General features: G+C 37.4%; 1 protein-coding gene across 2 annotated transcripts; it reads right to left on the minus strand.

Moving 5' to 3' along the window:
• Positions 1-2,266: 2,266 nt before the first annotated feature.
• epc2 (enhancer of polycomb homolog 2 (Drosophila)) lies at positions 2,267-121,044 on the minus strand. Of its 2 annotated transcripts, none has more exons than XM_039757349.1 (14): positions 120,622-121,044; positions 55,252-55,411; positions 36,174-36,319; positions 29,648-29,854; positions 23,511-23,659; positions 19,786-19,918; positions 19,498-19,677; positions 18,740-18,829; positions 17,781-17,929; positions 14,148-14,488; positions 8,386-8,513; positions 6,947-7,109; positions 5,521-5,818; positions 2,267-3,539 (listed from the first exon to the last, which is right to left on the minus strand). In XM_039757349.1, exons 1-14 carry the CDS (start codon positions 120,772-120,774, stop codon positions 3,467-3,469), a joined length of 2,370 nt encoding a protein of 789 aa, XP_039613283.1. In that variant the 5' UTR covers positions 120,775-121,044; the 3' UTR covers positions 2,267-3,466. The 2 variants fall into 2 exon arrangements, with proteins under 2 accessions (XP_039613283.1, XP_039613282.1); XM_039757348.1 differs by having other exon boundaries at positions 8,386-8,519; positions 120,622-121,043.
• Positions 121,045-144,179: the final 23,135 nt, after the last annotated feature.

Below are 144,179 nucleotides of genomic sequence, written 5' to 3' on the forward strand. Positions count from 1 at the left end.
CTTATGAATTGCTACTGACCAGTCCAAGCATTGTTCAGAGAAACAACATATGCTGATTAAAAAGTTGATGGGAGAGGGGAAAACGTATAAAGGAGTGCAGCAAAATTATAGGACGCTCAGCTAAAATGATCTTAAATGCTTTAAAATGGTAACAAAATCCCAAAACGCAGAAGAAAATGAGCAACTACAATTAAAATGGCTAGAAGGATAGTCAGAATGGCAAAGATTCAGCCAATCATCATCACCAGAAAGATCAAAGATTACCTGCAAGTAGTTACAGTCAGAAGATGTTTCAGTGAAGCTAAACATGGACAGAATAGGTAAAAAATTTCCAAGGAACATAGATTGGTCCAAAGAGAAATGGCGTAACATTCTGCGGACTGATGAGGGTAAAATTGTTCTTTTTGGGTCCAGTGGCTATCGACAGTAAGTCAGATGACCCCAAGGTACTGAAATTAAGCCACAGTTCACTGATAGTGAAGCATGGTGGTGCAAAAATCATGGTATGGGGATGTTTTTCATACCATGGAGTTGGGCCTATTTATTGTAGACCAGGGATCATGGATCAGTCTGAATACATCAAAATACTTGAAGAGATTATGTTGCCGTTGGTCAAAGAGGTAATACCCCTGAAATGGCCGTTTCAACAAGACAATGACCCCAAACACACAAGTAAGCAAGCAACATCGTGGTTCCAGACAAAAAGGATTGAGATAATGGATTGGCCAGTTTAATCGCCTGGCCTCGACCCTACTGAAAACTTGTGGGGTGACATTAAAATGCAGTTTCCCAATCAAAACCCAAAAATTCACAGGAACTATGGACTGTTTGTTCATCCTGGGGTGAAGTACCTGTTTATAGGTGCCAGAAGTTGATTGACTCAATACAACAAAGTGGCACAGCAGTTATCAAAAACAATAATTACGTTATGCAGCTAAACATTAGTTCAGTTTGAGGAGAAAAAAATGTCAACACTACTATGTTTTTGAACAGATTAATATTCATTTACTTTGCTTCCTGTAAAAGAATAATGTGGACTTGATAAAATTTGTTAATTGTTTGATTTGGAATGGAATGTGTAACATTCACTCCATTTTAAATATGGAAGTAAAAACTATTAAAAATATTTTACTTTATTCACTTCTTTTTAACGCACTGCTATTTATTTAAACACAACCGTATATAAAATTAGACAACTTTTCAGCACAGTCTCACATTTCCAATGTACTGGAGTGTAACCCATTTCTCTGACAGAGCCAGTGCCTGTGTGTGCTTATCTAGGTGTGTACAGACTTTACATATGCAGCGCGTTCAGCTACAGTCTCAGCCCAATGACCTTCCTTTTCAGTGAAGATACATAAAACATCAGTGTTCCTCGTTGCTAAATTACATACATTCTACTATGGGTGGACACACATTGGTTGTCAGCTCTCATGCACACAGTGCCCGCTTCTATAAAGTTCCTTGATTTTATTTTAGGAGAGTCACTGGGTATGTCCGAACGTGTGACTTCATCTGACTCAGTAAGATTATGTAAATCGCAGGAAAACATTCTGAAATAAACCTAGAGCTGCCTGCTCAGAGCCATTCTTCAAACTAGATTTACAATGGGCACAATAAATGCAGAGGCCTGCAAAGAAGCTGTTTAAGTGTAAATTCATTCAGAGAACAAGAGGCTATGTTACCAAGCAGTGCAGACGATCAAAAAAATATTTAGGGGAAAGAATTGACGAAAAACCAAATGAACAAACCATGCTACATTGAATGATCATTTGTCAACAAACCTTTAAAAATTGTTCAACTAAACACACCAACAGATGAAGCGAATGAGCTGTGCCACTAAAAAAAGTGATTCCACAAATGCCAATCTGAAGAGCAAGAAAATAAATAATCAAAGCATGGCATGACCTTTTTAATTTCTTATTGTAGGTGGTGACATGGGAGAGATGAATCTGACACCAAAACTACACTTGGGTGGGATGCATATGGTTGTATAAATATAGCATCACTAGTCCAGTAATGACATTCTGATTTGAGATGTAAGAACATCTGCTTTTAACTGCAGTCTCCGATTATTTATTTAGGGACAGTTTGGCAACTTAAATCAACAAATATTACAGGTGAAATGCTGGATTTAGATTGCTTTAATATTTGTCTGATTTAGGCAGTTCAAATTAAAATAACCATATTACCTGAAACAGACTTTTGTTTTTTTAAACAAGTCATCTTTTACTTCATTTTGTAAAAAAAGACATCAAAACAAATGTTTTGATATGTATATGTATAGTTTTATTTCCCTGCATTATTTTTGTTGTTCAAGTGCAAGTAACAAGAAAAGCCTGTCTGAAGTTGCGCAAAACCTAAATGTAGCAAACCCTGCTAATGTCGTCTTTTTAAGTTGATTCTTACAGTTTTTGACTACACTACTTAAAAGTAGTTCTACTGCATTCTCAGACATTTTTGCCATTTCTGTTACTTGCCTTGTGGCCACAGGAAACAACACAAAATGACCAGTTTGACATGTATTCCTTCCCACCCATCCCTGGGATGTTTCAATGCTTTCAATAATTAATAAGCATATATAAGATACACAACAGATAAAATTACCCATAAGTGTGTATGATTTATTGTGCTGACCCCAGTATGGTTAAAAAGGCAAATAATAGTTAAAAAAGTGACTGGTTTTGTTTGTTTACATTTACATTTGCAGAACTTGACTGCAGGATGCAGGACATTAGAAATTAAATGGGCCTCATTGATATGGCATGTTTTACAAAGAAAACCAGATTACGGTTCCTTCTACAACATTAACAAAACTAAACTGTTCCAACCCCAAACCCTTGCAAAACAATAGAAAATACCATTGTCATAATAATGAAATCTGCCACTAAACTTGTTACCAAAAGACCATCTATTCAATTCGTGGAACAAAATGAACCAAGTGAATACTTACATTTTCTTTAGAAAAAAGTACAAGAACTTTATATGCTAACTATGTGAATCTCAATATTTTTTGTAGACACAAAATTTGATTTATTTGTACAGATACAAAATGTAAACATGGCAAAATAAATAGTTAAAACAAGTGACATAGGATCTATCTTCATGCTCATGATCCCAAAACAAACTGTTGCACATTTTTCTCTCCATTCTGTTGCATTTTCAAGTGCAAAAGCATGATGACAAATATCTAGAATTCAAGTAACAGAAATAACATACTAATGATACAAATATACTATTTTACAAGGTAGTGATATTCCCAATTTTACAAAATGTACATTTATATATTGTATTTTTGATATGCTGAGATTGGTTAAAGGTCCACACTGAGCTCCCCTGAATTTAGGGCGTATTCCATTTTGTATTTATTCCAGAATACATACTTTCCACAACCGTAATTTATTTAACTTTTGCCCCCTCCAATCATAATTTTGTTTATGCCCACCCCCACCCCCCCAAGTCTAGGCTATGTTACTTCCATTGCCACTGTGGTCTCTGAAATTCCATTTAATGCAAGTCTTTCTGGTTCATGGTTCTCCCTAAAGGAAAAAGAAACACAAAACATTTTGTTTACAAGTGCATTACTAATGCTCAAATCTATTTAATATGAAACAGGTACATGGGGATAACACAATATAAATACTTGTTATTGCTGGTCCAACCACGGTACTGTTTTTAAAATATTTCAAAACTTGTAGCTTGAGTTTAGCTTGTTGTCAGGTAAGTTAAGTATCTTCAAGCTCACAACTAAATTTTTCACAACATACAGTCGTAACATTCATAACAAGACTACCAAAAAATAATTGTTTCACTTAAAGAACACCCACACCTGATGATACTTTTACACATTGCCCTGGCTTATCTACTGCAGAGGAGCTTGCCAACAAATATCTTACAGTCATGTAAACTTCTGGACACCACAATCAATAATTTGAAAATCTATGAAGGCTAAACGTTTAAACATATCATACACTTTGAACACATTGCTACTATATACTGTATTTGCCCAATTCAACATTGAAAATTTAAATACTAACTGTGTCAAGTGCAAATGTTTGGGCACTCAGTCCCTGAGGTCTTGGTTAACTGGTCTGGGAGAAACAACTTCCAGAAGCTTCTTTTAGCCAGCTAAGAGTCTCAAGAATCTGTCTGTTCTTACTTGAGGAATGTTTTTGTTTTTTCCCCCAAATCTTGCTTGCTGAACTCCTGTAAACCAGTTGTGTACTGCATATATCAAATGCCCCCACAGATTTTCAATAGCGTTCAAGTATGGGGACTGTGAAGGCTGTTCCAAAACCTCAAGCTTTTACTCCAGTAAATGCTTCATAGTTCACTCTGAAATACACTTTAGATCACGTCATTTCAGCTTCTATTTCTTGACTGATTCTAGAACGTTACAATTAAGCATGTTTATATTTACTTCAATCCATTCTTCCTTCAATACTTTCAATATTTCATGCATCACTGGCCTCCAGACTAGTCTAAATCACAATAGCAGATATGCCCCAATGTTTAACAGTTCCACCGTGTCCTTTGGATTTTTTTATGTTTTTTTTTTTTTTAATTTAAGGATCAAGTCAAATTTTGTTTCAACATTTTACAGTCAAAGCATTTCTGTTGTTGAGTTTGCAGAATATATTTCCTTCTTGTAATTTTCTGCTGCAGACCTTTCTTAGTAAGCAATACAGTACTTTGGACCGCTGGATCAAAACTCTGTTATGAGCTAGGTCTACCTGCAGATTCTGATTTTAATATTTGAGCATCTTGGGTCCACCAGATCTTACCTTGATCTCAACAGAATCCCTTAAACTTTATTCACTAATAATATTCATGACATGGAAAATTCCAAACCAGAAACATTTATATTTGTTTTAAAGTCCGTATTTGCTTTTTAAAAGTCAATTGTTCTCAATGAGGTAGACACATCTTGACATAAGGTATGGAACAGTCTTCACCAGGACAATACATGAGACACTTTATTAATTTTTTAAACAGTTACAGTCAGTGAACAAATAGAAAACGTGTATTACAGTGTGTAAAGACGGGCCCTTTTTGTACCCTGCAGAAGTTGTGCTAAGTTCTTTTCCCTTCAAGATTTTGTGAAATGTGCAAACTGACCAGATGTATGCAAAACCTTGGATACACAGTTGTAGTTTTATAAATTAATGAAAAAGGGTTTAATTTAATTTAATTGTCATTTATTCTGCTGTTTTTTTTGTGTCAGATTTTATTTATATTTTATTTATAGAATCCTTGGTTTTATGAAACTGGCACATAGTCAAAAATCAGTCAACAAAATTCCTATTAATATAAACCATTAATGATGATACAACTGTACATGAATAAAAAAATGATATATACATCACACAAACACAATACAAATTCTGGTTTCTGTAGTGTAGTATTGCTTGTTAAACATTTGTACAAATTCATTTTTTTTCTCATCATCATACTATATTATGAAATGTTTAATTTATAACCAGTTAAAAGATGATTAATTTACTTAAACACATACAATACCTTGCTATGCTGCTTATGGCACTACTCGGTGTCACTTTTGGCACCCTGTCCAGATTGGTAGCCACAGCGGCAAGCTTTAAGGCAGTTGGCGAGGGCGCAGAAGTCCTTGCAGTTAGATGCACATTCATGGGAGAAACAACACTGCTGAGGTGAACGGTGGTTGCCAGGTTACTTGTGCACAATGCTGGTATGAGGTGATTAGTGGTGCTGTGGTTGACAGTCCTCACCAGTTGTACCGTTGGAATTGCAGGACTGGACGTCAAATTTGTACTGGTTGGATGAAGAAGTTTAGGCGTCCCTATAAGAAAAAGAACATTTCCAGAACAAACATTAGATTAGCATTTAGAACATAAATGAGAGAAATTGTAAAATACTGAGAGATTGCTTTGTATTATAGTGAAACACAGAGTGTTTGAAATGCTTTGTAAGTCTATGTCCAAACTATTATTTCTTTTGTAATACATTAAATGTGTTTGTATGTTTTAAATATTATAAACATTACTCATTGTTTGTATGATGTTAACTGCTAGGTATTTGAATGGCCCAAATTAAACTACACCTTTGTTTTTGTAATTATCAAATGTAAAGTACAAATGGGGAGGACAGCAAACTGCAAGACATTTGGCACCCCATGTGGGAGGTTGTTGGGAACATTCACTGAACAGAAGTGAAAGAATGATGTGGGAAGGTAGTACCAAACCTCTGATGAAAAATGGCAGCAGCAAGATGTTAGTATGTGTCAAACCCCTTCAGATTGTCATGGGAACTGTAGGATACATGTAGTAATGAAATACCTGGGGTGGGAACAGAAATCCCTATGCAGGTATCCTACTTTGTCTTAAGACTACAGCTGACCAAGATTTGCCTCCTAGTTAGGCAATACTGAAACTGGAAGTACTCCTGACTCAGTCCCAAAGGCTTCAAAACCTCACTTGGGGTGCTCAGAGATAGGTGGACATCAAAAGGTAAGAGATCTCATGGCAACAGATACAAGGAAATATTTAAGACTGAAAAGCAAAGCCTAAAGATGACCAGAAGTATTAGACTAGTGTCCTAAGCCCAATGAAGGGGCATAATTGTTGCTACTGATCGTGCTGTTACTTTGTGCATGTTCTCTCCAATCTTCTTGGTTGTAATACTTTAAATATTCTAATAAACCAGTCTTTTTGAACTCTGGGCTATTTTGGTTAATGTTCTTTCTGGTCTATATACTGCATTAAAAACATACACAACCATTATTATTATTAGAAAGCAAAAAGGATACCACTAATTAAACATATTTAAAATTTGCTTATGAAATAAAAGTAAACCTACACCTACAACTTGCAAAAAAATAAGGTTAAAGAAAGGCTTAATTAATCAAACTTGTTTTGTGCAAACATTGCATTAAGGAGCATATTTTTTCAGAATAAACTAACACACACACCTGAAGACTGAACAATTCCATTGATGCTGCTGTTATGAATTCTGCTTTCCTTACTGAGCATCTCACTGTGGTCTGAATCTGGAGCACTGACCACAGCTGATGCAGCAAAATGAGCACTAGCTGAATCAAGAGTCTTTGAAACACAGTCTGAATTCCCAGGTACCTTTAAAATAAGAAATATATAAAAAATGAGCAATACATCACATTTATACACTTGAATCAATCCTAAACTAAAAATAGCTAGTTTAATAAGCTGAAAAAGACTCAAGTTTTGTTATTTCAGTCTACAGTATATATTATATACCTACTGCATGGTATTTGTGTGCTGCTGAAAAATACTCAGTTGCATATTAAACATATTCCATTTGCAAATGGTGGTGCAGTTATATATTTGAAACTTGTACAATGTTACTGTGCCTGCTCAAATTTTTCTTGCACATTCCCAAAGCTGTAACAATCAGATTAGCTGGATACTTTAAATTGGTCCAAGTCGGAATGAGTGTGGGAATGTATGACCGGGAATATACTTGTGTCCTGACCAGGATTTTTCCTATCATATTGTTGAAAAACTAAATGGGATGAAGCATATAATGTATGTGTACATGCAGGTACAATTATAAATGTGTTCTGTGATCTTAGTATACCGCTAGGAGTGCTTAATGAATATATAGATTAAAATTTATTCTACGATATTTTTTTCTAAATTTGCTACAGAAAATTTTGTAAAATTAACAGTTGATTGAATTATAACTGAAATGTTAGTAACAATTTAGGATTTAAATAGTAATGTTTATAAAAGTTGATGAGCGACGACACCTTTTTGAAATCCATTTGCAAACATCAAGAAAAATGTACTCTTATTTTATCTTAAAAAATAAGTGGAAATCTTAAGGAACCATTCACATACACTATGACTGTACAAAAAGAAAGAAACAAACATGAACATACAAAACTGCACATGAATTAGTAAATCACCCTACTTATTAATCTTTACAAAAAACACATACTCAATAAAGTGTTTGGTCTATGGCTTACACATATTATACATTCCAAGTTGTGTTTTCCCCCTACTGACACATCTATATGGATGGAAAGATTTTTGACTGCATTCTTTTATAGGGAAGTGAAATTTAGGCCATGTGGTTAAATAAAAATGAAGTTCCTCCATAGCCCCTTTTTTCCTTTGCTGCATTTCTTATATCATTAGAACACAGAATTCTAAAACTCTACACATCAATGTCTCTCATATGTTTCCAAGTCAGCATTAGAGCTCTGCCTTGAAATCTTTGTTACATATTTGCAAATATTTCCCTGACGCATAACAGTCATGCAATAGTTATACGTTAATCCATAAACAAGCCGATTTACCCTTTGCCCTACTGGTTGTGCTTTTGTTTGAATTAAATGCACAGTTAAATTTCTGTAAATAAATAAAGTACCTGTGCATGTGAATGAGCTGGGTGTGAGGAATGCTGGGATTGCTTCTGCTGGAGTTGGGCTAGCTGCTGCTTTTGCATTTGCACCAGCTGCTGCTGATGTGTCTGAAACTGTTCCTCTGTAATACCACCTGTAACTATGCAAACAAAAAGTAAAATGTTAACGATATTAAAAAAAGTAGCTTGTTCAATAGCAATGTCGCTGGTAAATTATCTTTTAATATACATTTTCATTTATTTTCGAAAAGCAGAAATCTGCAATGAAATACCACTCAATCAAACAAATAACAAATCAAGTGATTAACTTCAAAATCAAAAGATAAAACAAAAGAAAAACAGAATACAAGATCTTGCCTGAAGAAGGGGCCTTAGCGGCCTCGGACGCGTATATATTGTAACCTGTTCAGTTATCCAATAAAGGGTGTCATTCTGCTTGACTTCTCATTGCATACTGAGTATGCTGAAAGAGGTCATTATAAATGTACAGGAGCAACAGGTAAGAGCTTCTTTACCTTGAAATGCATCATGCATTAATTCAATATTGTAAGCAAATGACGGGCAACATGAGTGCTGGCAAATTGACAATAGTATTATTGACTGGAGCACAGAGAAGGAGATACAAAGAAGATTTATAACAAGATTTCCAGTTAGTTGCTTTCTCAATAAGTTTGAATGCACAGTCACCAAACATTCAAAGCCTAGGCTTGTGGCTTAAAACAAACTGATGAAGAGCCAACAACATTCAGCCTTCTAAATTAAATAAAAAAGCAAGGTGTGTAAGGTTTATAGTACTGCATCATTTTTTATTTATCTTTAATCTGAAGTTAACAAAATAAAACAAATCAAAGCTCTTTTAGCACATTACATATTTCCTAGATAACCATTTGAGGGGTTAAGCTTACACATTTAAACAGGTCAGAATTAATCGGTAATTTCCATAATCAATAGCCCTTACAAATGCAGCCCCAGGAAAGAAGAAAGGGATTCTGTATAAAGGTGTGCCCAACCAGAGAGTGATTGGCAGGGGCAAAGGCACCACCAGGTTGGCATAGGTCAGCTAAAAGTCTCACACCAAACCTCCAGAACAGGACAGGTCCTGAACATACTAATGTATGTGGGTTGAGTACCCAGAAAATAATCAGACATGATTAAAAGACCTGCAGGATAGACAGGCAAAGGCAATGTTTTCATAAGACACTAGAATGCATGTAACAGGAATGCGTGACCCTTAGGTAGTTAGGAATTCATACTGAATTGCCTCAACTCCGTGATGTTGCAGGGTTTTCTCAAATGACTCACAAGCTTCCAATCCTTCCTCAATATTTCTATTGGGTTATAGTTAGAACTTTGACTTGGCTATTCCAACCCCTTTATTTTGTTCTTTTACAGCTCCATTTTGGTAGAACAACCGATGCGCTTGGGTTTTTGTCTTGCTGCAGTTTCTCAAAATATAATCCACAGAAAGATGTCCTAACATTTTCTAGTATAATTCAGAATTCATTTTCCGGTCTACAATGGAAAGCTGTCCTGGCCCAGACACAGCAAAACAGGCACGATACTACCAACACCATGTTTCATAGATGGGATCAGGTTCTCATCCTGGAATGCAGCGCTTTCCTTTCTCCAAACATAAAGCTTCTCATTTGAATCAAAAAGCTCTATTTTGGTTTCATCTGTCCATAAAACAATATACTCTACTGCAAACTGTTGATGAGAAGCAATGATTTTTTTGGAAAACAGTTGCTTTCTCTTTGCAACCCTGCCATGCACGCCACTGTTGTTCAGTGATCTCCTGATGATTTACTCATGAACATTAACCAATGTGAAAGAGGCGTTTAATTGCTTAGAAGTTAACCCTTGGTGCTTTTGTGACCTCACAGACAATCGCATGCCTTGCCCTTGGAGTGATCTTTGTTGGTCAACCACTCCTGGGCAGAGTAACAATATTCTTGAACTTCCTCCATTTGTACAGTATCTGTCTGACAGTGGATGGTTGCAGTCCAAACTCTTCAAAGATGGTTGTGTACCCTTTCCCAGCATGATGACCATTAACAATTCTTTTTCTGAGGTCTTCTGGAATATCATTTGTCTGTGGCATTATACACTGATACTGCACGTACGTGTTTAAAGATGAAACCCTTGGCAGAATCACATTCAATAAATATTAACAGGGTGCCCATTCATACCTAATTGTCATCAAAATGATTGACACTTTCAAATTGCCTGATAGATTCACATACTCTTTCCACTCACAGATACGCAATATTGGATGACTTTCTTCAATAAATAAATGACCGTTTGTTATCTCATTTGTTTAACTGGATTCTTCATATCTACCCTAATGACTTGTGTGAAAATCTGATGATATTCTAAGTCATACTTATGCAGGACTATGAAAAATTCTGAAACGTTCACTAATTTTAAAGCACCACTGTACAGATATCACATAATAAATTGTCCATGAATGCTACCGAGCCTATTTAAGCCAAGTACTGTTAAAAAGCATGTTTTTAATGTAGTCTATTAACGCATGTACTCCATTATTTTCAGTAAGTCAATTGCTGTTAAAACATATTTAACAAAAATGTGCTGACACTTTGATGTAACTAAATAAAAAAATATAAAATGTTCAGATTTTTAAATCCATTAACTAAGTTCCCAAACACACCTATAATGCTTTGCCTTTCCTGGACGATTTTGCTAAACGTCACAACTGGTGGTTGGTGGTGTATGCGAGTCAGATAGCCAAGTCAAACACATATCGCCCTTGGACCCCCTTCCTGCAATACTGATAAGATTAAACAATTTACAAAATATCAACAAAATGACAGTGGAAAACAGACAAGGTGAAATCAACTGTATTAAACCAATCTTACAAAACTATACAAACATGAATGGCAGCAACCAAATCCGTGAATGCACCTCCTCCCGTACCCCAACAAATTCAGTATGTAAGTAACTGGAAACAAAGAAAGTCCTTCAACATAGACAACCCACAAAGTCTAAGCAGTTCTGACACTTCTGGTATTATTAGTCCTTTTCTTTATTCTCTTTATCCAAGAGTCTCCAAATGTGCTATCCCAGATGTTCACCCACATTCATTTCTCCTGACTTTCCTGTCCGCTTCTATTCCACAGTGGGTCGGGTGACAAAGTCTTCAAGATGGCCACCACCATAAGTGGGAACGGACCCCATACTGGGTGAAGCCATCTTTTTTGTAGGCATGGATAGTCTATGTTTCTCCATCATTTTTGAAGTTGTGTTGAAAACCTCCTTCTCTTGCCTTTCGCTGCCTTTTTTTTTTTTTTTTATAAACTGTATCTTAGCGTTCTTTCTCCATGGCAATAAAAAAGTCCTCCTTACAACTGTCTGCCCAATGTGCCTGATTTCTCTCCCCGAACCCCCCCAAACCAGCAACAGGGTTAGGGTTTGGCAGCAAGAGGGTTTACATTGATGATGGCAAAGACACAAAAAGCAAATCAGATAACATTTATGCCATAGCGCTACACACCTGAAAGTTGCATGCATACATTTTCTAACCTGTTAAATCATGCAGAAATTGTATACATGCTAAAGTAATTCTGGAATGTGAGATACAATGATACCACAGATTTTAATACAATATCTCACCCCTTGCCTCTATAAAAAGGAAAACTGAGTTATCAGCTATGACAATAAATTAACTGAAATAAAGAAAAATAAAATAAAAATAGGTTTGGTTTGAAGAAAAACAAACAAACAACATGGCCCTTCTGCATTATAAAATATGAAAATTGTCGGGTACAAAGCTTTAAAGGCAAAAAGAATCAGCAATTGCACGGAAAAGACGTAGAGGAAGCATGTTAAAAAATTCTGTAATAAGATAGAAAGGTGATATAATTTAATAGCTACAGTTGAGCTAAACTGTAATTAATAGCTTCTGAACCATTAAAATCCAGTGATTATAAAATAATAGGAATGATGGTATAATGGCGGAGACATTCCCCAAGAACTAAAAGTATGCAATTTGGATGATTTTAAAAACAAAACAGTTTGAACAGACCTGTACTCTGGTCTTCTTGTTGTGCAAAAAAAGCAATCTAATCTTTGAGATTTAGCAGTGTGGAGCCCAGGCAATATGCCAACTGATACTGGGTCCATGTAAAGGAGGGAGGGTTTTTAATGTTCTACATGCATGCACAATTAGCCATGTGGTGGTTCAGCAGGAAAACAAAAACAAATCTTAAAAGTAGCTTGACCCCCACCCCAAATTTCAGTCTGACAACACAGGAGACATTGCAAAAATAAAAAAAGTTATTACTTTTTTACAAGTCTTGTAAATAGTAATAAATCAACAATGTCTTGATAGAAGAAAAAAGCATCACAAATCTATACAGATAGACAAGAAACAGGTGCCAACTGCATGCACAGAGGAAGTAAACAACAAGTCATCTGTAAATTAAGCAAAAATAAACGAGAAAACTTAAAAAATAGAGTCTCTCTGCAAACATAAAAAGTGCCAATCACCTACATCAGTTACATATATTGTTTAAAAATAAAGAAAAAAAGTGGCAGTCACCTACAAATGCTGCAGAATTCCTTTGAAAAAGAAAAAACAGAACTACTGAATATAGAGAGACACATTTTGTGGTCCTTTGCAGTGTTTAGGTTTTAATAAAAACAGTACGACTCAGGATGAGAGTATTGACACAGTTGAGGAGCAGGAATGCCACAGGGTGTTCCGCCAAGATGATTGACTGATTAGGACAACTATTCCACATTGCCACCCCATGAATAGTATTTACGATGCACCACACACACAGAGTAAGAATGAGAGTCTGAGTAGAACGAGGAGATGAGGAAAAAGATAAAGAATGAAGGGAAGAAAATGAAAATGCAAGAAAAACAAAGATACATGCAGATCATGGCTGAGCCAGTACTGCTATGCAGAGGAGGCAGGCGGTTGAGAATGTCCTGAGCACAGCAGTGTCCCTCTGGAGCAGGGTCACTCCTGCTGAGCACCCAAAGAGGGGGAGCGACTAAATGCTCCAAATAGGCTCCCACTGAAGGATGGTATCGAGATAAAGGAAATGGGCTCACAGGGTCACCTCAAACATGGAGGAATGGGGATGGGGACATAAGGCAAGTTAAAAGAGTTTACTGTGCCTGTCTGAGAACATCTCCTCAAGACAATGAAAAGGGCGAGATGAGAGCGCAGGAATTTTAGAAGCAGGAACGGAGACTCTGTACTGATTTTGAAGGACAGATCCTCCGTTTTTAACCTCTGATTTGAACCTGTTTACAGATTCTATTTATTTAATTATAACCACCACCACAGCACTACAGTTTATTATGAATTATTATTTATGAACATTCTGTACTGTACTTCATTTGATTTTGTAACACTTTTGCTAATAAAAAGCACTAAGCACTCGAGTCATCAACCCTTGTTGAAAGTTGCATCTTGATTGCACAGTCCACCTTGGTTTATGACTGTCAATATCCCAGATTCAAAGGGGGTGCGCCAGCTTTGGGCAAACTAGGCATGGCACTGAATTTGTGGAATAAAACTAGGTATTGCCTCAAACTCACAGAAAGCTTTAAGTCATGCGTAATCATACTGACAATAATGAAATATCTGAAAAATAAGATGTCATACAGTTACCACTATATTGTTTGCTGTTTCTTTTTACTTTTAATACATGATCAATTATTATGTACAATTCACTGTAAATCCACTGTTGCTGTCAAAGAGTATATTGATAACAAGTATATTTTACACTCACCTGAAAGTCCATTCTTGCTTGAGTTTAGCAGTGCAACAGAAGCTCCAACTATCCTTCTGTTGTTCATAGTCTGTTCCAATTTTCTAGAGGTACTTCCAATCTCCTTATTGCCCTGAATAGGTGTTGAATGCGGCTGAAAACACCGCAACCGACATGATTTAATATTGCTTAAAATTTCTGTCAGAGAAGCTACATTCCCAGGTTGAGTTTTGGAAGTATTGGTCCATATGGAAGTGTTAAACTTGTCTGTGGTAGAACTGTTAGGTATGGAGCTAAACACTTCAGGGTCCAACCGCTTTAGAACACGGTCATGTTCAGATGATGCACGGTCCATAATTATTCTGTAAAAATAAGAATAAAACAGTAACATATTTCATGCTTATCTGATGTATATTACAACATACATTTTATGCTGTAAATGTTAAAATGTAAAATACAGTACAGGAATCAGAAAATTACACTTTTAGATTAGTGAAGATATATTTTAACATTGCCAAAGCCCATTTTTCTAAAGGAACAACGACTACATCAGGGGTCCTCAATCACAGTCCTGGAAGGCTGCAGTGGCTGCCGGTTTTTGTTCTAACCCGGTTGCTCAATCAGAGAGCAATTTTTGTCGATAATTTAATTTCATGGCTTGTTAGTGCTTTAACTCTGCTATGTCAGGTAATTCTCATATCCTAGATTTTCTTCCTCATTCTAAGGATATCATCCCAATGATTTGAAAGGCTAAAATGGATGAGTACCATAGATACTCACGTATTAGTCTCTCTCGCAGATAAGTTTTATTTTAAGTATTTTTAAGCCGAAAATCACGAAATTTGTTATGTTATGATTATAAGTCGAGGGTAAAACTTGGGTTTATTCATGGCCTGTTGTTTTAAGTACGGTCTTCTCACCAATACCTGCTACAGTTCGATTCCCCGGCATATCAAATGTCATTGGCATTTCATCCATGTTACCAATGTTACTTGAGATCAAAGTCATGCTTTGTCTTTGCTTGACAATAAATTTATGAAAGGAACTGACCTTTTCTTCTAGATCTTTCGGCAGCTTCTGCGCGATTTCTATTCGCTGACGAAGGCACAGCCCATATCTGTTCATAAACCGCGTACAGCAGCCAGCCGATGCTTGAAATTCCAACAAAGGCTTATGTGGTGTTATATGTCCACTGTTTACTTTGAACACTGATTTTGATTGACTGTTTTAAATAAAAGCACTGTGCCATTACCCAAATTCTATGAAAAATTGTGTTGCCATGTTGATAAGTCGACCCTGTTTTTTTGAATGAATTTTAAGGCAAAATTTTTTCTACTTATACGCAAGTATCTACGGTAATTCTCAGTCCTTCACTGTTTTCTCTTCACTTTCCGTCCAAGTATTTAAATAAACCCAATAGTACATGATAAATACACACGGGTGTAAATGGTAACATGCTAAATGGAGAAATGCTGGTCTCTTTTGTTGTTTGCATGTTATTGCTAATTAGGAGCAATTAAAAACCGAGAATACAGCTGTTTAAGACTAAAACAAGCAATAAGGGCTCAAAATCTTAACGAGTGAGCCAACAAAAGTCAAGCAGAAGTGTTACTTGAACAATAAGGGTTTCTTATTAAGCAACTGGGTTGGAGCAAAAACCTGCTGCCACTGCGCACGGTTCCTCCAGAACCGTGATTGAGGACCCCTGGACTACACAATGGCAAATTTAAAAAAAGTGGAGTGTCAGAGCCCATTCTAAACTGTGAGGTAGCAACACAAATAACTATACTACTGTACCACACTATACTGTATCACAGTCATACAGTACCTCTATTTTGCAGGTTTTCAAACAGAACATGAAAACTTATTAAAACTGTCATACTTTCTTTACTAATGCAGCAGAGTATATAAACATATTATTAAAAAAGATGACCACAATAAAAGTGAAAGCACCATAAGCATCGTTAAGTTTTACAATGTACTTCCAACTGCTCGTAAATGTTAGTTAAATTCCAAACATGGGGCTCTGAACATTACGCTGAGGATGGAAAAGTATAAAACGGACAAACAGACAAATTGCTTAAATATACATAGGAGGTTGTACAAGTTGTAGCTACTGCTCTCAGACATCCAAAATGTTAATATATAAGCTCAACTGAGCAGCAGTGTCAAAATGTAATTTATCCTCTGCGTCACAGAAATAGTGTATACTATTAAGTGGCTGAACATGGTTCTTGAGCACCATCTAGGGAAAATGAATTATAGAAATGCTTACTTTATAGTTTTAAATGGTAGTTTAACTTCTGAGTACTAAGACTCTGCAGTAATCATACAACTTTATTTAATTTTAATATGCACAATATTTTACAGTATAAAAACAGCATCTTATTTTGTAGTCAACAAGACACACTGATTTCTAAAAGGCATATTCAGGAGCTATAAACCAAGGAGAAATATTTGACAAAAGTAATTTTCTTCAGTTATTAACAGATCAAGAATTTTTAGATTTCGCTATGCTTGCACTCAATTAGCATTTGGAGTCATCACATAAGTGTAAACATTATAGCCCTTACTGGTTTGTCACAATGTGTACTTAATTCTTGTATTTGCTTGTAAAGTAGTGATTACAATATCGTTAAGTGCTTTGTGTCCTCGGATTCAGCAGAATTTTAAATTTGCTGTATCACATAATATTGACACAATTAAAGACAAAATAGAATTAAATCTTCATATTTTTGCTGAAAAAATGAACAAATATTAAAAATTTAACAAAGGAAAAACAAAACCTATTTAAGTTATAAAAAGCTGTACACTTCTAATCATCTTCTTTACAAGTGCATGTCCATTTTTAGTAGCTGCCCTGCCAGTTGTTTTTTTTTTTTTTTAAACCAAACAGCATATTCTTTATCTTGAAATAAAATGAAAAAATATGTAAAAATGGCAAAAAAATAGGAAAATAAATAAGACCAATGAACTTGCACATTAAAGCATCTTGCATTTCATCCACATCTTTGATTACAGCTGTTCTGTAATTATTAGAAACATTTATTTATAAATTACAGGTGTGTCGTGGGTTAGGGCAATGCTGCAGATACAGATAAGCACATAAAACACCAAAAGTTTTTCTTATTTGAACTGATTTTAAATTGATTTTCATCCACTCGCTTCCATTTTTTACTTATGAATGAAGGAAACTAGTTTTGATGCAGATGAATATACAGCAGTCGTCATTAACAAAGTTACTACATTTTATACAAAACCACAATTACACAATGCATGCTGATGGTTCTACGTTTTGAATAAATTGCAAGTCTAAAACAAACTGCAAAAGGGTGTACATATCAGATCCTCCAAGCAATCAGCATCAACTTTCTGAAGGAAAGGAAAATTATATTTGTTTACTGGTTAATTATCCCAGTGTTTGTTCCTGCCATGTATCTTGCTGGTACTAGAATGACCCAAACCTCTCTGTAACCATATATTAAAATTACCAAGTCCAGAAAATGGATCAACAACTGCACACAACATACTATCTGACATACCATTACATATTAAAAATAAAACACACAAAAAGAGACACATGTTTACTACAATGACAAATTTTATATTTTTTGTCAAAATAAAAAGTAACGAAAGTGATAAAAAGAGGTTTACCTTCCTCCTCGTCCAATTCGCCGCCTCGCAAGCCCTATGCACCTTTTCGGAACTGAAAGAGCAGTAAGGCAGTGTCGGAACTTGTGTTCTTCCAATCCTGCAAGTTCTGGGCTTTCCCATAGGAAACTATTGGCATGTTCCAAAAATGGCTGAAGAGAGGGGAAAATGAGGCACTGATCTACCAAAATACAATTATTAATAATTTATATATTAAAAAAATGCATATATTATTTTGCTGATTTTGTTACCTTTTCAAATTTCATAAAAGTTTAAATGTGGAAATAAATTCAAGATAAGATTAAAAAGTGAAAAACAAAATTATCTATCCTGAAAATACTATTTTGGGCCTGCACCAAATTAACTTCATTCTGGACCAAAATTTTTAAATGCCTTTCAGACAGCCTTGGTGTCACAATACCTGTTAACCCATTAACAGCTGTGTTTGGTGTACTCCCAAATGGGCTTAAAGTGGAGAAGGACAAACAAACTGTAATTGCCTTTACTACACTACTGGCAGGCAGACTTATCTTGCTCATGCTCAACTAGAAGAATTCTAACTCTCCCCTTTTAATCAGTGGGTAACTGATGTTATATACTATTTGAAAATGGAAAAAATCTAATTCTCACTTAAAGCATTCTGTTCAGAAATTTTTCAAAACCTGGCAGGATCTAATCAATTACATTTCAGAATAAGCTTTTAAAGCACAGAGGAAGCAGATTATCTGCCTATTCTTTTTTTTATTCTTGTTGTTCCCCATTCATCCATATTCACTTATTAATTTCTCTATCTACTTGTTTTTACTAGGTTTAAGTTTTATTCTGCTGCCCATGCTCCCTTTCTCAGGGGTGGGGGCTGATTTGTTTTCAATCCTATTCTTGTAAAATTGATCTATTTGTATGGAATATTGTGTGATTTCAATAAAATCAATTAAGTAAAAAAAAAAAAAGAAAATACTCACAGCATGGTACTGGCAGCCTGCCTTCCTTCTGAAAGCAAATGACCCATCTGGGTCACCTTCTTCATCTGGTTCTGAAAAAGGAGATTGCACCTGAACCAAAAAAAATAAAATTAAATTAACTGACAACTACAAGCTTAAATCTAATTTTTTCCTACAGTACCAAAAATGCATTATGCATATACATTAACTTGAAAGATAGATATGTCAAGTTGCAAAAAATATTTTATATAACAGCTTGCAGTGTGAAAGCACACTATAAACACTACAGAAGGAAATGCTTAAAGATAAAATTCAGTCATTTTTAGAAGATATCTCTGGTGAATGGTGCATCCTTCACAAAAAAGTAGGTGGACTCTTTTTCTATAGGTGTTTTAAAAATAACAAAAATTTCTTTATGCCTCCATAAAATACACAGTTAAACCTTATTCCTGCACCCTACTAATTTATTTTCATTATCAAGAAAATCTTTTAAACATTCTTTAATCTACATCATTTTTATACTGTATTAAGTAAAAATAAACCAGTAGGGTCTCTCTCACACAACATGTATAGTAAAAAACACTACTTTGTTTCTGTGTTACACAAGAGTTTCTCATATTTACAGGAAAAAATTGTGTTTCAGAAAAACACAATGAGAAGAAAGTCTTATTCACTATTTTATGTAACATTAATTAATCCATTCATATTAATCCATTCCCAATCATTTATTAATCTTTACATTTATCCCTTAGAAATCCTTTATGAATTCCACTAGATACCTGTGAAAGCTCTTCATCATCAGAACTATGGAAGTCATACTGTTTAATGTCACTTTTATTAATGGCAGGGACAAGCTCTGTACGGGACTGCTGGTGCAAAATATCTTTCGGTTTCTTCGGGTATTTTTTCTTTGGTCGGACATCATGAACTTCCTCCTTGACTGAAATGTGATGAGGGTGCTGTAACATGAGATGATTTACATTATTTAAAAATAAAGCTGTCAAGAGTGCAGACAAATAAAAAAAAAAAAAAACGGCAACAGCGTACATAACTACAATTTTTCTGACCTTGACTTTACATTCTGTAACTTTATGGTGGTTCCCATTTAGGAGTGTTACTGGACTGCTATAAAGAGACTTCTCTGGTCTTGGAATCTTCACTTCATTAAGAATCTCACCTCCAAAGTCACCCATTTGGTATCTAAACAAAAAGATATATGTAAAATAATTGTAATTTCTACAAATAAGAAAAAAATAAATGCTTACCACAAAATGAAAACAATAATATTTTTGAAGATCATTAGCAGAATAATACAACCTTTGTAACTATCAATTACCCCATACACTTTGTCCTTCAATTGACTTTTCATTACCCATCAACAATTTATAAAGATGCATCTCTACAGTTTGGAACAGGAGCTTGCAATAATGTTCATATAGCACAATTTTATATAAAAAGTGTAGGTCAAAGTGCTTTATAAAAAAGAAAGAATTACAAAGAAAACAGATAAAATACATAGAGAAATAATCAGGCAATTCAAATAAAATAAAAAGTGATTTCCTATGCTAAGTGAAGGGCCCATTCTTTTTACACCTTCTTATATTACATATCTTGTTTAACAACCAATGCTTTGTTTCTGAATAACCACCACGAATAGGGATCTATTTTATATACAGTGATCCCTTGCTGTATCGCGCTTTGAATTTCGCGGTTTTGCTCTATCGCGGATTTTATATGTAAGCATATGTAAATGTATATTATGGATTTTTCGCTGATTCGGATTTCTGCGGACAATGGGTCTTTTAATTTATGGTACATGCTTCCTCAGTTTGTTTGCCCAGTTGATTTCATACAAGGGACGCTATTGGCGGATGGCTTAAAAGCTACCCAATCAGAGCACGTATTACATATTAACTAAAACTCCTCAATGCTGTAAGATATGCCTCCTGCGTGGTGCTCGATTGTTTGCTTGTCTCTGCCTCTATCTCACCCTCTCTGCGCCTGACGGAGGGGGTGTGAGCAGAGGTGCTGTTTGCACAGAAGCTGTTTGCCTAGTGGATACAGACGCTCCTCTAAGAAATGCCGCTTTATCGAGGTGCGTCCAAAAGCACACTTATTGATTTTTTGATTGTTTGCTTTAATCTCGCGCTCTCTCTCTCTCTCTGACGTTCTCTGTGCTTGACGGAGGAGATGTGAGCAGAGGGCTTTTTGCACAGAGGCTGTTTGCTTAGAAGATAGGGACGCTCCTGTAAAAAATGCTGAAAGGCTACCTTCGCATTGATCCCTTCATTGCCGCTGCTTTATCGCGGTGCTTGCATACTTAAAAGCGCAACAGCCCTATTGATTTTTCATTGTTTACTTTACTCTCTCTGACATTCTCCGCTCCTTACGCGCACTTTGAAGAGGAAGATATGTTTGCATTCTTTTAATTGTGAGAAAGAACTGTCATCTCTGTCTTGTCATGGAGCACAGTTTAAACTTTTGACTAAAGGGTGTTATTTCATGTCTAGAGGGCTCTAATAATGTTAAAAAACGTATTTAGAAGGTCGTAAACAGGTTTTCTATGCTCTAACTACGAAAATATTAGATTTATAAATAAAGAATCCTACTGGGAAATTCATTTATCTGTCTGGAGCGGATTAACCGCGATAAACAAGGGTTTACTGTATAACTGTGCGGAGAATATTTATAAACAGTGTGGGAGAGTTTCTAAGGGCTTAAAATATATAAAAATAATCATACAAACATATGGTTTCTACTTCGCGGATTTTCACCTATCGCGGGGGGGTCTGGAACGCAACCCCCACGATCGAGGAGGGATTACTGTACCAACTATCCTTCCCCATCCAAGATAGGAAAATGCATGAAGTACAAGCCAAGGGAGTTTAAGCTTAAGGTATCTAATAAAGTCTTAAGGCCTCATCTGAAAAATGGTTTCAGCCTCCACATTACAAAAATGATATTGCAGCATTAGCGGAAGTCTAAAATAAAGATTGAACCTAGTAAAAAATATTGGACAAATGGTGGAAAGTTATTCTTTATATAGAGAATTATAGATACAAAATAATGTGGCTAAAAAAAGAAATTCTTAAGCTATGATAGGCTGAATGGCCTTTTCTCTGAATTAATCAAATGTTCTGAGGAAGATGTTGCTGGATTAACTACGCGTGTACAATGCAAATGCATAAACCTTGCATCACCACTGGGAAAATAAAACACTTTAAACGAAATATAAAACTCCTGTAAAAATCAAGAAATATTCATAGAAAAAATGCAGCAAATCACTTGCTTTATCTTCACAAACTTTTGTACAAGACTGGTATTAACATAACGCATATCCACATAACTATTCTCAATCCAAACCAGAGTTAAAGTAAGATAATTCATGCTATTATGTCAAAGGCTGAACCAGATAAGAAAATGACCCTAGCTCCTTTCTGTCCAAAGAAAGTCGAGGGCAAGAAACTACGAACGATACATAATTACTGAACTTTGACACACTGCCTGTAAACCTGGGGTTATATCTTTTCAATGGTTCTGTGAATTCATTACTGTTTCCACTGTCTTTGTTCTGGATATTCATTTCAGGTGTATCAGATTCAACAACAGCTTCACAAAAAACTCCAAATTACACAGCTCATTGGGCGGGATGATTACAAATTTCAGCTATTCACCAAAGGGCAGAATCCAGCATACAGAAGCTAAAACATTTACTTTAAACAAATCTATCTATGGAGGAGTTCAGGTTTCTGGTTGGGGAGAGAAATATGTACAGACAATAAGATGATGTATAAACAAATAAGACTAGCAGTAAATAAACACAGTAAATAACAGTAGCAAGTATAAAACAGAACTGTAGACATACAAAAAGTGTTAAAAAGCAGGTGAAAAAAAAGTACATGGTAGAACTCCTGCAGCATACAGAACAATTAGATATAAATAAGCAAGTGGGTACAGTGAAGGACATGCAATATTAGGTTACTTAGACTTCAGTAACCTTTTGGCCTGGGGGGAAGAAGCGGTCCATGAAATGGGTGGAATGAACGGTGAGATTTCAGTGCTATCTAGAAGGCATCAGTGAAAACAAGGAATGATAATGGATTCAGCACTCCATAGGCATCTTGTAGTGTAGATGGAATGAAGCTGCAGAAGGTCAGTCCCAATGACTTTGGAAGCTGTACATACTGTCCTTTGGAGGAGTTTACGATCCTAACAAGGAAGGTTACCAAATCACACTGAGATGCATCCCGTCATGATACTTTTAATAGTATAGCAGAAGAAATTGTTAGTGGTTTGGTCCCCATCCCAATTTTTTTTAGTCTCTGCTGCACCTTTTTGACAGACCACCAAAGGCAATTGATGATCTGGACACGCAGGAACCTGAAACTGTTAACTGACTGCACATGGAAGCTATTTATGTGGAGTAGATAACTGCCTTTGTTCTTTCTGAAGTCAAGAATGACCTCCTTTGTGTAGTCAACATTCAGGAAGTGGTTGTTGTTATGGCAGCAGTATTCCTTCATACTCGTTTTATACCCAGTGTTCAAAATGGGACACATGGGTAGGAAAGGAATGGGATGCTAAATTATGAAATATCAATAATGATGTGTTTATCTGTTCATTTGTCTAACCCTGAAACTTAACTGTTTTTCAGTTCTGCTGAAGATATTTTTTATCATGGGAAAAAGAAACCACATAATCTGACCTTATCTAACTCAATTATCACTTGTTAATTTAGTGAACAACATATGCAGAATTTTTAAAATAAGGACTTTAAAACACCAAAAAATACCTTTTCTCCACAACCTCCAATGTAAGGTGAAGCAATTCACGTTTTGATTTTTCTCGTCTCTTTATCATTTCTAAAATCGTTACTGTTCTGCTGAACTCTCTTCTTAACTTTAACATTTTTTCATATGAAGCTTCATCATTTTTACGATTCTGGAAAAAGCAATTGACAAGGATTAGAATACTGCTGTCAAAATGAATATATTTTAAATACAATAGTCTTGAAGAACAATACTTAAAATAAACACAGTGATGAAGATTAGTATAGTATCAGGTTATAGTCTTTCTGTCATGTAACAACATTATTTGCATATTACATTAGACACAAAATAAAAAAGAGACCTATAGTTGAGGAAGGAGTAGTGAAGTTTACGAATTCTAGTGATAAGGAATATGAAGACCTTGAATTACATTCTGATCTCAATTTTGACTCCGTTGAAAATGACGTTTGCTGAAGTACTCCATGATATGCTTGATTTATTAGTATTCCTCAAAATACATTTTTAAAGCGCTGCAGCATGAAGTTTTACAGTTCAAGTGTCGTGTTCAATTACCATCCCCAGGGGCATGTGTTGCAGATTCGCTACATATTAATTTAACACTAGAATTTCTGAAGCCCATGAAAATATTCGTAATGTGCACACCTTGTCATCATCGGCGTTATTGTTTTGCAAATGTCACAATCAGCACTGGCAGCCTGCTCACTCACTCATCCTCCATCGAGGCAGCTGAAGTCAAGTCAGACGCAAAATACTCAGAGCTAAAGTCTGTTTATCTGCCAGTAAGGTGTCTAGAATTGTGTAGGGTAAATAATATATTTTTATTTGGAATACATAAATTTCATGTGTGTTCTGTGTCTACAATGGTCTATGTAAATGTTGGATGATAGGAAATGCAAGGCAAGAAACATTGAACACATAACTGAAACAAAAACTTTTTTCATGTTATAGTAATAATTGACAAAATGCTGACATGAAGTGTATAATGTGTGAAGACTTAAGTCCAAATATCAAAACACTTTCACAAAAGGTATAACAAAGCAAGCGTGCTTTTATTCAAAAATATAACCGAAGAAAAAGAAATTGTTCAATTTACACGTTACTAGCAAAGGCTAAAAACTGAAGCCCAACTATCAATTGCTACAAAGTACACTTGGCTGGTGCAGAGATAAGGACTGCTGCCTCATAATCAAGAGGTTGAATTTTCAATTCCAGGTCCTCCTCATAGTTACCATTTTGAGTAGTGAGCTATTACTGTTTCTATTATATAATAAAAACATAAATTTGATCTGAGTCTGTAACAGCTTGTGTAAGTTTATGGTACCTGTAAAAGTTAGCACTGATGGGATAAAAGCAGATACACAAACGCAGCTCAATCATTTCTTCTTGGTGTCTTGTTGAGCAAAAAATACACCTCAGTGTCTATGGTGGATGTTACTTTTCTTTGCACAATGACATTCACATCAACATGTCATTTGAATAATTTTAACTCAAAAATCCAAGGATAAAACTGAACAAAAAAAGAATAACAAGAAAACAAGAATAAAAAAAATAAAAAAAATCATTCAAATGACATGTTGATATGAATGTCCGTGTACTTTTACAAGTACCATAAATTTATACAAGGTGTTACAGATTCACACCAAATATATGTTGTTATATGATAATAATAATAGCAGTTCACTAATCAAAGCGCTAAACTCAGTGAAGACACAGGATTTGAATCTATTACCTCGTCATTGCTAAACAGTAGCTTATTCACTGTGCCATCTGCGAAGATCTACGACAGAGCAGCGTTACCACTGCGACAACTGGTTGAAAATAAAATGCGTAAACACATACATATGTATCATCTTTTGTTTTGTACCAACTGATAGATGAGCTTCAGCAACCTGTCAATTCAGCAATTTATTTTCCTTTGGTTTTATTCTTTAATAAAAGCATACTTGTTTTGTTAAACCTTTTGTGAAACTGTTTCTTGGATATTTGGGCTTCACATATCAAAATTATGTTGTTATTACTATATAGTTAACAAATGAAAAAAAATTCTGTTTTAGCCTCATTTCTTGAAGACCTCTCTTTTAATAAGAAATTATTTTTTGCTCAGAGTAAAGTTATTTCAAGTAAAGTTTAGATTTTTCTCATTTTTTACTTTCTCGTATATAAAGTAAATATGTGATCAAAGATTCAATGTCGAGATTTTAATGAATCTTGACGTTTTAGACCTCTGTGACTTTCTTGTATACGAAGTGTAGGGAAAGTATTGGAATCCAACAAAAATTCTATTTCTAGATTTTGATGAATCTCAATGTTTTAGACCTCCCCGAGTCCTAAATACCATTTTTAGAATTATGTCTGTCTGTGTGTGTGCATATGACGCAATAACTTGAGTACACTTTCCATTTCAAAAGCAGTTAATGCCACAGTTAATAAACATAAATGCTTAGATGATTTGAGACTTTACTTTTACAAGTGTTCTTTGCATTAAAAAATAATTGCATGTGAACATACTTCAGTGGCTATATTCTATTTTGGAGCATCCCAAAATGGTTAAGTAAAAGAACTAAATGGAGTACAAAAATATTTGCATCTGTCTTCCATGTTTTTATCAAAACTGAAAAAAATGTTGCAAGTACAGCTCCTTATCTGTAACTGCTTTTCCATTTGCATGATGAATTTACAATATGTTACAGCAGATGTACATTATCATTAACAACTTCTGAAAGGTAGTTCTTCAAAGTATAAACTAATAAGTGGCTACATAGACTATAGCCAGCTATTTTAAACATGTGTAGCAGATAGCTTCACATGGGAGGTTGGATGTGTGGATCTTGAAGAAGTTGAAGTATTTAAGTGTTTAGACTCTTTGAAGCATTACAGAGCATTTCTCAAACAATAAATACCTTATCAATATTAACACTGTGTAGGGCTGTGAAATTATACAAAAATGTAGTTTGAATACTCATATTCAAAATAAGTAAATATTCAAATATATTTGAACATAAGTTAAAAGTTCTAAGTTCTACTTATATACTCTTTTGTACTTAACATTTACTGCTTTCTTATTACTAATAATTTTGCTTTCATGTTTGTGCTGTGTCTGGCAAAGCATGCAGTGCTAAAGATTTGGGCATTGCACAATTTACATATGAAAAACACTGTGCATCACAAAAACATTTTTGTAAATAGGGACATGAACAAAGAGGGGAAAAAAAAGAGCTGGGACATTTCACATGCCTGTATGCAGCTCATATTATAAAAAAATCATTGCTCCTGATTACTTAAAAACATTAAAAGCATATCTACTCCGATATTTGTCTTTCTGATCCTCTCTGCTTGGCCAAACTGACATTTGGCTTGTCCATTATCATTAGTGCCCAGTGAGCTAGTGTTTAGTGTTATGGGCAACACTTATGAGGGCAAGAAGAGCTCTATCTATGGCATAAATGCTGACTTTCGCTTACTTGAATGGGAGTATTTGTTTGCTCATCGTATACACATTAGCTGCTCTTTACAAGTATTTAAGTTTTGTTGTTTTATTTATTGTTTTGTAAAAAGCCCAGAATGTAAGAATATATTGTTTCACAAGAGACCCTACACTGTGGGGGCTTTTGACAAATGATACAGATTTTGGAACTGCGGTATGCTATACCAACCAGAAAGCAAATGAGTGAAGTTACTGTACTTAGGCTTTATGAAGTTCTTAAGCAAAGAATTGCCACATCTCTCAGGTCACTGGACAGATTCCTACATGACAATCACCTACCACTACATTATAAACAAATGGGCACCTGTGGCAGATGTGCTGCAGATAAGAATGCCTCATGGCAGTCACACAGGAAGCAACCTCACTGCCTACATGTTGTTATTCCAAAAATCTTTCTGGTATCTTGAATGTGCTGTTCCGTTGCATGACTGCATCAATCAAAAGTTTGTGTGTTGGCAAGTCCAGTAAGCTTCTCTTTCTATTTAAGAATGTGTCTAACTGTATTGCTACGGTGGAAAAACCTTTTCAACGTGCCTCACTTGGCCAAGCAATTGGTCATTTGTTGGAAATTTCAGTAGTTTCTGCAATACCAAAGTGAGTGTGTGAGCAAAGCAGCCAATGTGAAGTAGCTCCATAAGCTATAACGCATTGTCAGTCATGATGGCTGGTTCTTAGTCTTTTATGTTCCATTCATCAAATGCTGCTATCAACAAGCATCAGCTCTAGATCCTTGTTTAAAATGCTTCTTTTTTGTCTGTGGAGGAACTATGAGGACACATTTTCATGATGCATCAATGTGACTGATACATGTGACCAACTGAAGATATGTGTACCTTGTAGAATTATACAAAGACACAAGTCTTCCTGCTGTATTTATAATTTTGACAAACTCAAGATCAAGCTCATTTTAAATGACCAATAGGGGAATAAATTTGGCTAACGGTTTAGTTGAAGGGTGTCTACATGGAGATTCATAACACATAAACAAGTTACTTAATAACATTTATTATTTAAGAATGAATATTAATTTATGTAATATTTATTTCTAATATTTATTTAATATTTACTTATTTTATAATAATATTATTCACAAGATGATATAGATGTTTTATATAGTAGACGCCATTGCATTATATTAAAACAAGGAGTTCCCATAATATTAGTGGACTCTGATATGGTGATACATGCTAGTTAACTAATTATGGTGAAGTTTGAATAAGTACAGTGTTATCAAAAAGTCTTTTACTTTTCATAAAGAGCAATGATATTTTGCTCCACATCTTGCAAATACTGTTAACTGTTCATTACTAATCAGGTATTTCTTCTTAAATGTCAACCATGCTTGTACATACAGGTATTTTATGAAGTCACTCTATAGACACCATTTAAATAAAGTGTTACTGAAATCTGTCACATTATATTAATGCTCTCTATGCATGGTTCAGTAATCTTTATATAAAAAAAAAAATGCAAACACTTCAAACATAGTGCACGCTAATTCAATCAAGATGAAATTGGTATCAAATAGAATCAGAAACATTGTGAATCAAAATCAAATTGTATTGGGACAGCAGTTCTGATATCCAGTCCTAGTCATTATCTTTTAAACCACGTTTTCTGTGTAAGCCTACTGTCCTAATTATAAAGACAAAGTCACCAGGGCAAACAACCCTCACTGCTGAAGAGCAACTATTTCAGTGCTACATTTGTGTACTTATTAGTAAATAATGAAATAATCAACAATGAAAACTAACAAAAACAAAACACCAAAAATCTAAAAAGATTTTTTCCTCCATCTAAATTACTGTTTCTTTCAGTAAAATAAAATTACCTATTTGGGAAGTAACATCTTGGTTATTTAACATAGGATTCTGATTAAAAGAAGAAATTGGTTGGAATAAAAACTGCAGTGCTGGAGAGCCTCCAGATATGAACTTGAGAACTGTTGATTTAGCAGACAGAGTAGCCCTTTTCTAGTATAACACAATGTTCAGTTCTTCCACAATTCTATTTTTCCATGGAATGTTTCAATAGCTCCTGTCTTCTACTTTTCAACAATGTCAAAGAAGTGTCAACGTGCCTTATTGCCACTCTTACATACAGCTTGATCCTACACCTCCTCCATAGTCCGATCTTTTTACTTTACATCCACCACCACTTCTGCCTCCCTTGTTTTCTCTTCTACTGTACTTCTATTATCGTTCACTCTTAAGCCCACATATTCATTGCATCCCCATCTTTTTTCCATAGCACTTAAAATTACTTTCCTGTACTATCTTAGATATCGTTCCTATTTTTATTTTACCCGTTTGTCTCGTTTCTTGTTCTGAACCTTCTTGTTAACTTCTGTAACATCCAACTTCATCTTCTTTGCTGCCCTTACTGTCCATGTCTCAGCTCCATACATCACTGCTGGTCTTACAACTATCTTAAAACCCTTACCTTTAATCTTTGTCCTAATTCTTCAAGTGCACGATACTTCTGATATCTTCTTCTAAACAACCACTCCTGTAATGTTTAATTACTCCAGTGCTTTTACTACATGTACACATTCTCAAAAAATGTCATATTCTATGGTATTATGCATTAGTTTAAATTTTTATTATTTACACAGACAAATTAAGCTGGAGAAAATAAACAAAGAGATTTACTTACTTTTCTTGTTTGCATCTTTTCTGTTCTTCTTCGAAAGGCCACATAGGGATCGTTATTGGTTGATCCATCTCTCTTTTCCTGCTTAACCTGGGGAGTCAAAGAAGGCCCCCTACAATTTTTTCTTTTCCTAACCCAGTAGTCATAAACTGATTTTAGTAAATAGTCATCTTCATTTAAAAGTAGTTTAGCTTCTTGAAGAGTTACAAGCTGTATTAGAAAGAAAAAATTAAAAATTAGTGTGATTACATTCTCAGTTGCCTAAAACCAATAACTGAATTTACTTCATTCCCAAAAACATATTTGAAAAATCATGACTTCTTTGATAAATAATTCAAATACGTATGGCTATTTAGACAGAAAGTAACTGTGTGTCAAGTCAGACCAACTTCTTGATGGTACAATCCTGTTAACTACCTTTTAGTATATGCAGTGGAACAGTGACCGTATTCCTAAGTGAGTACAAACTAAGTAAAAAAACACTGATGCAAAGGTGTAAATAGATAAAAGGCAGAATTTTTCAAAATATAAATGAAAAAATATATATTTAGAACTGGACAGAGATTATCATAATGAAATAATAAACACAACTTAGTAGCACACAAAGAATTATGATAAGAAATTGAGATTTAAAGAACATGAACAAACGCACCTAGGCCTAAGATTCCAGAATGAGGAAGTTAAAGAATCCATAGGAAATGCTGGATATAGCCCAACAGAAGAATATATACAAAAACTAAGCCTTTATACAATGCAATATTATAAAATACAACTAAGCCATTACCCTCTGAAGTTAAAATGTGGCAGTAACTCTGTTGGGGTAATAAATATTCAACTCATGCCTCTAAAGCAACACATCTTTACCACCTTCACTAATCAAAAAATGTAATCAATTTAAAAATCCTAGTTTATATTTGATAAACTGGTCAATACAATTAGTCATTTTAAATAAACATTTTGAAACATAATGAAACATGTCAAACACTGTTGTATGCTATGCCAAACAACCCAAAAAAAAATCGGCTACAGTCCCATACATACAACATTTTAATCCACCTGGCTTTTCATTGATCTGAAGTTACCCCCAGTTGTAGTGTTGGCAGCTTGTTTTACCTGGTCACATAAAATAGCTTGTCTGTAAAACTGACAATTATCCTTAAAAGCAGTTTTGTGGTTTGTTGATTGAATATGCACTTCTGCGTCACTAGAACCTTTATTTACTACTATTGATGCATGCATACCAGCTCTACAGACAGTACATTCAGCATTTCTTTTTTCCATTTGCCTTTAAAAATATATTTTCTCTTGCCATGTTTTGTTAACTCTGTCCTCCTAGCTGTCAAACTATATTTTGGACATGTTGTTCTTTAAACAAACTCTTCTGTGTTTCCTAATGACATGTGCTACTCATGTCACACTGTATGAATCAATGCAGCATTCAAGTTCAAAACATCTACCACTGGAGCATGTAAAGAATGAAAATATGTAGGTCTATACTTGTTTACACAGTTTGGGAAACAACCAAAATCACATCCTGGATAATTTTAAGAACATCATTAATCCAGGATAGACCACTATTTTAGGCCTCAGTAGCAAGACATGCCCAGGATAAAGATAAAGGAGGGTCATTCTAAATTTGAAAAATGAGTAGTCTGCTAAAATAGTTCATGCAATTCTAGTCACTGAAATCCTATGCTTATTGTGAGAACTGAGGATTACCATTTTTAACAAATGATTTGTGAATTATGTCTATGATGTCCTTAAAATAAAGCAATCTAACATTTAAGACCGTCTGCTATTCTGTTGGAAAAGGGTCAACAGCATTTAACTATTGATGCACACACCATCAGTTCAACCCAGCCTCCACAAAGAAGTGGGAAAAGTTGAAGAGGAAGAAGACGACACACAGCATTAGTTCTCCACGTTGTTACATGTACCAAGTGAATAGCTAGATACATCTGTACTTCTGTACATCATTTGTACAGGAATAAGACATTAAGAAAAATCTTAATTTTTGATCTTGTCACATTTTCTGAAATTACTGTCAGTTAAAAAGTTATGGCGACAGTTTGCATAAATATTGTATTAGTATTTTAAATGCTACCAGAAAATGCGATTTTTATTACAGTGATAGTTCTACAGGCAATGCTTAGAATGCTGCAAAGGACATTTAATGGTGGTAAGATAGTTTGAAACGTGTAGTGCCTGCCTCCACATAAAATGAAATGCCTGATATGCAATACTTTTCCTTTCCATGTCAAAAAACCTGGAAGCAAATGAAGGCTGCCTGCAGAAATAAAGTAAAAGGAGGAAAGTTCAGCGAAGCTCATGTGTTTGGCAAGGGCACTATAAAGCTCAAGTGCTTTACATGTGTTGCGGCTGTGAGCAGAATCCATTTCACAAAACTATTATATTAAAAAAATTTTTTTCTGGATATCACCCACTCCCAATGTCACCTTATTTGCAACCATCTGGTAGATGCTGATATGGAGACTACAATTTCTAATTGCAGGTAGGCTTTTCCAGATGATTTTCTCATCACTCACAAAGTTTAAATAAGAGCACTGACGAATGCAGCATGTCAAAGGTGGCAACCTTTTCTCAATCACTTTGGAATAGCAATTTCATTGTCTTGTGTTATCTTAAAATCTGTTTTTTTTTTCGCATCTTAGATTGTGTTTGGACATGCTGCAAAAGGAAACTCTGCTGTTTTGCTTTAAAATTTCCTACTACAATATTATACTTGACATAATCTACAAAGTGAGATTTGGGGCAGCCAGACAGTGGCAGCATGATGCACTTGGCCATTCAGACGCTTAACTTTACTGTGTACACCACATGCAACAATAAATCTGAGAACTGATTACTTTTTTTTTTTTTTTAATCAGAGCATAGCCTTGCATTTAAAAAAAGCAACACTATTGTCCACCAGCAAATCATCATTATGTTTGAAATACCAATCAAAATCAGTGTTAAGCACTTTTTTGAAGTTAAAATAAAATGGGGCTGGATACCACAAATGTATTAATGGAACTAAACAAAAAGAAGCACAATTTTTTTTTTAGCTAATGGAGATGCTGTTATTCAGAATGTGATAAGGACATTATAAGGACGATGCTATTAAGTAAATAAAACTAATTAGTAACTTCAGTTTTTGTCGGTAGTCATTTATTTAATCCCACTGTATAATGAGGCAGTATTAATGTTGATATTATTAGAGTGTTTTAGCATGATAGCTCTAAATGAACCAACCATAAACCACCTCTGTAACATTACTAAACAATACCATTGGAGATGTCTTTTAATATGGAATTCTACTTCAATCTCTTTCACACCAGCACCACCAAGGAACCCCCAATCTGCTACCTCTTTGCTCCCACCCTCAACTGTAGATGATTAACACGGTCAATTCTGTTTGTAATTCACAAAATCATTTCTTTGTGTACTGTCTGTGAAAGTCATATCTGTTTGTAATAAGTTAAAGTAAAACACAATTCAATGTCAGAACATCATCTGGCTACAGCCATGGGGGCAAAAAGGCTTAACATCCAACTGACGACAAATGTAAAAAATTACTTTAGAGAACAACTTAAAACAAAACATATAATAACGATAATATATACTCAAAATTCACATTACTCCTACTGATTACCCACTTCAATTCAACAGAATATAGTTTCCTATAAAATTTAGTTTTGCAATGTCATTCAACAAAAGGCAAATCACTAGAAAAAGCAAGAATTTATCTGAGGCAGAAATGTTTCACTCATGAGCAATTTCATGCAGCATGTTCAACAGTAAGCAGCTCAAGTGAACTAATAATATTAGCACCTGGTATTAAATATTATATATTAAGTATATATATTATACACAGAAAAGTACTAAGTTGGCTGCATAGTACTTTTCATATATCTGATTGACTAAAAGCACTATAAAGCTATGTTTATATTACATGCCTCATTGCTCAATTTCAGTTTTTTACTCAGATCTGATTTACCGATCTTGACAGTTCCCATTCTTCAGTGCAAGTAACCTGTATCTAATTGTAATGTGAATGGATCTATCCTCCCAAACAGCACGCATGCACTCATTGATATGTACAGGTGCTGGTCTTAAAATTAGAATATCATGACAAAGTTGATTTATTTCAGTAATTCCATTCAAAAAGTGAAACTTGTATATTAGATTCATTCATTACACACAGACTGATTTCAAATGTTTATTTCTTTTAATTTTGATGATTATAACTGACAACTAATGAAAGTCCCAAATTCAGTATCTCGGAAAATTAGAATATCAATTAAGACCAATGCAAAAAAAGGATTTTTAGAAATGTTGGCCAACTGAAAGATATGAGCATGTACAGCACTCAATATTTATTTGGGGCTCCTTTGGCCTGGATTACTGCAGCAATGTGGTGTGGCATGGAGTCGATCAGTCTGTGGCAATGCTCAGGTGTTACGAGAGCCCATGTTGCTCTGATAGTGGCCTTCAGCTCTTCTAAATTGCTGGGTCTGGCGTATTGCATCTTCCTCTTCACAATACCCCATAGATTTTCTATGGGGTTAAGGTCAGGCGAGTTTGCTGGCCAATCAAGAACAGGGATTCCATGGTCCTTAAACCAGGTACTGGTAGCTTTGGCACTCTGTGCAGGTGCCAGGTCCTGTTTGAAAATGAAACCTGCATCTCCATAAAGCTCGTCAGCAGCAGGAAGCATGAAGTGCTCTAAAACCTCCTGGTAGATGGCTGCGTTGACCTTGGACCTCAGAAAACACAATGGACCAACACCAGCAGATGGCACACCAAACCATCACTGACTGTGGAAACTTTACACTGGACCTCAAGCAACTTGGATTCTGTGCCTCTCCTCTCTTCCTCCAGACTCTGGGACCTTGAATTCCAAAGGAAATGCAAAATTTACTTTCATGAGAGAACATAACTTTGGATCACTCAGCAGCAGTCCAGTCCTTTTGTCTTTAGCCCAGGCGAGACGCTTCTGACGGTGTCTCTTGTTCAAGAGTGGCTTGACACAAGGCATGCGACAGCGGAAACTCATCTCTTGCATACGTCTGTGCGTGGTGGTTCTTGACGCACTGACTCCAGCTGCAGTCCACTCTTTGTGAATCTCCCCCACAGTTTTGAATAAGTTTTGTTTCACAATCCTCTCCAGGGTGCGGTTATCCCTATTGTTTGTACACTTTTTTTCTACCACATCTTGTCCTTCCCTTCGCCTCTCTATTAATGTGCTTGGACACAGAGCTCTGTGAACAGCCAGCCTCTTTAGCTATGGCCTTTTGTGTCTTGCACTCCTTGTGCAAGGTGTCAATGGTTGTCTTTTGGACAACTGTCAAGTCAGCAGTCTTCCCCATGATTGTGTAGCCTACAGAACTAGACTGAGAGACCATTTAAAGGCTTTTGCAGGTGTTTTGAGTTAATTAGCTGATTAGAGTGTGGCACCAGGTGTCTTCAATATTGAACCTTTTCACAATATTCTAATTTTCCGAGATACTGAATTTGGGTCTTTCATTAGTTGTCAGTTATAATCATCAAAATTAAAAGAAATAAATATTTGAAATACATCAGTCTGTGTGTAATGAATGAATCTAATACACAAGTTTCACTTTCTGAATGGAATTACTGAAATAAATCAACTTTGTCATGATATTCTTATTTTATGACCAGCACCTGTATGTGCAGGAGTTATTTGCATCACTAGCCACAAAAAATGTTGTATTTGTAAGACAACTGATAGTATTAAAACTGACAAAATGGTTACACTAGTAGCTAGTGTATATATCACATTTTTCTCTGCAGAGCAGGAAACCTTAAGTCAGCTAAACATGATTAGGTCGAGAAGTCACAAAAAAGGCAGAAGACTAGCTTTTGCTGTTTTCACAGCTATTGTTAGCACTGCTGCACCAAGAGATCCGTGGGTATGAGAAAGAAGCCAGCAACGGTGAGACAGTGACTGTTGTCACAGCTGTAAATCTCCTCCATGGTTGTTTTCTATGCAGCTGGTACTGGCTGATAACAACAGCCCTCAGTCCAAGAGTATAAGCCAAAAAAAACACCAAACACACATGAATTCCGATCTGGCAATTCTAATGAATGCTGCATGGTCACAAATCGGATAAATATCTTACCTAAGACCATATTTGAAAGGAACTCAAATCTAAATTGCAGATTTCTACGTCCACACAAACCTGAGAATATCAGATTTTTGTCACATTAAGGCAAAAAAAAAAATCAGATTTGAGTCACTTTAGCCTAGTGTAAAAGCAACCCCTCTGAAGCCATTTGTCTTAGAAGATTTCCCAGGCAAAGCTGTAGTTTAAAAATAAGACTAATTCAATTAAAAAAAAATCTACAAGAATGAATATTTTATTTCATATAATGTGTCTGATTAAGGAGACATTTTTAATATGAATTCATATTTAGCATTGACCGAAAATGAAAGCAATGGTAATTCTTCACATGCACATTTTCAAAAAAATTTACAAAAATACAATACCAAAAAAAGTATAAGTACCTGGTTTGTGCTAGCTTTTTCCAATCTGTCTATCATTGTTTCAAATTGTGCAGATTTAATTTCCATCTTCCTGTTAAGCCTGTTGAGTAATGTTTCATCCTCTGAGTCCATGTCATAATCTGCTAGCTCATTATCAAGGCTAAATGCTAGGATACATGTATATAGAGAGGGGAAAAAAGAGAAAAATTTCCTTATAGTTATCATCATCTGAAATTTAATGAGAAACTTTTAGTTGCTTTGCACATATTTTCCAGGACAACTACACAAAAGGGGAGTGGGGGCGGGATGACAAAGACACGTTTTATGTAAACTTAACTCAAAAAAAAAAACAAAACAAATTAGGTAGGGCATAATCTCACTGCATCTTATTACACATCAGTGGTTCTCTGAGTGAATAAAAACTCTTAACGGCTATGCAAATTCTACCTGTAACAAGTTTCTATTTGTGTTCCCAAGTTCTTGTAGAAGAACTTTAATACAACAGTCAGGATCTGCCATAATATTTCCTTATAATTTTAAACAAATCTACTTTGTTAAAACTGTGTCAATCTCTTTTTGCTGAAACTAAAAAGATATAACGTCTTCAGCCTTAGCTTATACTTAACAGTCGAGATGTTTTGCTATTTACTTTCTCTAGTGTCATTATGCCATTTGTGTAATATGTAGTCACACAGATATTTTAACAACAGTATATTATTTAATCATATAACATATATGGACAATAAAGTGGATATAGTAATCATGGGTATTTTAACTTTGATTGGGAAGCCAAGATTGGAAATAGAAACAAAACTAATTTTGTGTTAATGGCTGTTTTCTCAATTTGTTTCAAGTCCAACATGTGGTAATGCCTGTCTAGATATCATCTTTTCAAACAATAAAGACATTAATAAAACAGAAGTTATTGGTAATTTTATGTAACAGTGATCACAACACGGCAAAGTTTGAAAACACACAAACATAAACCAAAAAGAAGACTAGTAATTTAAGAAAAACACAATTTATGAGGATAAGGAAGCAGCTAGAAAACAAAAAATGGGAAAGCAAAAATTCTTGAACTATAAAGGACAGATGGTGTCAGTAAGGACACATTCTTATCCAGGCTCAAAATAAGTATTTTCTTAAAACCAATAAAATAAAAACACTAAAAAAATATGAAATTGTAAACAAGAGCATTTTTAAAAAAGTAAAACTTAAGAGATTGCTGTACTGTACAAGAACATTTAAAAACAGCCAAATTCTGACTCTGAGGATTCTTTTTTTTTTAATCAAATGGGTACAGTTAAACAGTTGAGCAATCACTTTAGTTTCATAAGCTGGTCACGTGTGTAACAGTCAAAACATATTAATAAAAAGAATATACTGAGTGGCACTTCTCTTGATAATGAACTAATTCCAAGGTCAGTTGTCTGGAATCTGTTTATGATATGAAAGATTGGATGCCCCATAAATTAATGTAAAATGTAAAGTTTGCAAAAAGAAAATAATAGTTAAAGGTAACAGCACTTCCAGTTTTTTCTGCACTTAAAACAGAAACAGCAGAATGGAACCTGTACAAGAAAACACAAGACAAAGATAAAACTGTACCAAGCAAACAGCTATATGCTGTTAAAATAGCGTGATTACGTTAAGAGCAGAAAGCTCCTAGTCTGGGACCAACGGAAGAATATGCCAGAACTGTCCATCACATCTTCTTACCAAGTAACAGTGACCAGGCTACAGAATAAAAATGAAGAGGCTTTCTGAAATGGGCCATTGGAGAGCTCTCAAAGTGCACTTGAAGTGACTCCTAGGAAGAACTGTAGTCATAGCTGGCCCATGGTCCCTGGGTTCCCAAAGCATCCTTGGTGGGGGTATGGGGGCACACTAGCAACATTTACATTTTTTTTTCTTTTTAATATGTTAACTTACTTGCAATTAGGCAGTAAAGTGCCACATGACATGAGGCATGTCGTGGATGTTGGTATATCGGGCAATTTTTTATTATTTAATGCATTGTATTGTTGTTTCCTATTCTTTAATATTAATGCCTAATTTTATGTTTTTCTTTTCTTGCAACTTTCTCTTTGTCTTTTCTTGCAACTTTCTCTTTGTCATCTTGTAAAGCACATTGTATGAAAATGTGCTATAGAAATAAATGTTGCTGATAAAAATATAAAGTACAAACACTTAGGACTTCAGGGTCAGATAAATAAAATCTATCTACAGTTTCTAACTATTAAATAATTTTGTTAGGTAATCCACATGAGTGATTTCTCTACATGATACTCTATGTGAACAGCAGCCTCTCACCATCTACGAAAGAGCACTGATATGCAAATTATTTAACTAAATTAACTGGAAATCTCCATGAAGGGAGACTTGTCACATGTGAGAAAGAAACTAGGGCTTCTCATACTTGTTTCTCATTTTAAAAATAAATAAATAAATAAATAAGCCAGATTATAGCGTTCACAGGTCAATGAATCTGATTATCATCATTCACTTCAAGACAAAGGCATTTATGAAGCAGAATATGGAAAACACTTACAGTAGTACCAGCATCCACTCAAGCTACGTTGGCAAAACAATTAAGCTCATTAATCCTATAAGTGAGAAATCAACTGAACATATAGTGAGTACACAACGAACAGTTCAAATATTAATCTTATTATTTTAGATTACACATATTATTTTGGATGTTAGCCATGAGGAGCAAACAATACTAATTATAAGAAATGTCATATTGGAGGATGCATCCAGGATTAAAAAGCCAGTCTGTTGAAAAAACTCCAAGAGCTTTCTTTGTGCTATGTACTGCTAACACCAGTGGTAGCAGATGCAGCAAAAATCTCAAGAGATGCCATTGCCTTCTTTCAACATCTGCAAAAGCTTTACAGCTTTTTGTAGTTGCACATTATAAAAGTGGACTACCTTGATGAAACATGTAAATATCATTATACAAGTTTGGATTGTGCTAGTCAGGGCAGCCCTGTCTGTAGTTATAGTAGAGGGAAGAAGATGGCTGGTGTGCTCTGTGAGAAAAAGACAGGTAAGGTATGAAGGACGCATAGGGAAGAGCAGTGAGAGCTGCAAAAAACAGAAAGATATATATATATATATATATATATATACATATATATATATATACATATATATATATATATATACATATATATATATATATATATATATATACATATATATATATATATACATACATATATACATATATATACACATATATATATATATATATATATATATATATATATATATATATATATATATATATATATATATATATATAAAACTGCAGATTTTAAGGAAAAGTGATTTGAAAGGCCCTGTCAGGGCCACAGGGAAGGGGAAGGGCTGCAAATATAAAAGCAAATTACAAAAAAAAAAAAAAAAAAAGAATAAATACAGGAGAGTCTAAATAGAAAAAAGTTTTATTATTTTGCACCTTTTCTTTTTGACAATAAAAATATACATAGTTTTATATTTCTAGGAAGGATACATTTGTATTTTCAATTTACAAAATGTGGACCATGACAAGCAAGGCGCCACAAAATATTGGCTCAAGGCTGAAATTCTCAGAGAGGCAGGAACGGCAGTGGCATTGTGACCCTGAGAGGCCAGCCCAGCACATGAGCATTCAAAATGTGGGGGAATCTCAAACAGTCGCTTAAGCCCAGAGCCAACACCATGGAGCAGGTAGTAGAGACAGTGGCATGTGACTTCCACATTAATTTTTCCCCAGGTATCTGTGACACCATGTGTAGTGTGACAAGGTTCGCACTAGACTACACTTTAGGGCATCTTGTAGTTCAGGACTAACTAAGATCAGACTTGAGAGATGTCAGATATGGAAACAGAGACTAAAATGTGGGAATTCCAAAAACAATAGTGGGTTTTATTTACAGGTGCATAAAAACACAAAAAAAATGTCACAAAATGAAAAATAATCAAAGACAAAAACTGTACATGCACAAAAACAGTACTCTTCCTAAACTAAAAGAATATGATCAGGAAGAAACTAAACAAAACTAAGTCCAATGACTCTCAAAAAATTTATAAGAAGCTTGTAAATGCACGCATGCCTTACTAAAACCCGAACTAAACGCTCCATTTGACAGTTTAAAAACTGTGTTTTTCTTTTTTTTGGTTAATGGAAAAAATGTGACAGATCTCATTGATTCCAGGAAAAACACATCTATCTAAAAATGTCATGTTCTTTCTCCACTTGGCGAATGACTTTTTGTAACGGGTATTTGAACACGAGGGAGAGGTGAGGTTGCTGTTGCTTGTCCCGAACCAGCCTCTTCGGAGGGGAATCTGCTTTTATTGGCCTAGAATTAATGAAGGGTTCTACCTCTTTCATACTTCCAGCCCAGAGTGTCATGAAAGATTTCATGAGAATAAGGGGAGACATTGTCCGTGTGCTCAAGCCTGAGGAAATAAACACTTTTGGGTCTTCGTGAAATATGAAATTCAATACCCAGAGGCTATCCCATCCAGACCACCCAATTCCAAAAACATTGCCTGGGTACTGGTGGGGGTATTTGAGTGTGGCAACATCCGCAAAGAAGCCCTTGTGCGACTAAGGGATGCCCTTTGCCTCAGACACATTCAGAGAAACTGCCAGGTTACTCAGAATTAAACATTTAAAGACCTCAGCTATATTTTGTACATACTAAGGTAAAATTGGGAGAATGAGGAATTCCCTTTAACTAATATACTTGAATATATCGTGCAATTACATGTTAGGTATGGCCTATTGTAAAAAAAAACATGGAACATGCGCAAGTAGCACAAGTCTGCCTATAAAACCAATTAGCCGATCCTGCACAAGTTCAATTCTTTTGATCGAGTCATGGAACTCATTCCCTCATCTTACTACAAACTGATGGCACACTGTCAAGGACCCTGTGAGATTAAAGAAAGGAACGGCTTAGTGGGTTATTTGGTGAAATAACCAAATTGCTAATCGGTCTAGCGTTTTTAACCATGGAGTTAATAGGAACCTGACACCAGCCAGCCTCACACCAACTTTGCCCATAAAGTTTTACATTTTGGCGGCAAGTTGATACTGCAGTAATAACTGGGGCTAGAATCAGCCATTCATTTCGTTCTAGAGGTAGGAGATAAGAAACCCAGTAGGACCTCTCCAACTGCACATGACATTGTTACTGACCCAAGAGTGATTATCAGTAAAATCCCATTTGAACTCTTGGGAGAAAAAAGAGTGGAAAATGGAGCTTGAGGTCAAGCAAATTCTGAACCTTGGTGTTACTGAGGATAAGTTTAGTTCTTGGACTATCCCAATCGTTTTGGTCCCAAAGCCCAACAGAAGTCGGTATTTTTACAGTAACATCAGTCGACTTAATCAAGTCTTATGATTTGATGCATACCTGATGCCATGAGTTGATGAGCTCCTTTACCGACTCAGGAAGATGTGATAGTTGACTACACTTGATGAGACAAGGGGGTGTTGGGAAATTCTTTTAATCACGCATGGTGATTGCGAAATAGGCAGGTGCCCCGTCTTGTTGAAACCAAACACTGTCAAGGACGCCCTGGTTTCTCAGTTGCAGGATAAGCCAGCCATTCAACATTTCCAGATAACTGATTTGGTTAACAGAACCATCAAAAAAATAAGGGCCAAACAAATGCTGTGCTGTCATTCTGGCCCAGATCATCACGTGTGGTGGGTTATGCTCAATTTCTTGAAAGAAATGTGGATTTTCTTTTCCCAAGAAAAACACATTTCAATTGTGGGAGCTGCGATAAATCGCGCACTTGTCAGAGAACATAACCTTTTCCTTCTCAGCATTTGTTGGAAATTGGTGCAGCATCAGATCACAAGCTTCCTGGCGTCTGTCCAAATCAGCATCCAAACACTCCGCGATCGTGAAATCACTTGTGTCACCCATCGCTTCGTCTCGGAAAGACCGCAACGTTGTTGTTGCGATTTCTTGAGCGGCAGCAGGTGGCAGCACCAGACAGGATGTCGGAAACACACCTCGAAATACTGGGAAGACTTGTGCTAATGTCCACAGGAACCAAATTGTCATGGTTATTCCTGTAAATGCTCCTAAAGATAGGGGTATATGGACTTTGTGCGCACCCTGTACTTCGAGCTATATAACCAAATTGTCTGTTAGCCTTCTTAATGACTTCGGAATACTGCTTGAAAGTTGATAGTGACAAGTCCACTAAGACAAATAAATCCTTCTCCTAAATCCTAAGGTGTACTTTAAATTTACAGACCTAACATGTTTACTTCATACATGTAATACTTTACACATACTTACATTAAATTTCATCTGCCAAAGGCTGTATGCTGTCTGAGTCCCTCTGTAATGATTCAAGATTATCACGGGCTCGATGCGTCGGTGTGCGTCAACTCGATTTGAATTGCGCGATCACATTCGAAAAAATATATCTATTTAATCGACACAAATATCTTTGGTTGGAATGAAGCGCAAATTTACTCTTTACATTTGTATGGTGAAGAAAAATTTATGCAATGATGCCTACATTTAACTTACATTCCTACCAAAGATATTTCTGTCTACTAAATAAAAATTCCTTCTATTTAAAATTTAAATAGAACTTGAACAGATACGATACATGCAGACTTGCACATAAGAGCGGGAGTCATCCGTTTTAACAAACAGCGTATTGCACTTTTACTATTCTAAATTGGCCCTAGTGTGTGCTTGGTGTGTGGGTGTGTTTGTGTGTGTCCTGCGGTGGGTTGGCACCCTGCCCAGGATTGGTTCCTGCCTTGTGCCCTGTGTTGGCTGGGATTGGCTCCAGCAGACCCCCGTGACCCTGTATTTGGATTCAGCGGGTTAGAAAATGGATGGATGGTTATATTATATATAATATACTAACAAAATACCCGCGCTTCGCAGCGGCGAAGTACTGCCTTGAAATTTTTATTAAGAAGAAAATTAAACCTTTTTAAACTGAGGGAAAATATACCAATAATTATTTGTTAAGGATCTCTTTGTATGCCACATTGTGAGTTCGGCCCTCCAGTTGTAATATGACCAAGCTGTAGCTGTGCGCTGAGCTTACTCTTGAGCACTCAACGTACAGTTGGCCATGTGAACAGTAATCTTGTTTCAAATCTCACAGCTTGGATTGCTGCTGTCATAATCGGTTTGAGTTTCATGGTTTGTTTCAATTACGACAGTATTTGTAGGACTTGTGTTGAAGAGACATTTGGCATCTGTCGAATAAGTATGTACATTGGTTTCAGTTAGCGCAGGGAAGCCGCCTACCAAATTTCGTGAAGATGGGGCCATGAATAAGAAAGTTCAACATGGCGGATGTTGTTGACCGCTACGCGTAGAATTTCGAAATGAAACCTGCTTAACTTTTGTAAGTAAGCTGTAAGGAATGAGCCTGCCAAATTTCAGCCTTCTACCTACACGGGAAGTTGGAGAATTAGTGACATTGGAAACTTCAATATGGCGGCCGACAGTGGCATCATACCACTGATATAAGTACGTGCATCGGTTTTGGTTAGCGCAGGGAAGCCATCTACCAAATTTCGTGAAGATGGGGCCATAAATAAGAAAGTTCAACATGGCGAACATTGTCAACCGTTACTCGTAGAATTTCGAAGTGAAACCTGCTTAACTTTTGTAAGTAAGCAGTAAGGAATGAGCCTGCCAAATTTCAGCCTTCTACCTACACGGGAAATTGGAGAATTAGTGATGAGTGAGTGAGTCAGTGAGGGCTTTGCCTTTTATTAGTATTTACTAGTAAAATACCCATGCTTCGCAGCGGAGAAGTAGTGTGTTAATAACTCTTTTAGGGCGGATGTCGACTTTTGTTGACAGGAGGGGTTGAGGGCACATGTCGACTAAAGTTGACATCCAGGGATAGAGGGCGATAATCAGCTGTTAATGGCGACAAATCTCACTGTCACGTCACAGGCATTCCCTCTGTGCTTGGAGGAATGCTAGACTCGTTGACTCGGCAACTAATCCTAGTGTGTGCGTGAGTTGCGAAATGTAAACAATGGCAAGATGGCATCGACATGTGACAAGGGAGCGAAGTGAGTGCAGAAAAGAAAACACTCGGCAGACAATGGTTTGCGCATTATCACGGAGTCGGGCTCTGATTTTTCAGAATCGGATTTTATTGACAGTGATCAGGAGATCGAGCAATAGAGTGAGAAGCCGGCATCAGCTGATCAAACACCAGCCGATGCCGCGCCAGTGGATCTGCTGCCAGTTGTGCGCCTTCGCGTAGCCGATGCATCTGCGGCAAGGTTCGCGTGGGATAAATACACAGACATTGATCCGTTGAGAGCCGATCTGGCTGCTGGACTTCACAAGACGGCATGGCTTGCTGTTGGACACGACAGATCACCAGCTGCTGTACTTCAGGCTGCTCTCTCCTGATTCTGCTTTTCAGCTACCGTCAGACGAGATAAACAGGTAGGCAGAGAAATTTTTTGAATCGCGGGCTGCGTTTGCATCGCATTCTCGTTTTTCAAAGTGTAAACTCACAATAAAAGACGAGATGAAGCGTGCTGTGGTATTACAAATACAGATGGGACAGAACTGGTGATATAACTTCAGGGAGCATTGGTCCAAACATGCTTTGTCCCCTGGTGGCTTTGGACAGGTTATGCAGCATGGTGATAGGTACATGTTACTGCAAAGTTTTATTCACTTCTGTAATAAACAGAAGCAAATCCCATGGGGTGAGCCAGGCTATAATGCCATGCATAAAGTTCACAAAGTTTCAGAAGATGAAAAGAGGTGACAATACGGTTTTCATGCGGGCAGAAAACTTGGTGGCTGTGGAATGGCACAATGGCAAAAGGGTGACTTGTCTTTCTACAGTACACACTAACAATATATGTGAGAAAGTGCAGCAACAGACAATTGAAAAGTAGGCACCAAAGCAACACTTATTGTAAGCAGTGCAATGTGGCAAAGACTGAAATTGGCTGCTTTGAGCGAGATCAGACTTTGCAGGACTTTGCTGTGTAAAATGTATGTGATATGTATGTGAAATCATAGAGTATGCAGGCTCATACAACATGCAAGACAGTAACATTTGTCAAAAGTAAATATTTTTGTTGATTTGATATGTTAAACAATTGCTTTGTGTTCTTTTTTAAAAAATGTTAGTTTTTGGAAAAATATTCAGCCCTTGGAGATAAGAAACAAAAAAAAAACAAAAATTAGCCCTAAAAGAGTTAAAGAAGTTATGAAAAAGAAAAGGAAACATTTTAAAAATAACATAACCTGATTATCAATATAATTGTTTTATGACTGTTACGAGTGTTGCTGTCATCAAGGATTTGATTATCATTATTTCTTTCAATCAGGTTCGTATTTGGAGGACATGTTGTGTTCATGTTACATTCAGTGTTTGTCAACCGTTGTAAAGATAACAGGTTTAATTCATCGATGGGTTTACCACGCAAATCGCTACTCGTGAATGTAAGATGTTTAACAGGCATTCCCGGTATTAACTTGTGCTAAACATACCATGGTGTGATGTAAGGGGAGCTGACTGAAAAAAGGCAAGGAGGCGCGTATTTTGAATGAAAAGGGAAAAGACATCGAAGGAGCTGAAAAGTGTTTAAATAAAGAGCTAGGAAGGTGAATGGAAAGAAGCAGCCAGCTGTAAAGCAAGGAAGACATCGTAATAAGGACAGTTCGGTGCACGTAGAAGGTGTAACAATAAGATTGTTAAACCTTATGATAATGTTCTCGTACGGAGGATTTAAAGAGACGCACTGGGAGAAGTATAATGTGAACCTCTCTACACTATTGTTTATTTTCAGGTTGTAATGTTCATCAAATTTACGTATCATCTGGTCCATTGACGGACCGTGCATCTCACACCTAGGCCTTCAGTAGTGCTCCGTCTGAATCAATCTGCGCCACAAAAACTAATTTATGGTTATAAAAACCATCTTAATATGCAGAAATACAGTATTAAGAGCCGCTGCATCGCAGATAGATAACTCCTGTAGCCACAATAAATGCCTTTATTGAATAGACAAACCGGGGTGAACAAGTTCCTTTCTACTGCAGCCACAGCCGCAACACACATAAAAAAACATCAGTAACTCATAAACTTGCAATATTATTTAGGGAAATTGCAACATTTTACTCACCAAAAATTCCAATTATTTGTAAACAAAATCCATCCTCCTCTCTTTCCTCAAAAACAGTTTAATTACTCTGTCATACGGATTATCCGTGGGCTTTAGTTCCATCAAAAAGTCCCTTTCTATCGCCATCGAAGCTAATGCTGAAAGTCGAACCTGCCCTGTCGCATTTCTGGCATAAGTTTTAATTCGCTTTAGGGCTGAAAATGTCCGCTCGACAGAAGCAGTGTACACGGGAATGGTCACCACCAAATATACCAATGTGAATAGCTGCCCCATGCTCTCATTCAGATTTTTCTGATGAAGGGAGTCAAGGAGATCAGTGGGAGATTTTCCTGCAAAATCATCCATGGCATACATTACAGTCAGTTCTGTTTTAAGCCGAGACAGATCAAAAACCGCTCCGTGGCTCTTGTATTAAACTGGAGAAGGCTGCATGCGGGAAATTTTTCTTGTATTCCCAAAACTTCTGGGGCTCGAGGAGCGTGACAAACATCAGGTTTTCGTGGTCTTGAAATGTGGTCTGTGTCTGGCAAATAATATTGTCCAGAATCCTGTCATGGAGTTGGCCGTAGTGCGCTCAGAGTGCTTGTGGTGCGTTCAGTGGCCTCATAGAGTTCCTCATATCGGCTTCTATCCAATCAATGGGTCTGAATACGGTGACGTTGCCGTACGCCTGCTAGAGGGGCCTTACTGACACCAACTCAAAATCTGATTGGTTGAAGCAACAGGTTAATCAACATTTATTCTGTGTTAGAGTGCCTGCACAAAGGATTGTGAAAGCCTCTCTGACTGGCAACAAATGATGGCTGAAATGTGATTGGTTAAATGCTTTAATACAAAAATACATGTCTGGAAGCAGCACAACCATCGATAAAGCTATGAAAGGAAGCGGACAGACTATTTGGAATTATTTAATAAGTATTCATGGACAAAATATAATTAACATCAGTTTGTGATTCAGATATTTTTACTTATGAATATGCTAAGCACAGTCCTTCACCCGCGAATATTTACCTTATATGGGCAGGCACTCAATTACGGGGGAGGTGTGATGATGTGAGACAACTCCGCCTCCCATTGCCATCGAGCTGCAGTCTATTACAGTATATGGATGAAAAAAAGGTTCCAGTTATGACCATTACGCATAGAATTTCGAAATGAAACCTGCCCAACTTTTGTAAGTAAGCTGTAATGAGCCTGCCAAATTTCAGCCTTCTACCTACACAGGAAGCTGGAGAATGAATGAGTGAGTGAGGGCTTTGCCTTTTATTAGTATAGATAAGAAAAGCTCACTACTCAAAACGGTAAATTTGCGAGGTAGCCAGTATCGAACCGGCCATCCATAGATTACAAGTCAGCAGTTCTAACCGCTGCACCACAGACGATGTCGTATTATCCTTGTACCTTTTTTGAAAGTGTTTATTTGATACTTGGACTTCAGGCTTCACACATTATACAGTTTATGTCTACATTTTATCATTTATTACTAAAACATGAAAAAGTTTCTGTTTTAATGATGTGTTTACATAGATTGTTGTACACATGAAACACACATGAAATGCATGTGTTCCAAATAACAATATATTATTTACTCTATACAGCTCTAGGTACCTCATTCCCAGATAATCAAGGCTTGAGTTGGGAGAACTTTTTGGCCTTTCTGTGGTGGTGGGGGGTGAGGGGATAGTATAGCAGGCTGCTTGCTAAATGTGTTGATATAGGCATTTACAACACAAAATTCGCTGACAAAGAAGTGCAAAGTGATTTACGGTGGACTGGAATTTAGTTTTTTTGTAGGCTTTGGTTATTCTAGTGTTAATTAGACAGAAAATGCATGTTAATTAGGTTTTTAAATAAAGTATGGATTGAAAAAAAATTCTAAAACAGTATTGTGTGACATACATCATCTACAATAATATCTTAATTGTTGTTTTAACAATGTACAAGCTGAAATTATTGAGTATGTCAGTCACTTTGCAAAAAACAATCAAAAACATGCTTTGAACAGTCCACCCATTCCTGTCTCATGTAACCTAACAGGACAGACTACTTTGCATGTGCAAAGCAAGTGCATTGGTGTGCACGGTCAGCCCAAAACTGTTTAAAAATGATTGAGCTAATAGTGACAGGATATAAATCAGCCTTGTAATCTATGTGAATAGATTTAATTGCAAGACGCAGATCATCATCACTCACATGGAGAAATTTTGGCAATCTGCAAACTATATCGGAAATCAGTTGCTGTTAAAGACAGTTCAACAACTAACTTGTTTCACCATCTGCAGACTAACATCTGTAGAGAAAAAGAATACAAAAAGCTTCAGGAGTCCGCTGTCCACAACAGGTCTGAATCACCCAAAGTACAAGCACAAAAACACACTCAGCAAACTTTACAGAAATCATTCTGCAAAAAAGTGCTGTACGAAAAGAAATGCAACAGATGGCATGACATGGCTGCAGGAACATAGATAGATAAGATAGATAGAAAGATAGAAAGACAGATAGATAGACAGATAAACACTTTATTAATCCCAAGGGGAAATTCACATAATCCAGCAACAGTATACTGATACAAAAAAATATTTAATTAAAGAGTAATAAAATGCATGTAAAAACAGACAATAACTTTGAATAATGTTAGCATTTAGTCCCCCAGATGGAATTGAAGAGTCGCATAGTGTGGGGGAGGAACGATCTCCTCAGTCTGTCAGTGAAGAAAGACAATGACAAAAGTCTGTCACTGAAGCTACTCCTCTGCCTAGAGATGACACTGTTAAGTGGATGCAGTGGATTCATCATGATTGACCACGTGGTTGGCATGACAACAAACAGAAGGGCTAATGTTGTCAGTGTACTACAGATTAACAATTGGAAGAGTGCCTCAAGCAGCCCTTCTAAGATGGCTTTCAGCACTGGATGAAATGTTGCAACATGTAACAGTGCTGCTCTGAAGCAGATGCTGTGGACAGACTGGTATTTCTGTTAAACAACTTGAAGTTTCCTCCATAGAATTTTACAACTGTAGTTTTTCCCCTGATATCTATGTGCAATACTGGACAGAACTTGAAGTTAGTAATTTGCTTAAAAATGTTACAGGTTTTTCATGTGCAATATTTGAAGAACTTTGGATTTTTACACTATAATACATTATGTTAGATATTTGTTTTTGCTTGTATGCTGCACAATTCTCCTTAGAGCAGAGCAGTTTATGTTTACTCAGCCTGTAATTTTCAGGCCCTGTAGTTCAATAATGATTAGTATTTTATTCCTTTTGGATTCATATCTTGTTTACATTACAGGTATTTGACCATTAAAAATGCTCTCATTGTAATAGTTTTGTGGGTCTTTTGTGTAAATCCTGTAGGCTACTTTGAAATGGATTACTCATACTTGCACGGTTTGATCTGGATAATACTCGACTGGTGATTTTTAAAAAAATGTTATTTTACCTCAGTTTTAAGTAAATAAATAAGACCTGTTTTCCTTAACAATTCTTTCCATTAATCTCATTAGTAAGCTACAATTAATATCCTATTAACAAGACCAAACTAGATTAATACGACTTTTATAACACATATTTTTCAAGGATGCAAAATATCATCTAATTATCATTATCATCAAAGTCCCAGAAAACAGATATAAACGTTTGCTAATATTGCACACCCCTACTTCTAAATACAGTATATATTTGGGGTTAGTTAGGATGTTTACAATTGAACATTGTCAAAGAATGTTTTCATCACAGAATGAATCATTTATTAATCTATACTAATAAACGGTAAAGCCCTCACTGACTGACTCACTCATCACTAATTCTTCAACTTCCTGTGTAGGTAGAAGGCTGAAATTTGGCAGGCTCATTCCTTACAGCTTACTTACCAACGTTAAGCAAGTTTCATTTCGAAATTCCATGTGTAACGGCCATAACTGAATCCTACTTACATACATATATATACGTCTATAGCCTGCAGCTCGGTCACCGTGTGAGGCGGGGTTTCGTCCTGCATCCCACGTAGTGGGCTGCCTGCCTATATTGCGTCCCCCATTCCCATGCCTCCCACGTAGTTGACAGCCTGCCTTATATAGATTAAAATGCTTAAACGAGAAGGCTGAAATTTGGTAGGCTCATTCCTTACAGCTTACTTACAAAAGTTAAGCAGGTTTCATTTCGAAATTCTACACGTAACGGTCATAACGGTCAACAACGTCCGCCATGTTGAACTTTCTTATTCATGGCCCCATCTTCACGAAATTTGGTAGGCGGCTTCCCTGCGCTAACCGAAACTAATGTACGTATTTAATTTGGTGGTATGACGCCACTGTCAGCCGCCATATTGAAGTTTCCAATGTCACTACTTCTCCAACTTCCCGTGTAGGTAGAAGGCTGAAATTTGGTACTTATTTTGGCGGTATGATGCCACTGTCGGCCGCTATATTGAAATTTTCAACGGTCTTTGTTACTTATGGGCCCATCTTATAAGTCCATAGCCTGCAGCTCAGTCACCGTGTGAGGCGGGGTTGCGTCCTGCATCCCCCGGCCACCCACGTAGTTGGCTGCCTGCCTATATTGCATCCCCCATTCCCACGCCTCCCATGTAGTTGGCAGCCTGCCTTATATAGACTTAAATGCTTCAACGAGCAGAGCAGACATGCTGGCAAACAACACTGAAAACTCTCTTTTGTTGATTTCATTATACTTTGCCATTTCTCTGTGCAGTTTTTCCCCCCTTTGTTGTATCTTAATAATGGCAAATTAAAATGAGCAGAACAGACACACTGGCAAACAACACTGAATAATCAACGGCTGCAAGTACTTTCTACAGTGACCAGACGTCTCGATTTACCCGGGACAGTCCCTATTTTTGGATCACCTGTCTTGGCGTCCCCGAAAGATCAGGAAATGTCCCAGCCTGTGGCGTTTTCCGATAAAATGCATACTTTTCCCTAGAGGCCTAGAACCCATTCAGTCTTTCTGATTCGAAATCATACTTTCTACCCATCATGACGTCAGACGGTTAGTCGACCTTCATCAGAGTCTGACACCTGCTGGTGGCCATTGTTTGCAGTATAGAAACGCACGGAAGGTGGAAGTTTCGTCGGATGGTATTGGCCGTGCATTGTGATACAACACGTTTTGGCTATGCTACGCTCTGAGCCAGGAATAATCTTATTATTCCTGCTCTGAGCCTGATTCAGTCATTCACTTCGTCAATACGGCGTTCGAGGCGAGCCGTTTTCACTGAAGTTAAAGCTTAAACTTGCCAATTTATTTTGTAGGACAAAATTGAAAGTGCTGACAAAGTTTATTTTTTGTGACTTTAATTTTAGCTCTTTATTCTTTAAGTACTGCTGTACACACTTTACTGTATAGTCTCAAGTCTGCAGAGTGTACTCTCTGTAAATTTCGTCGTGGTTGTGAATCTGATATTAATTTATATATTAATAATGAATGAATATTTGACACAAGTCACAACAACATTTGCAGATGCTTGCCTGTTCCTTACACTTACAGCTGTATTTTACTTTGTTTTCCTTTAGTTTAGTGTGCAGAGTGACATTGCTTCTTCCCTTGCCTCTTTGGAATTTGGTTTGCTGTTTCTTCTTTTGAAGTCGGGACAGTAGCACATGTACGTGGGATGCAATACTGTGAATGAAGCACGTTTATCCTGCAAGTGTAACTGACCTAATAATGTACACTAATGAGTTTATTTGCTCTTCAGAAAAGCGTGTCTTTCAGTCAATTTTCACGAACTGTTTTTGACAAGATCTAGTCTGTAATTTCACATAAAATGGCATACAATGGTATAGAACCCTACTTTGAAAATGGGTATATGTTTGTGGTTTAATAATACAATTGTTTCAAATGGAAGAAACTCATACAGAATAAGATGCAGGAAACACAAAAACAGGCATTTCCATTATTAAAGTCTATCTGGCTTCTGGGGGTAGGGGCTCTGCTCCCCCGGCCCCCCGCCTGGTGTCCCAGTTTGACCCCAGAAAAATCTGGTAACTGTACTTTAGCTAAATAATACATTAGTTAAACAATTAGAAGACCTGCAAAAGAACCTAATTGAGGCAACTATTTTTACTGGCAGTGGCTCAGGGGAGAGAGTTTGTATTCCTCGCATCCCCGTTATACCCTCTGATCTCCCATTTCAATTCAAATGCCTCCAGTTTCCAGTAAGGCTCTGCTTTGCAATAACAATTAATATGTCTCAGGGACAGACCCTACAAAAGGTTGCCATTGATTTGAGGCAAGATTGCTTTTCACATAGCCAACAACGCTGCATGCTCAAGAGTAAGCTCAGCGCACAGCTTGGTCATATTACAACTGGCAGGCCGAACTGAAAATGTGGTATACAAAGAGATCCTTAACAAATAATTATTGGTATATTTTCCCTCAGTTTAAAAAGGTTTACTTTTCTTCTTAATAAAAATTTAAAAGCAGTACTTCGCCGCTGCGAAGCGCGGGTATTTTGCTAGTTAGAAAATAAGTAGAACCATTTTAACTTTCAGTCCAAATGGATGGAAATATTAGCATAATTAATTTGCACAGATTATTGTCAGTTTAATTTGTTTTAATTTTATTTAATGTATTATTATTATCGTTATTATTATTATCATTATGTTTGATTAGTAGAATGCAATTGTAATGTTTTGGTTTTTGAAAATGAAATATACAATAAAACATTCACAATAAAGATTCTTTATAAAACCTTTAAAGAACATATAAAAAACACATTTTCCACTGGGCAAATTTACTGGTTTATTCATTCATGTAGAATAATTGTGAGGTATAGCAAGTGAAAAATATATTCGGACGCTCCTCAAAAAAACCCTCTTAAAAAACGCTGATAGACATTGCTCCCTTACTTGTGGCTGCTTTGTTGCATGATATGCTTTCCACGCGGTGCTTCAGATACTTAAAAGCCTGAATAGCACCTGTTGGTTTTTGGTTGTTTGCTTCTCTCTCTCTGACATTCTCTGCTCCTGTTGGGAGTCCCGCTCCTAACACGCACTCCTTTGAAAAGGAAGATATGTTTACATTCTTTTAATTGTGAGACGGAACGGTCATCTCTGTCTTGACAAGGAGCATGTTTAAACTGCTGAAAAGCATCCCAACAACATGTGGCTGGCACCATCACATTTTTACAATGGTGACAGTCTTACCTGGGTGATTGTACAGTGATAGATTTATGCCACAAATACCATTTCTCTATTATAATAAAAAAAATCCTGGGACGAGATCAGACTTTTTTTAGCCTGGGACGAGACTAGACTTTTTCAGAGAGATACTTTCACGTCCCGCGAGACGAGACTTTGTGCCAAGACCATGCTTGGGGCCAAAATTAAAAGACAAAGAGTAGATAAAGTAGAACGTGGTAAAGAATTCAAATACATTGGCACGATACACATGCAGAGCAGGTTAGATAATGAAAGTACTAAAATTCTAAAGTCTCGAAAAAATGATAACACATTAGTGCAAACATATGGAAATTATTATTTGATGAAGTAACAGAACAGCAAAAAGAGATCAAATATATTGTTCAGATTTAAACTTTAAGTCGGAGACTTGTAGACTGTCTAATTCTTGTTGCCATCAGGTAAAAGTAGTGTTTCGTATCCGCGAGAATTAAAAGATTTGTTGTTTGCTGAAAGTGAAATCCACATACGCGAATGGCAGAGATGCGAAGTGGCTGGCGCATAGTACAACAACAACATTTATTTATATAGCACATTTTCATACAAATAATGTAGCTCAAAGTGCTTTACATGATGAAGAAAAGAGAAATAAAAAATAAAGTAAGAATTAAAACAAGACAACACTCATTGACATAGAATAATATAGTAAGGTCCGATGGCCAGGGAGGACAGGAAAAAAAAAAAAAAAGAAAAAAGAAAATCTGCAGGGGTTCCAGACCATGAGACTGCCCAGACCCTAGTACAGGCAGGGGTTAGTGAGCGAAGCCCCCTAGTTTAATAGTAAAAAGGTTTCACTTTAGTCTCACAAGGTCAAATGACTTTCTGATACATTTTTGTAATATCTTCCACGTGACAACGTGCAAATTCTTTACATTAAAGGACTTTTTGTCTGGCAAGGGATTTTTCCTTTCCACTGTCCCATAAAAGACTCTTTTTGCACAATGCCTTAGACATTGTTGAGCCATGAATGTTTTTTCCAATTAAAAACACTGTCTTATGCAAATCAATTACAGTGACAACTGGTGTCATAGCAGCCTCTCTGACAAGTGTCATTCTTGCCAACAATTAAGTTTTAATCTGGTTACCTGACCTAGACAGTATGTAGTTTACTTTTTTTTTTTTTTTAAACTTCATATGAAGGATTTAACTGAGCTTTGGGGAATGTTCAGTGCATTCGAGATGGCCTTTTACCCTCCCTCAGATCTGTGTTTCTATACTATATCCATGACTTGTTTTGAATGCTTCATTTTAGTTTGCTTTGTGAAAAATTTGTACCATACTGATGGACCTCAGTAAGAGATAAACCACATATTTTCATAAATTTAACTAAAAACAGGTCATCCACTTATTTCTTACACAGGTGGAGACCATCAACAATTTGGATAATATGGTCATTAACTGCACCTGAGTAAATTTAACTTTATATTTACAAAAGATGTGAATACTTTTTAAATCTCACAATTTTGATTTTTTTTTAAAGGATACTAATTTGTTTCTTTTGACTTGATATAATGTAAACAATTTTACAGGTGGGAAAACGCTTACTTTAATATATTGTTGACTTAGAATCTAAAACAAAATGTGCAAGTAGGTTTGGGGTCTGAAAATCATTAAAAAAGCATTTTATTTAGGAAAAGGACTTAAAGAAAAATATCCTATTTTTAATACTTCAGCTCATTAAAACAAGTAATGGGGAAACCACTAGTTAAAGCAGTATTTGCCCTTATTATTACTTACGCTGAATATGGATGAACTGCTTGGGAATCTTAAATTCTCCTCTGTATAGCTTGTCATAATAGGTAATGTTGCTCTCTGCCTCCGGAACAGGAATAACCATGGTTTCCTTCTTCTCCCTGAAAACCTGTTGAGCTGAAATGGCCCGCTGTAAGTGGTGTTCCTAAAACAAAGCAAAAATGAAATTGTACTAATGAGAGATCTTAAATATTAAAGAGAAATATAAATCCATCCATTTTACCTACTGTAAAGTCCAAATCTATCTTAGACCTACAGAAGAAATGGCAGTAGGGGATGCAAGTAAACATTTTACAGCATGAATGACAAAATTTGACAGTTAAATTGCTATTCAATCCATTTGTATAATATGCATATAATTACAGTTCACTTTCTCTAAAAAAAATTATTAACATGTTTCTGGTACTACAGTACTGTACATGGCTACTTGATAGAAGCTGTATTAAAAATAGCAAATTTAAAAAACATACAGTTGATGTAAATATGGATACCACAAAAATGATTTTTGGTGCCAATTCCATACCAGAATTCCACTAATATAACTATCACCTTTTTTACAGTATTTGTAAAACTGATAAAGTCAGTTTATATTCATGCATTATTGTGTGATTGTATGCAGATTCATTATTTTGGATAGCTCAATAAAATGAAAGAAAATTGAGTAAAACGTCATAAAAATGGCATGTAGTGATGATAAAGTCATATCAGAAAGTGCTTTGAGTTGGAGGCAGAAAAATTCCAGTGTGCAATTGCAGGAACCAAATATTTTATTTATTAAAAAAAAAAAATACAAGACACATACACTTCAGCTGTCATTACTGCCACTTTTATCCCATTATTTGGATACTTCAGAAATAGATGTGCGTGCTGCATGAGCTAAATAATGCTACCAATCAAATGAGGTGTAATCATCTAACTTCCACAGTCATTCATTTATATAAGGAGATAAAAATAATGATTAATTGCTTTAAATAAGGTCCTAATAAATAAATAGAGGATTTGCATTCATCCTCTGACTGTAATGAGCACATCCACCCATTGTTTAAACAAATTCCAAAATGAAATTGTATTGTTTCATTTTTGTTTTTTAAATTTGTGATCAACTTTTTATTGTCATAATGAAAAAGGAATACAGCAAAAGGAAACCAACAATAACTGATTTTTGTGATATACAGGAAAAAAAAGACATAATATCCCACCACCAGCACCCACCCACCCCACAGCATCATTTAGTGTTTCAAAGCTTAGAAGGCCAAGGCATATCACCTTATTAACAAGGCAGAAATGCATAATCAGTGAAACATATTTAACATGCATACTTAGTTAAAAAATATGAAACTTGATTTGTGTCATTTGTTTGGTTTTTAAAGACAAACTAATGTTTATTAGTATAATCCATAAGTAGAAGCACAAGTTATATATCTGTGGAATGTAATGATGTCTCACTGTAATAAATTTAAGTAAGTACAGGAAACAACAGGCCAAGTAGCTTTGGTTTGTGACATTTCAAATTTTAATAAGACTCATCATTAGTATTTTCTTAACTAGCTAATGATGCAAATACAACAGCAAATGTTACAACTTAACAGAGTGGTTCTCTGACAAACCAGACTTTAAGAGTATGTTGTTACAGAAACAGCTATAAAGAGTTTGCTTAAATGGAAATAACCAAAATTATATTGGAATTCACTACTCTTGATTTTGATTTAGTATACTTTTTTAATCCCTGAAAGGAAATTGTCTTTTTGCTTGACCTTTGGAGGTCAGAGCACAGGGTCAGCCATTGTGCAATGTCCCTGGCGAATGTTTCAGTTTAAGGAACTTGCTGAAGAGCCCAATTAAAATGGCTTGTCTGAGACTGTACAGTGAGCAAGCTTTTGATTAGTGCAGCAGTTAACTTTTCCTTTTCTGATTGAAAATGTGAAGGAAGAATTTGAAATTATAGGAATAAGAATATTATTTTAAGATTAACATGTGTCTATTTTATTTGAACAGCACGGGCATAGAAATGCTTTATTATTCATTTTTAGTAGTGACTTAAAGTGTTTCGTCATAGTATTATAGTAGTTTATCATATCAATCTTTATATGTTCTAGGCTGAAAATCAATTGACAGATTTTCATGTGCTGATCTAAGCTTTTACAGTAATTTTCTTATAGTGCTCCTTTATGCAAGGCATTACTGTAGCTGAGCTAGCGCACACCTTTTTTTGCTGCAAACTTCATGTAAATGGAAAGCAGCAAGGTAGACTTAACCAAAGAAAGAGAAAAACTTAATTTTACCTTTTACTTTAAAGAAAGTGGAGAAATACACTGAGAAAGGGTAATCAGAAGTGTAGTCCTGTGCAATTAGACAAACAGCAATAGAAGATACTTTAATGAATTCAGGCCTATTACTTTGTCTTTTAATTGAAATGGACACTGTTTGTCTGAGTTTTGGACAAGGATGAATTTGAACTTTCTGCTTACAAAACAACAGGCTTGTTAGCTTAAGATTAAAATGTATATATTTTAAACTTAAGCATATTAGCTTTGAACCTTCCTGATCAATATTTTATTAACATTTCATAGATTTGACTCTTTAAGAGTTTGTACTGTGTTTACAAATGCTCCACAATTAAAATGGTAATCCATATTTATAATTACACCTCAAGAATTAGTACAATGAAGAAAACACCTGTATAAAAAAAATATATATTAGCAAAAACGCTACAGTGCAATTAATGATTAAAAATTATTTAAAACTGTAAGTGCATATATTTTTACATTTCAACAGTTTAACTGAGAATACCAATTAATTGAAAAAATGTCAGTAAATATATTAGGTCTGAAATTGGAAGGGATTTCACAGACTCTGTGGCAGACCGTGGTATGTGAATGAGGTGTGTGTGTGTAAATATATATAATAACACAAACACAAAATATATGTACAGTGGAACCTCTGTTTGTGAGCATAATTCGTTCCGGAAACGTGCTCGCAATCCAAAGCACTCGTATATCAAAGTGAATTTCCCCATAAGAAATAATGGAAACTCAGATCATTCGTTCCACAACCCAAAACTATTCATATAAAAATGATTAATACAAAATATAAAGTAAAAATACATAAAACAAATTAACCTGCACTTTACCTTTAAAAAGAATCATGGCTGGTGTGAGTGAGTTTCTAAACTCATGTGGGATTCCACCCAACGGGACAACACGCGGAAAAGTGTCCCAAAGCAATTGCAGTCTCCCAGCGCTGTAGCAGTTCGCCGTATAAGCGCATCCAAAAAGATCGCAGACATGCTATAAGCGCCTGCCGTCGATAGGTGATACAAGGAACATTATAAAGATCCCGCTACAATAAATAACAGCGCTGTTGCTGTTTCAAGCGGAATAAAGCTGGTGTTGTTAAAGTACTGAGACTCAGCTTTGTGGTTTGGGGTGTAAGATGGGGACTTGCACTTCACAGTGCGCACACACACACAGTCACAATGCTGTAGTAAACAGTATACGCTCGTACGGATGTTGACTATATGAGTGAGACACACAGACTCAGACGGAGAATAGGAGACGATTGCCCTCGAGAGAGAGAACGAGAGATAAGGGGAGAGAGCGAGAGAGATGCGCTGTGCGAGAGAGAGACATGCGCACGAGAGAGAAGAACCATCAGCTCAGTTGTGATCACATGACGCTCAGCAGACAAAGTGTATCCATACTACTCGTATTGCAAGACATCGCTCGTTTATCAAGTCAAAATTTATTAAAAAACTTTGCTCGTCTTGCAAAACACTCATAAACCAAATTTACTTGTATACCGAGGTTCTATGCTATTCTTCCAGATATACTTCTAAATTTTCAAAGCCATGCAGGTTTTATGAAATGGTCTTTGTGCAAGCATGAGTACAGTATGTGTGTGAGTGGACACTGGGATAAACTGGTACCCTGTCCATGCCTTTTTCCTGAATTGTGCCCCATGCTGCCAGCATAGGCCCTTATTCCTTGCTCCTCTGAGTAACTGGCTTTGAGAATAATTAGGACTATTATTAGTTTGCCAGCAATTGTGTTATCATAGGGGAAGGTGTCTATCTTTTCAGAGTTAGTTGACTACCTTAGCCTTGGGCACGTATATCTACAGTGGCATGCAAATATTTGTGCACCCTTACTTAAAATGTCTGTTACTGTGAATAGTTAAGTGAGCAGAAGATGAACAGATCACCAAAAAGGCATAAAATTAAAGATGACACATTTCTTCTCAGCATTTTATGGAAGGTTACTACATTTATTGACAATTACATTAAGTTTAAGCAAAGAGTCAATATTTGCAGTGTTGGCCCTTCTTTTTCAAGACCTCTGCAATTCACCCTGGCATGCTGTCAATCAGCTTCCCCGGCTCTTGAGAATTCACCACAAGTTCTCAATGGGATTAAGGTCTGGGGAGTTTCCTGGTTATGGACCCAAAATTTCGATGTTTTGTTCACTAAGCCACTTAGTTATCACTTTTGTCTTATGGCACAGTGCTCCATCATGCTGAAGAGGCACTGTTCATCAACAAACTGTTCTTGGATGGTTGGGAGAAGTTGCTCTCGGAGAATGTTGACACCACGCAATCCTGCAAAAATCTTTGCCTCACTGTGCGTGCAGAAAATATATTCATTCAGTACTGTTAGACAAATGGTAAGAACTACTTTTTCTAAATTAAGCTTTGATTCAGTTAAGTATATTAAAGAAGCAATTAATCAATATGACAGCTTGTAATTACAGGAAGAATTTTATTTTCTTTTATGCCATACATTATTGATAAATATTTTCTGAATGTACTTTATTAGTTAAAAAGTATGTATTTTGAGATATTCAAACATTATGCCTAAATAATTCAGCAACAATTATATTCCACTATGATTCCGTTTAAACACTATTTCCCTCAACATCACTGTAATTACCAAAACAGACTTTAAAACTAGATTATGTTTTCCATTTGTACCCATTAACAGCATTAATGATATTGGCTGATTTTAAGTAAATACTATTACAAGTAAAATGTTTCTGATGCCAGAGAACTTTAATACTGGGTTAATACAAAAAGAATGCTGTGATCCTCCATTTTGGCAGTAGCCAAAGAAGTTTATAATAGTTTTAATGCAAATATCATGATTAAAAGTTTGATTTTCAATTATGACAATGATGAAATACTTACAGCCTTACCTGAAAACTGAGATTAAATGTTAAATTTACAATTCACATTTAATGAGTTTCTTCTAGCTTTATTTACATACAGAAAAAATACAGTATTTTATTAACTAATCAGAATAATGTATACAGTAACAAAGTACTGTAAAATTTTAACTCAGAGAGTGGAGTCGGCATACTTCACATCCAAACTGGGCATTATTAGCATTGACACTAACCTACTCTTCACTACTCACATTACTGCATTATTCCAAAACCTTTTCTTTTCTTCTAGCCAAGAAACACAAACACTTAAGGCCTTGTTCACACGGGCGTTAAAATCGAGCGTTTTTGCGTTAGTAGCGTCCGGTGGCGCGGATCAAGCGCCGAGTGTTTTCTACGTAGGAGTCAATGAGAGTGTTCACAGGGGCTTTGGTGGCGTGCGTTTGTCCGGCTGCGCGTTTATACGGCATCAAAAAGACGTTGCATGCAGCTTTTCTTGGCGTTCAAAACCCAACGAACGCAAGGAAACCGCTTCTAGTTCGTTTTCTGCGCGTTTATTTTACGCTTCGGAGGAGCGGTTGATTTCAGTGCATAACACCGGTGTAAGCGCACTCGACTACTGTTTCCTTACCTCAAAGTGACAAGTAGTCTCTCTTCGGGGCTAACACCAAGTCGCATATTGGTTGATCGGCGTGCAATGTGGCATTGCACCAGCTGCAGCAGACAATCAAAAGTGGAAACCAACATCCGACAGTAGTTAAAAAAACTTGCGCGGAAATTTTCGCATTTCTTCATAAAGCACAAAAAAACTTCCTTTAACCCAGTGTTTCTCAAATAGTGGGGCGCGCCCCCGTGGCTCCGTCAAGGAGGTCGCGTTTGACCTCGGGAACATGTTTTTTATTTTTCTTTTAAATTTTTTTTGAATTTAGAATGCACTTTAAATCTTTTCTGTTACATTTAATAAAGCTATTCTTTGTTGTAAATTGGTCCATATTTCTTTCTTTTTTTATTCTCTTATACGTTAATAAGGATACAGTGTTATGCAGAGGTGTACTTATAACAATTTTATAGACAAATGATACTATTTATAGTCGCGTGGGGGGCGCGAGATGTTTTCTTCTTCCTAGGGGGGGCATGACAGAAAATAATGGAGAAGCACTGCTTTAACCCGACGTTGTGCAGTCAGAGGATGAACCCAGTAGCGGCGGCGATGTTTTCTCTCCCTACGTCGCCGTATTACGAGTATTTTAAAACAAGAAGATTAATATCTAACATAGCAAAATGGTCCATATTGAAAGGAGGCACCTCAAATAAAACGACAAGGGCTTTCATATCCAGTTCCCGACACTGCCTCCACAGGTTAACACACAAACTACAATTTGGGCTGCAGGCTGGCGTTAGACAGAGACAAGCGAGCGCCGTGTAGAAGTCAATCGATCGCCACCGCAAAATGCAACATAAACGTTTAGGACGTTCAGAGCAAGTTCGTTTATCCAAAAACTTAACGCCCGTGTGAACAAGGCCTAAGTGTTTTATCACTGTAAGGCTACAAGGCTGTAAATTCATGCATTTCTTTTAAATAAAACCCGACTACTGCAACATTTAATTCACAGGTTACACAAATTGCTCTATTTTTAACTATCAGAACAAAAATCTGTCTCATTGGTAATTACAATTACTGTGAAGTATTACAAGACAACTACTATAATTTCCACATTGACTTCCAGTTATGTTTAGGGCCAATTACAATTCTTCATTCTAACACACACAAAGATTCCAAAAAGACTAAAAAGATTTATTAATGCATAGATCCCAGAGAATACATGACGACAACAACAAGGTGCCTAACTTATTTGAATTTTAAGATTAATAAAACTACTCTGGGGCTTTAAGTTTTCAGCAACAGGGCCTCAAAAGCTGTGGAATAAAAAGAGAGGGATGCTCTTTCAGCATTTACTACTTTAGTTTAGTATACCCTTATGTTAGCTGCTGATTAGGTTATCAATACTGCACATATGATTAAATTTGTCAATAAAAAAACAAGCTAAAAGCTTGGTAACATTTCTACTACTTTTCCAAGCATTTGATCCAGTCTATGGAATGAGACATCTGAGTACCGTATATACTCGTGTTAAAGTTCACCTGTGGATAAGTCATGGCTTGATTTTACCATATAATTCCCGGTATTTGATAACACCGGTCGAATAAGTTGAATGTGGAAAACTCACACTACTGATCCAAACAATTATGATATGCTAATGCTCACTTGAGAGAGTAACCACGGAGCACACTGCCTTTTTTTTTTTCTTCTATGTATTGTGCCTACGTGACCACACAGTAATACCAGAGCTATTCTGAAGCGACGTTTGCATCATTTTGTGTTTTTTGTATCTCACACCCTCATACAACTTTATCGTATGAGCATCCCTTATCTACATTGGAGTGTTCAATCAGCAGAAAATATGAAGCTGGTTTTAAATTAAAAGTCGAAGTGGCAAAAGAAATTGGTAACTGCACTGCTGTAACAAAATTCATTGTCTCTGAGAAACTGTTGCGAGATTAAAAGAAGCAAGAAGATGTTAAAAAAAAAAGTAACCATTGTATTTTTGAACAGGCATACAAGTCGGGGTCTGATTTTATGATTGATTTTTTGTGTACTTATACATGAGTATATACAATAAATTGTAACCTTTGGTGCTTACCCCATACAGAAAATTTAGTGGCAGGCTGCCAGTGCTACTTATTATGAATAATGAAAATCTGCCATCCTTTTTCCAAGTAGTGTGCATTGTTCCTCAAAATTCATATTGTGAAAAATGTACATGTCTGGATGGCTTTTTGGTTGCTAGGTAGTTTATCACTTTGCTCTAGGGATGGGCAATTTTTTCCAATTAATTCACGAACTTTAATGCAAAGAATAGGACGAGTGGTGCTTCTCTTACGAATGAACTAGATCTAAAGTAGGTAGTCTTTATAAAATGAAAATAGCCTGCCTTAATGCTAGAATTATCATAAATAAAACAAGTGAGTTGGAGTTGCATCTAACTGAGGATAAGTATGATATAGCAATAACAAAACCTGGCTAAATAACAACATAGATGTACATTTTTTTTTTTTTTTTTTAAAGAAAGGACAGACAGAAAGGGGATGGGGGGGTTGCTGTTTATGTCAAACAGTCTATATGCAAGTCTTCTTCAGCTGGGCAATATTAATATTGAAAAGGCAAGTTTACAGGGAGATATTATAGTTACTCAAACATTACCTGTGCTAACCTTACAAATAGTGAGAGTACAAGAGCAGGAGTTTTTAGATGTAAACAGATTTTTAACACTATATGTTAAAGCAACAACATTGGGGGAGGCCTGTCTAGATTTAGTATTTTATAATAATCAGGATAGAACTGAGAGTGTAGATGTAATTGAACCACTGGAGTCAAGTGACTATAATATAACGCTATTCTCAAGGTTTTGTTAAAGCGCTGATACAAAGGCTAAAACTGTGAAGTTTAACTTTAGTAATGAAGATGCAGAACAGATGTGACAAAGTCTAAGACGGATGGACTGAGATGAACTTTTAAGTGTGTGGGCAGTCAACAAGCAGTTGAACAAGTTTAAAATTATATTACACATACTGCAGAACAGGTACATCTCAAAATTTGGATAAAAAAAAAAACGTGGTGGGGTAATAAAACAGTTGAAGAAAGTTGTAAAGGAAAAACAGCTGTATAAGGCGTGTATGACTAATAACTACAACTGAAATTACACAGCTTATGAGAGCATGAAGGCATGTTATTAGGGAAACTGAAAGGCAACTAAAGTGAAATATAGCCAATAAGATGAAAGATGACCCAAAGAGATTCAGTATTTTAGTAATAAAAGAACAGTTAAGGAGGAGGTGAAGTTCATCAGGAATAGTAAAGGGGAATTAAAAAATACAGATAGTGAAATAGCATATGCTCTCAACTTCCATTTTTCTTAAGTCATCAAATATGATGAAGTGGACAACCTTCCAACAGTAGCAGCAACTACTAAGGAATACTGATAGATAAGGAAATTGTATAGGGATAAGTACTGCTTAAATTAGGGCTGTGCGATATGACCAAAATCTTATATCCCGATATTTCATTTCATATCCCGATATCACGATATAGTACATTTTCTTTGTATTCAGTGAATAGTTTATATAATCACCACTCCTTTTTTTCATTTAAATTAAAAAAATCAAAAATGAGAAGTACTCAACTTGTAATTATTTCTGTTCTTTTATTTAGAACATTTGAGCAAATGTTTGACTTAGAATGTAAACATAAAATGTTAAATGTATCAAATATAAAACACTTTTCAAAAACAAATTACTAAAGGCCCAATATAAAATACTGCTATATAAAATGCCTGACATAAACAAAATGTGAACTGTAGCAGCAATAACTCTCACAACATATATTAAATATAAAAGGATCAAAGCACTAACAACTAAACTATATAAGGCCAATAAACCCTTTAAACAAAATAAATACAAGTCTAACATTAACTGTCAAAACCAAATGTAAACATTGTACTTCAAACTGTAGCAGCAATAAGGCTTACGACAAAAATATATTAAATATATAATATTAAATATAATATTTTTAGGCTACATTCTAGTAAAATGTTAATTTGCACATCGTAGTGTGGCAAATCTCCGTTAATGAGTTACAGCTGATCGCCCCGTGCGTGGGACTGGGCGGCGCTAGCGTGTTGATGCCGTCCAGCCCCAAGCACGGGCGATCCGCGTAACTCGTTAACGAGATTTCCCGATATGCAGTTGTGGCGTAAGCGTAATTTTAACAAGATTAACGCTGACAGCAAGCGCTGCAGGGAAAATTATGCCTTAAGCAAATTTTTGGTAGCAATTAATCTTCCAAGCTTTTAACATGCTCGTTTAAATAGTACCTTTACAACTGTAATATCCTACGTGGCCTGCCTCTCAGTTGTAAACTCTCTGCATGCTCGCTCACGTGCTTTTTGCGGAGGTGTAGAAGAGGTTTGTCGTGTTGGAGTCTGTGGTAGCGATCGGTTTGCAGCATAATTTGCACAGTACCGTTTTCTGGTCCGTGTCAGACTTTTCAAATCCAAACCATCTCCATACTACAGAGGTAGCCCCTCGTTTAGGAACAAGGTCCTTCTGTGTGGAGCTACCTGGTGTTGCCTCGTCTTAATCAGCCATGCTAGTGTGTCTGCATCCACGAGGTGGCCATCAAAACAATGAAAAAAATATTGCCGTAAACCGTTTATTCTGCGACACCACGAAACAAACGATAGCGTAATGTGCAGCGATAGACGTTTTCATATTGTCATCCGATATATATCGTTATATCGAACAGCCCTAGCTTAAATTAAATAGGCTGAAATCAAAACAAATCACTAGGACCAGATAATATTCATCCTTGAGTGCTTAAGAAGGTAAATACATATAAAATCTTTTGAAGTGTATTTTTAGGCAGTCACTGCACAATGGAGAAATTCCAAAGGACTTATGAAAAGGATTTAGGAGGTGAAGATGAGTCATCACTATCAACTTCCAGACAGCGTACATAAACAATTTAGAAGACTATCTGAATGTTAGATAATATAATAAGATGTGTAAAGTACATGTCGAACGAAGTTGTGCTCAAGATTTATAACACACTGGTTAGACCTCATACGGCGTACTGTGTGCAGTTTTGACCTCCACAAAAAAGACAAAAGCGCTACAAAGTCCAGAGGAGAGTGAAATCAGCTGAATCTATGGCTATAGGTTAGGAGTTATGAGGAAACATTGAAAGAGCCGAGCCATTTCAGTTTAAGCAAAAGGTCAAGAGGTGACATGATTGAAGTGTTTAAAATTATGAAAGGAATTAGTACAGTGGATCAAGACTGTTACTTTAAAAGGAGTTAATCAAAAACAAAGGGACACAGTTGCAAAGTTGTTAAGGGGTAATTCTGCACAAACATGTGGACATTTTTCTTTGCACAGTAAACCACACACACATTACCAAGTAGTTTGGTAGACAGTAGGACTTTTAGGGACCTTCACAACATGACTTGATGTTATTTTGAAAGAATTAAGTGGATAAGAATGGCAAGCTTTATTGAATTGAATGGCCTGTTCCCATCCAGATTGTTCTAATAGCTTGAACTAACTTGCAAAGGAAAAAAAAAATCGAACAAACACATGAAAGATGCAGTCTTTTCCATTTCTGTATGCCACTTGCTTCTGTTTCAGCAGTAAATTACTACAGGTGGACAAAACAATTAAAGTGATTATATTTAGGTGGGAGGTGTTTGACTGATTCACTTTTACAGAGTGACATTTTGTAGCTAGCATATCTGTTCCTTAGGGGTCAAACAGGTGTGAGTCAAGTTTTAACTGTGACACCTGACTGACAGCTAGTGGCATGAGCTTACCTATGTGAGCAAAAATGCTGCGACAAAATAATAAGAAACACACAATTAGGATGGCAAGGTCTGAATAATAATATCTATCTGCAGTTACATTACTTTAACATGGCCTTCTCCTAACTTCACTTTAACTTAATACTGATACTCTGTATGTTCAATTCATCACAATAACTATTCATGGTGGCTCTAAAATCCGTACTGACCCCAACTCTCTCTTCTGTTTCTTTTTCCGGTTTCTTTGTGGTGGCGGCCTGCGCCACCACCTACTCAAAGCATCATGATGCTCCAACACTGATGGACTGAAAGCCAGAAGTCTACGTGACCATCATCATCAAGTCCTTCCATGAGAACCCTAAATACAAAGAGGACTGTTTGACTTATGTTAGGTAGATTGCCCAGAGGGGACGGGCGGTCTCGTGGTCTGGAACCCCTACAGATTTTATTTTTTTTTCTCCAGCTTTTGGAGTGTTTTTTTTTTTGTTTTTTTCTGTCCACCCTGGCCATCAGACCTTACTTATTCTATGTTAATTAATGTTGACTTATGTTTATTTTTTATTGTGTCTTCTATTTTTCTATTCATTTTGTAAAGCACTTTGAGCTACATGTTTTTGTATGAATATGTGCTATATAAATAAATGTTGATTGATTGAGTTGATAACTATTAAATTAAGAATTTGGTTGGGTAATCCACACAAGGGATTTTTCCAGACCACAAACATACTCCAAGTCAAACAGCTTGTCACTTTGGATAATAGAATACCTCTCTGCAAATTATTTAACTAAATATTCAAATGGAAATCTCCACGAGTGACACCTTGCTAAGCGTGAGAAAGAAAGCAGTGCTAAGACTGCCTATACTTGCTTCTCATTTAAAATAAATACATAATTTAAGAAAAAGATTGCTCCCTATTGTCATATATGTGAAATCTGTTACATTTTCTCTAGCAGCAGAATAATCTTATTCACTGTTCAGGGAGTCTATCACTGTTTGTTTTAAGAGAAAGACATTAATGAAACAGTATATAGAACATGCTGAAAGTTGCACACGCACCAACATAAGCTACTTTTGCAAAACAATTATAAATGAGTAACAATAATTCCATAAGTGAGAAGGTAGCATATAGTGAGTGACATAAAGAAGTTAAAATATTACTCCATTTTTCTGGATTTCACACCTGATGTTAGCCATTAGGAAGTAAGTAAATAAATAAAGGTAAATCGTGTCATAAAATGATTTCTTCAAAACATCGAATGTTATTTATTTATGACACGATTTACCTTTATTTATTTACTTACTTCCTAAAGTCACAAGTAGTGTGCAGAGGGCATGCTCAAAAATGTGTGTAATGCCACGAAAAGTGCCTACTGACACTTTAGTAAGCAAGCAATGGTATGTGCATTCTTGCTCCAATGTAGAAGGGAGCCGAGTTTACGTCTGTTACAGCGCGTCTATGTGAAAACAGCAGTATCAGATGCGGGGGTGGGGTGTGTTTGGGCTCGTGAACCCGGCTGAGATAATAAAACGGACTAAAAAAAAAAAAACAAAGCTAACCTTTACAAGTATCATAAATTACACCGGCTGTTACAGACTGAAATCAAGTGTATGTATTTATTCTAAAATAGTAAGACTAAGAGCAGTTTACTTCTCAAAACGGAGTGGTGCAGGATCGAACCCGCGACCTTTTGATTCCCAGTAGGCAGCTGATTCTATCGCGCCACGGAGGCAGTCATAATAAATGGGTGTCAATGTCGCATGTTAAGGTGGCTTTTTGTTTCTGCAGTTATATTTTTGAATAAAAGCGTTGTGTTAGATTTGTACCCTTTGTGAAAGTATTTCTTGGATACTTCAGGTTTCATACATTATATAGTTTATGACTACATTTTGTCATCTACTAGTAGAATATAAAAAACGTTTCTGTTTTAACAATGTGTTTACACAGATTACTGTAGATACGGAACAGACATGAAATGCGTGTGTTCCAAACAACGATCTATTATTTCCACTCTAAAACTCCACTTCACTCCCAGAAAATCAATCAAGGCATGAGCTGAGAGAAGTTTGTGTACGTTCTAAGTCGGTGGGGGGATGCGTTCTAAGTCGGTGGGGGGATGGAATAGCCGGCTGCTTGCAGCCTGATTTTAATCAGCACATTTAGACATTTAATTCTAGTGTTAATCAGTAGCTCAATGAACAAAAGAACAATTTCCAAAATTTTCACAAGGCTGAGTTTTATTGAACACTTGTTTAACTCCATAACATGAAATTAAGGTTAATAATATAACTTAGATCACAAAATCTTCAGTTTTACTCAAATTGGTTGAAGCAAAAATGAATACACCCCGCAACAAAAACTACTACATCTAGTATTTTTTATGACCACCGTGATTTTTAAAGACAGCACCAAGTCTTCTAGGCATGGAATGAACAAGTTGGCGACATATTGCAACATCCATCTTTTTCCATTCTTCAAGAATAACCTCTTTTAGAGACTGGATGCTCGATGGAGAGTGATACTCAACTTGTCGCTTCAGAATTCTCCACAGGTCTTCGATGGGGTTCAGATCAGGAGACATACTTGGCAATTCAATCACCTTCACCCTGTTGTTCTTCAGAAATGCAACAGTAGCTTTAGATGTGTGTTTTGGATCATTGTCATGTTGGAAAAGTGCACCACAACCAAGTGCACAGAGTGATGGCAGCATCTTCTCCTTCAGTATAGAGCAGTACATTGTTGTGTTCATGATACCATCAATGAAATGCAGCTCCCCAACACCAGCAGCACTCATACAGCCCCACATAAGGACACTGCCACCACCATGTTTCACTGTAGGCACCATGCATTTTTCTTTGAAATCCTCACCTTTACGACGCCATACAGTTTTGAAACAATTAGTTGCAAAAACAGTGATCTTTGTCTCATCAATCCAGAGTATAGAGTCCCAGTAGTCTTCATCTTTTTCAGCATGGGCCCTAGCAAATTCTATGCTTTTTTGTGCATGGGCTTTAGGAGAGGCTTCCTTCGTGGATGCTACCCATGCATGCAATTACTCTGCAGTGTGTGCCGTATAGTGTCACGGGAAACGGTCACTCCAGTTTGGCTTTCTACTGCTTTAGCTAACTGCAATGAACTTGCATGGCGATTTTCTTCAACCCTTCCCATCAGAAGACGCTCCTGTCGAGATGTTAACTTCCATGGACGGCCTCGAGGTCTCTGTAAGATGGTTGCACTTCCATCTTTCTTAAATTTTTGGATCACGTTTGCTACAGTATTTTGACTGATATGTAAAGCTTTGCTGATCTTCTTGTAGCCCTCACCTTTTTTGTGTAAAGTAATGATTTCCTTTCTCAGATTGTTTGACATTTCTCTTTCATGTGGAGGCATTGCTGACAGCATGAAATGGGAAGGGCTTTTCTTTGCTAAGTAATGCCCTTTTATAGTCACCTGTCTGCTGGACACCTCTTAAAGGAATCATTAGACTCACCTGTGGTTGAATGCCTGTTAATTAGAATTTTGTAGTCTTAAGTGTGGCTTTTCTCCTAAGACTATAATTGGGGTGTACTCATTTTTTCAACATAGGCTTGAATGAATGTTAGGAAAATCACTTTTTTGTGTGTGCAAATTAACAAATCTTGTTTGTAATCAATGGCCCACATTTGTGGGAGTATTTTGTAGTACACAATGTTGATACTGAAAGGAAACTAAAGGTTTTCTGACAAATGTAGTGGGGTGTACAGTAATCCCTCGCTATATCGCGCTTCGCCTTTCGCGGTTTCACTCTATCGCGGATTTTAAATGTAAGCACATCTAAATATATATCACAGATTTTTCGCTGGTTCGCCGCTTTCTGCGGACAAATGGGTCTTTTAATTTAGGTTACATGCTTCCTCAGTTTGATTGCCCAGTTGATTTCATACAAGGGACGCTATTGGCGGATGGCTTAGAAGCTACCCAATCAGAGCATGTATTACATATTAACTAAAACTCCTCAATGCTATAAGATATGCTTCCCGCGCCGTGCTTGTTTGCTTCTCTCTATCTTTCTCACTCTCTCTGCCTGATGGAGGGGGTGTGAGCAGAGGGGCTGTTTGCACAGAGGACACGGACGCTCCTCTACAAAATGCCGCTTTATCGTGGTGCTTCTGTATACTTAAAAGCATGTATTGATTTTTTGATTGTTTGATTTTCTTAGCGAGCGCTCTCTGACGGCGCTCCTTTGAAGATAAGATATGTTTGCATTCTTTTAATTGTGAGAAAGAACTGTCATCTCGGTCTTGTAATGGAGCACAGTTTAAACGTTTGACTAAAGGGTGTTATTTCATGTCTAGAGGGCTCTAATAATGTTAACAGGGTGGGAGAGTTTATAAGGGCTTAAAATATATAAAAATAACCCTACAAACGTATGGTTTCTACTTCGCGGATTTTCACCTATTGCGGGGGGGTCTGGAACGCAACCCCCGCGATCGAGGAGGGATTACTGTACTCATTTATGCTGAACACTGTAGGATATATAGTGAGGGTTGCAAAAAAAAAATGAAACATTGTAAAGAAAACTGCAGAGTTTAAGGAAAGGTCCCTCTAAGTAATGTGAAAGGCCCTGTAAAGTTCATGGGTAAGAATAACAAAAGCTGAAAATGTAAAAACATATTACAAAAATTGTACAGACTTTATTTGTATATTTTCTCATTGACAACAAAAATGTGCAGTATGCTTCAGAAATTCTAGGAAAGATTGTGTTTTCATGTAGTCTACATTCTCATTTTGTATTTTCTTCTTTAAAGAATAAGCTGAAAGTGGTTTCCTTCTAGGGCTGCAACTAATGATTATTTTGGTAGTTGACTAATCGTTCAATTTATTTTTTGATTAGTCACGATTATCTCATGCCTGACTATTTTGATGCCTGTGACCTGTGGTTGCACATGCTGAGCTCCAGTGCATGTCTTACCTCATCTGCTCAGTCTGTCAACCTGTGAATGTTACCCTGATGTCTCTGGATTAACACGATTAAAATTAATAATAATCAAATTAAAATAACCAGTGAAACATATGAATTTGAAAATAATCGGATGTTTTTATATTAGTGTGACCATCACAATAAAAAAGAAATACATTAAACAATACAAACTAAAGTGCACATAGTCTTTAAACAAAAAAAGTGCATTTAACTTAACCAAAAAATACATAGTTAAAACTGAAACGTTTTCATATTTTAGTAATAAATGACAAAATGTAGACATAAACTATATAATGTGTAAAGTCTGGTGCAAAGATCAAATAAACACTTTCACAAAAGGTTCAAGGATGATACAATAGCTTCCGTGGTGAGGCGGTAGGAATTGCTGACTTATAGCCAAGAGTCCCCCGGATCGATCCTGACTGCTGCTTTGAGTAGCTCTTATTGTTAATACTCTTATATATAATTTGATACTATACATATGCATGGTGTTCGCATCAATACCTCGACTCAATACAAGTTAGAATCATGCAATGGGCCTCTGTAGTTAGAACATAACATGGCAAACACAGACACAGTACTGCATGATTGGCTAAGCACGTTCGAAAGCTTCAGTGACGCCGCTGGACGGCCGAGTATAGTAAGCCTGCGTTGGTTCGAGCAGATAACAGTAAGCTCGGTTGCTTTTTGGAACGTTGGTTTGGTAGGGCTTACTTACTTACTTACTAACATCGTCGACAAACTTAAATTCTTCGACAGCTCCGGAACCGTAAGTAATTTAGAACGTATCGCCTAGGGGTGGGTGGTATGACCAAAATTCTATATCACGGTATTTTTCTAAATTATATGTCAAAAATTGTATTGCACCGAATATGTCTTAGAAAAGGAATAAATAGTAAATATTTTTTGTAAACCAACTAGACTTTCTGTTAATGTTAACAATCTCTGTCCACTGACACGTTAAAGTGACTTTTTAAACAACTATCATCATTAAACTGTATAATATTTAAACTAATAAATAATAACAATAAAATAAATAATAGTATTATTACTGATAGTTGCACTATTACTTCAAGACTTCAAACCCAGGTGCATTACACAGTATTCACCAAATTAAAATAAAATAAAACAAGTGCAACTTGGTGATGACATCTTTATCAACTGAACCATCATTTACTCAAACTGCATTAATATGGACCTTGCTTCAAGATAAGCTATACTGGGAAGAAAAAAACAAACTATATGTCGAGAACAAAGTCAACATTCCCACTTTATTCTCATAGTTTACTTCATAATTAAAGTAGAATGTCGTAAACTAAACTTCTTCCTAAAATCAATGTTTAATCAATTACATAATTTACCCCGTTATAAATTAATGCAGCACATTAAATGCTTTGTGTTACGTTCCCTGACCCAGTGGTTAATCACTACGCTTCTTAAACGGACTTCCTCCACACTAAGAGAAGACAGCAATCACCATACAGAATCCATTCACTTCATGATATTCCTGCTTTCTGAAAATTTAGAATGCTAAGATAAATACTTGATATCATTTTCATGATGAAATGCATTAAAGCAGGTATTACACATGCACGGTAGTGAGGCGGTAGTGCTGCTCCCCTCGCAGTAAAGGGTCCCCTGGTGTATGTTTAGTGTAGAGAACTTTATGGCAGGTGTGACAAGGCTCCAAAAAACTGGATGTATGAATAGCTATCGCACAGGTTTAACTTAAACATTGTGCAAATGTTGGGTTTCTGATCTGCTGGTCGGAGACACAAACACAGAATTCAATGCATGTTCTTCTGAGCGGGCTATCTTTATTGCATGCATGCTGTCTCTATCTGTCGTGCCAAAACCCCAGTTCCTTTTTCCTTCACCACACGGTAAACGTTTTGTGAAATTAAAACTAGTTATAAACTTAGCCCACGGAGTGTTCAGAACTTTAAAAATATTTTCGTTATACATGTTTAATTATGCCATCCATTCAGAGTTGCGCCCATCTCTGAACGAGTCGCCAGCACATCGCAGGATGAATACAAGCAAAATATACACTAGCAGGGTCAATATAGCACAACAAAACCCCACATCCTACATGACTCTGAAAGGAAACTGAAGCACGCCGAGTAAGCCCACCAGAAAAACATGCAAATGCAAGGCAGGCACACCGCCGTGCCCCCATATGATTAATGCATGCTTTAATGCATTTCACCATGAAAATTATATTAAGTATTTATCTTAGCATTCTAAATGTTCAGAGAGCAGGAAGATCATGAAGTGAATGCATTCTGTGCAGCGATCGCTGCCGGCACCTCCTCTTAGTGCAAGAAGAAGTCAGTTTAAGTGTCACTTAACACAAATCATTTAATGTGCTATATAACTTATGACGGGGTTTGAGAAAATCTAGTAAATTAAATATTCATTTTACGATCAAGTTTAGTTTACGATGGTCTACTTTAATGACAAATTACGAGAATAAATTCAACATGTCGTCACACTATTACACAGTACCCAGATACATTACAGTGTATTGAAAACAAATAAACCAAGTACAGTGGAACCTCGGTTCACGAACGTCCCGGTTCACGTACAACTCAGTTCACGACCAAAAAGCTCGCCAAACTTTTGCCTCGGTTTACAACCACGCACTCGGTATACGAACAAGCCAGTTTCCCTTGCCTGCCTGCCTGCCTGAGCTGAGAGAGAGAGAGCAAGAGCGAGCGAGCGAGCACGTGCCTGCTGGGGAGGGGGAGGAGGAGATTGCTGTACTGTTTGCCTGCCTATCTGCAGCCAGTAAGTGCAAGCCAACCATCCCCCAATTCCATGTGCCTGCTGGGGAGGGGGAGGAGGAGATTGCTGCACGTGTTTGCCTGCCTATCTGCAGGCTGTACGTGCTGAGAGAGAAAGAGAGAGAGAAAGCGAGCTAGCAAGCCGCGTGGCTGCAAGAGCTCTGTTCATTGTTCTCCTTCCATTTACTTCTAATCAAGTGAAGAAATGTTTGAAGAAAATTGAAATCGAAGTAAAGAAAGAAATTACAAGAGGTGGAAAAACTGTTTATCAGTTTACTCATTTACCAATCTGAGAACCCTCGTGCTTTCAAGCAGCACAATGTAAACAAAGCCAGACTGCCAGTAATGTGGGGCGCAAACACGAAGGATTGGGTCACAAGGAGTTTGTTTTTGGAATGGCTGCATGAGGCTTTCACCCCCACCAGCTAAAAGCACCAGAAACCCAAGAAATCACAAGAGAGAAAACACCTGAAGGAAAACACTTCATGTCAGAACTCGACTCATGCAAGGTTAGTTTTCTTGGTGGTTTTTGTATTACGGATTTTTCAAAAGTTAATTTTTCAGTTCATAATGTTACTTTTATCTTTTTTCAAATGTTCCTTTTTTCCGCTGTGCTTAAAACTCATTTTAAAAACAGTGTTTACAACGATCAGGTTTTAAGTTTAGAGGGAGGGAGCGCGAGCGAGCCAGCTCCTGTAGCCGAGCAGGGAGCCTGGGTGTTTTGTGTCAGTGTTATTCAATGTTTTTACATTAGTTTACTATAACACTGTGCACTCTATGGTGTAATTAACTATATTTGTGCTTAATCTTTACATATATTTACATACAGTTTGTACGGTCTGGAACGGATTAATTGTATTTACATACAATCCTATGGGGGAAACTGCTTCGGTTCACGACCAACTCGGTTTACGACCAAAGTTCTGGAACGAATTATGGTCGTGAACCGAGGTTCCACTGTACAGTACAACTTGGCTTGCAGTATTACCAGTAGTATAGAAACAGTATTTACACATCTGACCTTTTAAAACTAAAGTTATCTCCAGGCGACGGACGTGACTCCTTTTATTCGGCAAAAGTTCTTCTGTTCATCATGTTCAACTTACTTTTAGTTCAGTTTCGGAATGCTCTCTGTTCATTTTCACCACGCGGTGCTACCGCCCACTATTTGGTGGTTTAGCAGTGAAAAAGGTCCCCACTTGAACAGTTTCCCGCAGCGCCATGTTCCGAACGTCGTTTAGGCAATTTAAACCGGTGTTGCGGTTAGAATAATCCATATCATGAAAAAAATAAAAAAACAGTTTTCGGTATGAACCGGTATAACGCCCAGCACTAGTAACGCCATTCTATCTTTGGGCAGTTTGGTTTTCGCATCCATCCTTCTGATACCTATTGGCAAACTGAGTAATGACGGCTGGGTATTAACAACGGTCACTGTTTAAATTTTAGCCAATCTCAGATCTAAAATGACCACGCCAACATAATTATTACTCCGACTCTGATTAGAGTCGTAAAATACGGTTTGTTTTGAAAATCTATTTGCCAGAAAAAATCAAATGAGGTGCGCCGAAGAGCTGAGCTCACGTCTCACAGCCTTGTTTAAACAGGAAGCTCTTCATTATATCGGCCGAAAAGGTCCATTTTAAGCACAAATCAGTGCCATGATAACAAAATCATTTCAAGGACTTAAAAAAAACAAATAATTCTTTGCAGAAAAAATATGGATTTCACACCCATAGAATTTGTAGCCCGATTCAATTGGACTCCCAGTCGCTAGTTATACAATAAACACATACATTTGATTTGCGTCTGTAACAGCCACTGTATTAAAATGTATAGTACTTGTAAAAGTTACTGGGTTTTTATTTTGTCCACTTTTATTCTGTCAGTCACGATCACAATACATACTACCGCACCCCCCAGGGATCTGACGCTGTTACTTTTTATCTACAACTGGGAATAACTGTAGATGCGAGTGGTGTTTTGAGACAATCGAACTGGAAATTCTCTGATCTGGATGGATAAAAGCTGACACACAAACGTTGGCAAAGCTGCCTTATTCGTATCTCACTGTCACTTGATTTTGTTTTGATTTTGTTTTATTCTATTTTATTTAGTGTTCCTGCTTACAATGAATTAGTACGAGCCTTAAGGCCAGCGATGTCAAAACCGCACATAGGTATGTATGATATTTGGAATTATTCATTTTATGACCTTATAGTACATTTCGGAAAACACTGTGGCACAGAGTTCATATTCATTCGCGTACCTTTCTGTGGTTGTAATCAATGGCCACGTTTTTGTTTCCCCCCCGATCTTGCCCAGGACTCCAGGACATGCAGAGGAAATAATGTTCCTCTGCAAGGTGTGCCATGAACGCTTTTCTTTTCTCAGTGGACCACATACATGCGCTTTGATGGCCGCCAGGTTAACTTGTTATAGCATAAGTAACAGGCCACCTGTGTGCTGCTGCTAGCACTGAATAAGATCACACCTTCTGGTGTCAGCGCGCGGCACCAGGGAGGAAAAAAAAGAAAGAGACAAATATGTGGCATTTTGAAGAAATCATTGTAATCATTCAATCAGAAAACATCATTGCACTAATGCAATATTATTTGAAAATGAACAGATCGGGTGTAAATTTGTTACTTGTAAAAGTTAGCTTTTTTTACTTTAATTTTCTCAGTCTCGTTCACGCTCTCCCTCCCCTCCTGATCTGACCCTAACTAACAGCTCCAGCATATGTTCTGAAGAGACGGCGGCATCACATCTCCAGGATGCTTTCATTTCAAAGACTCATGCATCGCGATAGTGCTGCCGTGAAAAGAAAGCTCCGCTTTACATAATCTGCATTCAACTTTTTTTTCCTTTTTCGGTGAAGTGCTTCCTCACGTTAAAAAGTTTCTCTCTCAGTTTTTTTTCCATCTCCTTCCCCCTTCTCTATCCGACTCGTCATTGCAACCACGTTTATTTTCCTTTACATTCTTTTTCTCCTCAGACATTCTTCTTCGTTGGTAGGACTGTGTGCAGTCTTGACAAACGATACTGCCCCCAGATGTTCATGTAGTGCATTACAGTTACAAAAACCAATGTGGTTCTTTGTGACTGGAGCCTCTATCGAAGGTTCTGTTCACGAAATGTCGAAAACAAAAATCTGTGCTGCCGATTTTTTTTGTAGTCGACATCATCGATAAAACTGACTAATCGTTGCAGCTTTATTTCCTTCATGATATCTATACTAATAAAAGGCAAAGCCCTCAATGACTGACTGACTGACTCACTCACTCATTCTCCAACTTCCCATGTAGGTAGAAAGCTGAAATTTGGCAGGCTTATTCCTTACAGCTTACTTACAAAAGGTAAGCAGGTTTCATTTAGAAATTCTACACATAACGGTCAATAACGGTTGACAACGTCCGCCATGTTGAACTTTCTTATTTATGGCCCCATCTTCACGAAATTTGGTAGGTGGCTTCCCTGCGCTAACCAAAACCGATGTATGCATACTTATTTCGGTGGTATGACGCCACTGTCGGCCGCCATATTGAATTTTCAAAGCGTCACTAATTCTCCAACTTCCCATGTAGGTAGAAGGCTAAAATTGGGCCGGCCCATTCCTTACAGCTTACTTACAAAAGTTAAGCAGGTTTCATTTCGAAATTGTACGCGTAACGGTCAACAACGTCCGCCATATTGAACTTTCTTATTCATGGGCCCCATCTTCACGAAATTTGGTAGGCGGCTTCCCTGCACTAACCGAAACCAATGTACGTACTTATTTCGGTGGTATGATGCCACTGTCGGCCGCCATATTGAACTTTTCAACAGTCTTTGTTACTTATAACGCTAAATGAATCCTACTTACGTACTTATATACGTCCCCCATCCCAACGCCTCCCACGTTGTTGGCTGCCTGCCTATATAAGACCGTCCGTTGCTCGTCTCTACATTCATTTCTTTACTTCGCCACGGGATTCACGTCTCCCTACTGATAACTACAGCCTTTTTGTTTAATCCACGGCTTCTCCGCTGTTTTATTGTTTGTTTATTACAATTATAGTTATTGTATAGGTATTTTACACTTACTTTACATTGCTCAGGTACCCATTTCCTTTATCATTCCAACCCCCATTACCATGTCTATCGAGGTGATTACCATCGATCAAAAAACTGTCACTTACCGAGTGGTTTCCATGCCCGGAGATGGCACCTATCTTTTCCATTCTCTTTGTTACATATTGCACGGCCATATCAGGCTCGCTCTTGATATCCGGAGGAACACTGTGTCTTATGTATTGAATGACTGGGACAGGTTCAAGGTGTGGACTGATGACGGTACAGGAGATAATTATACTACACAGGAGCACTAGAAGAGTGAAATGCTTAAGCCCTTCACCTATGCATCTGCATGTGAGTTGATGGCTGCCGCTGAATTGTTCGGTTGTCGCTTTCAAGTGTACCGAAATGGCCAAAGATTTTACACTTTTTGACAACCGCCAATGTCTCTTAAACATCTTAGATTGACAGGTGACGATTTCAGTAGTGGACACTTTGATGTTTATGAATGTTTAAACTCTCAAAAGCTGGATGTGAAGTTATCGATGAAACTGGTTGTATATTTACAACGCTTGACAGATTGTGAATGTCTCTTCAACACAAGTCCTATAAATACTGTTGTAATTGAAACAAACCATGAAACTCAAACCGATTATGACAGCAGCAATCCAAGCTGTGAGATCTGAAACAAGATTACGGTTCACATGGCCAACTGTACGTTACATGCTCAAGAGTAAGCTCAGCGCACAGCTTGGTCATATTACAAACGGAGGGCCGAACTCACAATGTGGTATACAAAGAGATCCTTAACAAATAATTATTTGTATATTTTCCCTCAGTTTAAATAAAAATTTTAAGGCAGTACTTCGGCAGTGCGAAGCACGGGTATTTTGCTAGTATTTAAATAAATTGTGAACTGTCCATAAGTCTTAAAAAAGAAAAAAAAGTTGGCCATTCAGCTCAGCCCTACTTTACATCCTCTACTGGTTATTGGCCTCGCAGTAACAGGTGAACAAACAGTAAAGTGATTCTTGTGTTGGTGTTCCATTCCAATATTTCGATTTCTTCAGCAAAACACTGTTAAAATCAAAATAAGTCTCTTAAAATATTTTATGAAGAGAAAGGTCAACCCAGCATTTTGAGTCATCATACTGTATATACCGATGGATAGTTTTATTTAATTAACTTATTAGCATATGCAGAGGGTATTGTCAGAGCTTTTGTATGGCCCTACATTAAAGGTTATCCTGACTGTTTACTTAGTGGTCCATGTAAAATCAATATAATACCTTATGCCATTTAAATACATCTGTATATTGTCTTGTACTATAGAACCGTATAGACACAGACTTTACAACCAGATTTGCTTATGATTATCATGTACTCAAATTCGCGTAATTTCCCTCAAACCAAGCTATTTGTTCAACTATATATCATGAATTACTTTTGGACAATGACAGAATAAAGCCCCCAGACGTACTTTCACAGCTAGCCTTATCCATTAGGGCAGAGGTTCACAACCTTTTTTCTCCCCCGTTCCCCTTGATTAGGCTTTTCATTTATGAGTACTCCATCTCCTCATTACCCCCACCCAACCCTCAAAAACTTAAATTTTTTTTTTTTTTTTTCACAGGTTAGCTAAATAATCAAAACTCGAATTAACCTAATGACCTATATAGGCTTTTATTTTTTTTTTACATTTTATTTAAATTTTTTTATAATAGCAGCCTAAAATAAGATCAAAACAAATAAAAACAGCATTAAAATCATTTTTACCCACATTAACTTATGATGAAAGTCCATAATTAATCATCTTGATATACAAGTCTTCCAATGTGGCTTTTAATAATTTTAATGCGATCCTTGAACTTGTTTCATGGATTTGTTTTTAAAATCGGGTTCTAATCCGGAGCTGCGTCAAGCTTATTGCAATATTTATTCTTAATATACTGCTCAAAAGAATTAAAGGAACACTTTTTAATCAGAGTATAGCATAAAGTCAATGAAACTTATGGGATATTAATCTGGTCAGTTAAGTAGCAGAGGGGGTTGTTAATCAGTTTCAGCTGTGGTGTTAATGAAATTAACAACAGATGCACTAGAGGGGCAATAATGAGATGACCCCCAAAACAGGAATGGTTTAACAGGTGGAGGCCACTGACATTTTTCCCTCCTCATCTTTTCTGACTGTTTCTTCACTAGTTTTGCATTTGGCTACAGTCAGTGTCACTACTGGTAGCATGAGGCGATACCTGGACCCTACAGAGGTTGCACAGGTAGTCCAACTTCTCCAGGATGGCACATCAATACGTGTCATTGCCAGAAGGTTTGCTGTGTCTCCTGCACAGTCTCAAGGGCATGGAGGAGATTCTAGGAGACAAGCAGTCACTCTAGGAGAGCTGGAGAGGGCCATAGAAGGTCCATAACCCATCAGCAGGACCAGTATCTGCTCCTTTGGGAAAGGAGGAACAGGATGAGCACTGCCAGAGCCCTACAAAATGACCTCCAGCAGGCCACTGGTGTGAATGTCTCTGACCAAACAACCAGAAAGACTTCATGAGGGTGACCCAAGGGCCCCATGTCCTCTAATGGGCCCTGAGCTCACTGCCCAAGCAGCATGCAGCTCGATTGGCATTCGCCATAGAATACCAGAATTGGCAGATGCACCACTGGTGCCCTGTGCTTTTTACAGATGAGAGCAGGTTCACCCTGAGCACGTGACAGAAGTGAAAGGGTCTGGAGAAGCCATGGAGAACATTATGCTGCCTGTAACATCATTCAGCATGAGCAGTTTGGTGGTGGGTTAATGATTGTCTGGGGAGGCATATCCATGGAGGGTCACACAGACCGCTACAGGCTTGACAAAGGCACCTTGGCTGCCATTAGGTATCAGGATGAAATCCTTGGACCCATTGTCAGACCCTATGCTGGTACAGTGGCTCCTGGTGCACGACTATTCCTGGCCTCATGTGGTGAGAATATGCAGGCAGTTCCTGGAGGATGAAGGAATTGATACAATTGACTGGCCACCACACTTTCCTGACCTAAATCCAATAGAACACCTCTGGGACATTATGTTTTGGTCCATCCAATGCCACCAGGTTGCACCTCAGACTGTCCAGGAGCTCAGTGATGCCCTGGTCCAGATCTGGGGGGAGATCCCCCACAACACCATCTGTCATCTCATTAGAAGCATGCACCGATGTTGTCAGGCATGTATACAAGAACACAGGGGCCATACAAAGTGCTGCGTACAATTTTGAGTTGCTGCAATTAAATTTTGGCAAAATGGACTAGCCTGCCACATCATTTTTTCACTCTGATTTTTGGGGCGTCTTTGAATTCAGGGCTCTGTAGGTTGATCATTTTCATTTCCATCAAACGATGTGGCATCCTTTCGTTCCTAACACATTACCCAGTCTATATCAGTATAGATATCCAGGAGGATTTCTTTTTCCCCATTGAGATCTGATGTGTTTTCAAAGTGTTCCTTTAATTTTTTTGAGCAGTTTATATGCTTAAGATGAGAATGCTGTTTCGATAAGCTCTGTGTTCGTGAAAGGTAATAAATATTTTATTGTTTTATCACCGTGTTCTTGGTACTCTTCTTTCACTGCTGCCCAGAAGTCAATGACATTTCTTTTTTTGAAATCAGATTGTAAAGAAGAATCAGTTGAAAGCTCAATCAATTTTTATATTTCAGAAAATGATAGTTTTCTGCTTGTTAAAAAAAACAATTCGTTTTTTGATACATGATTCCCAAAAATTCAATTCTTGATCACTGACTCGATTTTTTCAGACACCTTAAAGATGGTTTGGAACTGTTCTGTAATCCTATGTTTAGTTTATTTATTTCTGGAAAAATATCAGATAAGTATGCAAGCTGCTGAAGCCATTCACTTTCATGAAACTAAGAGCTCAACTTAAAACGATGGTCTTCAAAAAAAACTTAAAACTTTACGTCTCAATTCAAACAATCTTGTGAGTACTTTTCCTCGTGAAAGCCACCTCACTTCTCTGTGTAAAAGTGATGTAGTATGGAGGCTGCCCATCTCTTCACAGAAAGATTTGAATAGTCTGGAGTTTGCTGAATTGGCCTTAATACAATTAACAACTTTGACAGATTGATTGAGCACTTCCTTAAGTGATATCTGCCAGGGGTTTGGACGTTAGGCTTTGTCTGTGAATACAGCAATGACTCCAAGTTACATGGGGTGCAACTTTTTTGATGCAACTGCATAAATCTGTATAACAGCCAGACATAGATCCGTGCAAATACCACAGCAAATGGCCCAATCAATTTCTTTTTCACAGAAATAACACTGAATGACATTAACTCTTTTAGGGCTAATTTTTTTTTTTTTTCTACCAGGGCTGAATATTTTTCCAAAAACTCACTTTTATATTAAAAAAAAAACAAAAAAAAACACAAAAAGAACACAAAGCAATGGTTTAACACATCAACTAAACAAAAAATATTTATTTTTGACAAATGTTATTGTCTTGCATGTTGTATGAGCCTGCATACTATATGATTTCACATACATGTTACACAGCAAGGTCCAGCAAAGTATGATATTGCTCAAAGCAGCCGACTGCATGCATTGCCACATTGCACTGCTTACAATATGTGTTGCACTGGTGCCTCCTCTTCAATTGTCTGTTGCTGCACACAATACAGTCAGGTTTGTATTTTTGTCCTCATATGTTGCAGGAAAGTGGCACTCAGTCAGCCTGTCTGGCACTGCTCTTTGTGATGGCCTTTCATGCTTTGCCAAAAGCACTGCAACATACTCTGCCAGCAAGCTGTCAACCACCTTCTTGCAGAAATCTGCTGCAGTCATAGTGCTGTCACCGTTTGCCTGCTTGAACAATATATAGCCATTTGTAAGTGCAATCTCACAGATGCGATGGTACACAGTGTGGTACCACTTGGTGGATTATGGCCGTAAGCAAATGACCCCAGCATCTGATCAAGTCGATCAACTCCAGCCATTTTACAGTTACACTCCTCAAGAGCAACTGGCTTGTCCAGCTTGCTACCTTCTCGGTTTCCCTTTTGACAAATAACTTTCTCACATATATTATTAGTGTGTACCATAGAGAGACAAGTCACCCGTTTGACATCGTGCCATGCCACTGCCACCAAGTTTTACACCCGCATGAAAACCGTATTGTCACTACATTTCATCTTCAGCCTGTCTAGCTTCAACTATGAAGGCATGTGTCTCCTGTTTACACTCACTGTGCCACAAGCTCCGATTCCCCTGCTCTGTAGCTCCATGAACAATTCTGGTGATGTATAAAAATTGTCCATGTACATAACATGACTCAAATGTTCATAGCCCTACAGCAGCTCCAGCACAACCTGACTTGTCAAGGGACAGTTCTCTCTTTGAAAAGAATACTTTCCTGTATACAGAATGTGATTACTTTCAGGCAGAAACCAGTGTTTGCTTCTGCCAGTACAAAATAATTTATGCCATACTTTGTGGGCTTGGCTGGCAAATACTGGCGGGAAAAAAGGCGTCCCTTGTATTTTATCATAGATTCATCCACAGACAAATCACGGCCTTGGTGATAAAATAGTTTATATCAGGCATGTGCAACCTTGACAGGACTATGGGCCGGTTTAGAAAGTAGAAAGATTACGCGGGCCGGAGTACTTCAGGATATATATGTATTTCTGAAAATCGAAAATGCAAGAAGGCCAAAAAAAAAACCAACAATAAATATTTATTAATATATTTTTTAATAAAAACTCTTTATTAATGCAACAATTGAGATTGCATGGTGGACACAAGCTTATCAATATTAGGAGATATTGTGGACGTGGAAACTCGCAACGTGTTTTCTAGGTGCTCATCAGTAATTCGCATCCTGGTTTTTGGATTTTACGAAGTTCATCCTTGAAAAAAGTTGCTCGCATTTATAGGTGCTGCCAAATAGAGTCATTCTTTTCTGAGCAAAAGCTGTCAGCTTTGGAAACTTGTCATAAAAGTCAAGTAATTCAATATTGAATTTTAATTTCAGGACAAGGTTCTCTTATAGTTCAATTAATTCAATTTGCAATGAAAGTGGAGCTAGTTTGACATCAACATCAAATGGACAAGAGAAAATTTGCAAGTTTGCTTCTTGATTTTTAAAATCACAGAACCTAGTGTTGAATTCTCCACTCAATGAATTTAATTAATTCACAAACGATTCACAATCAAAATCTTTGTGGTTCGCAAGTGTGAGAAAATGAGAAGTATTGCCTTCCTTTAATTGGCTTTCCCAGAGTCGAAGCTTATTTTGAAATTATTTTATGTGTCCATAAAGCTCATGAATCATTTGTCCCTGAGTTTGTAATTTAGCATTAAGTTCATTTAGATGTGTTGTTAGGTCGACAAGAAATGCAAGATCACACAGCCAGGGTTTGTTTTCTAGCTCAGGAATAGGTTTTCCTTTCACGTCCATGAAAAGAGATACCTCATTTCTCAAATCATAAAAACGTTTCAACATTTTTCCCTTGCTAAGCCAACGCACTTCACAATAAAATTTAAGATCTTCATGGTCAGAAAGAATGCCAGCCAGAAATTCTTGAAACTGGCGGTGATTTAGCGCCCTGGATTTAATGTTTATACATTTTATACATGCAGTTATTGTGCCCATCACATGTGCAAATTTAACTGATTTTGCACATAAGTTTTGCTGGTGTATAATGCAATGCAATACTCACAAATCTTCGGTATTGATTTTGTTACTTGATAATTCGGTTTTTATTTGGGCAACAACTCCGATGTTTGGTCAAATCATCGATGGAGCTCCATATTTTCCGCATAACTTTTCCCACTTTAAATCAAATACAGTAAAAACAGTTTTTACTTCCTGGAAAATGTGTTCACCCCTTGTTGTATTCTTCATTGGTTGGAGAGCAAGCAATTCTTCTGCACAATTGAAGCTAGCGTCAACTCTGCGAATAAATATAGCCAATTGAGCGGTATCGTTGGGAGTCTGTACTCTCATCAAGAGCAATGGAAAATGCTTCAAATTTTGATGCAATATTTTTAATGCTTAATTTTATGTCACTGGCCATTTCATCGGGTTATTGTCCAACGAGAAAGACTTATCTTTTCCATTTCATGGCTTTTCTCTGGACACAGAACTTTCGTGACTGCAGTAAGGCATTCTTTGACAAACTCACCTTCAGAATATGGTTTTGAGTGCTTCGCAATTTTATCGCTAACAATAAAACTTCAGTATGTCTGCGGAATAACATCTGTTGTGCCGATACACATTTTTTCAAATTTTGTATATTATCTGTTCTTAGTTTACCTTTGTAACTGTTGTAATTAGCGTGTTTTGTATTGTAGTGTCTTTTTAAATTGTATTCCTTTAAAACTGAAATAGTTCCCAAGCATATCAAACAAAGAGGTTTTTCTTTCTGCATTATAAAAAAATAATCGTCAGTCCATTTCTCTTGAAATGCACGACTCTCAGGGTCCACTTTTCTCCTCTTTGTTGAAGCCACCTTAATTAGGGTTTGATCAAAAATTCACAAGTATCTGAAAGTATTGAAATGTAGGCCGATACAGCGTAAAACTCGAAACAACATGCAGATAGGTACAGCACTAGCAAAAACCATGAAAAGACTGCACTATGCTACGCACGACAGCAGAGCAAGAGATGCAGCAGAGTCAATGACTACGCGACTACGAGCTCTTGCACACTTTAAATGTGCGACAGTTCCGGATGTGCCGTAAAAATGGGTGAAAGCACAATATAAAGTACTTCAGAAAGCACTGGCCGCATCATACTATCAAAAATAATCTAACAATACCACAAGAACAAACAGGCATCACCAAGAGGGTTAATGGGCCAGATTCAATGATATTTGGAAAAGTCGTCGTGGGCCATATAAAATCAGTACGCGGGCCATGGGTTGCACATGCCTGGTTTATATCTTGGTTCCACAATGTTAAGCAGGGGCTGAACTTTATACATTGGGTTAATAGCCTGGCTTACCCCTTGGGATTTGCTTCTGGTTATGAGAGAAGTGAATAAAACTTTGCAGGAGCACGTACCTATCACGCGGCACAACCTGTCCAAAGCCACCAGGGGACAAAGCATGTTTGTACCAATGTTTCCTGAAGCTATATCGCCAATCTAGTCCCATTTGTATTTGTAATGCCACAAAGCCCTTCATCTCGTCTTTTGTTGTGGGTTTCCACTTTGAAAAATGAGAATGCAGTGCAAGCGCAGCCCGTGATTCGAAAAATTGCTCTGCATACCTGTTTGTCTCGTCTGACAGTAGCTGAAAGGCAGCCTCAGGATAGAACAGTTTGAAGTAATCCAGTAGCTGGTAATCTGTCGTGTCCAACAGCAAGCCATGACATCTTGTGAAATCCGGTAGCCCACGGATCAGTCTGGGTATTCTTGCCACACGAACTTTCCCGTAGGTGCATCAGCTGTGCGAATGCGCTCAGCTAGCAGCCGAATCAGTGGAGGTATCATCGGCTGGTGTCCGATCAGCTGATGACAGTTTTTGACTTTCTTGCTCGATCTCCTGATCACACTCAACAAAATCATATTCTAAAAAAATCAGAGTCTAAGTCAGCGATAATGCACAAAACATTGTCTGCTGAGCATTTTGTTTTCTGCACTTGCTTCACTTCGCTCCATTGTGAGATGTTGATGCCATCTTGCTTTTGTTTACATTTCGTAACTCACGCACATGCAAAGATTAGATGCCGAGTCAATGAGTCTAACATTCCTCCAAGCAGAGAGGGAATGCCTGTGACGTAACAGTGAGTTTTGTCACCATTAACAGCTGACTGTCACCCTCCACACTGAATGTCTACTTTTGTCGACATGCGCCCTCAACGCCTCCGGATTGCAAAGTAAAATATTATTTTCAAGCACATTATCACTTAAATATCTTGCAATAACAAGCAAAATTGACAGATTGGAAACATGAGTGCTTTCATCCACCTGTACTGAAAAAAGGGACTGCTTTATATTCTTTCAATTACTGTAGATGCGCAGTGACCGCATTCTGGTCGAAACTCAAGTTGTTCGCATCACAATCAGGCCGGTCGTGTGTCCGTGCCTGTCTCTGTCTCTGTCTCTGTCTCTGTCTCTCTCTCTCTGTCTCTGTCTCTCTCTCTGTGTCTCTGTCTCTCTCTCTCTGTGTCTCTGTCTCTCTCTCTCTGTGTCTCTGTCTCTCTCTCTCTGTGTCTCTGTCTCTCTCTCTCTGTGTCTCTCTCTCTATACACACACACACAGTATATGTAAAACCTATTTATGTACTAATGTTGAACAATTACTTGCATTTTACTCTGTATCGCGATAGGCCTGTCCTGTGTAAAAATATGGCTGCATTAAATACAAGTTGGAATTAGACTAAACAAGCAACTTAACTACAAACTAAATGGCTGAGAGCAGAGACACTTTATGCTGCCACCACTAATAGCAACAATTACATCAAATGCAAAACAAACCTCCAAATCTGTCATATAGCAGTACTTTGGCTTTCAACCTGAAGACCTTGAATTTTGTATATCATATCGCATGTAGGCGATTTCTTTGAGTGGAAGATTGTAAACTGCAAGACAAAGAGTGCTGTTTACAAAAATGTACAAGCAGCAACCTGACAAAGTGAAACATCTACAAAGCAGCCATCGATTTCGTATTCTTCCCAAGTCATCATTTCAGAGATGTATTAGCAGTGTTACAAGCAGGTGCTGGAAGAGCTGAAAGATGTTGAATTTTACATACATTACAAAAAAAAAAATTAAACAATAGGACTACTTGAAATTATGAAAAGCATTTTATTTGTATTATGGATAAATATTTTTATAAATATTTTATTAGTATGCCTTTTAAGTAAATTTTATTTATTTTAGTATTTTATGGTCACTGAACAATAAGCCTAAAAAACCATCATGTGGTGCTGGGAAAACAGAGAAAACCTAAGCCTGCCACTCAGTGAATTTCCAGGAAAATACAACGTCACTGCAAAAAACACTTTGGTGAATTTCTGTGAATACTACTATTCACCATGAGTATGCCAGATATTTATAGGAAATGTGTGGTTAAGTGGCATTAAGAATAAAGAAAAATTATAATTCTAGCATATATATATATATATATATATATATATATATATATATATATAAAAATAATAATCATTGTGTATTTCACTAAATTATAAATTATTGTCCAAAACACTTTTTATAGTAACTGTTTTGGCTGTAATTGCCAAACCTAACTGAAAGCCTACATATAGGCTAAAGACTATTGACTAATCATCAATAAATTATTTATATAGACAAGAAGTGCAGTGGCTGCAGACTACTGCTTAGTCAAACAGTAAACATAATAAGGTGAATGTAATAAAACAGAGAAAGCACTGAAAAAGTAATTGGCCCCTTGCTAATATTCTCTGTTTCTGAAAATCTTCTTATGCAAAGAATGGCTTTAGACCTTTAGTAGAAATACCAAAGAAGAGAAAGAGAACCTGAATGTGCACACGGTTTTTTAATGGTGACTTTCATTATTCAAGGAATCAAGTTATTCAAAATTCACACACTCATTTGAAAAAGTACTTGCTCACAACTCCAATGCTTGGTTGAAGATCAGTTGTAATTGAATCCTGCCTATAATTAACCCATTCTTTTCCACACAAGTGGTGCAATCATAGTACTGCTGTCTCGCATTAAAAAGATCATGAGTTTGTGTCCTGTATTTTGCGCAGTGTTTTAAGTAGTGAAAAAAATGGCATGTAAACAAAGAATTGTTAATAATTGTTATTTATGACCAAAATATTTATTTTCCTTCAAAAGGGAAAGCAATGATATTGCTAATACTGTACATATTTTGTTTTTATGCACTTTGAGATGTGCTTAGGTCAGATATGTTTTTTTTTTTTTTATTTCAAAAGTGGAAAAAAATATTGCTACTACCGCAGATTCTGTGTAGTTATGGTATTTTATACACTTTTTGCACATGCCAGTTGTGAAAAATGGAAACAATGACTAAACATTACTTGTTTTCAATACATTCATTGCTACTACATCAGATTCTGCTCAGTTATAGCTTTTTATTGTTTTTTTATACACTTTTTGATGTGCCTGTGTCAGATGTGACCAAATGTAAAAAGGAAATAACTAAATATTACTTGTTTGTCAATACATTCATTTAAGTTGGTTTAAAATTTGTCATGACCTGCTGGTCTCAACTTCATGGCTATCAAGAGGTAAGTGGTATGTAGTGGAACACAGCAGAGAGAATGGAATAAGGTAAGATTTGGAGTTAACTGTTGTTTCTGAACAGTTTTGGTACCAGTACTGAAGTCAAAATTTTAGTACCGATCCAACACTAGATTTTATTGCCGATTTCACCCCCTAGTCTTCATCTATTCAGTGGCACTATTAACACAGTTCAAAAATCAGTTCAGAGCATGCTCTTACAAGGTGGATTTTTAGCTATAGTGGCATCTTAGTAAAACACTTTCCTCTATGTCAGGTGAAAATACCTCTAAATGGAACAAAGCATCCTGGTTCAAGATAATTATTAGCTACCAAATGCCTTTGCTATAAACAATGCTGAATGGAAGCTTATTTTGTTCTATCACCACAGACAGGATGATTTCTCAGGAAGTTGTGCAGCAAGTTCTAGAAGCCTTCCTGATTGTTCCATGTAGACTGTTTTTACTTAATATTTTTTATTTACATTTTACCATCTCTCATGCCCAAACAATAATGTATTTAGTAGTTTATGACAGTGCAATGCTTTGGCAAACTGGAAAATAAACTTCATACTAGGTTTCTGAAAATTTTAAACCTGATCTGTTGTGGCCAGCTGAGATACTGTGGAGTGTGGACAAGGACAAAGGATACAGTCATGAGGCCCCGCAGTAACAAACAAAGCAACACCCGGGGATCTGCGCTGGAGTCCAAAAGACTGGACTCTTAAAAAGCTTGCCCATCCCCCTCCACTGTCCAGCATTCCACTAGCAAACATACAGTCACTGGACAAAAAGCTGGATGATATCTGAGCATGAGTAACGTTCCAATGGGACACGAGGGACTGCAGCATTCTTTATTTTACTGAGACTTGGATAATAAAGTGTGTCGGATCAAGTTTTGACTCCGTCAGACTCTTTTCCTGTTTTCCACATGGACAGTACAGCAGAGGCTAACAAAGCTAACGGTGGAGGAGTACGTTTCATGGTGAACATCAAGTTGTGGAAAGCAAAGAGTGTTTCTGTTCTCTCTCGCTCCTGCTCGCCTCATCTGGAATATATAACCATGAAGTGCATCCATTTCACCTACCTCATGAGTTTAGTTCGGGTATAACTACAGAGGTTGAAATCCCAGCTCATGCAGACACAGGTATGGCATTGTCTGAACTACATGATGTGTTTAATGAGACTCAAAACAAACACCCAGACTTTAATAAAACAAACCTCAGACAAATTATGCCAAATTTTTATCAACACGTTACATGTAGAACTAGAGTAGCTAACAGTCTGGATCATTGTTACATGCTGTACAAGCGGGGCTACAAAGCTGTTTCATTACCGGCAGTCAGGAGATCAGATCATGACACCATTTTCCTCATGCTGGAATATAATATACAGTAATCCCTCCTCAATCGCGGGTGTAGCGTTCCAGAACCCCCTTCGATAAGTGAAAATCCGCAAAGTAGAAACCATATGTTTGTATGGTTATTTTTATATATTTTAAGCCCTTATAAACTCTCCCACACTGTTTATAAATATTCCCCGCACAAACCCTTTGTATTCTCTTAGATATTAGGTAAGATTCATTGATATTATGTATGTAAACACACTGTTTATATACAGTAAAACCTAAATATTATTTTAAAGATAGTGTGTCTCTGATATCGCATATGTTACAGCCATTACGATAGACAGGTCACCAGCAATAAATACGTACAATGCAAGAAAAATTGTATACAGTAAATGTGTGTACAGTGACACTAAACGTACATACATGTACTAAGTACTGTAAGTAGAAAATTAATTATGGTTACTCGCCAACAATGACACGATGACTTGTCCGATAACGATGAGTTTAGTTTTACTGCACAACAAAGGAGAATGTCACAGCTCTTCTAAAGGAGTCTTTTCAGGCGACTGTGTAGCACCGCTGTTGTTCATCTTCCGGCAGTCTTCAATCCAAATCCCTAAAGCAGATTCCATCCGGACTACCGCCTTATTACATCCACTTACAATTCGTTTTGCACCCTGGTTAAAAGGACACTGTGGCCGTAGATCTTATATTCCTTTCCTACTTTTTAAATAAAAAAAATCGTAGCCTCATCGATGCCTTAATGGCGTCCTACAGCGGTGTAGCTTTTCCCTTCCTTCAACATATCCAAAACGTTTACCTTTTCGGCAATCGTTAACATCTTCCGTTGCCGCTTGGGCATGGCCCCTGAGGCATAGCAGGAGCAGATTGTGTTGGAGCCATAATGATGGGCTTAACTATGCACAAAGATAAACACAAAAGAGCACAGAAGTTAACTCTTCACACAGCAAAACAAGTTGATGCTGAATGAGCGAGACGAGACTTCCTGGTTAACGCCACAGAATCGAATTCGGTGCTCCATCGCTGAGCCATTCAGCACACAGGAACTTAACTGCGTGCACTGGTTGGTTAGCTTCTCAGCCATCCGCCAATAGTGTCCCTTGTATGAAATCAACTGGGCAAACCAACTGAGGAAGCAAGTAGAGGAAGTAAAAAGACCCATTGTCCGCAGAACCCGTGAAGCAGCGAAAAATCCGCGTTATATATGCTTACATATAAAATCCGCGATAGAGTGAAGCCGCGAAAGTCGAAGCGCAATATAGCAAGGGATTACTGTAGTTTCATAAGGAAGCCCTGGAGGAATTTTTATGTTAATTGGATCTTGGAGTCAGACACTCATCAAAACTACAATCAGACACTACCTACATAACCACAAGTTGTTTGAGAGGGTTGTCTTTAAAAAAAACAAATAATTAAAAAAAAAAACCACCCTCTGCTGTCAAAAATAAGTCTTTTTTTTTTTATTATTATGGTACCCCATTACGTTGCACTGCACTATCAGCTTTTGGATGATCCCGTGCTGGTGTGGTCTTTTTACACATTTACGATAACAAGACTAGCTTTCATGTTTTGTGCTGCTTCAGTGCGCCCTAGAGCTGCAGACTAGAAGCAGACTAATGCTAACACTAAGTGTAGTTGCTTCTTGGAGTCAAAAAAAGGGAAACAAGGTTGCAAATGAACTTAGACCACCTTTTGATCGAATTTAACAGACTTAGTACGGTGGGTAATGTTACAAAATTAATTCTGCATGCAGAAAGACAAACTGTTATGGACTCGAAAAAGCACTTACATGTCATTAAAAAAATATGAAAACCAAACTTTATATTTATATATTGACTAAAGTATAGCATGATACTGAATCAAATACAGTAATCTGTTGCAATTTGCTGAGTTTAGGTGCATAGTACTCCTGTAAATGCACCATGACTATTGTATATTTCAAATTTATTGCACTAAATAAGCAAGAAGTTGCAAGAAATGAGAAACAGAGTGATCACTACGCAATTTAAATCACGTTTGAGAGGCTGGCTGCCAAGACAAAGATTTGTGGCATCCCCAGAAAAATTTCTTCAGCAGTTCTTAGGTGAACAAAATTTTACTTATTAGAACATTAGAACACTCTAGACGAGAACTGGCCATTCAGCCCAACAAAGCTCGCCAGTCCTATCCCTAAATACCCTAAATACAAAGAGGACTGTTTGACTTATGTTAGGTAGATTGCCCAGAGGGGACTGGGCGGTCTCTTGGTCTGGAACCCCTACAGATTTTATTTTTTTCTCCAGCCTTTGGAGTTTTTTTTGTTTTTTCTGTCCACCCTGGCCATCGGACCTTACTCTTACTCTATGTTAATTAATGTTGACTTATGTTTATCTTTTATTATGTCTTCTATTTCTCTATTCATCTTGTAAAGCACTTTGAGCTACATTTTTTTTGTATGAATATGTGCTATATAAATAAATGTTGATTGATTGATTGATATCCACTTGTTTCCTCCAAGAAAACATCAACTTGAGTTTTGAAAGTCCCTAATGTCTTACTGTCTACCACACTACTTGGTAGCTTATTCCAAGAGTCTATTGTTCTTTGTGTAAAGAAAAACTTCCTAATGTTTGTGTGAAATTTACCCGTAACAACTTTCCAACTGTGTCCCCGTGTTCTTGATGAATTCAATTTAAAATACAAGTCTCGATCCACTGTACTAATTCCCTTCATAATTTTAAACACTTCAATCGTGTCATCTCTTAATCTTCTTTTGCTTAAACTGTAAAGGCTCAGCTCTTTTAATCTTTCCTCATAATTCAACCCCTGTAGCCATGGAATCAGCCTAGTCGCTCTTCTCTGGACCTTTTCTAGCGCTGCAATGTCCTTTTTGTAGCCTGGAGACCAAAACTGCACAAAGTACTCAAGATGAGGCCTCGCCAGTGCATTATAAAGGTTGAGCAGAACCTCCTTGGACTTGTACTCCACAGATCGTGCTATATAACCTAACATTCCGTTAGCCTTCTTAATGGCTTCTGAACAAGTTTATAGCTTAGAGTCCACTATTGGCGCTTTTCCACTGCATAGTACGGCACGACACGGTTCAGTTCAGCTCACTTTTGGGGGGTTTTCCACTGGTAACAGTACCTGGTACCTGGTCCTTTTTATAGTACCAACTCAGCCGAGGTTCCAAGCGCGCCGAACCGTTACCAAAACGTGACGTGTAAACTCTGCTGGTCACTGATTGGCCGGAGAAAATCGTCATTACTGCGCCACTGAACTTGCGACACGAGACACAACAGACCCGCAAGATTTTTAGCACAGCCAGCGGAGGTTCAGACGCACCATTTTGTTTTAACTCTTTTAGGGCGGATGTCGACTTTTGTCGACAGGAGGGGTTGAGGGCGAATGTCGACTAAAGTCGACATCCAGGGATAGAGGGCGATAATCAGCTGTTAATGGCGACAAATCTCACTGTCACGTCACAGGCATTCCCTCTGTGCTTGGAAGAATGATAGACTCGTTGACTCGGCAACTAATCCTAGCGTGTGCGTGAGTTGCGAAATGTAAACAATGGCAAGATGGTATCGACATGTGACAATAGAGCGAGGCGAGTGCAGAAAAAAACACTCGGCAGACAATGACAATGTTTTGCGCATTATCGCGGAGTCGGACTCTGATTTTTCAGAATCGGATTTTATTGACAGTGATCAGGAGATCGAGCAAGAGAGTGAGAAGCCGGCATCAGCTGATCAAACACCAGCCGATGCCGCGCCAGCAGATCTGCTGCCAGCTGAGCGCTTCGCGCGGCCAATGCATCTACAGCAAGGTTCGCGTGGGATAAATACACAGACATTGATCCGTTGAGAGCCGAGCTGGCTACTGGACTTCACAAGGCGGCATGGCTTGCTGTTGGACACGACAGATCACCAGCTGCTGTACTTCAGGCTGCTCTCTCCTGATGCTGCTTTTCAGCTACCGTCAGACGAGATAAACAGGTAGGCAGAGAAATTTTTTCAATCGCGGGCTGCGTTTGCATCGCATTCTCATTTTTCAAAGTGTAAGCACACAACAAAAGACGAGATGAAGCGTGCTGTGGTATTACAAATAGAGATGGGACAGAACTGGTGATATAACTTCAGGGAGCATTGGTCCAAACGTGCTTTGTCCCCTGGTGGCTTTGGACAGGTTATGTAGCATGGTGATAGGTATGCGTGCTGCTGCAAAGTTTTAGTCACTTCTGTAATAAACAGAAGCAAATCCCATGGGGTGAGCGGGCTATAATGCCATGCATAAAGTTCATAAAGTTTCAGAAGATGAAAAGAGGTGACAATACGGTTTTCATGCGGGCAGAAAACTTGGTGGCAGTGGAATGGCACAATGGCAAAAGGGTGACTTGTCTCTCTACAGCACACACTAACAATATATGTGAGAAAGTGCAGCAACAGACAATTGAAAAGTAGGCACCAAAGCAACACGTATTGTAAGCAGTGCAATGTGGCAATGACTGAAATTGGCTGCTTGGACCGAGATCAGACTTTGCAGGACTTTGCTGTGTAAAATGTATGTGATATGTATGTGAAATCATAGAGTATGCAGGCTCATACAACATGCAAGACAGTAATATTTGTCAAAAGTAAATATTTTTTGTTGATTTGATATGTTAAACAATTGCTTTGTGTTCTTTTTTAAAAAATGTTAGTTTTTGGAAAAATATTCAGCCCTGGGAGATAAGAAAAAAAAAAAAATTAGCCCTAAAAGAGTTAAACAAAAATGGCTGTTTCGTGGTCTATTGAGGAAGTACAGACGTTCCTCTCGTTGGTAGCCGAGGAGCGGATCCAGGGAGAGCTGGATGGGGCGACACGGAATGAAAACGTTTTTCAGGAGGTCAGCGCAACTATAACGACACGTGAATAATCCCGCCCACTCTAAAGCGGTACTAAACTGCAGTCGAAACGCAAACCGAGCCAAACTGAGCCGAACCAAGGTGAGCTGTACTGAACCGTGCTGTGCAGTACTATGCAGTGGAAAAGCGCCGTATGACTTCTAAATCCTTCTCATAAGGTGTACTCTCGATTTTCCGACCGCCCATTGTGTATTCAAACTTAATATTTTTACTTCCTATGTGTAATACTTTACATTTACTGACATTAAATTTCACCTGCCACAAATCTGCCCAAGCCTCTAAGCTATCCAAGTCCTTCTGTAATGATACAACGGATTCCAAATTATCTGCTAATCCACCTATCTTGGTATCATCTGCAAACTTAACCAGCTTGTTACTTATATTCCTATCTAAATCATTTCTATATATTAAAAATAGCAGCGGCCCTAGCACTGACCCCTGTGGAACACCACTCTCAACATCGGCCAATTCTGATGAGGTTCCTCGCACCATCACCCTCTGCTTCCTGTGTCTGAGCCAATTCTGCACCCATCTAAAAACATCACCCTGAACTCCCACTTCTTTTAACTTAATGCCCAACCTCTCATGTGGCACCTGATCAAATGCTTTCTGAAAGTCCAGATAAATAATATCATATGCTCCACTTTGATCGTATGCTTTTGTTGCAACCTCATAGAATTCCAACAGGTTAGTAAAACATGACCTCCCTCTTCTGAACCCATGCTGACTGTTCAGAATAACTCCTGTCCTTGCCATGTGTTGCTCAATCTTATCCTTAATAATTCCTTCCATTAATTTTCCTGTGATGCATGTTAAGCTTACTGGCCTATAGTTGCTTGGATCTGCCGTCACCCTTTTTATATAAGGGATGATATGTGCCATTTTCAGTCCTTCGGAGTCTCTCCAGTGCTCAGCGACTTCCTAAAAATATATGTGTCAAGGGTTTATATATGTACTCACTAGCCTCCTTAAGAACATGAGGATAAATATAATCTGGGCCTGGTGATCTGTTTGATTTCATCTTATTTAATCTGAGCAACACTTCACCCACTTCAATTTCCAAATCCCTCAGTACCTCCTTAGTAGTTGCGTTTACCTTTGGGAGGTTATCCACTTGCTCACTTGTAAACACCTCAGAAAAATGTAAGTTTAGGGCATCTGCTATTTCATTGTCTGTATCTTTTAATTCCCCTTTATTATATATGTGTGTATATTGATATATTCATAAATATTACAGAACGAAATCGAACAAAACACTAAGCACAAAATGATAAACAGAGTCCATTTTCACAGACGCAGATGATGATGGGATAGTTATGAAATGAAATGAAATCCCCTGTGAACCGTTTCCTAAAAAAGCTATGTAACGTTTTTTTGTAATGTGGTTTGTTCAGTCAAGCAGTCCTTGCAACAACTGCCAAAGCTGGCCAATGATATAGTGCTTCCAGGGTTACTAGGATTTAAGTAGCACCGCTACAGCATTGTCTGTGGTTTTTCACAAGAGGCTGCAAAACTTGCAAAATAATTTCCATTTAATTATTGATGAAAAATGGTGGAAACAGTTAAGGAAAACATGTCTTATTTACTTAAAACTGAAGTAAAATAACACAAAAACATTAAAATCACCAGTCGTAGTACTAAACAGTGCAAGTATTATTAAGCCATTTCCGAAGTGGCCTACAGGATATACACAAAAAAATGCACTAAGACACTTGCCCTTAAACAAGATATGAATCCAAAAGGAATAAAATATATTTACATTTATTTGCTAAGCAAAAAAAAAAGGTAAACAATCGAGTAACATTAGGCTAGTACCTGTTTGTTCTGCAAGTGTAATAGGACAGGTAACAAAACTTGATTGCCACAAGTGAAAAGATTTAATGACTCATATATTTACAACCAATAAAGCAATTACACTTAAAATAGTTAAGAATATAAAGTATCACAGCACAAAGTTTTTTTGTTTTCTTTTTTACTTTTATTAATAAGATATTCACAAAACAGATGGGCCTTCAAATGCATTGACACCCTACATTGAGGGTATCAGAGGTATGGATGGAGGTGGACAAAATACTAACCATAATTGAACTACAGGGCATGAACATAAACTGCTCTGCTGTAAGTTGAACTGTGCAACATATAAGCAAGAACAAAAATCTAATATACTGTACTATAGTATAAAAATCCAAAATTCGGTCAAACACTGCTCAGCATTCTACTGAGGAATGTTCAAGTAGTGTGACAGATACACCGGTCAGTCCACAGTATCAGGCTCCAGAGCAGCATGGTTTCCTATTACATTTTCTCTGGTGCTGAAGGCCCTCTCAGAAGTGCTGCTTCAGACTGTTATGCCCAGCTACTTTTTTTTGCAAACTTCCCTATTTGGGGATATGCACTTCTTGTTTCATGCGGGGACTGGCAGGAACACTCAATAAAACTGAATAAAAAGAAAATCAAGTGACGGTGAGATACGAAGAAGGCAGCTTCGCCAGCGTTTGTGTGTCAGAACCCTTTTGGGTGCGTTAGTATGCATCGTGGTACAACGCAGAGCTATAGCGCGTCTTTAGTGAAAACAGCCGTGTCAGATAGGGTTGTATGGATTGATTCTGAACGCGACTGAGAGAATGAAAAGTGAATTAAAAAAAAAAAAGCTAACCTTTACAAGGATCATAAATTGCACCGGCTGTTACAGACTGAAATCAAATGTATGCTTTTATTCTAAAACAGTAAGACTAAGAGCAGTTTACTTCTCAAAACGGAGTGGCGCAGTATCGAACTCGTGACCTTTTGATTCCCAAGCGGGAAGTGATTCTATTGAACCACGGAAGCAGTTACAATAAACTGCTGTCAATGTCGCATGTTAAGGCGGCTTTTTGTTTCTGCAGTTATATTTTTGAATAAAAGCGCAATTGTGTTATTCTTGTGAAAATGTTTCTTTGCTATTTGGACTTCAAGCTTCATACATTACAGTAATCCCTCCTCGATCGCGGGGGTTGCGTTCCAGACCCCCCCCCGCGATAGGTGAAAATCCATGAAGTAGAAACCATATGTTTGTATGGTTATTTTTATATATTTTAAGCCCTTATAAACTCTCCCACACTGTTAACATTATTAGAGCCCTCTAGACATGAAATAACACCCTTTAGTCAAACGTTTAAACTGTGCTCCATTACAAGACAGAGATGACAGTTCTTTCTCACAATTAAAAGAAAGCAAACATATCTTATCTTTAAAGGAGCGCCGTCAGGAGCAGAAAATGTCAGAGAGTGCTCGCAAAGAAAAGCAAACAATCAAAAAATCAATACATGCTTTTAAGTATACAGAAGCACCCGATAAAGCGGCATTTTGTAGAAGAGTGTCCGTGTCCTCTGTGCAAACAGCCCCTCTGCTCACACCCCCTCCGTCAGGCAGAGAGAATGAGAAAGATAGAGAGAAGCAAACAAGCGCCACGCGGGAAGCATATCTTATAGCATTGAGGAGTTTTAGTTAATATGTAATACATGCTCTGATTGGGTAGCTTTTAAGCCAACCGCCAATAGCATACCTTGTATGAAATCAACTGGGCAATCAAACTGAGGAAGCATGTAACCTAAATTAAAAGACCCATTGTCCAGAAAGCGAACCAGCGAAAAATCCATGATATATATTTAGATATGCTTACATTTAAAATCCGCGATAGAGTGAAACCGCGAAAGTCAAAGCGCGATATAGCAAGGGATTACTGTATATAGTTTATGCCTACATTTTGTCATCTACTACGAGAATATAAAAAACGTTTCTGTTTTAACAATGTGTTGACACAGATTACTGTAGAAACGAAACAGACATGAAATGTGTGTGTTCCAAATAACAATCTATTATTTCCACTCTAAAACTTTTCTTCACTCCCAGATACTCAATCAAGGCATGAGCTGAGAGAAGTTCGTGCACGTTCTAAATTGGTGGGGGGATGGAATAGCCGGCTGCTCCTAGCTTCTCTTTATCAGCACATTTAGAAGACAAAGGACGCTGGCGGAGAGGTGTGAAGGGATTTAAGAAGCAGTTTAAGGTGGGACGGAATTACGAGTTTTTTCGTAGGCTCTGGTAATTCTAGTGTTAAATGATTGAATAATCTGTAGTTCTATCATTCAGATAATATTTTCTAGTTTGTTGTTTTTCAAACGAACGAACGCAATTCTTCATAGAAATCCAGTCGTGCAGCTATCCTAGATAGAGAGATAGTGTTCCCTGTATGTTTTCTCGTTAAAGGCACACAAATCAATTCGCTGCACGAGGATGAAATGTCAAAACAAGCAGTACCAGATACCCTAACTACATCGAAAAAAACTAAGAAACACAAGCTTAACTGCAAAACTGAGGGCACAATATCCCAGTGACTTTTACGAATCTGGACAACAACTTTTCTGCAAGTTTTGCCAGCATATCATAGACTAGACCCATCTCAAAAACAAGGAGAAATTAAGATCAAAAAGTGTTCCCCTTCAGGCAACAACAGAGAAACAACAAAATCATCAGCTACAAGGCATCAGTTTGTGGAGGTCTTTGTGGCCATGGAAGTCAAACACACCACACAAAAAAATGACGAAGATGTGTACTTTCTCTATCAAGTACTGTAATCAAAGAAACATGCTGCCAAAAAAAGAGTGCAGTCTTTGTCAAACTCATTTGCCCAATGTCTTTGAACAACATATGGATACTGTTCTTCGAAAGATTCGTGGCAATAAAATGTATGTTGTAGTTGATGAAACCACAGACAGCAAAGACCACATAGTTCTCAACACAGGGATAGGTGACTAAACATTTGGTTATATAGTAATTCTTTTATTAAGGCAGTTCTAATTTTACATGATATTATATTTAACCGGTATTAACAGTCTTTCCCATAGAAATATGTCGTTAGTGAATGGCACTGGTTGTTAATGGGTTCCATTTAAAAATGAACAACAATGTTTTTGGATTTAATAAATGTTTTGACTTGCAGTGACGAGGCATGCAAGGTCCACATTTGACTCTTCTGTTATAAACCCGGCACCTAAAAACCTGGGCAGAAGAGCAGGCTTCTCCTCTGATGCAACAAGCCCTTAAAAGTGTGTCTCTCTTTTTTTTCTGTTTAAATCCATCTTGCAGATTAGTTCGTTTTTGCTTTATAATTATTTTTTTTATGATATGCAGTAGATGAAGCTACAGATGTAATGATGCAGGTTTTCAATCTGTAAAAATTTAAGGATTATGAATCATTAGAAATAATTTACATGATTACAATTACAGGTACTGAAGACCAGTACTTTTTGGCAGATGTTATCCTTATTGAGAGATGTAACTTTTCCACCTTTTCACAGGCAGCGCTTTACTCCTTTCACAACAACCAGCTGAATCTTAATGACAGTTAGCAGTGATTACATACAATACATCATACTAGTGCTGGGCGGTATGACAAAAATTCTACATCAAGGTATTTTTCAAAATTGTACAGTTTTTTTCGGTATTTTTTCCCCCCATGCATAAATTAACCCCATTTGCAACTGCAATTACTGCAGTAGACTGGCTATGAATAACCTATTCCACTGTCATGAGAATTGTACAAAAAAACATTTTAATGTGCATACAAGTATTAATACAGGTTTGCATGGCCCCATAAAGTGATAGTTTTCAAGGAGGAGGGGCACTAATGAGGCACTAATGAAGAGAAGGAATCACATTGCATGACAGTTGCAATCAATATGACAACATATTGTCACCCATCCAAAGAGGCATTTACACTTAGTAAAATATCCAGAGGTGCTTTTCAAAAGCTGTAGTGCCTTGAACATGTCTTAGAAAAGGAATAAATAGTAAATATTTTTTGTAAACCAACTACACTTTCTGTTAATGTTAACAATGTATGTCCACTTACACGTTAAAGTGACTTTTTAAACAACCTTACCATCATTAAATTGCATAATATTTAAACTAATAAATAACAATAAAATAAATAAATAGTGCAACTTCCAGTAATAATACTATTACTTCAAATCTTCAAGCCCACGTACATTACACAGTATTCACCAAAATAAAATAAAACAAGTGCAACTTGTTGATGACATCTTTACCTACTGAACCGGCATTAAGGCAAATTGCATTAATACAGACCTTGCTTCAAGCTAAGCTATATACATAAATAATAAAACTGCAATTTGCATTTACAATGCTATCTGTGGTATCGTGGGCCCACAGATTCAAAAAAAAAGACCGTGTCCACCTCCGTGGGCGTGATTGCACGACCGCGAGGAGTTGATGAGATAATTGGGGCAAGTCGCACCCGATTGTTCTCAATTGCTTCCTTGGCTTACTGCAGCGTGTGAATAAGGTGCTGCATCCACTGAGACGTATATTTATGGGCCAGCAGGATAGGGTGAAAGAAAAAAGAAAAGGTAGAATACAAGGAGGTTAAAGAAGGGAAAAGGCAGTCATGGGAGATGATCCAGACACCAGGAAAGTGAAGGCAGCACGAGCTGGGGCTCCGTGAGGGAGCGCAGGCTGAGGTGCTCTAGGGGCTGGTTCATCCCACTGACTAAGTGTGTAGAGTGAGGCAAGCAAAATGTAAGACCTCCCAATGGATCTAAGGAGCGGCTGAGTGAGCACGAAGGAAGACGGGAGGTGTGCCAACCTTGGACGGTCTGGCTGCGCAGTGTGGCGGCAGCCAAGCAGGGGTAAGCAGAAAGCAGTTTGTGCTGCAAAGGCTCCACCAGCAACGCCAGTGAAGGGTGAGCCGTAAAGATAGAAGGTGGTGTGCTGCGATCGGGCGAGGAGAGAGACTGCATTTTGACCTCTATTTTAACAGATTTATTTATTATGAATTTCATCCACGTTTCACCGGTTTTATGGATTTGCTATTTATTTGGGTACTGTATTTTTCTGAACACTGCACAATGGACACTTTTGGTTTTACTTTTGACTGTTTTTAACAAAAGCACTTGAGCACTTTCCACCATCCCCTGGCTTCAATGAGATTTCTCAGCTCATCTCGGTCATAACTATCGATTGTGTTGGTTCAACACACTCCCATGTGGGAAGAGGGAGTCTGTAGGGGACCAGCATCGTCACACTATTACACAGTAACCAGGTACATTACACAGTATTGAAAAAAAATAAAATAAAACAAGTACAACTTGGCTTGCAGTATTATCCAGTAGTATAGAAACTGTATTCTCAAATTTGAACATAATGGTCCACATCTGAACTTTTAAAACCAAAGTATCTTCAGACACAGCACCTTTTTTCGTCAAAAGTTCTTCTGTGTCATCATGTTCAACTTTATTGTCTGCTACAGCTTCCGTTTAGGAATGTTCTCCATTTTCACCCCTCAAAACCTCCACTAACGCATGTACTCTGTTGCATGCCTGTTTATTGGTGCAGCAGTGAAAAAGATCCCCTTTTAAACAGTTTGCCGCTACACCACGTTCCAAACGTTGTTTAGGCTATTTAAACCGGTGTTCCAGTAAAAGGAAATTCCATATCATAACAAAAATAAAAAACGGTTTTTGGTATCAACCGGTATATCGCCCAGCACTACATCATACTTTCTGAAAGCAGACCAGGAAGTTTTAAAAGGGGTTATGCTTAACAGTGTACATTCAACCTGCTTGTGTCAGGCCATCAGTTTGGCGGGAGAGACCGGACAGCACTATAAATACTTTAGTGAGGCTGCATCCCTAGTGATATGGGTAAAGTCTGCCTTCTTCAAGAAGCCTGCCAGGAACCCACGAGGCAGGAAACATCAGGTGGAATAGCTGGTTCGAATCAGTAGGGTACCTCGCTGAACAGATTCACTTCTACAAAAAGTTCTTCTTGGTCGAGAACACATCAGCTTGGGCTGCAACAAATATCCTAAACACTAAAAGTGAAGTTAACCTTCATCTCAGAAGGATGTATCAAACTAGTAGCAGCTCTTATAATTCTGGAGGGCACTCGCTGTCCTACTGCAATCTCAGCATACAGCATTGTGGAGGATCTGGGCTCCTACCTGATGAATGAAACTGCAAAATAAGGTTCAGTTGTTCTAGTGTGCTGTTTCATTAAAAGGAAAGTAAAGTGTCATTTCATTATTGTTTGTTTTGTTATAGCTGTTGCTACTTACAGTTAAAACTATAAAAACCCAAAAATCTGAATCAAGGAAAAATACAACGGTAGAAACTGAAAATCAAAAAAAAAAAAAAAAAAAAAACTAAAACTGATTCCATAGGGCCTTATGAAGGGAAAATGATTAAACTGACTTTTTTTTTTTTTAATTTGTCATTGCCATAATCACATTTAAACATTTATTCAAAATGTATAAAAACAGACAAGAGGAGATGAAAATGTGACAAACTGTTCATTTTAGCTTCTTGACATTAAGTGCTTTCAGCATGGAAAAAGATATAAAATAAAATGTAGGAGTATTGTGTTTACTGGTAAGCAACCTACTAGAGGTCTTAAGCTGTAAATTACCATGCAAGCGTGTTTTAATAATCCCTCAAAGGTCCTGTGCAAAAGGTTCTGTCAGGTGAAGCTGGGCAGTGTGCACCGGTACAATGTATTGCCGCACCCATCACACAACAAAACAGCTTAGGATCCCGGTTGGCAACCCCCCAGGCAGACACGTGGTCCAGTCCCACCCTCTGAAAATGACCTATCTGCCAGCTGCCAATTGTTAGATGGGCGACCCCTTGGCCTAGTCCAGCCATTTGGATCCCCAACAATGAGGATCCTATGAGCTGGATCACCCTTGAAGAATCACGCCACACAGCCATAGTGCCATAACTGACGCTCCCTCACAATGCAGGTAAAGTGCCTCATTCGTGACTCCATGAGCAACCGCTCATTTGACGCAAAGTCAAACCAACGGTACCCAAGGATTTTCCTGAGAGAATCAGTACCAAAGGAGTCCAGTCTTCGTCTCAGGTCACTGGATTGCGTCCATGTCTCGCAACCATATAGCAAGACAGTCCTTTTGCATAGATATTGGGAGCATTACACACCTCTTTCCAATGACCTCATGACCCCCACATGCTCTCCCAATCCATCTAATGACTTCATATGAAGAGTCACCAGAGACATGAATGTCACTACCAAGGGAAGTAAACCTCTCAACAAGGTTGACATTCTCTCCACAGACAGACACACTGCTGGTTGCTGTGCCTAAGAATTCATTAAATTCATTAATGCAAGCCCATACACTCAGACTCCTTGCTCAGTCTCTTGAGAGCCACAGTCAGAGCCTCCATTGATTCTGATAAGATCACAGCATTGTCAGCAAAGTCAAGATCTGTGAATCTTTATTCACCAACAGATGCGCCACAGCCAATGGACCACACAACCTTGCCCAACAACCAGTTCATACAAGCATCGAACAGAGTAGAAGCAAGAACACACCCCTGTAGAACCCCAGAATCAACTGGGAAAAACACAGAGATTCTGCCTCCACTCTGCACAGCACTCACAGTACCAGTGTACAGGCCACTTATGACATCCAGCAACCTTGAGGGGTTCCCGTGAACCCTCAGGATGTCCCACAGGGCAGTTCAATCAACTGAGTTGAATGCTTTACGAAAATCGACAAAGACTGCAAAGAAGCTCTGCTGATATTTGCATTTGCGCTCCATGAGAATTCTCAATGGCAGGATACGGTCAATGGTAGACTTCTTAGGCATAAAACCAGACTGCTTTGGTTGCTCGTAGGTGAGCAAGTGATCATGGATCCTATTAAGGACGATACACAGCACCAAGTATTATCCCCCTGTAGTTGCCACAATCCAGGCGATCACCCTTCCCTTTCCAGATAGGGACAACAATTCCCATTGTCCAGTCAGGGTCTGCGCAACACTCAAATGAATTCGCGGAGATCATCTTTTGCTTTAAAAAAAAAAAAAAGTCTGCTTCAGACATAGAAGGTAAAGAGAATGGGAGATAACCTTTACATACTATGTAACACTTTTATTATAAAAAAAAAATCCTGGAAAGGAAAAGCAGGGCAATGAGACATGATCTTCTCGGAAGACACTTAAAAGACCCACGAGACGCAAACAATATCAAATAAGAGCACAGCTAGCAAAACGCTCAGTTGTGTAAAGGCACGTAGCACACACAGATCCTGTGCTCTCAGCACATATAAAGTGTATAAGGACAATACGTTTTAGATGAAATGTCAACGACTACGCAAAGAAGAAAGAGCAGCGCGGAGAAAAGAGACCCAAAAGTGTTGGTTTTAAGTGACTGTTAGGTCCAATTGAGGGAGGGCGGAGTACAGCACGGAAGTCTGATAGCGGGGTATTGATTGCAGAGGGAGGGGGGTGACACCCAGGGGATGAGGGGGTGGAGAGGGTGCCAGAAAGTTGTGTTTGGGGTTACGAAGTTGGCTATTGTTCAAGTAAACTTTTGTGACACTTTGTTACGTCCGTCACTACAGTATCAAAAAAAGAGATAGTAAAGATCGGATTAGCGCAAACAAAAGGAAATCAATCATCAGAACCAGGTGTAATTTGAAAAATAGCAGGACAAAGAGAGGTCAGAAATAAAAGGCAAAGAGCAAAGTCTTTTTGCCTCCACATCATTCAATGCACAAAACATGGATTTACACAATAGACCATACACTATGAGAATCTGTGGTCCCGCAACAGTTAAAGCAATGACAAGTTTAATTTCAAAGAAAACACAATTCAGTCATGTGTATATTTATGATCACGGAGAAGCACTGCAAATTTTAACAGGCGACAAGAAAGATAATGTATATATTCCACGAATAACATTAGACACAAAAGGAGATCTCGATATGCCGTTCGTATTAAAATGTTAACAGTTTCCCGTGAGAATAGCTTTTGCTATGACAATTAACAAATCACAGGGACAAACATTAGAAGTCAGATTATTAGAGAAACAGAAACAATATTCACTCACGGGCAGTTATACGTTGCATTGTCACAATGTGTCTTCAAAAATGGAATCAAAATTCAATGCGATCTTGAAGAAAAGGTAATTCCAAATATTGTTTTTAATGAAGCGTTAAAGTAAAAGTGCAAATAATGAAACTGAAACAATTCCAAAGAAGAAAAATAAAGTTTTTAAAATTTGTATATCTAAATACCCGTGAGACACACTTTAACTTGCTCCCTGCTCTTAAAACATTGACAAGCGACAAGCAAAACATGCAGCTTGCAGCAGATGATCCAACCACTTCTCCTTGCGTGCTTTCCACGAGCAGAACAGACACGAAGTGGCAAAAAGGACAGCGGCTGTACAGGCTTTAAAATGATCGACGGGCAGCACAACAGCAGCTACCCCCCTTCACATTACAAGCAGCGTTATATGTCCTGCGAGAAAGAGATTTATCCACGCCCGGGGCCGGAAATAATGGGCAAGTATTGTTTTTACAAATTTTTTTAAAATAAAAGTGAAAATAATGCAAATATGTAACATTTCCCATGAATATAACAATCTCTTTAAATTGTATATCCAGTAAACCAAACATTGGGGTTGGCGAGCAAAGCAAGCAGGGAGCAGAGCCCCTTAGTAACAAGAAAAAAAAAAAAAAAAAATTAACTGAAACAAAATTAATCTCGCTATATTTTAATTCTCTTATTTAATTAAAACAGTCAAAAGAGAAATGTCTTGACCTATTAGTGATTTGTCTAAATAACGAAATTCACACCAAGTGGCAGCATAGTGAAAAGAGCACACAAGAGTTTTATTGGACTTTGTGCTAATACCAATAAACCTGAAATGAACTGGTTTAGTGTTGAATCAGTACTAAAATTTTGACTTCAGTGTCAATACCAGCTTTCTCATCACAGTGCCAAATCCAAAATGGTTACAAAGCAAATCACTTAACTCCAAATTACTCCAGCCTCCATGATGCACCCCAACAAAGGAATAAGAGGAAAGGTCCTCTCCATGAAGGCATGTACTTTCTTTTTGGAAAGTGAGTGGACTTTAAAAAAAAAAAAAAACACAACTACAAAAGAAAATGTTGCTTGAAGAAAGAGTTGGGGTTGGGGCTCCTGATTGAGAGAAAAGCTGACATTTACTTCCAGCACTGAAAATCCCGAGATTCTGGTGCTGTACCATTTTAAAATGTGGGTTTTTCAATACTTTTCTTTACTGGTATACCACACAACCCTAAATATATTGCACTGCACTGTATTTTTAATAAAAGCCTTAGATGTTGAAAGAACCAATCTAACCGAATATTGTAGCTTCTGTAGCGCATTCAGCAAATGCATGAAAAAATTGAAAAGGGAACATGCAATAAGGCTAATTGAAGCACTACAAACCAATTATTGACATTTTTTACTTAAAATGATTTATTCTTGCCGAGGATCTGGTAATAAAATAATGTGATTAAGTGAGAACACTCAATTGACATTCACAGATATCAATAAATCCATAAATACATGGGGAGAACATATAAAACTCATGCAGACCCTGGCGCAGTAAGGCACAAATGACAGCCTTGTGCTACCTGGAGAAGGAAACATAAAAGCAACACACACAGCCCTCAGAGAGCACTTCAGATGCGTCTCCATTGCTGCTAAAGGCAGCTGGGGAGTTTCAGATGTGGAAAATGGCCCTGGGTTGGCTCACAGAGCAAGGGAAAAGAGTGGTATAAGGGTTGCCTCTAACCCCAGGTAAGTGGAGTGAAATGGAGCTGGCCAGCATGAAATAGCAGGCAAAAGGAAGAGCAGATGAAAGCACGTGTCACTGCATGTTAGAAGCAGCCGCTTAAGAAACTAGAAAGTGATTTTGAGGGTCAGAACACCAGCAGTCGGTGTAAAGTAAAATTTAATTCCGCAGTCTCCTGCTCCCCAAGTTATTACTATTCTAACACATGCATACATTATCAATCCAGTGGCAGCAGGGACTAGCTTTGAACAATAATGAAATTGAAAGAGTATGTGATCATAAGTGTGACTGCTTCAGCTGTCACTGCCTAGCTGTCTAAAGAAAAAACACACCTATGGCAGCAGGTTTTTGTTCCAAACAACTTCTGATTTTAATTGGAATCCTAGCCTAATTAAACAAGCTGTTTTCTAGTTTTTATGTTCTGGGTTAATGTAGAAATTATAAAACTAAGCTAATTTCATATTAAAATGTATTTTTGTATGTTACATGGGGATCATTTTGTGATTTTTTTTTTTATTAAAACAGTTTATACAATTTTCATTCCCCATTATTTTCTAATGATCATATTAATGGGGCTAAAATTGAAGTAGCTGCAGCCTCTCAGCATTATGTGTTATTTGCCTGGGTGTCTGCTCTGCTAATTGTTAATTGCTATTATTAAGACACAAATATGAGTACAAACTACCCAGAAAGAAACTAGAACAACAACAAAGGAAAGTTAACCATTCAAAGCTATAACAAAAACGCACATTACTTCTTTGCTTTTCTGAATGCAGAATAATAGCAGAAAAATGGTGAGGTAATTAAATTAAAATCAATTAGAGCTAAAATGACTAACTGGAAAAACCGGCTGGAACAAAAATGTAAAGACACATTGAGGACCGAGTCTGAGATTCACTTTAGTAAAGAAATGTACCATAATTTAACAATTAATTGATTGGCATCTGAGATTCCAATAATTCAATAATAAAAAAAATCAGTCAGAATCACACAAACCTGTAGTGTTTGTATCAGTAAAATATGTGCAGTAAACAATAAAAAATGATAATAAACACCAGCATTTGTCAAAGCTTATACTGGCTTAGCAGCCACTACTTTTAATAAAACCTAAAATAGAGATTGAGGTTACCAAATCCAATCTTGGGTGAGCCACAGTGGCTACAGGTTTCCTTAATGACTAATTTTTGCTACTATTAAATTAATTTAATGTATTTGCTATTTAAGACTCAGCCCTTTAAATCAAGGCTAAGCAACTTTGACCCTGGTGGGCCATAGTGGCTTCATGATTTAGTTCCAACCCAAATTCTTCATGAGAAATCATTCATTGCTGATGAAGCACCAATTGCTCAAGTGAGTTTTTTATGCTTCGTTTTAGTTGTCTCGCTTTTTCAGATCTTGAACCCTTATTTGCTTATTTTCATCTTAAAAACCTGTATTCATTATTTTAACTGATTCTTATTATCAATAAAATGCAAATCACAAAGGAACTAGCAGTTCTACCTCTAGCTTGTTTCCATTTCTACCCATGTGTATTCATCATTCACTTATTGGTTTAATTGAGAACTCAGAAGGAAACTGAACAGAAAGTGAAGAACTGAAAATTACTCGTCTATTTTAGGCTTCAAATCACTTGGATGATACAAATATCCATAGAAAGGGGAAGAAAATCTATGATTTAAGAATGAACTGACAACGCAGTGTTAAAACACTAACAAGACATGAAATTAAATAAGATCTGTTATTGGTGTGGATTGGCTTCTAATTAAGAAACTGGGTTGGAACAAAAACCTGCAGGCACTCTGACTCTCCAGGATCAGATTTGTCCACCCAGATATAGATAAACAATTTCAAGCAGTACAGTAATCTCTTGCAATTCAGAGAGTTTAGGTGCACAGTACCCCCAGCAAATGCAAAAATCCACAAGTATACTGAGCCCATGACTGATGGATATTCTAAGTTAGTTACACTAAATAAGATAACAAAAGTTGCGAGAAACACAATATATGATAAAATCAAATCACGTTCTGACTGGCTGCCAAGACAAAGACGCTTAGTGTTCCACAGACAAAGGGTGTAGTTCAGAAGTTCTCTAGTGAACAGTAACTTTTTACAAAATGTAACTATTATAATAAATTTGTGTGTATATTTATGGTAATAAATGACAAAAATGATCAATATTACAGATCAAAAAACACTAAGCACAAACCAACACTCATGGTGCCGCCCAGTTTCGCATTTGCAGGGAGTCCTCCCAAATGAAGGTATTTTCCAACACTGAGGAAATCACACAAACAAGTAAGCACAGAAAAAACATAATCCAATTCTGCAGTGAAGCACTGAAACAAAAAACATCACAGACTGTGATCCTGCCAGCTTGTTATGACTCATTTTTAAAACCAGTACACTCGTCTTTCACCAAGCAGCCCTTGCAGCACCAGTCGAAGCTGCCCAATGACAGGCTTGCTGGGGTGTGCATTCATTTACAAAGCAGGGCTACAGCATCGTCTGTGGTTTTCCGCAACAAGTTGCAAAACTAACAAAACAATTTCTGGGGTATTCGAGTACATAACTGCGAAAAGGTGGATCTGCAAATCCTAAACCTGCACATCACAAGGGCCAACCAGAATTCTTTTATTTGTGGATCTATTCATTATAATACAAGTGTTGGGTGTTCAAAATATGAGAAAAATTAAAATGAGGTTTACAAAAAATTTAATATAAACACATGGATTATACATTTTCATTGTTACATAATATTTTTACATACATTCCTTGTTTTAATTGTCACCACTGCCAGTCTATGGCAATACAATAATCTTTTGATTATAAAAAAAAAATCTTGAGATGAGACGTGATTTTCTGAGAGACACTTCAGAGAGGGAGAGACACTTTCATTTCCCGCGACACGATCAAGTTACGTCATACTGACATCCATGGCAAGCCACGCCCTACTTACATTGTCAAACAAGATCACGGTTATCTAACCTCTCAGTTGTTGCCCTGCCCTACTTACAACCATTTTCAAACAAGATCTCCATAATCTAAAATGCGAAGAAGAGCGAGCAGCTCTAAAATAATTAAGTTAAAAGATGACATGCGACACGGTCAAGTCACATCATACTGACATCCGTTGCAAGCACGTTCCCGTGAGACGGTAACCTAGGCAAGGAAAGTAATAATCACCCCGGAACAAGTGGAATTTATGCAGTGAAACCGTGCAGGTTCAAACGGGGTCAGAAATAAACTGCAAATAGTAAAAGACACAGCAGAACTACATAAAGACGTTCAAACACATTGGCGCCATACACATACAGAGCAGGTTACATATTATGAAAGCAGTGGAATTCGAAAGGATTAAAAAAAACAAAAAAAAAAAAAACTTGGCACGATACACACACAGAGAACATAAAAAATATGACAGTACTACAATTCGACAGTGTCACAAAACAGAGTACAGATCGCATTTTTGCAAACAAACAGAAATTATTACTAGGTGAAATAACGGAACAGCAAAACGAGATTAAATGTATGAACATAGGTGATATTTTGGAAGTATGTAGATATTGAAAGGCTTTAAAGTTTAAGTCGAAGACTTGTACATTGTCTAATTCATGTTGCCATCAGAAAAAAGCACCATACAATATGAGTATCTGTGTTCCAGCAACAATTACAGCTACAACAAGTTTAATTTCGGAAAACAAAAAAAAAAAACAACACAATTTGGTCAGATGTATATTTATGATCACAGAGAAGCGATGCAACATTGAATCGAGAGAGTTAAACAATCCGACATGTTGGAATTTATACAGCAAATAATGCATACAAATCCTTATGTCCAAAAGTAATCAGCAAAAAAAGGACAAAGAAATTTTCTTTGATTTCTATATGAATCCGACAGATCACAGTCGCATTTATAATAAACCCACATGTGATGAATTATCAGCAATAATACTTTCAAAAGACAGAGATATCAAAGACAGTAGATATTCATGTATATCCAGAGGCAAAGCATGCTTCTTCATGTATGTCAAATACATCGCCATATGCCGACCCTTTACTCTTTCCTTTGCTTTGTCCAAATGGCGAAACAGGATGGTCGTACAATATGAAACAAACACATTCAGAAAAACGAATAACACCCACACAATATTTTGGGTCAAGGAAAGCAGTAATATTACCATCATCATATCAATGTAGTCCAAGAGCATTGCAACAGTTATATGATGATGAAATGGCAATATGCAGAACTATCAGTTGGTCAGATTTCTTTATTACAATAACGTGCAATCCACAGTGGCCAGAAATCCACAGTTTCTTGACAACAATGCCACCGGCTACATTAGCTCTGGATATTCTGACTTTTGCAAGTAGACTTTTTAATGAGAAATTCTTATTGTTATTGAATGAACTCGAAACGTTGTTCGGGCAAAATGGAGATCTTGATATGCCATTTGTATTAAAACTCCCATCAGAATAGCTTTTGCAATGACAATTAACAAATCGCAAGGACAAACATTTGACAAACTCAGTTTTTTATGAGGTTTTAAAATAAAAAGTGAACATAATGCATATGTAACAATTCCCACGAGAAAAAAACACTTTTAATTGTGTTTCCACAGGAACAAACCTGGGGGTTGGCAAGTGAAGCGAGCAGGGCGCAAAGCCCCTTGTTATACATAAAATATTCTTACACATTAAAACAATTAATTGATATTTCCAGCTAGAACACTGCTTAAATGTAAATATGCATGCATATATTTGTTGAAAATCATTTAACTATTAATTGTACAACAGTTTGTTACTGTTAAAATGTAACTTTAATTTAAATATACTTTTTATTTATTATTTAAAAAAAAACAAAAAAAACAGCATACTAAGTAGTTATTCCTAAATTTCTGGTGTATATGAGGTGGGACCCAACAATTCCCACAAACGGTCAATGGAATATAATGCTTACAGTTTTACTTATCAGTCTGCCAAGCTGCATTTTGACAAGTTGATCAAGTGTGTGTTACTGACATTTATTTTACAAGCATGCATGCGACTTCAGTGATTTTATTCTACAAGCTGAAAAAAGTAAGTCTGGTCATACTGAATATGAAGTCAGCATTAAAAGCTTCTCTATGAACAGACTAGTCTGCTAATAAACATTACACTAAACTTCCAACACGCCTGTATGAAAGCATCCAGAGGAGAAAAAAAAAAAGTCCAGAGAAGTAACAATAGAAAAAACATTTTGTGCCATTGTAGCACACCTGCACACTCCGCTGCACCATGACTGCACACCTGCGCATAAACCACAGTGACAGTTACTTGTAATCCCTGCAATTTTAATTTTTTGTTACAAATCCAGGAGGAGAGAAAAAACAATGGAGGCTCTAGACAGGGTAAGAAATGATGAGTACAGATGAGATGAGCACAGAAAATGTGTCCAGGAACAGAAGTACTGTATTGCATCTCAAGGGGAGTATTTTGACAGTGACTAAAAAGAATTACAGTAACTTGTAAGTAAGATTTTATATATATATATATATATATATATATATATATATATATACATACAGAATTTTTTTTACAATTCCAGGAATTTTTGGGTCCCTCCTTATATACTGTGCTACACACAAAAATACACAGAGAACAAGTCCTTTTTGTTTATTTTGCATGAAACATTCAACCAATTCAATTAAACAATTACATGCAAGTCTGTATGCTTGAAACAGGAAATCTGTTTTCAAAGTCTTAGACACAGATCTTTAAATATATATCTTTATAATGGCCCTGACACCTGTGAAACTTTAATAAGTAAGGGGAGTGGCAACTATCGCCCTCCTTCATTAAAATGTGGCATCTCTGCCATCACCCTAAACCACTTAGGTTACAGTATGGTATGTCACTTTATTTTTCTATTGGATTATTATGAGCAATCATTTCTCATCATACATGCAAGATAGTAGCTCCAGTGCAATATGCAAACAAACTTGAGCAGACACTAGACACGCATTTCAATGCTATGTATAAATAACATATTAAATTAGATTCAAACACAATAAACATGAAACACACATTAACGTTTTTTGAAAAACTTAACAGTAATCTCAGGCTATGTATAACATGTTTCTGAATACTGAGGACGTTGCCCCCTTTATAAAACAGTGGGATATGGCTAAAGGGCTTCGAGTTTTAACACCCCTGTTTAAAACTAATCATTTCAAAATACACACTTGCATGTATGGTAATTATTTTTAAATGGGTACAGATCCAGGTAAACTGACTGATGTCCAAAATATTACTTCTAAACAAGTGAAGCAGCAAATGCTGAAACTTCTAAACTCCATATTTAATAATAGAATAACATGATTTCAGTTCTTGCATTGTTGCCCTTTTGTTTATCTAGGATGATTTTTAAAAAGCTGGATCTGGCAAACACTAAAAATGACTTTGCTTGACTTGCCAAATTTCAATTCTCATTTGTAAACAAAAATGCAGGCTAATTCAAAAATGCCTAGTATACACTCTGAAAAGAGAGCTTAGTCAGAATGATGCAGATTATTCACCTTTATCATATTTCAGTGTGAATGTGATTTAAAAGGGACAGTGCAATTGTTAATAAAGAAAAACAAATTTCTGTCTAACTGCATTTTAGGAATGTGCTAACTTGTCCACTTAGGTAATTGAAAGCATAAAACCAATCTATATGTATAACACACAGAGTTAAGAGACAAGAGCTGAACAGGTAACCTTGATAGTTAAAACTACGTATTTCACTTTTAAAGTCCACTTCCCCTAATACTTTCATTTCAGTTAGCTTGGCGCACAGAGAATTTTATAATGCATCTAAAAAAACTAAAAGAATGCTAAATATGCAGATTTGCAGCAAGTTTGAAAAACAAGACAGTTTCCTAACTCTCTTATATTGTGCCTGTTGTAATCTTGCAAAGTGTAAAATAAGGATAAACGATTCATATATTGGGCGGCACGGTGGCGCAGTGGTAGCGCTATTGCCTCGCAGTAAGGTGACCTGGGTTCACTTCCCAGGTCCTCCCTGCATGGAGTTTGTATGTTCTCCCTGTGCCTGCGTGGGTTTCCTCCCACAGTTCAATGACATGCAGGTTAGGTGCACTGGCGGTCCTAAATTGTCCCTGGTGTGTGCTTGGTGTGTGGGTGTGTATGCCCCGTGGTGGGCTGGTGCCCTGCCTGGGGTTTGTTTCCTGCCTTGCGCCCTGTGTTGGCTGGGATTGGCTCAAGCAGACCCCCGTGACCCTGTCATTAGGATATAGCAGGTTGGATAATGGATGGATGGATTCATACATTCTTAAACTGCAAGAGACTATTTAAATCTATCCACAGCTTTTCAGTTATAGTTCCATTCCTTGCATTCAACATAACGGTCTAAGTGAGATTTAAAGTACTGAACATTGTCTGTCTGCAGGTCTTTAAAACAGCATTGATTAACCAAAAGCTTCTTGGTGCTTTTTTGGGGCAAAACTATACCATTTAATTTTCTGTACAGCTGATGCAATTATATGATCTAGTTATATTTTCTTGACCAACTGATTATCCCTCCCCCTAACCCCATTGCAAGCTGAAATATTACAATGTTCTGTACAGGTTGAGCAGTGCTGATGAGCTTGCAAACACAGCAAGTTATGATCCCCTTGTAAAAACTTTGCAATACTGCAGCATTCTAAATATATTAGATTACTGTAGTTCATCAATTTTCTATTGATGAAGCATTTAACAAAGAGATCATCACAATAGCATGACAGGAATGTGCTCTTTAACACCGCACCACCCACACCATCCTGAAACATCTATACCAATAACTTTATTAAAACAAAATATATAATGTCGGCATGGTTGACAACACTGAATGTGTGCTACGCATCTCCTTAATTTGTCACTGCAAAGATACTGTCAACAAACATGCAAAATCTGTGGTAAGTAAGGTTAAATGGCTGAAATTCCTGCTTTTGGCATAAAGAAATATTTTTTTCCAGTCTAAATAGTGACTGAATGTGAAACGTGGGGTGGCTATTGGAACCTGATAAATCTTCCATAGTTCTAAATTTTCAAACAAGATGGCTCACTTCCTAGATAGACAGAAACTGTATCTTTCAACATAACTGCTTTATGATTTAAGTGCCTTTTCATTTAAGTTTAGTGAAAGCTTCTTACTATTCGATTTCAGAGGACATCTGTCACCAACTGTAAGTTCCAGCCAATAAAATATACAGAATAAGTCATTGATATGTGATGAGGCTTTGATATTTGCTACAATTTCTAGAAGGGAAAACCAACTAATGGATGAAATGGCCAATGAAAGCCACAGATTCAGATGCCAGCGGCAAGGGGCACTTGCATTAGGGCACAAATCAATGCTCATCTCTAAACTGATACTAAGTCAGTGTGGCTTTAAACTCAGTCAGTGTGGCTTTAAATAATATTTAATAAATACACTGGCAACTTCACTCTTGCATGTACATTATGAACAAAGAAAAGTGTGTTAAAAATCAACATTAAAATTACAAAACTATTTCAATTTTGCTTTTACTTTCTTGTTTTGCTCCGATTTTCAGAGATTTCTTAATCCTTATATTAGTTAACAAAATTATTTTTCATTAATGACATGTTTCATTTTAGTTTACTTTAATGGGAATAACACTGGTTTCCGTCTTTATCACTTGAAGTGCACTGAAGTAAACTAATGTTTCAATACACTTATTACGGGCAGAGCTGAATAGTGATTACGACACAAACGAGTTGCTTCTAGAAAGCAAATTTTTTTTAAAAAGAAACACATTTTCTACTACAATTTAGTTTGTATCAACTGCACAAAACACAGCTCAGTGAAATCCTGGTTTTCATGCTAAAAAGTCTAAAAAACCATATGTATGAAGTGAAATATTATCTGTGCTGTGTAAATGTGTGGACCCACTTCATCCATTCCCCTCCTAAATCTGAAGCAAAGTAAACTAAGTTCACATTAAAACATGGCTAGGGTTAGTGATTGACAATTAACTTAACATGAAATATTGCTTACCAGTATCTTTTAGTTGATGGTGTATTTAAATGCTTCATATATAAACTACCCCTTCTAGTTACTACTTTCTTGTATACAAAGTATAGGGAAAGTATTTTAAATCGTCCAAACATTCCAGGTCAAGATTTTGATGAATCTCAATGTTTCAGACCTCCCCAGGTCTGAAAATACAATTTTTGGAATTATGTCTGTGTATGTGTATGTATATATGTAGACATTATAACACAAGTACGCTGTCACTTAGGTCAACCAAATTCTGCATATAAGCATTAGGTACAAAAAGTTGATTTCTAGCAACTTTTGGGCTATTTCCACTAACTGGAAGTGATACTTTAACTTTAATTCATGCAGCTGCAGAGTCCGATTCATTCGACTTCACTTTTATAATGATTGTTCAACAATTACTAATTTGATTTGTTGTTGATGGTTCTTTAATGTACAGGATATAAAAATCTAACCATTGTCTTGCGGTTTACTCCTCAAATATCCATCTCCATATCTGAGTATACGAGAAAGTCTAGGGGATACAACTCCCGATTTTTACCTCCATAAGCTCAACAGAAATTACATGATGTAAGCTTTATACACCGATCAGAGAAAAAAAAGTCATAAAACTAATGAATAATGTTTGTTTGCAGTGTGCTAGAAATACAATGAAAGAAAAAAACAAACATTTAACATAAAGAGCAAATTCAGTACACGAAAAGCATGCAACCAATAGTAACAGCAAAAAGGTATTTTCCAATGTCAGATTTGTCCCATCTTGAAAGCATAAAACACTGTATTTAAAAATAATACAAAACAAACAACTTCTGTACAGAAACAAGACAAAATACACTGCAGTTATCATTTAATTGCACTTTCATAGTGTATGAAGCAATAATAACATTTCTAACATTGATTATTCCATAAGCTTGTCCTGAAATGTGGGTAAACCACTGATATTTCACTATTTGTTTATTCAAAGTGAAAATAAACAATATGGAAAATACATTGCCCTTATTTTCACAAAACCTAAAGCCTTACAAAGAACACCACTACAGCTACTAAATACGGTTTATAGTATGTAGTCTTTTTTCATTATTTTACATTGTGAGCAAAAGTGACTGTAAACTAAAAACATTTAAATTAAGAGAGGGCGAAGTGTCATAGACAGTGTAATTCTAGACAATGGCTGTATTACTTTCTAAATGCATATCTACCTTACATGTGAATGCTGAGAAATAAGAGATCTAAGCAACCAATATGCATACAAGATGCCAGAGAGTGGTTACAGCCAAGCTAAATACCCATTCACAAAGAAAAAAGGTTTCACAAGAAACCCACAAAAATACACACAGCAGTCTACTGTCCACATTGTTCTACCAGTATATACTGTACATATTTAATCAAGGGCAACATAGAAGCATTTAATTTTATTATTGTATCATTTAATGAAAAATGTATTCGTTGCCCGATTCATTAATTAAACTTGCATTTATGTTTCTGCACTCTCTCCAGATTTCTGGCTTTCTTTTTATAGTACTGAACCAGACTTGTAATACATCATTAAACGTGTGACAAGTTGACAGACAACCAAAAATCAACTAGTTTTAGCAGTAATAGCAACAGTAAAATTCTTCCTATGATAAATATGAAAATAAAAAAGTTAAAATTATCCAGCAAGAAGTTGCATTTCGACACGGTTTACGTGTAATATTAAATTAAAAGAGTATCTGAAGCAAATTTATGGACGTCTAAGTTTAGTTTTGCAGTTGAACTGAAAACCGCTTACGCTGCCTGCACTCCGTTTACCGACTGAAATAGCTCCACGCGTCAAAATATCACCTAGAGAGACATTACATTTTCTTCTGGGATTGCTTTGACTCTTCCGTGTATTCGCACTACGTTTAGATATTAGAATACCAGGTTAACCAACGAGAAAGTACGACTTGTGTACTTCTGTCCAATCAAAAGCTAGATGGGCGGCGTTTGAAGAGAAGGGCGGATTTCATTGATAAATTTCCTGCTTTGACAGCTTGGGCGCGCTTTTCTCTGAAAATGCATCCTCTTGCGTACTTCAACGCGAGTGCAATTCTAGCAGTATTTACATTTTCAAAATAACTAAGCCGAAAGTGCACGAATGTGTAGGCAAGATGATACATAACTAGAGTATACGAAATTTAAGAATTATATACTCCAACTTGATTTTGTATTCTGTTTACGTCTTCAAGTTCACTTCAATCTGAAGCCGTAACTCTGTATGATGATACAAGTACAGACACAAAACCGATAGATATTCTATTCCAAACAGGAGTATACAAATATACATTTGTTCTAACATCTCACATTCATGCAAACGTAAACATAACAGACTTCTTTATTGCTGTTGCACGTGGCAAGAAAACGCGGAAGTGTATACACTACTCACGTTGTTTGGACAAAATAAAATGTACGTGCGTATTTTAACATGACTCGAGTGACACTGGCATCTGTTAGATTTCCTAACTCGATCCACATTATGCAGACACAAAATGAACGAAATCTAGCTAATTATTTGTGTCCCTTCCAGAAAGCATTGCACGCATCAATCATAAAGCAAAATACGCAAGCACACGCGTCACAGTCCCAATAAACCAACAGCGCTACTCCAAAAGACTGGCGTAAGAGCGTTAGAAAAAAATGGCGGCTTCGCTCCTATATTTGCTACGACATTTACGCATCTCTCATAGACTACAACCACCCGCTACGTGCGACAACAGGCGTATCCCTCTTCGAGAATACCAACACCCTGTTTTACTCCCTTAATAATAAGACAGAAAATAAAATAATTAAAATAAAATGTGTCTTACCGATTCCTCTTCTTTTTCCATTCCAGTCGGCATCTGTGGTACTGCTCGGTTGATTGAAACGCAGTCGTTAAGGTCCGGGAGGTCTTTACCGCGGAATATGGGGAGAGGTTTGGCGGCGTCTAGCGCCCGCGCTCGGAACGAGAGTTTACTCATTGTTGTAGCCGATCACAATAAACCCAAATGTGAAGGAAACATTTATCCTACCGAAATGCGTTCAAAAAAACTCGGTTGAAAATCGATAGGGGTCCGTTTCTTTCCACCACAAACGGACTCATGGGCCCTAGTTGATACAGAATCCTTTGCAAGAGGCCGTTTTTAGACGAGTTTAGTTACATTTAAAGGCTCTTTTTGCTTGGTCGATCCGCTCCCTGCGCCATTGCAAACATGGCGGACATTACCACACAGCGGCAAAGCGATCCCGGCAGTCAGTGCGAGACGCCTGGACAACACGGGCCGTGCTGGTGTGCGCGCGCATCCCAGATAACATGCTACCCCTCGACAAACACGCGCAACACGCGAAGCCGGCTTTTCAGTTTAAGGCGAGCGGCTAACGGAGCTCCGCTCGCATGAAACTTGCACGGCGTATGCCCGATGGACATGCGCCTTCCGACAGACTAGTCGGAGGGAAGCGGAGCTCGCAAAAGCCGCCGAAATATCACGCGAGCATCGTGCAGATACGTTACACACTTAAAAGTGATATTTGTGCAGTTAGTTGATTTCCAGCATCCGACAGGACCTGTTTTGGTAAGTCATAGTAACAACTGGCAGCAGCTCGTAAATTGTTTTTAACCAAGAAAAACATGGGAAATGATTTAGAGTTTTTAATAATAACGGAACGTTTTAGGCAAATTGCCACTTCAACCTCTGTTAAAATAATCTTCGACTTGGACAGAAGAGCAGAAGTAATTTAGTGCGTGTATTTGTAGAAGGATAACAATAGTTTCCATAAAAAATAATTTAAAAAATGTTTTCTGCCTTAAACATAATTTACTAAAGCGCGTTGTGTTAGGAGTGTTCCTTAAAGAAATCAGGTATGTGGAAGTTGGATTTTTTTTACTGGTGTAATTTTTACATTTTACAATTAAAGTATGTGGTAGCAGCAAGAAGAAAACGGACTGAATTAGCGTAAGACGCCCTAATTCGGAGTGTTTATAAGAAATGTAATGATTTAAGTGGAAGCACATAATAAACAAAAGTAGTTGTGTAAAATATTTTAAATATTAAAATGGGCGCTTCAATTTTTGATTGAAACATAAATCTGTCATTTTTCATCCTGTAATAGAGGACCCATAGCACTAGATCCCTAGTAAAGGATCAAAAAGTAATATATTCGTAATCGCTGCCCTTGAAATAGTCTGAAATGAAACTCCACGTGCTTATTTGACAGAGAGAGAGAGGTTAGGAGCAAGCATTGATACAGTGCATTGCCGCACCCACCACACGACAAACCAACTCAGGATTAGGACCCTAGTGCAGCCATGCAACCACACTAGTTCAGATGGAGTGGAAACTGTGAGTTTTTTTTTATGGTGACTGGATTGCCAATTCTGCCACCAACCCCCAAGTTTTTCCCTGCAGGTTGGAGAGCCTACATGCAGGGATGGATGCAGATTAATGTCATACACAGGACAAATTGAGATAATTTGTGTACATAGTTACAGCAAAAGTATTTCAGGTTTAAGAATAGTATAAGTATTGTATAGTGTTAAATGGATACATTAGTGAAGTCTGAAATCATGTAGGAAGTTTGTATTTTGTTTCCAAAATGAGAACAACTATATAAAGATAAGTAAAGTTCTGAATGCTAACAAATATTTCTTTTGTGTGAGTGGTTCCGTAGTCAACTTGGCAATTCTAGGTTGATTGGGACTGGCTACTAGATATAACATGGGGGTACTCTTCCTGTTTTCCTCTCTCGTTATACAGACACTGCTGAGGAAACAGTGTGTTGAGTCTGATTTATTAATCATTCCCCTTTTTGGGAGGGGTGTAACATTTGGAGGAACCACTGGGAGGGTGACTGTCACATACTCTGCAGACAACCTCTGATGCAGTCCATCTCCTAAAACAACGCAGGGAAGCAACAGAGAGGGAAAGTTGCTGTAGTGAAAGCAAGACTAAGACAAGGAGAGTTCCCTACCCAAGACAACAGGAAATATCAAGTACAGCAAAGATCATCCCATCCAAAATAAGTCATCACACAGTAAAATAGTTCCACTATACTGTACATTATACTTTGGCCACTCGTATATGTATACTGCAGACTCATTTTCAAGAAAGGAGTGCCACAGAACTTCATAAGCAACTTGTGTCTAAGAATCAAAATAGCAAAGAGACCCTATTGAGTCTTCATGTATCTGTTGCTTTGCATCGAAGACAGAAAACCCTGTTTGCCTCACAGGAAGCTGAATCGGGTCTAAAGTATAACCCTGATTTAGTCCAGAGCATGTTTTTGCACGTTGTCCTCTCTGACCTTCAACTTGACAGTAATAGGATGGATATGCAGCCACTTCTCATGGACATTAAAACATCAGATGAGGCTCTCTTAGAGAAATTAAATATAGCAGGTGCTATATGGACTCCTTCAGTATTGTTTCTCTTCGGAGAATCCTTGGGTACCGCTGCTTTGACTTTGCTCATGGAGTCCCGCATGAGGCACATTACTTGCATTATGAGTGAACGTTAGTTACAGCACTATGGCCATGTGGCACAATTCTCTGAGGGTGGTCTTGCTTGCAGGATCCTCATTGCTGAGGACCTAAGTGGCTGAAGCAGGCCAAGGGGATACGCACATAACACCTGGCTGTGTCAGACAGATGGTCATTTCCAGAGGGTGGGACTGCACTCCGTGTCTACCTTGGGGGTTGCTAACAGGATCCAAGCTGTTTCGTTGTGTGGTGTGTGTGGCAACGCACAGTTTCAGTGCATGCATGCTCCCTGACCTGACCTAAACTGACCTCGTGTGCTAATGAGGTAGAAAGACAAAAGAAAAAAAAAAACAATGTGCGCAGATGACCAGTTCTGTTTGTGTAGTTAATGATGCTAGTGCACCAGCTTAGAAGAAATGCCCTACTACTCTTGGGTGTACTAAAGACACCACCTGATGTGCTTACCAAACTGAGAGAACTCAAAACTTATGTTGTTTCATTGAAGACCTTTCATGCTAAAATAGCATGTATAAATGAATCAATTCAACAGCCGGTGTTTGCTCAACAACATTATGCTGTCGCAGTGCAGCCAATATCTGAAAGAGCATGGCACCATTTACCACAGTATCAGATAGTGCCCATCCCCTGCCAAGTGAGACAAGGTGGTGAGTTTCAATCCCAATATAATGTGCATCCATTTCATCCTTTTGTCACCCACATCTGCATAAGGAGGTGTTTTCATTGTCAACAGAGTTGAACAGAGGGACACTGTAAGCACTTCCAAGCTGGATGTTGAAATGGTGAAATAAAGATATCAGGGGAAAACCCTTTAAACAGGGAGTGGTTGCCCCCACAGGACAAGGAGTAATCAGAAATTATTGCCAGTCCCAACAACAAGGTGCATGCAGAAGGACAAGTAAAATCAGACAAAGGAGCTTGTGCTCACATTGTAATAAGACACATTATTGTACTAGAATCTGTCAAACAAATCACTGTGTCTGGCATGAAAGAAACTGTACAAACACACACACACACACTGGAACAACACTCCTCATGCATGAGAACAAGTGGCCCTAGATGTACTCCAGCTGCACAGATAAACTAGCATCATACTGTGACATCATTAGTAGGGAAGCAGTGCCTTGTGGCAATAATGGATTCAATGAGGTTATCAGAAATAAACTTGATGCACTAGGATTGAAAGTTAAAACGGAAGTAAAAAACGTAGGGGTAACCGTTGACTGTAATCTGAATTTTAAATCGCATATTCATCAGACCACTAGGACAGCATTTTTTCACTTAAGAAACATAGCAAAAGTTAGACCTCTTATATCATTGAAAGATGCTGAGAAATTAATTCACGCTTTTGTTTTCAGTAGACTAGATTACTGTAACGCACTCCTCTCAGGACTACCCAAAAAAGACATAAATCACTTGCAACGAGTGCAGAATGCAGCTGCTAGAATCCTAACTGGGAAAAGAAAATCCGAACACATTTCTCCAGTTTTGATGTCACTACACTGGTTGCCTGTGTCATTCAGGATTGACTTTAAAATACTGCTTATGGTTTATAAAGCCTTAAATAATCTCGCTCCATCTTATATATCGGAATGCCTGACACATTATATTCCAAATCGTAACCTTAGATCCTCAAATGAGTGTCTCCTTATAATTCCAAAAGCTAAACTTTAAAGAAGTGGTGAGGTGGCCTTCTGCTGTTATGCACCTAAAATCTGGAATAGCCTGCCAATAGGAATTTGCCAGGCAAATACAGTAGAGCACTTTAAAACACTGCTGAAAACACATTACTTTAACATGGCCTTCTCATAACTTCACTTTAACTTAATACTAATACTCTGTATGTTCAATTCATCACAATAACTATTCATAATGGCTCTAAAATCCGTACTGACCCCAACTCTCTCTTCTGTTTCTGTCTTCATCATCAGTTTCATCATCATCTGTTTTCTGTCTTCATCATCAGGTCCTTCCATGAAAACCCTAAATACAAAGAGGACTGTTTGACTTATGTTAGGTAGATTGCCCAGAGGGGACTGGGCGGTCTCGTGGTCTGGAACCCCTACAGATTTTATTTTTTTTTCTCCAGCTTTTGGAGTTTTTTTTTGTTTTTTCTGTCCACCCTGGCCATCAGACCTTACTTATTCTATGTTAATTAATGTTGACTTATGTTTATTTTTTATTGTGTCTTCTATTTTTCTATTCATTTTGTAAAGCACTTTGAGCTACATTTTTTGTATGAATATGTGCTATATAAATAAATGTTGATTGATTGATTGATTGTTGAGTGTTATTTTCAGTGTCATGAAGTTCAGACATTATACTGTAGGACACTGGCTCTCTAGTTTGCATAACTGAAGAACTGTTGAACTATTCTAACTGCTGCTAAAAAGAATTAGTACCTTCATTCTGGAAAGCTTGAGGTCCTTGCCTTAAGGTGTTGCATGAAGAAGATGTTTCATGATTACCAATTACGTTTCAGCCCTTTGAGTTAGTCTCCATCGATTTCCTTCATTTAGGTGAATGTAAAGGAGAGCATGAGTACATACTTTTTATAACTGATCGCTTCACATGTTTCTTTCAAGCTTATGCCATCATATCCAAATCAGGTAAAACAGCAGAAACTCCCCACAGATGTTGCTTGGCACTGCATCTGTAATTTGAACTGCTGCATCCCTATGCTGCCCTTTTCCTCTAGCAGCAGTAGTGACATTCAGTAAAGAAATCTTAATGACAAATTGAATTGATTTTCCATTCATATAAAAAAATGCTAGATTACATTTTCAAAAGGTCTAAAAAAGAACATTTTAGTATATTTGATCATTTTCAAAATTTCACATTGAGACAGGAAATCATGTTTCATATACTACTAACAAAAAAGAGACTTTTCTAGCTGAGTCAGAAAAGTACATACTTTTACACCAAAAAATTGTGCCATGCCATAAATTGTATTCAAATCCATATTGATTTCACTGGAAAGTAATTTATTTTTTGCTACTGTATATATGATTAAATGATGTTGGTCTTGGAGATATATAGCAATTAAATTGAATTTGCAGTTGACTATTCAGTGTATATTAAAATAATTAGAATAAAGTACATTACATGGTCAAGTATTTGTGATGGGCAAGCTACTATTATCCTAAAAATATTTTTAGTACAATTTATGCCTGCAGTATAACAATATATAAAACAACTCTTGAGAAAATATAACCTTACCTAATGGTAATGGTAAGTAAGAATTTCTCTGCACTCGAGACACACAAAATGCCCTTGTTGATACTTTTACTTGTACTTTTTTTTAACAGAATAATAGTTACACCCAAAATTCAGTAATAAAATAACTTCAGTAATACAGTATATTACTTCCTGAAATATATATTAAATACTTGACTCAATGAAAATTATATAGGAATGAATATATTTAATACAAACCTACTCCATTATTTTAGTTTTAATATACCATTAAATCTCTTCTTGTACCTTTTACCTTGACAAGACACTGCTGTACTACTTAAGAGTTGTTATCCAACCTCTTCTTGAACTGAAAAAAATCTAGATTAGAGTCCCCACAGCCCATTAGAATTGCCACCTCAGATGTGACATGAGAATAAAGTAATCCTAATGAGTCTCAGTAAGACATTTACTTTTACATTTATTGTAAGCACTTCTTTGCCTGAAGGGAAGACAGCCTGCATAGCCTTAGGCAACCAGAGATGTTTTTAAACCCCTAATTCTATCAAATAAGAACTTCTAATATCCTCTCCTCTTTGATTTCCCTTTATTTCCTACACTTGCTCTTAAATTTTAGACATTTTGTTATGCACACCTCATGAAAAATATATATTTTTCATCAGAAACAATTGATCCCGAGTTCTGATGGCTTTACTGTTTAGTACATTGTGATTGCCTGCAGTGATCACCAGCTGTCACACTGAATGTTATGTGTACAGTATTAAAACCTTATTAACTTTATGTATGCTTGTGTACAAAATGAACATTAATGTCATTCTAGTCCATGTTTCAGAATGATCATTTTATTAGGTAGTTTAGTGAAGCAATAAAAATCAATTTATTATAAATATTGTCTTTCAAAAGGGACATTGTAATGAATAAAAATTTTTGATGGCTGTAGTAGATAGAAATGGACTGCATTTACTTACAGTATAACTTAAACCTTAAATACTGTGTACATGATAGCATTAAAACATACAAATAGATACAAGGAAAGCTGTGAACAATGATACAAAACAATGAAACAAGCAAGATAAAAAGGTCAAAGTTAAACTTCACCGGTAAAACCAGGAAAAGTAATTTTTAATAGGCATTTAACAAAAAGTGGTTTTAAGGAGAAATGTAATAAAAAAGATCTATCTGTTAAAGTTGGAAGAGAAGTCTAGAGCAGGAGTGTCAATCTCAAATGCTGGAGGCACACATTTTTTTTTACAAGCTTTTAATTACTAGTGAATTACCACAAAGAATAGAACCTGTGTCTTTTATCTTAATTTCATCGACTAATTTATAAGATTTAGTAACCTTAAATATTACTTTTTTGCTTAACTAGTAGCTAAATCATAATGAGATGTAAGGGAGCCAATAAAATACAAAGTAACTTAATCCCATTTCAACCTACATGCCCATCAATAACTGTTTCAAAAAATTCTAAAGAAAAAAGTAAAAGTTGGAGAAATTCTGATTTTCTCTGATCTCTGAAGGTGCTTCCAGAAAAATAAAACCACAAGTTTTGCAAATGTCTGCTGCTGCAAAATGAGAGAGAAAAAAGTAGTAACTAGCAACAGATTTAAACACTGCACTCTGCATGGCAAAGGTATGCAGACACCTCTCCAAATTATTGAGCTCAGGTGTTTCAGTGACACCATTTTTAGCAGATGTGTAAAATGAAGCACATAGCCACGCACTCTCCATTGACAAACATGAGTCATATTGAAGGGCTCAGTGATTGTTAAACAGGACACTGTCATAGACTAAAAACCTTGTCACAAGTCACAACGTGATCAGAAGAACACAAGGTTAAGATAACTATGTAGAATGCCAAATGTTTGCTGGAGTGGTATAAGGCATGACACCATTGGACTCTGGATCGGTGAAAACATGTTCTCTGGAGTGATGAATTATGCTTTACTATCTGGCAGTCTGATGGACAAATTTGGGTTTGACAGGTGACAGGAGAACACTGCCTTCTGGAATACACTGTGCTCTATTGAAGTGTTTGGTGGAGGTGGGATAATGGCTGTTCAGGGTTTGGACTGAGGCTCTTGGTTCCAGTGAAGGGTACTGTTAATGAGACAGCATACAAACACATTATAGATAATTATGCTCCTCCAACTTTGTGACAGCAGTTTGAAGAGGCCCTTTTCTGTTCCAGCATGGCTGTGCCCCTATGCAGAAAGCCAGGGCCATAAAGATAGAGATTGACAAGTTTGGTGAGAAGGAACTTGAGTGTCCTGCACAGACTGCTGACCACAACCCTATTGAAGATATTAAGGATGAATTGGAATGCCAATTATGAGCCATGTCTTTTTATTCAACATCAGTTACAGGCCTCAAAAATGTTTTTTTCTGTGATTGGTCACAAAGACTTCCCAGAAGAGTAGAGACTGTTATATTTTTTATAAATTATATATAGTTTTTAATGTTGCTTTTAGGGTTATTTTATGTATTTGATCACTTCTCCAAACCATGCATTAAAAAGGTTGAGAATGCTGTGGTGCCTAAATCTGTAATGTAAATCACAAAGCGCCATTTTTACTAGACATTTCTACAGTTCCTGCAACTATAAGCATTCAAAATACTTACAATTAGTAATCACAGAAACAATTCAAAGCTGTGCTAAGTAATGTTATTCATTTCATAAAATAAAAACTAAATATTAATAAATACAAACAAGCAACCTGACAATAGATTTGGGATATCGTGATTCAGGTGGTTTGTTATTCTTGCAAGCATTTCAGAATCAGTCTTTGATGTTCTTGTTCCATAATGCATTGTGCAGGTGTATTTTTTCTTCTTCATATTGTGCACAAAAAGAGAACTACCTTGGCATCTGAAAATGGCAACAAACTTGTGTGTCTTAGCAGCGGCCTTAATGTTACAAAGGAAAAATAATGGTGACAATGGCCTTGATCAATGTTACAGACATATCCAAATTAAAGTAAAACCTCGATTATCCGTCACTTGATTAACAGCTCCTACCTATTACTGTACTACTACTGCTGTGCAGTTTGCTGTTAGCTCTGCACATTGGAACGACTCTCACTTCTGCTAGCGTGTAGTTTTCTTCCCTAGTACCACGTCAGGCCGCATTTGGAAATTACAGAGACAGTTACATACCTTCAGTTTAATAGCATTTTATAGCTTTTCTCTTTTTTTATAATTAATATACTGTACATTGTTATGGCTGATAAACATAAGCGTGTGGTATTAGAATTGTCACAATAAAACTGAAATTATTAAACATTTATGAAACGGCGAAAGTGCTTCAATTATTGCTTCAGTTTACAGAGAAGGAAGAACAACAATGAACAATATAAAGTGTGATGCTGGCAAAATTGAAAAATGTGTTTAAAATGGAAACCACTGACGGTAATTTGAATGTATTAATGTTAATGTTCTCCTGTATTGTAATTTTTTTTTTTTTAATTCTGTTATATTATGTTTTTTTTTATATATTGTGACGTACAGGCAGCTTATGATGTGCTTTTGGGGACCAGAAAGTGTGTAACAAATGCTGTAAGTAAAGGAACAGCATGAAGGGCTTCTGTTCTGTAAGGAGCGGACACGTCTGTTAGGAGATGAGTGACAGGAGAACTTAGGAGAAAAAGGAAGGTGCTGCAGAAGGAGGTTTTCAGTAGAGAGCCAGGAGACAATAACCAGGAGAGTTTGCAGTATAGAGAAAAAAGGAACATAAGTGGCAGGACATAAATTGATTGGTAGGGAAAGCTTTCCTTTATTGTTTTGGAGGTGTGCTCTGTAACCCAGATAATGAAGTATAAGACAGGGCACTGTTTGTTACGGAACGCAGACTCCAAGTAACACACAGAAAACTCTAGTACCTCTGAGTTGTGTTTGCTTAATACGCTTCTCATTACAATATTATATGAATTCATTAATTTTGTTAATACTAAGTATATTATATTTTGTTTTGTAAGTAAATATGACTATTCACTAATCTACAGTATATCATTTTTAAACTGTTATCCATCTTTTCTCTTATCTATCATGGCCTTGGTCCCGACCAATGACAGATACAGTAATATTGTGTTTTCTTTGTGATTATTTTGACAATAAATGGAGTTTCTGAAATCCTCTGAGAATTATTTCTAATATATCATGACACTGACATTATTATATTTATAGGTGATTTGATGATGTAGTTACTAAACATGTTTATATAATTCATAGTTTACTGTAGTATTAAACACCATCCTCTATAATTACAAAACATGCAAACTCTGTCTTTTCTTTTCATACATTATGCGTTTTATTCCCTTAGTGTGCTTTAGTAGGCCTACCGTTTGTTAAGGTCACGCAGGTTAAAAAGGTTCTCAAGAGAGAGAGAATAACATTCACTTGACAGTATTGATCACCATGTTATTGGTGTCTATAGTTTGGGTGCTGTCATGGCAGTTACATTGTTTTGTTTGTTTTGTTTTTTGCAACATCGTAATGCCATACTTTTAGTTTTCTTCTTATAATAGCCAAGAATGATGGACTTTGATCTTTAATGGCTGGGTCTTTGAATTTGTGTACATGATTCTTCCAATGTTATGTGCATTACTGATCACGTTTTTATTATAGGATTCGTTTCATTTGGCTGCTAATGATCAAGTTCTATAAACCATCCTATCTGGGGGAAATTTTATTAGCCTACCTAGTTTCATATATGCTCACCCACCAGTAAATATCTGGCTACGCTGCTACTACTACTAATGATAATAATAATTATTATTATTATTTACATTTTAATAGCATTTTTCTCACTACTGAAAACACTCTGTGTCTAGGCAACATTGCAGTTTGTGTGTGTGTGTTTTCTTTTTCTTATCTTTTCTCCTGAGCTATGGAGTGTTGCTTCAATTTATCTCCCCAAAAAATGCACTGCTGCTCAAATTTTTTCACCAGCCTACACTGGTAGAGGTGCACTCTTAAAATTCTGGTTCTGCATTGGCATTTTATTAGATTGTTTGATTCCTTGTGAAACCGTTGCTTCCCAAACACCCATTTCATTCTGGGAAGGGTTTGTTGCATATAACATTGGTTTTTCAGGCTTTGAAAAGGTTCCTACTGTGTGGACAAAACTGAAATCTCTAGTATATACTAGGTTACCTAGCAGGTTTTGAACAGATTAAGAAAAGCTGAACTTAGCCTTTGTTATTGCATGAATTTTTGTCAAATCATGAAACCTTTGGTATTACACTAATCCTTTAACATCTGTACTTATTTTGGAACCTGATACTGATCTAAACAAATAAAGCATCTTTCTAATACCTTCATGGTTCTTTTGGGAACCAAACATGTTTTTTCTATGGCATCCCTTAGAAGAACCACTCTGGCACCTTTATTTTTAAGAGTGTGGGATTCTGCAAAGAAATGCTCAGGTTCAGTTTTTAATTATTTTTGATGAGTATGTAGTAACCTGCATAGCAAGATAACTTTGAGGGAAAAGAAATACTTGTTGAAAGCAATAAATGTTGTTACATAGTAAAATTGTTTAAATTTAGTTTTTATTATTGATGTTAACTGTAAGACAAAAGTGTTTCAAATCCAAATGTGGACATGTGCTTGAACTGCTTTTAATGCCATCACTGTGAAAGACACCCGTTACTCTGACCTGTTCATTCTTTCTCAGTAAAATGTTACATATGGACACTTCAGCTGGTAATAATTTGCAATAATTCTATTTCAACAGTTACAGTCATACAGTGTGTGTGTGTGTGTGTGTATGCATATACTGGTGGGCTGCTTTAAAATATTCTTATCCATAAAATGGAGCCTGTCATACAACATCTGTGAACCATGGCATTAAATAATGCTAAGGTGGTCTAAGAACAGGCATGTAGAGATGCCACTTGGCATTATTCATTGTTTAACCATGCTAAGCACCTGCTTATTTAAGGTTTTGCAGATTAAACTCAATCTTATCGCTTAATTTCATTGGATTTCTATAAAGCACTTGGAGCTAAAGCATTTATATGAAAATGTGCTAGAAACAAATGCTTTTGCTGTCATAAGATCACTCATTAGTTTACAAGTGTTTCCTAAATCCATTGTAACTAACATAGCATGTTAATCCTTCATAATCTATATGCTTGTCAAACTAGTCATTAATTGCTATGCACTTCTTAAATGGGCCACCTCTTGCTTTGACCATAGCCATGGCTGGCAATCGCAACACAAAATACATTCAATTCAAAATATGATAGCTCTCTGAGCATTTAGAATACTAAGATTTAGGTTGAGATTATATGATTATCATGGTGAAATGCATTACATTTTATAGGTAAGTTATTTTAAGTAAATTGTACTTTTAATGCAAAATTATAAGCTGATTATATTCATACCAGCTTCACTTCAGTATAGGTCATCCACCTGAAGCTAAGCACGTTTAGGCCTTGCCAGTACTTGCATGGGAGACCAAAAAGCTTGGGTTGCTGCTGGAAGAGGTGTTGGTGAAGCCAGTAGTGGGTTTCTGAATAGTCTGAATGTGGATCCCAATGCCCCAGTGCAGTGACAGAGACAATATACTGTAAAAATGGTGCTGTCCTTTGAAAGAGACATAAAACTGAGGTCCTGACTCTCAGTGGTCATGAACAATTCATGAGCATCTTTCAAAAGAGTAAGTGTTATACAAATGTTCTGGCTAATTCTGGCCCTGTAATCATCCCCTGTCTGTAATTAGCTCTCTTTTTTCATCCCTTCACTACCTAATGGCTAATGTGTGGTGAGTGTACTTGTGCAAAAATGGCTGCCGTCACATTATTCAAAGTGAGTGCTACAGATACAGACATATAAATAGCCCTTAAGCTCAGCCTTCTGTGAAAAGACAATGGCAAAAGCACGGGGGAAAATATAAGAATTTCAGCGAATGCCAAGTGGAGGCAAAGGAAAAACGTACTATTTGTTGATTTAAACAGTGGTATAATCAAGAAAAGGAAGTTGATCGAGTGACAGAATGTCAGAGAAACTCGAAAGCTCAAATTCACAAAGTCACACAGTGCCCAAAATAAAAAAGAAGTGGTCAGATATCAAAGTTGCTGTGTAAAGGCGAGTCATAGCCCACCGTCTGAGTGTCATATGAAAGCTTATTAGGGTACAGAAAAAAAAAAAAATAGGCACACATTGGGGAAAAAAGCACGAAATGTCAACTTTAATCTCGAAATTTCCACTTTAATCACATACAGTAGTTTATTTTGTCATTAAAGTAGAATATCATAAACTTCATCTTAAAATCATTTAATTTACTAGCTTCTCAAATCCCATCGTAATTAAAGTAGCACGTTAAATGCTTTGTTTTGTATTTGATCTTCTATGTGCTCTATGTGTGTGAATCACTACGTGCTTCCGGGCTTTCTCTTCCTCCAACAGAACACAGAATCCATTACATTCATGATATTACAGCTCTCTGAATAATTAAAATACTGAAATGTATACGTGATATCATTTTCATGATGATAGGAGTTAAATCATGTTATTAAACATGGGAACATGGTGGTGCAGTGATTGTTCATGTCTCGCGCAAGATGCTTGCTGCGCCGTGTGCGACCTTCAATGAAATACTTTATTGTAGCAGTACTGTCTCTTTCAAACGTACTAACCTTCAATTCCTGTCCTTACGTTTCTTTCTCCAAGTAACCCAATCGCCACACAATCAGCTCTGTAATAGACGTTAAGTCATCTGTAAGCTTAGAACGCCGATTCTTCAAAACGTTTAAGGAACATTGAATTATCTTCGTAGTACGTGTTTAATTATTCTATCCATCTATTCTTCCAGTATCGCGCCAGCACAAGCAGGAATACAGCGCGATGCAGGAACAATCCGTGAATGGAGTGCCACCCGCTCACTAGCGCTGCAGCACCGTGTCCTGAAATGTTTAATTATTAACAATATAGATTACTGCGGTGGGCTGGCACCCTGCCCGGGATTTGATTCCTGCCTTGCACCCTGTGTTGGTTGGGATTGGCTCCAATATAGATTATTTAAATGAAGTAAAAGTTTTATCTGTATAATATAATAAACATATATTGCTGCATTTCATCTTAAAAATGATATCATCATCATATGTAAATACACGCTGTTTACAGTGAGGTAATTCTACTTATAAGTACAAACAGTTCTACAAGGAGCACTTGATTGAGTGCATTTATAATTCTTGGGATGCAACTGTTTCTGAACTGCGAGGTCCATACAGGAAAGGCTTTGAAGCATTTACTGTATCAGAGCAGTTCAAATAGGCAGCATGGCTGAGGCAGCGTGTGCTTGATGCTATATACCGATGATTCTTTTTCTCAGATTCTGTAGATCTTTGATTCCCCACTCAGATACAGTGATATTAATAAATACTCTGAGTGGTGCAGTGAGAGTAATATGGAAAAAAGATGATCCGCTGTGGCAACCCCTAACGGGAGCAGCTGAAAGAAAAAGAAGGTGCAGTGAGAGTAACAACGCTAAAGCAGCTATAGTATTTACAATAGTTTGAGCATTCCGTGGACCATTATATTGTTACTGATTAATTACAATCAGATGCATTAAACTAATAAACTAAATGTGGTTAATTTCAGTGTATTTATAAAGGCGCTTCAGGGATGTGGATCTAAAAAAGAAAGGGTAACCACACAGGAACAGTAGCACTGCTTTGACGCTGGGTGCTGCCAGTCTGCAAAACTGAGCGGAGTACGCCAGGATATGAGGTACCGAGGAAATGTGCGTGGCTTTACACCAAGTTTAGGTTTTATACATCACGATTTGAACATGGAAACATTCTTACGCAACATTTTTGTGTGTACGCACTGTTTATACATGAGGTCCCAGGAGTGTGCATATTCATTGATTTGTGTCGATGTCCAGGTCTTTATGGCCTGTATATTTGCCGCCCACTAATAAAATTGAAAGTTAGGTAGTACCATGCCCCCTTCTGCTTTAGGTTGTTGTACAGTTACCCTTAGAATGCATGGAGATTTAGAATTCCAAATAAAAAAGGTTATGATCTAATCTAATTTCTTAAAAAAGAGGTTTGTTAATGTATATTGAGATGGTTTGAAATAGAAAAAGAACCTTGGAAAGGATTTTTCATCTTAACAGTGTTGATTCTGCCTGCTAATGTGAGATGGAGGGTGGACCATCTATTCACATCTTCTTTCATTTTTCCCACGCAGACAGCAAAACTTTGTTGAAAACTGATCTGCTACGATAAATGGGAAGGGGTCCAGTCTAGTATTGTGTGCTAGAAAGTTCACTGGAAAAAGCACAATTTTATTCAAATTAATTTTGAGTCCATATATCTTTTAAAAATCTGGTCATGCTTTTAGGACTGCTAAAAAAGGGGACAATATCCCCTTTATCTCTGATGCATTTTGAAAGTAAACATGCAGTGCCCGATAGGGGACATCCTTGTCAGGTTTTGCGTTCTGTTTAGAAGTAGCCTGAAATAATGTTGTTAATACGAACTGAGGCTTCTGGACTAGTATAGAGCAATTTGATCCATGCACATATGTTTGGGCTGAACCCAAATTTGCGCAATGTGGTGAATAAGTAGTTCTATTCAACCAGGTCAATGGCCACTTGCTCCTCCTTGGGTCTTTACCCCTGTTATTAAAGTCATTATCATTAGTGAGAAAAGTGCTATATAAATGTAATTAATTACTATTATTCCAATGTTCTTCAAAAGTTTTGAACACTCTGTTCTATGGTTGCACTTTGCTTTACTTTCTCAGAGATGTTTTATGTCTTACTGTTGGTTTATGTGGAGAAGCAGAAAGAAAGAAAAAGCAAGGATGGGAACTGAGATTTGTTACGTTTGGATAGACAGAGTATGGCTGCCATCAAGAAGTCCACCCAGAATAACATCCACTGAATCCTGTTTGTTTTCTCCACCACCAATTCATGAGCCTAGCACTCACACATTATTAAAATTAAACCAGTGGCCTGTAGCTTATACCCTCGCATACAACCAGCCTCTTGGAGCCTCGTTACACCAGCCTTTAAGGTCCTCAGCATTGAACGTGCAGGTAATTTTGCAGTCACTATGGATTCTGTGGCAAAGTACCCATAGTGACTTGACTGAGTCAATTCAACAGCAAGAAAAGGTATACAGGGTTTTACCGGGCACCCCCTTGGTGTTTACCTGTTGACATTATTGGATAACACTTGGGCAGTGGCCAAAGAACCAGACATTGGCAAACCTGCAGTGTGGAGTAACACAAGGTAGACTGTATGGAAAATGGGCTGCTGCTCTCGTCATAAGTAGTGATATGTGTGTGTGAATTTTGTTTGTTTTTTTATCATTGCATTGTACTCGAGTTATTTTGCATGCATTTTTGAAGTAAACATATTGGGCACTGCCTAAAGCAGGGTAGGCATTTTTAATACATAGTGAAATGTATTTACTTAATTTAAGGATACACAAATAATGTATGCATTTCCACCAGGCTGCAAGTAGTGACTGTATGTGTCCAAAAGGGAGTGAAATAGACTGATGTACAGGCTTATTCTTTTGTTTGTATCATTTCCATCTATCCATTCTTCCATCCGGTGTAGGCTGCTTATGCAGGACAGGGTTTTGGGACAAGCTGGAGCCTATCCCGACAAACATCGGGCTTAAGGCAGGAACAAGACCTGGACAAGAGCCACTCCATCGTAGGTTACCCCTGCACAGGCACACACACAGATCTGGGTCAGTTTAGCCTCACCAATTCACCTAACCAGGGGATACTCACACAGACACAGGCAGAACATGGAACTCCTCGTGGGCAACACACCGGTCTCCTTGTATGATCTCACTTGCTGCTGGAAAGGGTCCTGCATGCCTTAGTAAACCATGATTGTCTGCTATTAACTAAACGAACAGGCTTATTTTATCTTTATAGCAAAATGCAGTTTTCTTTTATAGTGATTATCCATCATTTTTCTGTGTTTGTTTCAGAAGCAATTATGTGTTTGATTTTGTGCCTTATGATAAAAGTATTGCTGATTGATTTGTGATGCTTTGTTGTTGGCAATTACATGGGCGGATTAACGAATTAGGACTCATGAGGTGGCTGCTTAAGGAGGGTTTTAGGAAACGCAAGCAAAAGTCACTCACTCATAATCGAAGTATGCGCATCGTAGAGTCACTCGTTAATCGCTCCGAGTCGTTTTGGGCAAACACACCTGTTTGTTGTCTTTACTGCTGTTTTTTAAGTTATTGCAGAAGGCTTTGCACTTACTGGGAATTCTGCTTCCCACCTTTTATGTATCCAGCTGTTCCGATAATAGATGGTTAAGTTACCCAGCTGTTCCCAATTCCTGATCTTGCATTAGCAATGGCTTCACCTCCTCACTTTTGCATCTTCATGTAAATTCCTAAAGATTAAAGCACTAAAGATTTTGAAAGTGATGGTAAAATTAACTTCATGTCCTTGGATTTACAAATTTTTAATAATTATTCAGACCCACTGGAGCTTTTCAAATGATACTGTCTTATAATTTGTAATCTTGATATGTTGAACTAACCCTAATTTTTGCCATTGAGCAACATTTAAAAAATAAAATTTAAAAATGAATGCAATTCTACCAATCATTCTCAATTAATCAAAACTAAAGGACATACAGTAAAACGACAGACACCATGTTGTATATAACCTCTAATGCAGCCCGTTCATTGTCTTTCTACGTCATTCAGTGAAATTGACTGCAGTGGATTACAATCATCCTGCTGATATTCAGATTTTTGTATCTACTTGACACAACAGCCATTTCATCCAAAGTTCTTCAAGACAGACTGGCAACTTCCTTAACTCTCAGGATCTTTTTGCCAGGAAAGAATTTATTTATTTATGTATTTATTCTGGGAAGTGGCTTCATTAGGTTCTTAGTACATACGGCAACATCTGGCAACTAAGCTCTCCCTTCACAGCGCAAAATCTCCTAAAATGGTTGCTAATCAAGACTAGCAACCTGACCCGACCTGTCTACCAAAAGTTCAAGCTCAAAATCAAAGTGATCAAAGATTTACCTTTACAAGCCATCTATTTTTTGAACCTGTCTAATCCAATTCATCGCTTCTTCATCACAAGCCTCAAAAGACCAACATTTTATACCACTGAGACTCCCAGTGGCCCCAGAAAATCGACTTTTTTGGAACATAAATACCCTCTTTGTTAGAGTAGATTTGACTATATATCCCCAGAAAGTAATAATTAAAATATATTTTACTTCACTCTGCATGTGGAGGTGCCATCAATAGTCGCCATCTTGAAAGAGAAGAGCGATGCTACAAACGAGGTAAAGAAAACATCCTTATGGAAAAACAAACAAAAAATAAATTCATTTTTATCCACAAAGGACCATCTGACCAACAAACCACAGCAGATACTGATAGTGATTTGAGGCTTGCACTTTCAAAACCCCCACCAGAATCTGTAGGAAGAGGTAGAAACATCCTCATGTGCGTCAGAAGCACTGAGAAGCAGGAGACACCATTTTTTTCCTTTGCCTTAACATTACTACACCTTTGGACCTCCAAATGTTTACATGTTGTTCATAAGAAAATACAAACCAAAAGATGAATGTCCATCGCAGGATTTACAATGTCTGAAGCCTTAAGAGTTCTGCTAGTATTTACTGATTAACATCAATAAGTAGACAGTGTCCATTCATATTGTTTTTGTTTCAGGATATAACTATGGACAGACAGCTATAATAATTGTGTTTGCCATCTTGTTACGTGCTTTTCTTTTTCACATCCCAAAGATTTAAAACTTTTGCTACTGAGACACTTCCCTTTTTGTATACTGCATGGTGTCATCTGCATGGCTTGTATCTGCTTATTACATTCACTGTCTAAAAAGTGAGAGAAACACCCAGTCAGCCATCCAACTTACAAACCCTTTTTTATCCAGAACAGGACTGCAGGGAGCTGGAGCCTATCCCATCAAGAATCGGGCACAAGGCATGAACAATCCTTGGAGAGGGAACACACACACTTCTGGGCTAATATAGCATCACCAGTCCACCTGATCTGCATGTCTTCAGGCGTTTTTAACTTTCTGTAGGTACATGGAGGTGGGGTTCCTTAAAAAATGGTAAAAGCAAATGATTTCTGTTCTGCCATCTAGTAAGTAAGTATCAGTAAGTATTCCAGAATGTGCTGTGATCTTGTTATCTAATAGTGTTATTGGTTGTTAGTGAAGTCTAAAAGTCAGTTGTGTGTTCAGGCTTATTTCTTCTTGCACCTTCTAGATCAGCGTTTCTCAAACGCGGTCCTGAGGACCCCCTGTGGCTGCAGGTTTTTGTTCCAACCAGATTCCTAATGAGTGACAACACCTGATAGCACTGATCTCATTTAATTAGCTGGGATTCAGAAAGCATAGCAGCATGATTTTTACATTTATAAGACATTTATAAATATTTCTGCTTTTGCTCTAAATTTAAATGCTTAACTCTCTTTTGTTGATTTCATTATACTTTGCCCTTTCTCTGTGCAGTTTTTCCCCCTTCATTGTATCTTAATAATGGCAACTTAAAACGAGCAGAGCAGACACGCTGGCAAACAACACGGAATAATCAAAGGCTGCAACTACTTTAGCGTCAGACCCACTAATTAGTAAATAATGGATTAATTAAACAATTAGAACACCTAGAAAAGTAGAATGAAAATCAAGATGAACATACTGCTAAAAAGAAAAAAAATACATTATTCCCATATAACTGCTTGGTACATTTTAATACTTTTTTCTTTTTTCGCAAACTTAGTTTTCTAATTAATATATTGTTCCTTAAACACAGAACTTGGGAAATATCAGTTCACTTAATTAGCCCAGGAGTTCAATTAAAAAAAGAAGCTGGTTGGAACAAAAACCTGCAACGAAAAGGGGTCCCCAGGACCGACATTGAGAACCCCTGTTCTAGATGGAATGTGGTAGCCTTGCACAAGGTAACAGATTCAGCTACCAAAAGCATTAGATGTGAACCACGATGACTGCTAGCATTTCTTGTTCTAGCATTGCGCTTGTGGGTGCTCAGAAAGAAGGATAGGCATCCTGGTCAGGATAACAGAAAGTTTCATACTGGGTTAGGAGGCCATAATGGAAGGGCCGGGAGAATGGGCTTACCAGGAGCAGGTCATTCCCCCACATGGCAGTTGGCAGTGTCCCTCAGCGTTAAACCCGATTAGGTCACCTGTAGGGTTGCAGGGGGAATGGAGTCCAGAAATGCAACCCTGTCTGAGTCTTTGGGGATTGCCAGGGGACAACTGCCCTGGTTTCCGCCCAACGTGGAAGTGTTCCAGACGACTTTGAGAGGAGATGGGAAACAGTTTCCGGGTCGATTTTAAAAGAAAACTCACTGCCACATTTCAGTTGAGTCAGAGTAAGGAGGCAGTGGGCAACACTCTTGTAGGAGGAAGGTTAATTTGACTGGTATATTTTTGTTGATGTTCTTGTGAAGAAGGTGTTGGGGCTTAATGAAAACCCTTTAATGAAGCTGAAATTGTGTTTGTGGCTCCGGGGCACCCTATTACAGTGACATACTGTACAATCCCTTTGTGAATTCCCTTTGATTTGCAGTTTTCCCAGCCTGGTAATGTGGTAGGTTGTTTTAGTCCAACGTCATGAGTAACATTTCTGTTTGTTCTGTGGACATGTATAGTAGATGGGCTCCTTTTTTATTTCAGCACAGTGCTACTCAGATTACATCTCATCCTGCTTTTAACCAAATGTTTTTCAAAGCTATGTTTAGCACACTTCACTTTGTTAAGGTTGTGAGTTACATCCAAATGCAAAAATGATCGTGATCCAAATATTGTCCTCATGAGCCCATTTTAATGAATGACATTTCTAAAAGTAACTTTGCAGCAAGACAAAAACATTTCCAAATGCAAATCTAAATTGTCTAATTGATCAAATTATGTAATTTAAACTAAACATAAGTTAATTGAACAAGAATTAACCACTGTTCTGTTTCCTCTCATTATGTCCTGTGACACTAGCACTCTTTAATAAATTGCTCAACGAAGATGGAGCAATTGTGTCAATATATAAATGTATATACTGTATACTGTACGTTATTGTAACTCATGGACATCTGAGGATCACCCTCCTGGCTTACCCTTGGTAAGCAATCCCACCCTGTGGTGAGAGGGCATGCTGTCTCTTAACATTATAATCTCTCTCTCTACTACGTATTCAGGTCAGAAGCCTGTATATTCCAGGCAGTCACAGAAGGTGGAATGACATTTGACCGAGGTGGTGTGCCAAACAAAACTGGAAGGCCTTTATTTTGCTTTATATGCGTGTGGTAAAGTGAGGTCCAGGGCTGATTGGCGCCTTTTAAATAATCAGCAAACTCATGTCTTCAGGTGGGCGAGTGGGAGTAGAGCGAGAGCGGTCCTGTGCGCAATGTGGGAGCGGATGGACCTGCACTTAGTGCACAGGTGGAAGATCGCCCACAACTTGAACACCGGGAGCTGTTGATTGCCACAGCTGTACCATGCTCACGTTTTTAAAATGGAAGCATGAGTGTGAGATAAAGATAAGGAGAAAAACGAGAAGAGAATGGAGGTTAGAGAGAAAGAGAGAGCAAAAGGCAGGAGGCAGAAGGAGCCGGTGTGGGCGAGCTGAAGAGAGCAGGCTCAGGAGAGAGAAGGCAGGCAGCTGGGAACAGAGACCCTGGACAGCAGTGTGTGGCGGACACTTGCAGGGTTTGAATTGGGTCACTCCAGCTGAACAAGTCTGAGGAGCGGAAGTGACCAGGAGCATGAACAGATCACCACAGAAGACTGGGAAGGCAGTGGGGACCGAGGAGGCTTGGGAAGAGGAGAGCCCCAATGTGAGCACCATGGCTGTTGGGGACCCAAGCTTAGGTCCGGAGAGGGAGCATTTCTGTAGTCATGGGACAGCAGGGACTCGGACCTGGGGAAGGTTAGCTGTGCCTGTTGTTAGGGTAACTCCTCTGCTGCATGGCCTGTGTGGCATAAGCAGAGGAACCGCCAACTAAAAGAACAATGTACCGGGCTTTTAGAAAGGAGACTTTTCTGCCAGTTGGTTTTAACTTTGTTTTAATGGATTTATTTAAATTAACCTCCACCATGCACTTTATTTTATTGATTATTTATTTAATGGCATTTTGAAGCACTGCACTTTTTGGACATCTTATTTTGTGATTTATTTATTTATTTTTTTTTTAATAATAGCACTTGCACTTTTCACCATCCCCTTGCTTGGTGTGTTTGTCCTGATCTGTTCAGCTCATCTTAGTCATGACTATCGACGGTGTCGGGTTCAAGAGGCTCCCATAATGGAAGAGGGAGCAAGGAGCTGACCTGCACCATCACAATGCGCCATTGTGCACTGTTTCTGGTAAAACCTTTTTTGTTAATTTAACAGGGTGACCCAGTTGTTGCCCCAATAATTATCGAGATTCAGTGTAATACCTTGCACGAGGTGTGTGTGTGTGTGTGTATAGATATATATGTCTTCTTCTTCTTTCGGCTGCTCCTGTTAGGGGTCGCCGCAGCGGATCATCATCTTCTTCCATTTCTTTCTGTCCTCTGCATCTTGTTCTGTCACCCCCATCACCTGTATGTCTTCTCTCATCACATCCATAAACCTTCTCTTAGGCCTTCCTCTTTTCCTCTTCCCTGGCAGCTCTATCCTTAGCATCTTTCTCTCAATTTACAGAGCATCTCTTCTCTGCACATGTCCAAACCAATGGAATTTTGCCTCTCTGACTTTGTCTCCCAACTGTCCAACTTGAGCTGACCCTCTAATGTACTCATTTCTAATCCTATCCATCCTCGTCACACCCAATGCAAATCTTAGCATCTTTAACTATGCCACCTCCAGCTCTGTCGCCTGCTTTCTGGTCAGTGCCACTGTTTTCAACCCATATAACAGCTGGTCTCACTACCCTCCTGCAGACCTTCCCTTTCACTCTTGCTGATACCTGTCTGTCACATGTCACTCCTGACACTCTTCTCCACCCATTCCACCCTGCCTGCACTCTCTTCTTCACCCCTCTTACACAATCCCCATTCCTCTGTACTGTTGATCCCAAGTATTTAAACTCATCCACCTTCACCAACTTTACTCCCTGCATCCTCACCATTCCACTGACCTCCTCCTCATTCACACACATGTATTCTGTCTTGTTCCTACTGACCTTCATTCCTCTCCTCTTTAGAGTACACCTCCACCTCTCCAAAAATGAAAACAGCTATAAAAGCCATCAAACGCCTGTGGCAGCTGCCAAGGAATTACTGACTTTCATGAATGATATGAAACAATGTGTTCAGCAAGATCGTGTTTTGGATTACACTTCCCCACATCTTCAGCCCCCCAACTAGCGACCATCTGCACCTGCATTTTTGGACAACAATTCCGCTTTGATCACAACTGTTTTAGTCATTAATGCATGTTCTTTTATCATTCACTAGTTATTCAATTCTGTATTCATTTTCTAGCCTTTTATCCTTTTCGTTGATCTTGCATGTAGACCTAACATTTTTGCTTTGCCCTCCCTAAATCTGTTACTAAATATGGCTTTGGAATACACTTCACTTTTGTCTCTGTGCCAAGTTAACCCCAAAACTAAGACAAGCACATGAACAGTGGAAGGCGCCAAGCTCTGGTGGGTGGTGTGGTGTGGCAGGCCTGCACTAGCGTGACTACGTTCACAGC

This window comes from Polypterus senegalus, chromosome 6, assembly GCF_016835505.1.
Source record: "Polypterus senegalus isolate Bchr_013 chromosome 6, ASM1683550v1, whole genome shotgun sequence".
Lineage (NCBI taxonomy): Eukaryota > Metazoa > Chordata > Cladistia > Polypteriformes > Polypteridae > Polypterus > Polypterus senegalus.

What these genes read in the sequence shown, in the direction of transcription:
- epc2 (XM_039757348.1), bottom strand. Translation starts at nt 120,774, where the DNA reads ATGAGTAAACTCTCGTTCCGAGCGCGGGCGCTAGACGCCGCCAAACCT. An exon ending in TGGAAAAAGAAGAGGAATCG is followed by an intron (nt 55,412 to 120,621) that starts GTAAGACACATT and finishes GCTTTGTTTTAG; the next exon opens with GAACACCACTTACAGCGGGC. An exon ending in CAGCTCATTCACATGCACAG is followed by an intron (nt 7,110 to 8,385) that starts GTACTTTATTTA and finishes CTTATTTTAAAG; the next exon opens with GTACCTGGGAATTCAGACTG.